Genomic DNA, 114,552 nt, shown 5'->3' with positions numbered 1-114,552 from the left:
TGAAACGAGACGTTCCTCTTATTAACAATATACGCCTTTAGATCTTGGGACCATTTTCAAGCAACTACATTCACATTCAACTTGATAAAGACGGATAGTCAAAGTAAAGGTGGGACTTCCCCAGAGACGTTCTTCACTGACTTCCCATATCTGATTGGTAAACGAAATGATTAAGACAAATTGTGATAAACCGCACACACAAGTATGGATTGCTCTGAAGAGACTCGATCAAAACGGTTGGTTTTGTGACGCTTTACAAACGCTTACATTCTGTAACTTTTCAATTCCTTTTTAACGAGTGATGATGAAAAAAATATTTTAGGGGTAATGATTTGTTTACTGTTTAATGTCGTGGTTTCCATAGAAACGGGCAGATTACGTCTCCCAGATTTCCAGAAATGATTTCATACAGAAAATGTAATACAATATCCTTAAGTTTAATGTTTATCCCCATCATATGTTCCACAGTGGAGTACAAGTGTGCTAAAACCCCAGGCATAAACAAAAGAAATCTATGTGAATCTAAAGCAATAATAATTATCCTTAGCCTGCACAGGGCTTAACCGACCGATTTTTATGTGACTATGCCACAGGTGTAATTGACAGACGCAGCATGAACTGTGCTCTCTGTATCTGGTTAATTTAACTTAAAACCTTGATTTAACTTTAATTTGAATTGATGTTGTGTCACACCTTGTCTTGTTTTGCAGACGAGAGAGTTATTGCTTTAAGAGAAGTCTGCATAACCAGGGACGCAGAGGTGGCCACAATTAAACAAGTGAATTCATTTTTTTATATTTCTCAAATCTGTTTTACATAGTACAATTTTATCCCTTAATTTATTCATTTGGTTCATGTGGTTATTCTTTCTTTTCAGCTTATAACACATTATTTTGGGCTCTGTTCCCAAGTTACCTTGAAGGTAGGCCTATGTAATTGTGCACTTTGTGTATCAGCTGATTTGAATTGCAATTTGTCCAGGTTTTGCATATTGTTGGTGGACAGTAAACATGAATCAGAATCTAATCTGATTCATCTCAGTCTGAATCTATTGAGCCACATTTTGTTGTAGATAAGAAATAGCCAAGGATCCCTAATTCCTTTAAACAGTGCTCTACCTGGCAACACCAAACAAAGGCAAGTATTTTTATTTAAATGTATCCACTTTTAAAGAACATCCTAAAACAATTAAGATTTGTTTTGACCTGTGCTGTTTGTACTGCAGTGCATATCTAACCAAGATCTTTCTTTATTGAATCCTAAGGCCTCATGTTTTGGAAGTCGCAAAGACCTTCCAACATGGTGAGATTACATAAATTATCTGGGCAACCTAAACCTACACTGCAATACTCAGAAATTATCACTAACATGCACCTATTTTTATTTATTTATTTATTTTCATAACCTGAAGTTACTCCAAAGCCCCGGCTTGTTGCTATGACTGTGATCCATAAAAGCTTAAAATCAAGACTTCAGAGTGCTGCGAGGAGGGTAAGATGACTCCCACATGGATATACTTTTCATCACTTAAAGTTTGTGTACATCTGATAAAAGTGCCTGATCTAAATGTCCACACGTGGTAGTACTTCAGATTGATTTCAGTCATTCACGAAACTCATCTTCTCTGCTCCAAGATGATCATGTATGTATGTATGCACAACTGTTTGTATGCAGATTGAGCGTCTTGAGGAACTTCTCCCTCAGATTAAACTGCAACATCATGAAGAGATGAATAAGGTATTTTGGATTAATTTAGTATTCACATGAGAACTCAAGAAATTAGACTGCCCTCGAGGTTTACTTGAAATATGAGTTTTAGCTATGAACTATATCAAGGCACTCCTACTTGTTATACATTTTTGTATTCATTTTATTGATGAATTACAGCATCACTGAAATTGACAAAAATAATACTCTTGTGTAGGACATTGAATTGCTGAACCAAAAGTTGATATTTCTTCATAAAAGAATGAAGGTAATGTCCCCATCATAACTGTTTCAATACTGTAGTCTTATCATTAATTTGAAGTTAAAGTAGCTGTTTTAGATGTTTCCGCGTTTGCAGTTGTGTTGCACTATTGAGTCTGTTTTAATCTTTGGGCTGCAGATGGCAGATTCGCGCTGCTGGAAAGGGAGTATCGTGAAGCCTCCTCTGTGGTAGCCACAGCACATAGGATGTTTTACAGTTCTTCCCTCGGGAGCCGTGATGATTGAAGGCAATGTCCAGTATAAGTGCTGTGATTGGGCGTCAGGCCTAGAGTTTTCAGAGTGGTACAACGTTTTGTGGTTTTCTTGAGATGGATGTATAATTAAAATAGTCAGTTAGAGGATGTTCTTCCTACACTTTAACAGATAATCATTTATTTATTTCATTTATTAGTGAAGTTGCACATTTGAAATTGACATGAACACATTTTCTTTTAAGACGTATGGGTGAATTATGTACTTGTTCATTTGACATACCATACTTACGTATGGTATAGAAAAAAAATCACTGTATCAAGGGTGAAGATGTGTTAAATTATCAGCCTGATGTTTTGAGAGTGTCAAAAGTCTATCCCCTTGACACTGAAATGTTTGATCGCAGTACTCTAATAATCTTATGTAAGTATTGTTACACAACAGTTTAGGACAATACAGGTTATGTAATGTTCAGTTGTTTTGGTTTTTATTAATAGCCAAATCAAGCCTTGCAAAACAAATCTAAGGAACCTTTCAGAATGAGGCTTCTTATATTGAAGTATGCATGGTGTGTAATGCAAACAGTAGGAATACGCTCATCTGCTGAACTACTGAAATGAAGCAAAGCACTTCATTCAGCATTACTGTGACCACCGTGCATCACAGAAGTTTGTCTCTTTATAAATGTATTTGCTTGGTCTCCATTTTGTTTTCTCAAAATGTCCACATTTTGTTTAGCGAATGCTGTGTGGATCAAAACAACCTCTGCAAAGATATTCTTGTACAGAAGTCTATCCTGTAATGATTATTTCTGATCTGTAAGTAATGGTGATGTTGGAATAATGTCAGACATTTTTCTTCATTGTTCTTTTTTGAGAAAAAAGCAAACGAGGCCAGGCAAATAGACAAATGAAGGATAATGCTTTATATTAATTGTAAATGATCAAAAAACATGTCAATGAAAAAAAAAATAAAGGTTGGTTTTGATGTAGTAACTTTCCTTATCATAAACGGTTTAGTTTGAATCAGCATGCAAGGACTTTTGTGACCAACACTGCGTTTAAACCATTCATATTGCATCTTCAGTATTGACTGTGCTTTACATTTCTCCTTGCTATGGAAGATCGAATGATTGGATGATTACTGTAAATTGTATTAGTGCAATGGATTCACAAAAAAAAGACTAGGTCAAAATGATTTTGTCAACATCGTTTTATTGATTCAGGGAAACAATAAGGTCTTGGTTTGAGCAGGTGTTGTTCTCCTATGCAACTCACAACGATGCTGAAAGAGTACCAAAATATATATTCCAAAATACCTTGTATATAAACCTTACTTAAGTGTGAATGTGGAGAGAAGGGGGGTATTCCAAGTATGTGGTTCAGTGACAAACCTGGGTAAGTTCACTCAGAGCAGTAAACCTTCTTAAAGAGCCCTATAGGTTAATTCTCCTAGCAAAACAAAGCCTTTCTTCTTCTTCTAAGTGGTTAACCACTTGCTTGGCGTTAACTAACCTAGTGGTCACTAAACAGCATACCTGGAATAGCCCCCAGGAGAACAAGGTTATAACACAAGCGATGGCTGGAGCTGCTATCCCTGTAACATGTTTTTTAACCCCCATGGCCTTAACCCGCGCAATAGAGTCAGCTTCTTAATCAGTTGATGTCCCTGGATTTTACAGGCATTTCAGCACCTCTGCCACTAGGGTCTGTGTTATAGCTACTGTAGGGTGTGGGTCATTAGATTTAGTGCATGACACACATTTGAACAACCCAGGAGTCAAAGTTCATGGGTCAACAACCAAAAGTACAGGAATGTGGGGATAAAACACCTTACAACTGGAACTCTTGAATCCCTTTTTGTTAATGAAAAGGGGGGTGGGGTGAAGTCAAAATACCTGCAGTGTTTTATGCAAAAGAAAATAATCGGCTTCATTTTATGAAATCCAACTTGGTAAAATAAGTCGACAAAATCTCATTTGTGACATTATTAAAAAAAACGCATTTAAACATAATACAATGGTGATCAAAGTCACTGAAACACACATTGTTCCACGATAAAAGGCAAAAAAAAAAAAAACTTTGACAGGTACTGGAAAAAATACTATATACATAAAACAAGGACATAAGATACTGGACGAGTACATTTAAGATTCCTAGGATTCACATACTACCTGAATCATGTTTGTCACATCTTGGCTAGGTGTTTGCTCAGCGTGTCCAAATGTTCTTGTGAACAAGTCAAAAACTGGGTATATAAGCAAAGAAATTTCAATTTACAAAAAAAAAAAAAATTGGCTGGTTTACCTTTTCATGTTTTTAGTCTGGGGTTAACTAAAATGACCTCCCTTCTCAGACACTGTCTTTTTGTTTTGTTTTAAATGAACGCGTCATCCCAGGGTGTCCTAGAGTTCCGATATTCAGTCTGAGAAAGTTTCATTCAGTTTTGGACTTCTTGTTATCGTTGCCGTTCTTTTCGACCTCCATTTCCTCTGGCTTCCTCTTCTTGGTGGCTTCCGCCTGGTTGTTCCCAGCATAGGGGGAGAAGGTGATGATGACGCAGGTCATGTTGTCACAGCCTGTGCCATCACCAGATGTGTCCGGGGCCAGGCAATGGTCAAGAAGCTTTGGTAACAGAGAAACACATGAGTCAGCCAAAATAGACCAACGTGCTTGACAATACTCAGAAACAACTTATACAAAGAGGTCAAGCATATCCCCCCCCCCCCACACTCCCCAGAGTATGAAGACACCTCTCTAAGCATCATACCTCTTCAACGATGGAGGACAACGCCCGGTATACACCATCTTTAGGTTTAATCCTCTCACTTACGAAGTCGATCACCTCCTGACTGCTCATGACATTCCTGTGGAGAAAATTACCATGAGGTGGTCATCTCAATATGTTGCTCTAGAAAACCACAAGGAGTGCTTATATTTGAAATTATTAGTATGATGGATACATTGAAACACTCAGATGTTGCTGCAGAGGAAGATGTAAAATTGAAGAACATACCATATTCCATCACATGCAAGCACCATGTAGTCATGCTCCTCATTGAGAGTTAGCACCTTCACATCTGGCATGGATGAGATCATTTGTTCCTCTGGGGGCAGATTCTTGTTCCTCTTGTAGAAATGATCTCCTTGATTGAGGAGAATGCAATGGTGCGAGTTCAAAACACAATTGATTCAACCAATAATCTTTTCGATTCTCTTCCATTTAAGGCTTCATCCTTTGGTTCAACAAGTGACCACCTGGAGACAGTGACTAAAAGTCTCTCAACTCCTCTCAATTTCACAGCTGAATGAGCTTATAACTCATATCTGTACACATTCTGTAGTACTATAACACTCAAACAGTACTTCCTAAATCTATACTCTCCCAGCAACAAAAGCAATTGCTGAAAAAAAAAAAAAGTCAGCTTCAAGTACTCAATAAAGGTGCATAAACAAATAGTCAATGATAATATGCTAGCGTGTGAGATATAAATACATTTAAAAATGTTTACCAATGGCCCTGGAGAGGTTGAGTCCGCCATTGACCCGACCATCCATGGTTACTTTCCCTCCGGCATTCTTTATCCTAGCGAGCTCCACCTCATCCTCGGGTTTGTGGTCATAGGACATGTCAATGGCCTTCCCCTTCTCTGACACGACACAGCGCGAGTCTCCTGCATTGGCAACAATTAACTGCTTCCCACGGATAAGTGCTACAACCGATGTGGTACCACTGTCTGAACCAGGCTAAAGGAATCAGAAGAGAAGCACATTAAAAACTGCAGAAACATTATGACCAAAATGCTATAAGATGGACCAATTAGCTAAGTCGGGGTTATGCATGCCAAGCGCCGTAACACATTATAACTTAGTTAAGTTAAGTGGTACCTCCTCCTTCCCATCCATGCCAGGTAAGCACATATCCTCCTCATCTTCATCTTCAGAGTCTTCTTCTTCCAGTTCCTCTGTGTCATCATTTTCACTGCTGTATTCGCCTTCATCTTCATCACTGCAATCCTGTGAATTACAAAAGTTGGTTATTTAAAGCCATTCTTCTCACTATGCATAACATTCACCCTAATAAGACATGGGAATTGGTCATCACCTCTTCATCGCTGCCCTCCTCCTCTTCCTCCCCATCTTCTGACTCCTCACTGTCCTCAAAGAACTTGGACTTTGTGCTTCCCGGTGGCAGTGCAGCCGCTGCAGAGCAGGAAGGACCAGCATCTACCGTCGAACCAGCTTTGCCCTCCGCTTTGTCAGGTTTCTCCCCACTTGGCCGAGATCCTGATCCTGATCCTGATCCGGAACTAGAACCAGAGCTCCCCGAGTCCCCTGCTGCCATAGCTGCTCTCCTGCAGGCTCTGATTTTAGACCCCCCTGCTGCTGCTGCTGCTGCTACTACTGCTGCAGCTGCTGCTGCTGCTTTCGCTTTCCCATTGCTGTCCATCTCGCCCTCCACTTCTCCATTGATGCCCTTCTCTGTGCCCTCAGACTCTTTGGAGGCCTCGCACGCTGCCTTCCTGGCATGCTTGGCGGCATTGAGGTCCTGGCCATAGCGGATGAGGAGCTCCTCAATGGTCATGGTGGCCTCCTCGTGCAAGAGAGCCGCCTCTTCTTTGTCCACTTAAGAGGAAAGACACACATCGATATAGGATAAGATCAGAACATGCCCACTAATTGTGTGACATTAGGGACAGTCTGAAAGTAATTACACAGCTGGGCTTGTCGTTTTGGAAATCTAGAATATATGGGTTAAAAGCACCTTTAAACTATCGTACCTTGAAAAGGGAGGCATCAAATTGTCACAGGACAATTGGAAAAAAGTTAAGCTTTGTGAATAGCAGTATGGGTGATGCAAAAAAAAGCCTGTTTTATCTGGTGGGTTTCATTCAGAAGAAATCCAAAAGAAAATGAATAGTATAACAAGTGTAAGGCTTTGAACCCTCCAGACCGAGTAGAATCAGTGTTCATGTCATCTGTCAGGGAGGTTATACAGCAGCTTTGATAAGTAGGAATTTACATCACAAAACCCACTCACCATCATCCTCTTCAGCCACCTTTTCATTTGCTGCTTCTTCCTGTGGACGGCCGGCTATCTGAATGAGCTCCTTGATCACTTCCTCTGTTGTGATTCTTCCATCTATGGCTAGAAAGGCATCCTCTAAAGCCTTTAGAGTATAAGCGAACCCATTAATACAGCCAGCTACATTAATGCAAACTAACGAGACAGCTATTCTAAATAAATAAATAAAAAAGCTCTTGCTTGTAACCAAATTCGTTTACATTGTGATCCCACTGAATTCTACTGAACTGTATGTCTAGAACTGATTATCTGCAAACACTGCTGTTAGTATCGATAACGTGTGAGACAACCCTTTTACCTTTTGCAGTTTGCCATCTTTGTATGCGGTTTGTTCCTTAATGACGTCTGGTAAGTACTTGGAGCAGTACATGGCAACTTCCTCACCTAGGGAGAGAACATTTTTTTTTCAAGTATAATTTTCTACAATTATATCACGGACTTATAACAGTAGTACTTTTGGCTGAATGCATTTAGTTATTTGACAGACCATTCAGATACGTTTATTCATGGAATTTAAGGTTACCGGTCACATAATTCTAAAACCATAACATCATACCTCCATGTCCATCGTAGACCGCGAACATTGCCGTTTCTTCATCCAGTTCTGGAATGCAATTGTGGGCATCCTGTAGGACAGAAACTAGTCTTTTAGCTACTCCTAAATAACTGTAACTAGTACCGTATTGTATTTGCTAGTGCCTTAGAGTAAAGAAATAACAGGGTTGTTGAACACTCGAGTCAACCGTACATACATTTTTACATGTCTAATTGTTCCCCAAACTTTTCGAAAATGTCTTGCTTAGCACAGTTGAAAGATTGCTACTGATAGCTAGTTTAAAACAAAAAACATGTGATACCTGACTACAGTGACTTGCACTTTAGTTTTAAATATGGTTAGCTTGCGTGTTTAAGTCATATCTTAACGTGAACAATTTAAGCTCAACCATGAAATGGATTCACAAACTTTCCGACGAGTTTTCAGTGGTCGCTAGCCAAGGCGGGCAGAGCACAAAGCTATTGATTGCGTGGGATATCAATCTAGCTAGCGCATGCTAGGTTAAGATACCTGCGACGTAATCTTTTTGTATCAACCGAACTAGCAAGTAAGGCCTTCTTGCAACTTTTTAAACTCACTGGCCTAACAAAGGATTCTTACCTCCATAGAGATGCGCCATCCCTGCATGGCTGAATATCCGTAGCTTATGCCGTGGTTTCCTCCATTGTTACTTGTTTTAACCGTATTAGGCTGCGACAAGTAAGCCCCCATGATAAAACAGTACGTTAACTTTATGGATGTCTGGGAATCAATCTGGCAATCCGATTCGGTTAAGGCAAAATAAATGTAAAACTCTTCTGTATAATCAAGGCGTTTGGAAGCGTATGCCAGATAGCTAGTTGTATTGAGGAGCAATTACAAACATCTCACTGTGGCCCGATAAAAAAAAGCTATGAAGCTAGCCGGTATAATTGCTAGCAAGCTATCTAACACAAGTGGATGCAGTCTTGAGTTTCTGCAGAGTCAAAAATAGCAATAACGAACACATCGAAGATTAGGTGACCAAGAAGTTGCACCAGACCTTCCAATGATCCCTTTCTGGAATAAACTCAACTTTAGGATATCATTAAAAATAAAGAAAAATGCCAGCACGTGTAATTGCCAACATAATCAACAGACCCTCAAAAGAACCGGAGAGACATACAGGAAGCGGAAATACGTTATCCACACAGAGCGCGGAACTTGTGGTGTTATGGTTTTCTAAGACGTTAGTTTTAGTGGACACGCCTCCAGTTTAAATGTTGATTGTAGATACCCGTATGCACATAAACAAAATATAAGTTATTATTTCATACCACACATTTTTTTTAACGATAGCCGTCTCTGATTAATCAGCTTCTGTTTCTAACTCATCTAGGTACTTCATTGTACAGTTTACAGCATCATTATAATGAAACATCATCACTGATTTCACAATTGGTTCTCAATTTCATAATGCAAACTTCTGCAGATTAAATTAGAATTATGTCTTTTTAGGACATGTTTAGGTACTGCATAGTTCCACAACTGTAACACTGTACTGTAACTATTTGTTTCAGTTCTGTGATTGAACCTTGAACCGACCTGAACATGCCCGTTGGAGAATTTCCGGTCATGTGACTTAACATGGCGCTCTACAGTAGCTCCAATATGTCAATGCTGCTCATGCATTAAGAAGACAATTTCTGGTCGAAATATGAAACATTTTTTCAGACTGAGGTCCTCGTTGGCCCGGTTCAGTGTGCGTTGTTGTCATCAGAGTGTATGGAGCAGTCATGGGACTTTACGAAAAGTTGGAGTGGATTTGGGGGAAAGGTAGGCAGCAATATCTTTCAGTCGTGCTGCTAACATCTCCAACAGTGGCTCGACTCTTAACAGACAACTTGTAAAACTGTCTAAGTAATCCTTATGTCTGACCGTCATAAGCTTCTGTTCAGTTTGCAAACTTTGGTTTAGGTCTTTGAGTTTTTCTGTAGCCTTAATATGTACACTGTATTTAATAATGTTGCGTGTTGCAAGTTTAAATTACCCCTACAACTCCACATCCTGTAACTTACACCTAGTTTTCCTCTATTTACCTGTGAAGAAAGCTCGAGATATCTACGGGGAAGCTTGCTAGATTTGCGGACGGCTCTGCCGTTGTACAGGTAAACTAAGTGTTCCCAACCCGCATATCTAACTATTCATTCTTCGCAGTAATGATGTTCTGTTACAGTGGCTTATACTGTTTTATCTCATCTTAGCTTGGGGACACCTCTGTCATGGTGACCGCTGTTAGCAGAACACAGCCTTCTCCCTCTCAGTTCATGCCACTTGTTGTAAGTGCCTGCTCGTGTATGTGGTTACCCGATCTATCTTTGCCTATAAACACATAACAAGACTGTCTATTACTTTGATAACAGCATTATGGGATTATAGCTGGTTCTGACATTAGCTATGTTTACTTGATTACAAGGTGGACTACAGACAAAAAGCTGCTGCAGCAGGAAGAATACCAACCAACTACCTTCGTCGAGAGTTGGGTACTACAGATAATGAAATTCTGACCAGTAGACTCATAGGTGGGATTAATCACTCTTTTAATTGCTCAAAGAGCCACTTACTTTCACAGACATGGTCTCGTTTTTATTTATATATTATATTGATAGTCTTTAGGCAGTAACTTTTTTTTTAACTTTCTTTTCTTCTCAGATCGGTCAATAAGGCCTCTCTTCCCTGCAGGATATTTTTATGACACACAAGTGAGTAATTTCAACACCTTAGAGAATACATAATTATAATTAAATGAAACACATTCCGATTAATTTTATAAATCTTTAAGGTGCTTTGTAACCTGTTGGCAGTTGACGGAGTCAATAATCCAGATGTGCTTGCCATCAATGGAGGTGAGCTTGATGAGTTAATTTTTCAGACTGCAAAATAGTAATTGGTTGTTGAAAGGCCTCTCTCACATGGTTTATGTCCTACAGCATCTGCTGCTCTTGCCCTGTCAGACATCCCTTGGAATGGCCCAATAGGTATGTAAAGGATGCATGCCTTTCCTTTATGTATTAATGTAGTTGATCAATTCTGTGTTTGTGTGTCTTACAATCAGGTCTCTCTAATTGATGTGAATTTTGTTAAGGTGCTGTTAGGGTGGGTCTTATTGATGGGGAGGTAATTGTGAATCCAACACGGAAGGAAATGTCTGAAAGCACTTTGGACCTAGTGGTGGCAGGAGCAGCGCACAGCCAAGTGGGTATGTCTCACCCGTGTCTCTGTATGGAGTTAAATAGGAATTAATGGGGTACAGGCACATTAGAAGCTGTACAGTTTCATTCACATTTGGTATCTCTCTGTAGTGATGATGGAGGCCTCTGCAGAGAACATTCTTCAGCAAGATTTCTGCCACGCTATAAAGGTTGGCGTCAAGCACATACAGCAGATCATCTTGGCTATTCAGCAGCTGGCCAGAGAGCAGAAAGTGGTCAAACGGACACCTCAAAAGCTTTTCACTGCCCCCCAAGAGATGGTGGATGAAGTGCGGCGGTAAGACATCCCAGTGTTTTAATTCCTCAGATGGTATTTTAAGTGTGCCATTACCAGTCATTTAGTTTTATATCCACTGCAATTGTGACATTCCCTGCTGACACTGTTGAATTGTTCTACTAAACCCTAAACTTGTGAAATGCTTTACTATTTGCTTTACAGACTGGCTGGTGAAAAGATCTACAAAGTTTTTACCGACTCTACCTATGATAAAGTAAGCACACTCTACTGGTTTAAGTTATTTGTATGTGCCGAATGCCGATGCATTTTCACTCCCTCATACTAAGATCTACTTTTTACTTAGATTTCCCGAGATGAGGCTGTAAAGAAAATAAGATTTGTGACAGAGGAGCAAATAAAAGGTAAAGAACAGTTCGATACGGATTGCCCTTTTAGGTGTACTTTATCATGTATATCATTTTCCTATGAATATATATATTTTTCCTCTGAATATCTCTTAAGAAAAATATCGCCAGGCAGAGCCTTTTGAAGTTATGGAGTCATTCAATGTGGTTTCTAAGGAAGTATTGCGAAACCTAACGCTCAACGAGTACAGAAGGTAAGCCTCTGATATATTTAGTAGACCTTTTATAATTCTTATGCAGACATAGCAGTCATGTTATAGATGTTAACCCAGGTCTTTGTGTGTGGTCTATTGTCGTTTTAGGTGTGATGGTAGAAGCTTGACTTCACTAAGGGATATTTCTTGTGATGTGGACATTTTCAAGCCTTTACATGGCTCAGCACTTTTCCAAAGAGGACAGACCCAGGTATAAGAGATTCACTTTGATGATTTTACCTGCAATCGTGTAAAAAAATAATGTTTAATAGATAAAAAACATACATAACCAAAATGTTCTAACCAAAATCTAACTGTGCATTTGGTTTGTACCATAGGTTCTTTGCGCTGTTACTTTTGACTCCCTAGAGTCCAGTGTCAAAACAGACTTAATTACTACAGCTTTAAGGTAGGACAATTACTTGGTCATATCAAATTGGAATATAAATGGCAGCTCATATTTGAAAATGTGTGTGAACCAAATGACTCATCTAATGTATTGCTCATTTTATCTCTTGTGCAGTGGCATCAAAGACAAGAATTTCATGCTTCACTATGAAGTAAGTGCCATTAATAGGACTATATGTATCCACTCACACAATATAGTTGTAAGCTTTATGTTAATGAATTAGTCTGAACATGTGAACTCCTTTTTATTTAAACAATTTGTGCTTTCAGTTCCCACCATATGCAACAAATGAGATTGGAAGAGTGGGTGGGATGAACCGACGGGAGCTGGGCCATGGTCAGTGTTTGCAAATTCTCAAAACCAATGTTCCAGTCTGGATCATTGTAAGGTTCATCATGATGTTTTTTAATGATCCAACAGGAGCTCTGGCAGAGAAGGGTTTGAGATCCATCATCCCCAAAGACTTTCCTTTCACAATTCGTGTCACATCAGAAGTGTTGGAATCCAATGGTTTGTCTCCTTACTTTTGTGAAGCTGCACTTGTTTAATTTATTTCTAGAGTTTTTCTCTGTGATTGAATTGTATGTGTTCTCCAGGATCTTCGTCCATGGCATCAGTATGCGGAGGCAGTCTGGCTCTGATGGATGCTGGTATGTATTGTGAGATGCAGCATGGCTCTGACGAGATAAGCGAAGATGCAGATCCAGTCACATCTTAAACTTCACTGACCTAAATCTGATGTGTCTTTAGGTGTGCCAATATCATCAGCTGTGGCTGGTGTGGCAATTGGCTTGATTTCCAAGCCAGATCCGGAGAAACCATCTGAGATCCAGGATTATAGGTTACTGACAGATATTCTGGTACGAATCGTCCAATCCGCTATCATTCCACATGTTTTAGACTCATGTTCACTAAGTCACCTTTTTTTTTTGTCAAATTAGGGAATTGAAGATTACTATGGTGATATGGACTTCAAAATGGCAGGGACGAGTAAAGGCATCAGTGCCTTACAGGTAGAACTACCAGGGAATGTCTCCTCTTGGTTTCTTTATTCTCGTTTATTTAAGAACAACCCTGTTATATTCTACCAACAATCCAACATACCTTTTCTCCTCAGGCCGATATCAAGATATCTGGGCTGCCTCTGAAAATAGTAATGGAGGCTATTCAGCAGGCCACAGGTAAATATTGCTTTCAAAAATGTCTCAGTTAAAAAGACAGTACATTAACAAAGGCCTCTGTTGTCCTCATACCGTTATGCTTTTGATTTCATCTTTTATCAGTGGCCAGAAAGGAGATTTTGAACATCATGAACCGAACTATCGCCAAGCCAAGAGCCTCAAGGAAGGAAAATGGGCCTGTTGTTGGTATGACCTGTACCACTCAAATGCTGCTTTGATGTTTCAGTCTGTGCTTTGATTATGAGATACACGCCTGTTCTTGTGTTTCTAGAAAATGTCCGTGTGCCTGTCTCAAAGAGAGCCCGTTTTGTGGGACCAGGTGGTTACAATTTGCGTAGGATTCAAGCTCAGACAGGTAATTTCTCTTTTATTTTTCGAGACTAACTTATCTTACATGTATTGTGGTAGTAACACACTTAGGTTCTAACCCTTGGAGGTATATCTAATATGTGGGCAAACCTACAAGATATTTCTATTCTGTCCAATAGGTGTGACAATAAGCCAACTAGATGAGGAGACATTCTGTGTGTTTGCACCTACACCTGGAGCCATGAGTGAAGCCCAGGAGTTTATTGTCGAGGTTTGCAAGGATGATGTAAGAGACATTTTAGTTCAAGTTTGGTTATGGTTTTGTGTGTTCCCCATCTAATTACAGGTGAACCTACAATGATAATATTTAAAAGTAAATCAACTTGGAATATTTGTTTGAGTATATTTGTTTGTCCTGTGTTTGAGATTACCTAGAAAATTGTTATTTATCTGCTGTCTCATTTTTGTGTACACAGCAAGATCACCAACTTGAATTTGGCGCTATTTATACAGCAACCATCACTGAAATAAGGTAGGCCACTGGTATTTGCTTTGAAAAATCTACATTCATGCTTTGAGTAGTTCATGTTATTTTTATCCTAGGTGATCTGATTTCCTGTGAACTGTTGTCACATTTCCTTTCCTACAGAGACATTGGAGTTATGGTAAAGCTTTATCCCAATATGAGCCCTGTGCTTCTGCATAACTCTCAGTTGGACCATAAGCGGGTAAGTGTGTGCTAAGCTCATTCCGAATGCACCAGCGATGGTAAATTATCAGAAAATGACAAGCTATTCCTGGTTATTTTCAGATTAAACACCCCAGTGCCCTTGGTTTTGAAGTTGGACAGCAGATCCAAGTAAGTGCTTTAAGAGTCTTTGAACAGTATTTCCCCAAAGGTGTTGAATAATTTGAGTGTAGTTATGATTACTTCTGTAGCTTCTGTAGAATGCTATGCCAAATGCTAAATGGTTCTCTCCATCAGGTGAAATTCTTTGGACGTGACCCAACAGATGGGAGGATGAGACTTTCTCGGAAGGTGCTCCAGTCTCCAGCTGCATCAGTGGTGAAAACACTGAATGACAAACACAGCATCACCATGGGGACAGGGAATGATCAAATTCCCAGTGCCTCTTGATTTAAATTGACTCCAATTCTGTGTAAATGTCATAAACTTCTTTTTATTGTGCCTGTGTTTTCCATGTCTGTAGTATTGAATCACCTGTGTAAATAAACATAACAGTGCCCAACTGTTCCGTTACATTTGTTTTTAAGTGTGTACGGTTCCCATTATTCTGTCATGGGTGGAATAGTGACTTGCTGAAGAGGATCATTTCATCAACATATTACATCTGTAAATTTAGTGTTAAACAATGTAGTGACCATGCGAACCATAGACATATTTACATGTATATACAGCTGCGGAAAAAATTAAGAGACCACTTCAAAATGATCAGTTTCTTGGTTTTACTATTTATTGGTATGAGTTAAAGTAAAGTTAACATTTTAGTTTTATTCTATAAATAACTGACAACATTTCTACCAAATTTCAAATAAAAATATTGTCATTTAGAGCATTTATTTGCAGAAAAATGTCAAAATAGCAAAATAAATGGAATGTTGACAGATCTCGAATAATGCAAAGAAAACAAGTTCATATTCATTCTTAAACTACACAATATTAATGTTTTAACTTAGGAAGAGATCAGCAAATCAATATCTGGAAACACCGCATCTTTTTTGTTATTTTGACCAATTGTCATTTTTCTGCAAATAATGCTCTAAATGACAGTATTTTTATTTGAAATTCAGTAGAAATGTTGTCAGTAGTTTATAGAATGAAACAAAAGTGTTTACTCAAACACATACCAATAAGAGTAAAAAAGAGTATTTTTTCCCGCGGCTGTATGTCTATGATGCGAACGCTCAAATACAGCATTTGGCACGGTTCGTCTTTAAGGTCTTTCGGCTTCCGTAGCCCCTCGCAGGAGACCCCGCGGCGGTAAACGCTTTGATTGACGTTGGGGAAGAAAAAGACACAAGATCCGATTACAAGATGGCGGTCCATGGCGGATAGAAGAACGGCCGACATAGCTAGTTGTTGTGTTTGTAACAGTGTAGTTGTAGTTGTTCGGCCTAACACGCAGAAACGCTACTGTTTTATGATTTTTAAGCCATTTCTGAAGTCGATTTACATGTACTTGAACTATTTGTCGGCAGTGTGGCTGGAACATGCGGGTAGTTATAAAGTTTGAAGCTTTGGGTTGAGAAATACGATTAATTGAAATTTGGGTGAAGCAGTGTCTGAGCTTAAAAAAACGATGTCGGACACTCGGCGGCGTGTAAAAGTGTACACGCTGAATGAAGACCGACAGTGGGACGACAGAGGAACGGGGCATGTTTCGTCCACTTACGTCGAACGATTGAGGGAAATATGCTTGTTAGTTCGGGCCGAGTCTGATGGTGAGTAGCTTCGCTAGTCGGCTAGCTAACTAAGCAAGGCCGCTGCTCTTCAAATGCATCTCGTCTCGAGCTCCACTCCGAGTGTTCTTTATCGATGTTATGACCATTGTTAACCTTACGTATAATACTATAGTATAATGTATCTGATTTTATGACCGAAGTTAACGGGACAGACGGTATTTGTGGTGGAGGCTATCATTATTAATCAGTAAACGTTAAGTCGTCGGCCTGTAGGCCGCAGAAATAACAAATCATCGCTAACTTTTTGATCAGCTTGGTCCATGTCCTCCACGTAGACCTTGCATGCTATGTTAGCTGGTTAGAAAGCTAACCACCGATGTAGCGTTAGCAAGACTGTTATGTTAACTTAGCAAACTGCCCTAACATTAGGTGGCTATCAAATTGGTAAGTTATCTCACGTTAATATAAACGTAGGATACTTGTCAAATGAAGGTGTGTTAGCTATCCACTTAGCGGTCTAGCCTTGGGGAACAAGTTAACGTTACTTATAACCAAAAATAACATAGCCATCGATAGCTGCACCCCCTCTTTTTGTTGCTTGTTAGCCGCTTCATCATCACAAAGTCTTGATGTAGCTGTAACTTTATACTATATTTGAGTTAACTTAGTTAGCTAATTAGATGGCTTCTTGGTGGTTAAATATCTTTTAACTAACGTTAGCTGGGGGGCTGCGGAGGTTCACCTCCTAACTAATGTTAGTTATCGATCATAGTAATATTGGCCGACTCTAGTTTTCGTTAAAATGATTGTTGTGAGAACAAACTTTGTACGCGCTCATTGCTTTTGGTTAACGTTAAAAGGCTACGTAACATAACCAATTAACGTTAACATTTCACCAACTTTTCAACATCGTTTTTGATCATCTTCTGTTGGTACGGATGTGGGTTATGTGATGTTTGCTTACTGTTCAGTAACTCTTAGTGATCTAGGAGTACTTCTAGTCTGAAGTTGTTTTCGAGTTAATAATTTTCCAATAGCTTGATGATCGAAATGGTTTAGCCAAACGTTATAACCATTTTGGCATTCATGGTTAAAGATCGCCGTGAAAGATAAATCTATATGTGTCTCAATAGCCCTTCGTGTGTAGTATTATTGATCAAACTTGGCAAAACGTCTTTGTAAGTGTTGAATCTGGAGTGCTGTTCAGAAACCTAAATCAGTTAACATGTGACGAATTATGTGTTGTTGCAGGCTCGCTTCTCTTGGAGTCAAAAATCAGTCCAAACACAGCATATCAGAAACAACAAGTGAGTTGAAATGTCTCTGATTATAATCAATTCAGTTTTGTAGTCTGGGAGAACAGTGGGCATTGTTTGTTAACTCTGACATGGTCAGAAAGTCTGGACCCTAAATTCAAAATGATATACCAGTAAACTCCATGATGTCCTTTTTTTCTCCCCAGGACACCTTGATTGTTTGGTCAGAAGCAGAAAACTATGATCTTGCACTGAGTTTTCAAGAGAAAGCCGGCTGTGATGAAATCTGGGAAAAAATTTGTCAGGTATTGCCATCTTTAAAAAACGTATCATGATTGAGATGTTTGTTATGCTTGAGATATGAGATAATCATTATATGATATCTTTGTAGTATATTTAGTGACTTGAAACTGTCCGTTTTAATAATGTGTAGTGGGCCTAAAGCATTATTTATAAGACCAAGTATAAATTGTTGTGGAAGTGACTGGGGAGAAACTCTTGGAACAGAAGTGAATGTGAACCAAGAATTTCCTTTTGTCACCCTTTGTTTAAATGATGAATGTGACCCCTAGGTGCAGGGTAAGGATCCGGCCGTCGAGATCACCCAGGATCCAATCGATGAGTCAGAAGAGGAGCGTGTGGATGAGCTGCCGGAGACCAGTCATCTGGTGGAGCTGCCCCCCTGTGAACTCGCCCGGCTAGAGGAAATCGCTGACCTGGTGACCTCTGTGCTCTCCTCGCCCATCCGCCGGGAGAAGTTGGCCCTGGCGCTCATGAGCGAAGGCTATATCAAGAAGCTGTTGCAGCTCTTCAGGACTTGTGAGGACCTGGAGGACCTTGAGGGCCTGCATCATCTCTATGAGATTGTGCGTGGGGTGCTTTTCCTCAACAAGGCGGCCCTCTTCGAGGTGATGTTCTCTGACGATTGCATCATGGACGTTGTGGGGTGCCTGGAGTATGACCCAGCCCTCGTTCAGCCCAAGAGGCACCGGGAGTTCCTCACCAAGACGGCAAAGTTCAAAGAAGTGGTCCCCATCACAGACTCAGAGTTGCGGCAGAAGATCCACCAGACGTATCGTGTGCAGTACATCCAGGACATCATCCTCCCCACACCATCCGTCTTTGAAGAGAACTTCCTCTCCACGCTCACCTCTTTCATATTCTTCAACAAAGTGGAGATAGTTAGCATGTTGCAGGTAGGTTAGTAAAGAGGAGGCTGAAAACTGTTTAGCCCTCTGTAACAGTCATTCAAAACATGTGTTGTGTGTAAATGACAAATTTCATATGCTTCTAATGTACAGTATGAGGTATGTTTGTGTAAAGTATGTGCCAAACTCACATTGTGAAGTTTTAGGAAGTTATTATGGGATATGAAGCTGAAAAATGCCTTTCTGATTGTGGCATTCATAACCTCACTAATGAGGTATGGTTAAGAGGTAATTAATTGCTGCATTGCCACTTGTTTGACATGTAAATCTTGTTTAAAACCTGAAATGTGAACTGTTCATAATTGTGAACTGTTTTTCGTCTATGCTACTGATTTGAAGATGTATCTGCTTCATGAATGTGCTGCACAAAATGTAACACTCCTTACTCATCAGTGTTGTTTCTGGTGACGCTGATATGTTTATCAATTATTGTGATTATAAAATTACATTTCCCTTCATTGTACCTAGTTGGTTTGTCAAGTTCTGGCCTTCCAGCAGTATATTTTTTCATTTACTGTCAAACCTACTTTTATACCTTTTTTGTGGTATTTTTCTGTGTTTGGTAATGATAGCTTGGTTATTGATTTCCGTTTAAGATGGTTTGTGATCAACACAGTTACAATATTTACTGAACTGACTTGAGAATGTATTTATTTTTTCAAAAGGAGAATGAGAAGCTCCTGACAGAGGTCTTCGCCCAACTAACAGACGAGGCTACAGAGGACAACAAGAGGAGAGAACTGGTAAAATCCAAAGAGCCCCATCTGAAAAGATCTGTATATAATCTCAAATTATACCCAATGGGAATGCAAGTTTTGGCTTTTTGTTTTGCAGGTGAACTTCTTCAAAGAGTTCTGTGCTTTTTCACAAACGTTGCAGCCCCAGAACAGAGACGCATTTTTCAAGACCCTTGCAAATCTAGGGATTCTGCCTGCACTGGAAATAGTGATGGTAGGCTCACACCTTTTTCATGTGTTGTGCCCGAGTTAGAATGATGGGTAAAATAATTAGATTAAAGATAAGATACTCTTGTAGAGATATGACCATTGGTAACCATCTGCTGTGTTTTCTGCAAAGGCCATGGATGACCTCCAGGTGAGGGCTGCAGCCACAGATATTTTGTCCTATCTGGTGGAGTTCAGTCCTTCCATGGTGCGGGAGTTTGTCATGCAAGAGCCCCAGCAGGCAGATGATGTAAGTGTGAAGTGAACACCACCTGCCAGGATGTCTGTATGTATCTAGACTGAGATATTGGATGCATTTAAAGGTTATCATAGTGAAGCACCACTGTAGTGTTGGCGGATTTCCATTTCATGAGAACAAAAAAAGAGCCATCTTTTATGCTGTCGTTTTGTTTATGGTTACATTGGAATGAGGCGGCACCATGGTTTCATTTTTAAGAAGAGATGGGGTTGCCTTTTGAGTGTTTTTGTGACATTAAAAAGCTGTTGATGCCGTGCTGACCTTCAGATCCTCCTCCCCCACCTCTTGCTTGTTTAGGATGTGCTGCTGATCAATGTGGTGATCAAGCAGATGATCTGTGACTCGGACCCAGAGCTGGGCGGAGCTGTGCAGCTAATGGGCCTCCTAAGAACCCTCATTGACCCAGAGAACATGCTGGCCCCCACCAATGTAAGACTACAGGACACTCATACTGTCCATATCTGTGCAGCATTCAGACTAGGGCTGGGCGATTATGGACCAAACATTTTATCCCAATATTTTAAGGATGAATACAGATACAGTGTGTGTGTGTGTGTGCATGCATTTCCTACAAAGTGGGTTAAACCAGTTCAGTTCTAGTCAGCTACGGGGTGGGGTTGAGCGGAGTGTGTGTGAGAGGAGCGCAGGTTATGTAATGCAACATAAAACTATATTGGTGTAAACGGTGTTCTCATGCTATGTCTCATTTGAAAATAGTATCGGTGTACTGTATAAAGTTGATACACTGCCCATCCCCAACTAATACATGCAGTTTAAGAAATACCATCATGACTAATTCAATTAATATGCCTCCCTGATACTGAGCTAAACTGATTCTGAACCTCTTGGATGCCAGTGCCATTTTGTATCAGATGTTTCATGCTGTGATTTTTCCTTTTCCCAGAAAACTGAGAAGACGGAGTTCCTCAGTTTTTTCTACAAATACTGCATGCATGTGCTCACAGCTCCATTACTGGCCAACACTGCAGAGGACAGTGATGAAAGAGGTGAGGTGATATTTAGGGCAAATGGTGTGTGTGTGTGTGTGTGTGTGTGTGGTGGTTGTCCCCAGTACCTCCTGAGGTTGAGAATAGCTGCAGACATGTACCAGAAGCATGTTTTAACAAAACCCTTTGCCCAGCAGAAATACAAGAGGGATCTACTAAAATCAATCGAGTTTGTCCTGGTAAGTTAATCAAAGGCTCAGACTAAGCAGCAACTTTAATTTCTGTCTTTGGTTTGAAAATGTGTTTTTTATGTGTGGTGTAACTGACTCTTGTCCATTTTTAGATAATTTCCAGACTGCCCAACTGTTGGCCTTGATATTGGAGCTGCTGACCTTCTGTGTGGAACACCATACGTACCACATGAAGAACTACATCATGAACACAGACTTGCTGAGGAGAGTGCTTGTGCTCATGAACTCCAAACACACCTTCTTGGCACTGTGTAAGTAGAAATTCTGCGCAGTCTGGAAGATGTATAGATTGGAGAAAAATCTAATTCTATGGAGTTTATTACTATGAAAAAGCACACAGTTGTCTGCTGTAGGTGATATTTCACTTTAATTAGAAGAAATTATGATTGCTCTATGTTGGAGAAGAAAAGGACTAGTAAACTTGGTTGCTGTGGAAAGATTTTTATGTTATTGTATTGAGCGATTTAAGGATTAACTATTTGAATCATGGTAGGCCTTATCTACAGTATGACGTGTCCTTTTGGTCACATTACTTAAATCTCTAAACTAGTCTTGCAGAGGAGTTCTGTCACACTTGAACTTGCTACACATATAGCAAATAGGCCTTTCAAGCTGATGGTCAGTTCTGATGGCCTTGATGGCTTCTCTTGAAGGATGGAGCTTGTTCAGCGGTTTAAGTTAGCGAAGCTCTTTAGTGGGTCCAGGCTTTTAGCCAGGCATGCGTCCGTGCGTCTTTTGGACGCACTGTTCTAAAATGATAAGAAATTGGACGCACTAGTTTAAGGCAGACGCCCTACAGACGCCTTACGTTTTTCATCCCGTTTTCAGTCAGTCAAACTTTTTTAAACGTCTTCACAATAACTCTCAACATTGTTCAAACGTTAATGAGCGTATTCACGTTGTAACACGTAAAACAACAGTCTGAAACCGCTATCGGGGGTGGCGAACGAGCGGCTCGGGAGCCGCATGCGGCTCTATGCCGGCTGATGTGCGGCTCGGCTCCGGCTCGAGTGCTCACTAACTTTCTCTTGGTGTACAGAATCTAAAATGCATATTTTGCACGCAATATATTTGGAAATACAGACAAAAAGCTGTCCGATTTGAATGGGGTATTCTATTCTATATTGTATATTTTGTCATCACGCGATCTTGAGAGATGTATTCAAGTAACGTTAATGTTCCAAACATGAAACATTCTAATGTGTGCACCCCCAGTCAGAGAGTTACTAGCCAGACTAGCAGTAGCTACTGAAATAATGCCATGGATCCAGCAAAGCGTAAAGCTAAACGAAAATATGAAGATGAACACCGGACCTGAATGGGAGTAATTATTTGCGGAGCGAAATGGAACCCCCCTCTGCTTAATATGCCAGACGTCACTGTCGCATTTTAAAGCCTCAAACTTTGATCGCATTCTCTCCACACACAATGCTAACATAGCCCAGGAGTTCCTAAAGGCACAAAGCTGGGCAGGTACATACTTTCAATTGAAACGTCAGTCAGAGAAACAGACTCGGCTTTTTTGGAAATTTAAGAAGTACTCTTTAACGGTCACGTTGGCATCGTATCATTTGTCATGGAATATTGCTTGAGCAAAAAATGTCATATAGTGAGGGTGGGAGAGTTTGAAAATTGAACAGAGGATATCTGACAATAACTATAATGAGCACCTATCTCAGCAGATGTCTTCAATATGTTTATTTTTGTGCCATATTTTAAATCTACATTTGTTAATTTCGCTTCCTCAAACCCACTAGAGGACACTATTTAAAAGGTTATTTAAAAAAAAAAAAATGGGGCAACTGCTGTGATTAGGCTCTTCTCCAGGCACAGTCTGTTTCTCTGCTTTGTTTTGATCACAGTCATTGCAGAGAAGGAGTCCTCACATAAATATGTGGGGGCAAAGGGTAGTAGCTGCTCCTAAGCTTTCTCTCCCAGGTCAGGGTGCTCCTGCTTCACACATATCCAAAACAAAATCTCAGCAGATGTCTTCAATATGTTTATGCCATATAATAAATCTAAATTTTGTTAATTTCTCTTCCTAAAACCCACTAGAGGACACTATTTAAAAGGTTATTTTCAAAAAAAATCTTATGGGGGAGCATGCCCCCAGACCCCCCTAGTTTTGCTGGGTCACTGGGGCTTCGCTGCGTTAGGTTCAATTACAAAATTGAAAAAAATTCAAGCTAAAAGCCTGAGTGGGTCCTGATTACCTCATCTTCAGGGAGGTCGAATTGAAGTCTGTGTCATCACGCAACATCACCATGGCGTCTGCCACTGTCCAAATCTCTCTGGATGTTGCAGCTCAGAAATAAAGCCACTTATGTACAGAACTGTGCAATTTACACCTCAGTGCGTCGTTCAACAACGTCCATAATCGGCAAGATTATTAAACTGGAAAATGATCTGGTCCTTTGCAGAATGGTGGTTGGTACAGTCTTTTATTTGTCTGCAGGTGCACTACGGTTCATGAGGAGGATCATTGGGCTGAAGGATGAATACTACAACCGCTATATCATCAAAGGGAACCTGTTTGAGCCAGTCATCAATGCCCTGCTTGACAACGGAACGCGATACAACCTTTTAAACTCTGCCATCATTGAGCTCTTTGAGTTTATCAAAGTGGTATGTATGACCGACGCAAGACTATGAAGACAATAATGATGAATTGCACAGATGGCCTAATGGTTTATCTTTTTTTTTTCCCTTAATAAGGAGGACGTCAAGTCTCTCATAGCTCACATTGTGGACCACTTCTACAAGGCACTTGAGTCCATCGAGTACGTCCAGACTTTCAAGGGGTTGAAGGGGCGTTATGAGCAGGAGAAGGACCGACAGACTCAACGTTTCCGCAGGTGAGTGGCGTGTAATAAAGATTCTGTGGGTCATGAAGTAGTTGAGAGGCTGGTATGGTTTGATTCAGTGCCACTGCTCTCTAACATCTGACGTCTTGGCTATAGGTATCGCCGTGAGGCTCGACCTGTGGAGGATGATGAAGAGATGTGGTTAAATGAAGACGAGGAGGACGATGACGAGGCTGCAGAAGAGAAGAGCAGGTCTGATGAAGAGCCGTTTCCTGAGAGCTACGAGAAGTTCATGGAGGCGAAGAAAGGTATTCCCACCCATCCTGGCCAGACATGAGTCTCTCTAGTCAGGCTGTGGAACAGCTTGTTCCTCACCCCTGCTTCTTATCTCTTTGCAGTTAAAGAGAGTGAGGACAAAGAAAACCATCCAAAGTGGACTTCAGCTTCTGGCAGCTTTAAGTTTACCTTCTCTCATTCTGCAGGAGCTGCCAATGGAGCCAATGGCCCTAGCAGTGCTAACAGCAAAGCGGCCACCTCTGCCTCTGCCACCAGTCCCAATGGTTCTTCAGCCAAGGCAGCTGCTCTCCCCGCCACTCCTGTGGTTAAGGTGACTAGTCAACATCAGTTTCATCATAGGCCCCTTAAGGGCCAATTACAGCCCTTAACATGCAAATACCAGATGCTTCATTTCGATCACACTTTTTTTTAAATCCACAGACGGCGATGGTAGGACTTGTGGATTATCCAGATGATGAAGATGAAGACGAGGAGGAAGACGAGGAGGAGGAACAGTCGCCACGGAAACGACCCCGTCTAGGCTCGTAAAGAAGTAAAAAGCTATCCTGAGGTCTGATGTCCCATGGTGCCACTGTCACGGTCCACTGGACAGAGACCCTCCCCACCCCCGTCGCCCCACTCTACCTCCTGCTCCCACACAGCCACACTGCCTGTGGACCAGAGGAGCTCCCTGCCTCCCTCCCTCCCCCTCCCCAGGACCCAGGCACACCAGCAGGGTTGCAGCACTTCCTCACCGCTACAGGCTCCCTGATGGGAGCAGGGGGGGTGACAGGAGGGCCAGTCAGGCTAGCAGGACTAGCCGCTCAGTGATGGAAGCTTGGCAGGCAGACCCTTAAGAGCGACATGTCCTTTTTACTTGGGATGGGTGGAGAGAATCTGGCAAAAAAAGAGGAGGTGGGATGGCAAATAAAAAAGAAAAAAATGTTTGAAATGCAGCTTCTTTAAGGTGAGCAGCAGAACTTGAAAAATGAAGCCAGAGCTCCCCCTACTGAGGCTCAAGTGGAACTACATCAGCCAGGAATCTTGTATTCATGAGTCTATTAAAAGTACTGTACAGCAATTTTCTTTTTTCTTTTTAATTGTTTGCCTCTTTAAATGAATTTTTTTTTAAATTGGGGGAGTCAATTCCTGCCAGTGTAATATTTTTTTGCACAAGAAGGTGGGACCACTGTTTACCCTTTTAATCAGATAATTTGACTCATTGTAGAATAGTCATGATACTGATTTTAATAAGATGTATTAAACTGCAGTAAAAACCCTTTTGCAGCTGATTGGCAGACGTTTGGGGTCTGTTTGTGATGTTGCTCGGTAACAGTTTTAATGATGTGGCCCTCTGCTATGTCGAGTCTCCAGAAGTGTTTATGTTCTGAAGAGTTCCCCACACCAGCTGCTGGCTCTACGAACACAGGCTCTCAGTAGTTCTGGTCTAGGTTTTCTGTGAGATGTTTTCTGTAAGCACTGATGGTTTAAACCAGCCTCTCCCAGCATGTAGACATTCCTATTGACAGATGTAGCAAAAATCCACACCACAAACGTTTCAGATTGATGAAGAATAAAAAGCTGTGAGGGCCCAATTGTAAAGATTTCAAAAATGTCTAGAGCGCACTGTAGGTTTTGTTTTACTCCATGAAAATTTTGTACAAGTGCATTTACTACCACTATCTCCATTCTAAACCATTTGTATACATTTGATATTTGGAAAGTTTTCAGATTAAATGTGAGCCTGGCATTAAACGTGAATCTTTATATTATGTTTTTGCCTACTGAATGAAACTGATCTATATGCAGTGTGATCATGATCAACCAAGTACATTTTCTTTGTACTTTAAATAACTTTTGCATTCTCTTAAGTTGATGCAACACAAGGGATCACAACAACACATACGTTTAGATACAGGGCTTTAGAATTTGTAGCTCGGTTCCTTACATGGCCATGTGTGCTTGATAAATGCTAGAATTCCTATGCCCTCAAAGAGGACCTTTAGATCCTCATTGTATGCTCACGTCAACCCAGCATGGGCTTACTGGTCTCCCTTCGGGCACATGGTTGCATTATTTATATGATTTTTCAGCATTCCCGCTTAGGTCACAGTGACAGAGATGCCAGGTTTCCAGTTAACATGCAAATCCTGAGAAATCAATCAAAAGGCTTTTGTTATAATGGGGGCCATGGGTGCTTTATTTTTTTTCACGTCAAACTGGCTGTCTGCAAAGTTGAGTATTAGAAGCTGTGGTAGCATCTGTACATTTTCATTGCGTTCAGGACAAACCCAAGGGCTGTCTCACGGGAAGATTGAACAATGCCTTCACCATTGTGTTCACACAAAAAAAACACTTGCCTTTTTCTTCCCTTGTTTGGCTGTTCACAGAGAGTTTGATTTCACACCACAGAGCTCTGTGACTGATGTGTTAAAATTATCTCCCCCACTGCACTTCAGAAGTGTGCATCAGCATTAATCAAAAGGGATTTGTCGGCGAAGCTGCGCACAGGATGGAACGGCTGATGCTCGCTGTTGGGGGTGGGTTGCACTGGCGTTGTTATGGCAACAGATTAATGGAGGAGATTCTACCAGGTTTTGCAGTTGCCATGGATTTAGACAGGTTGAGAGTCTGGCTGTTAGTCCTTTATCCTGCTGACTGCATAATTTTCTCTTTTCCCTATACTATGAACATTGCTGCTTTCCTAAATATATAGAGAGCAAAATTAATCTCACGTTTAATTATTTCTAAAAGGTAAGCAATGAATGATGGTAACTAAGTCCTAATAGTAGACCTTGGTGAAACAAAGCAATATTGCCCAAAATGCACCTCTGAAATCACATTATACCACCATTTACTGAATTTGTAGCTTTTGAATACTGGGAGATTTGATAACTTCAGGGCGTGCCTGGTGAATTGATATTATGGTTTGTGCCATGGCATTGTAAATTCACTGATCTTGGAATATTCAAGATGTGTTTTCATGATGTGACATTCTGGGATTGTTTGGTCAGCTTTTTCAAATTGAACAAATCTAAATTAAAGCTGCACTTAAATGATTCTGTCCTGCTGCCTCACCAACTACACCACAAGTCATACACTTTCCTACCCATGTATTAACAGAGTCCACAAAACCATTGTCGATACTGCTAACTGTGTATATTTCCTGTGTCAGTATTACAGTTAACATCATGGGGATCTTGATGGTGTTTCCAGGGGGTGAGGTCTGGGAAGTGTATTGGTATTCACCATTTTAAAACCAGGCCACAGGGACTTCCTTCTCAGTTAAGGGGAATTTGATCATCTGTGTTTGATTTTCCATATCAACTCCACAGGAGACTGGGAGATGCTTCCGTTCAATGTAGGTCGGTCAGTCCAAAAACATCCAAACAAAACGTTTTTTGGGGGGGATTTTAAAGCTGTTAAGTTTTGATTACAGTGTCTCTCTTCAGTCCTTTTAAGTGTACATTGAACCACCATCCTTAAAACCAGTTTGGAAACCAAACCAGTTTATAAAAATAATAGACCAGGGAGCAGGGAGCTTTGCTTTTCATGTGGTTTGGAGTTGTGTTTATAATGAAAAAAATGACAAAGAAGCAGAAGTTTAGAGGAGAAATGTGTGGTTATAAACTCACATGAATTTTAAACTGGGAAGAACTATGTTGAGGAAGTGGTGGACTCAACTGTTACTGATGTATGTTGAGATAGGGAATGTTATCATTTAAATGCCTACTGATAATAACTGACAAAAGTTAAGTCTGTCCTGTTCAAATCATTGATAAACAAGTTTAGTGTATGAGTATTTGAGCAGCAAGTCAAATGTGATTTATGATACTTTGCAGATGGAGTCTCTTAATAATACTAATAAGGAAATAAAACCATTAATATCAACGTAAATATTCTTTGCTGACATTAGTTTTTAACTTAGAGTGGTAATACATGTTCATTATGTAGCCAAATGATTACCTTTTTATATAAGTCTCTAAAAATGAATTCAGGTATGAATACTGCCCATCTTCTACTCCTAAGAAATTCAGAAACAAATGTGCTTGTATTTTTCTAGTAGGTGATTGTGTGAATTCCTGGACTGCTCCCTATTGGGTCTATTATATCTGGTCTGGGTCATATTTGGGCCCACTTCACTGTTATTGTTAGCCAGGTATGCTCGATCACTGGGTAGAGAAACATATTTGACATCCACAAGGTGTCTCTGTTTCACCTTTGAAAATACTGCGCATGTTTTCTGACTGCATCCAACATGATGCTCGGCGCAGACAATGGAGACTGGAGACTATGAGTTCATGACAAACCAGCGGACTACATGCTTCATTTAATTTACTGTAGTTCTACATGTGGTGTAGGCCTACTGTCCACTAAACAGCAAAAAAAAACAAAAACGGTGTTATCTGTAGTACAATCGGTAGAATGCTAACAAGAGGGTTGTGTTGTACTTGTTTAAACATGTTGTTGTTATCCAAATTATTATTTGTGCTTATGATGCTAGTTTAAATATATTATGGTAGCACTAATAACCTACCTACTTTGTCTTTTTTCTTTTACGTGACTGCGCATATAGTCATGATGTGCCGCACTGATGTGACTGGCGATAATGATGAAGATGTTATTATCAGACTAAAAATGAATACTGGTCACTGAAATCTGTGTCAGAAAATCAAACCGGCTGTAGGCTACGTTATCGTAACATCTGGCTCTATTTCTTTCTCCCGTCTCAAATTGTACACGCGTTCCGTCTGGCGGAGGAAGACACGCGCGGGTGAATCAATGCCTTGAAGGCGGCACAGCAGGCGGAGGAGGCGGTGCTAAGTCTCGCGCACAGTTTTGCTGATTGCTTCTCCGGCAGATCTGTGCCGTTACTATCCCGACGGGTTACGCTCGTCTCCTGGAAAAAAGTAGAGTATCAGAGCTCACCAGAGCTTCCTGTATACGCCAGTAATTTTTTTCTTTCGAAATGATGATCAGTTATTTTTAATGTGTGCCACTTAAGGCGTTATCCATTTGAACGGATAACTGCATTGGGACCATACGCTTTTAAAGAGGATTTTTACAGGTCGTTACTGGAGGAATTTTGAACTGTCTCTTGTGAACTGACATCAGGATGTAAATTAGGCTGATTTGGTTACAATTGTCACATTCAGCCTTTCTCACACGAAGAGCTGCGCCGGTGAATACTGTGAAAGGCTGTGGAGACCAGTGCTGCGAGAATCGCGGAATCATCAATGGAATAATTTGACTTTTATTGAGAAATGCAAGGCATTCCTTGTCCGTGTCAGGCAAGGTTACCAGGCTACTATTTAACAAGCCTTGCTGGACCAAGGGACATATCCAGGTTTTCTTTTAACGGTACTTTCTGAGTAAATCTGGACAACAAATGCATGGACTGTCTATCTGCAAAATGAGTGTCTGTTTAATTGAATCAACCACATGAGTAGCCTCTAAATTGAGGTCGCGTCCAGGACTGGGAAGAGGACCATTTCACTAACCCCATCTAGCTAATAAAAGCTAGATTAATTTGTAGCCAATCTTAATAATCTGTTATTGAGACACGACGACAAAATGGATAACGAGGTCTTTGCTCCGTTGCTGGAGCAATTCATGCTCACTCCTTTGGTCGCCTGGGTAAGACTTGAAGCCTAGTTAGAAATCCTTGTCTATTGTACAACTAGGCGCATTTGACCACGTTGTTTATTTTTATATATTGAGAACCGCTAACATCAATTTGTTTCCCCAATCTAGGCGAAGACAGTCGGCCAATTATCTACCAAGGATGGAAGAAAACTGTCGGAATACGTTGAATTAGTGGACGGAGTATATCTAAACGATATCATGCTTGAGATGTAAGTAAAAAGGCATATCATCTTGACATAACTGAATTAATTATTGCGGCATTGGCACATACCAACAGTTATTGCTTCTTAACGATAGCCAATACAAAAGGAATCTGTCAATGGGTGGCTTTACGCAGCCATTTCCAACCCAGACGACATCGCCATCCAAATCGGCAGCAGCCGAGCTTCCAGTTGACTGGTTATCATATCAAGCGTTTCGAACTTAAAGTGTCATCTGCAGCTTTCTGGAAGGCTCCCTGTCGCTCCTTTTTAATGTGTAGCACTCTTGGTAGGCGGTCGTGCAGTGTTTTGCCTCGGTTGCGCCTTCTGTCCAGACAATACTAGCATGCAAGTTTGTCAGATGGACCAATGCCCACTGTTACTAATGTTGCCGGTGCTTCTCCATGGTGTGTCAGACAATTTTTGGCTTCACTCAGATTTATACATAGCATTTTTGGCCTAATATTCACCTTTTAAATGCAAGCATATTTCCATTCTTGGCTATGGAATAAAATATCGTTTGATGGATCCTAATGGCCATGATATGAGGCCATTCAATCTGAAAGAAAGAGTGGCCATCCTTATTTTGTACATTATTTGTAAAGGACAAGGCCCTGTGTTAAAATTGCAACCTGGAATGAACTAATCTTTGCCAGGTAGAGGTATTACTATAAGTCTACTCTACTGGGTTGAGTTTGACTATCACAGGAATATACACACTCTAATCTTATTTTATCAAATCTCATTACAATTTTCAGAACACTTAAATAGGACACTTTCTAATTTTACATGCGATCTCCAGGTCTGGGATAGCTCATAGCCTACTGCACATGGGAGTCAATCATTGATTTATAGCTTACTATGTTATGGCAGTCCAAACCTCCCCAAAGTGTTTGAGACTTTAAGAATCAGCTGTTTGGCATGGTCTTTAAGAAATCCACTTTGGACAAAGACTTTTAGGGTGGTCATATATACTTGTCTCGTGTTCTGTACATCACAAAGAAGAGTTACTCCAGTGATGTAGTGGATGTCCGGTCAGTCCCTCCAGTGTTGGGCAGCTGTTATGAGACTTTGGCCCTGTGTAGTTCCTGCACAGAGCAGACATTGTCAGATGATGTGATAAATAAGATCTTTGTGTCACAGACACTGATTGATAACATTAGCATGCTAACCGCTGACCTTTCCAGATTTAGTTTTTTTTCAGAGTAGGATGACTTTTCTGTTGTTTTTGCAACCTCTCGTCACTGGACAATAGTCATGCGTACCTCTTTTTAAAAGACCGTTGTTGATTTGTGAAGCTGTGGCATGTTGACATGCGACTCTTGCGAAGGAGAATACTGTTCTGTTATACTTTTGGTTGACGTAGTTGGTCCTGTTCAACTAACAAATCTTAAAAGCTTGAATTTCCTACATCAAGTGAACTTGAGGAGAACAGATAAACCAGAGCATAATGTTAGACTCCCCGAGTTCCCGTGTTCTCCCAAGTTGTTGGTAAATAGTATTGTTTTCATGGAAATTCTCAAGACAATTTAATTCTCAAGACGTTTGTTCTGCATCCTGTAGGAATATGTTCAGTGGTTCTGTCAAGGATGCAATCAATACTAGCTATGTAAACCTATCCTCGGCTTTCATTTTATTTTTCTGGTGATTTATCAAGAGAAGTGTTTGCAGGGATTGATTATGCCTTCCATTTAAACACTTAAGCAAGGTTTGTTTGGTACACATCGGGGGAGCCCTTGAATGGGTTGTGAGCTTGTGGCTGTTTGAGGTGTGTTTGTGATATGACCATCAATATCACATCAGATTATGTTAGTGCACAGCATATGTCAAACACTTTGGCATTCCATAATCCCTTAATGTGGGCTAATGTAAACAAAGCACATTTCGCATGTTTTTAACAAGCCAGGTAGTCAATCATTTCAGATGCAGGTGTTTGTTGCAAGTAACTCTTGTAGCCATATTGTGTTAAGTGGTGGCCAGCCTGGGGCCCCTGCATTTATTTTCCTGGGGAAGCCCTTCTGGATTATCTAACGGTTTATAGTTGGGAGCACAGATGGTCGGTTGAGTGCCATGCCTCTTTGTGGGCTACTGCCCATCCCAGCAGAGCCTGTCTCTCACTGCCCCTCAGTGACTACTGACCTGGAGGTCTGATGAGTCATCTTCTGCTGTCCTGTTCTGGCCTGTCAAGAACGGCACCTGAAGTCCAACTGTCCAAGTCGCTCTCGTCACGCAGCTGGTGTAGAGACTGCTTAATTCATGGCTCTCCGGTCAGCACGCCTGTGATGGAAACAAAAGCTCTGTCCTCAGCAGGTCTCACGCGTGCGCGCAGACACGAGCACTTAGCACAGTGGTGGGGCAGCTTAAGAGCCGATAAGATATCTGTTGAGTGACAACAGTTTAATTAAGTTAATCCCGATTGGGCTCTGTCCCCCACCAACCCAAATTCACTCCCCACAGTGCCTTTTAGCACTCAAAAAGAGGGAAATAATAGGATAGCAGTGCAAACTCGCACCTCTCTCTACATCTCTCTCTCTCTTATTTTCTACACCTCTCTTTTTCTCTCTACATCTCTCTCTCTCTCTTATTCTCTTCACCTCTCTCTCTCTCTCTCTCTCTTATTCTCTTCACCTCTCTCTACATCTCTCTCTCTCTCTCATGCTGCATGTGTTGGCAGAGCAGAACGTCTCTTCCATTGTCCTCTCCTGGTTAGGTAGATGATGCATAGTTAAGATTCCTGCTGAATGGCTTTGTATATATTTGCTGAATCCCCCAATGCTGGTGTTCTTATCCTGGGAGATCAAACGCTTGTGCTGTGGGTAGCTGCCTTCAAGCAGACAAGGAGAAAGTATATCCTCCCACCTAGCACCACTACTACCAGTGCTTGCATGCCCTTGCCTGAGGCTGAGCCCGTATGTGAATGTAGCCATACCAAACCAATAGAATAGAATAGAATAGAATAGAATATTCTGCATTAGCACGTTGACTAAAGTCACTGGAAAACCTTGTAGTGAGCTTAGGCATAACACGCATACCATACATGAAATCAAAACAATACATGAAACACAACCTTGCAAACAGTAAATACAATAAACGATTGAATAAACAGCAACACTAAATTACTCCAACTATTAACATCATGCAATATTATAGCTGTCCCTCTGTGTCTGCCTGACTAGTCTAGATCCTAGATACTGAGTGGGTGCTAGCCGTTGGAAAGCTGTGCACAACACAGCAAGTCTCTGACTGTAGATGGTAAGAGGATGTTGAGCAGTGCTCTAAAAATGCTCTTGAGTCAGATTCACAGGAAGCAGCTGCAGTGACCTTGGAAAGGGCATTATTTGAATACGGCCACGCTGTGCGCCCCTCAGGAGGGACGTTACTCACTGTGTTTTTGGAAGGAACAGCGATGCAGAGGGGCCTGTGGAAGCACACTAACCAGACTGATAAGTGCTGTGATACACGCACAAGTCAAATAGGAAACGGCAAATACCCTGACCTAATGTTTTAGCCCTTAGGCTTAGTAAATTATTGTATGTGTGAGTCATGCTGAGTTGGTCTGCCCTTGAAATGTATTGTAGACCTTTTTATGCTCTCTAAGCTTTGAGAAATTGGTGTCTTGGCCTTTTTTCTCTCTCCGTTCGGCTACTGCTGATTGGAAGCCATGGGTGTTCCCAGGTTCTATTGCTGCCTCATTCAGTGTGTCCCTCACACTGTCAGGCTCAGGATGGAGCTCCATGCAAACAATCCCCCCGTTCTTTACCCGCCAAGGCCGAGCGCAGCTCATGCGTTGTTTGTGTAGCATGGCTCAGTCAATGCTCGACTCGTGCTCTGCGACCACCCCCCGCCTCAGCTGAGTCTGATGCGGGCTGTCAGAAGTAGGTTACTCCCCAGTGCTGGAGCGCCCGGGGCTTTGTTGTGCTCCGCATTGGCTATTGACTTTGCATTGACTTCAGATTTGCAAAAGGAGGTTATATCGGTGTGGTGTGGTAGATTTTTTTGATTTTTTTGGATTTCGCCATCACACAAAGGAGCTGCATTCAGAGCCACGTGGCCAGAATGATTGAGACTTGGCGATAAGACAGGGGGTGGAGGGGTGAAACGGGGCAAACCTCAGGTCTGGCAGTGTGGCAGTGCTTGTGTTGCGGCAGATGCGTTTCCGGTTGGCTATTTAGATGTAATGTAAATTAGCCCCCTCACTCGTGCCTCGCCCCCCATTTTTAACAAGCACTTTTAGCTGACAGGATTACAGTTCCCTCCACGGTATTTAATTAAGGGGTTAAGCTTACCCCCCACCGTGCCCCCTCAAAAGGCCCTTGACTGGGCATGCGGCAGGTCACGTGATGGGTGCATTCACTCTACAGCGAGTAGAGTCTGAGAGGTTACTGTGTGTGTGAGTGTGTATGTGTGCGGACAGACACTGTCCTCAGTGTAGATCGAATGCATCACTAAAAGATCCCCTGTCACTTTCATGGCTGTGGGAAAAACTGTCTGAAGATAACAGCTCTGTTTTTTCCCCCTAGTTTGTTTGTTTTTTAAGGTCAGAGTGCTTTAGTGCCAAATCCACAGTATTAATATATTAATATAGAGCATTTAGCAAAATCCAGTGAAAGTCCATTTCTGTTGGCATCTCTTTGTGGCAGGGTGTTTATAAAAGCTTCGGGTTGTGAGGGTGGGGGTGGGGGCGGACGGTGGTAGCTGATAACCATTTCATGCTTTGTTGCGACCCTGAGCTGTGGAGGTATGTGGGACAGCGTTAACGCTGTGGGGAGTAATTGTGGCAAGGTTCACTGGAAATCAGCCTTATGCACATGGGGCTTGGACAGAACCCCCCCCCCCCCCCCCCCACACACACACACACACACTTAAAAAGCCTGAGAAAAAAAGATCACAGATGCAAGCAAATGCCCATGCATGCATGTCCTTGTACATGCGCAGGCACGCACACTAATGTCACTAAGTCATCTAATTACTCTCAAATGACCCCCCTGATGAAACCAATGGAAAGTACATTTGGCTTTGTATAATTATTCCGCTTTTAATCGTTCAAAGCAAAGTCCAGTGGCATTCTAGTCTGCAGAGAAGTGATGCCCACCCACCCTACTGCCCTAATACAACACCGTGATGCAATGCCGGCTACGAGAGAAGCCCTAGTGCGAAATGAGGTCATACACTAACTAAACACAAGCCATCTGCCCAGCGAAGAAGGGCAGTGGAGCACTAGATGTGCTAATCTCCGGCTGCTCATACAGCATATCCATCTCTGAGGATCATCAAAGCACTGAGCTGATGGCGTGTGAGGTTATTGGGGAGCCGGTGTCGCTCGAAACCTCTGAGGTCAAATGCAGTGCCGAGGTTTGGTTTGGGTTTCGTCCACCATCCGAATTCCTGGCATAATAAAATGAGCTGGTTTTTGTTTTTGGTGTGGTTTTTATTGTCTGAGTTATTAATCTATTTTAAAGTCTGGCTAGTTTTTGATCCCCCAAGTAGGGCAGTAAAGGGAGACCACATGAATAACGGTTCAAAGACATGGCCAATTAACCAGTTACTGACAGAGTTCAGTTGCCTTGTACTCTCCTCACATGAGCAGAATTAGCCCCGTCAGTCCAGGAATCGCTAGCTTTCAAGATGGAACATGCGTCATTCAGGGGCATATGTATGTTAACCTGTTCCCTGTTAACTGTTTTTTTTAAAAAGTCATTCTGTTCAGCAAGGTCTGCTGGTTTTTAAAGAATTCCATATGTCCTTTATAAGAGTTTTTCTCTAGACAAGGAGAATCACTTCCTGTTGGTTAATGCTTCTAACATTCATTCAGTTTTTTGCCTAGAAGGATCTTGGCTCAATGTTTCCTTCAGTCCCTCTAGAACATTCCCCCAGATATTCTCTCACACACACACACACACACATCAAAAATGTATGGATGAACATCATCTCCCATATGACTAACTCCCATAATGGACATAAATCTAGGATATCTGAATCCACTATTCATATAGTTGACTTAAGGAGGATACCGTATGTAGGATGTTGTACCCCACTCGTGAGTCCTTTGTTAGACACAGTTTAAGATGGGAGTTAACCTTTGGTGTGTCTGTGTCATGGACCCCATGGTTGACATGGTACTGTGAAAGGTCAACCACTTCCTCATAATCCTGGTGCTGTTAATGGCTTTCTGAGGTTTGCTGTCTCTGTAAGTGAATTATTGTGCAGCTGTGCTCACTCTTGTGTTTGGTTAAGAGGATAGACTCAATGCACCATTGTCTGATTGACTGTCTGATTTTCTTCCTCAGAAATCCTAAAGCCACTGTTCAGAGGACTAACAAGAAAGTGAACAATGACTCCACCCTGCGAATCCAAAATCTCTCCATCTTGATTCGTCAGATTAAGACATACTATCAGGTGAGTTGGCAATGTTTCCTCTAACTTTGGAAAAATTATGGAGTATTTTCTTTTTTGTATTATTTGGTGAAAACTCAGTTATTGTGATTTGAGGTTGTGCACTCTGGTGTTGTGTGGAGTTTGAACAACTCTTTCCATGGTTCAAAATAAAACATTCATTTAAAGACAAACTGCTTTTACAGAGGGTAGGTGACGTATATGCATCGGAAAAGGCAGTGAAAACCTTTAATAAGAGTAGCGCTGTGAAAACATACACAGACTGAAGGCCAAAGACTCATTTGCAGATGTCTGTGGCTGGTGTGATGTGGGAATGGAACCTCCATCCAGATGGCAAAAGATCCTGTGTAATAGAGCAAGCACGTCAGAAATGTGTTGGGTAGTGTTCTGAATCCACAGATGTGGATCTTTCGCTGTCCCCCTACACATATTGGCTATAAGGGGTGAATTTGAGCTCCATCTCGGGACCTTCTCTCATTAAAATAGGCACTATAGGAAGTACAGTCAGTCAGCCCTACATATGTTAATCAGGTTAGAATCTTTTTTCTTTTTGCATGGGTTTGCGCTGGGCTTTTTCTCCCCCTGTTGTTTTTTGAATTTGAAAATAAACTGTTTCTGCTTGTCACTTTAAGCTCCTCCTCTTATATGGGGAAGGGTAAGAATAGGATTCTAACTAAAGCTGTAGACTAGAAGTAAGCCAGTAGGTTTTGTGATGTGATTATCAGCTTAGCACATCTGTCAAACAACCACAGATCGTGTGTCTTGTGTGCGTTGTGTGTGTGTGGATGCTAGTGAGGTAATGGGGAAGCAATGACAAATAGGTGAATGAGCGGGATGGAGGTGGAGCCTGAGTGTGTGAGGGATTGAGTGTGTGAGCGAGTAATCGAGAGCGTTCTCAGAATTGCTGAGACTACACCTTTAGGTTGTTTAGGGGTTTTAGTCATTATAATGCGCTGCTTCTGTGGAAAGCACCACCGCTGGGAAACATAATTGAGGCTCCTGAGGTGTTTTGGCACCCTGAATAATAATCAGAAAATGTGTGTGATCCCGCTCCCATGGCAACACCTTCAGGCATGTATAGCCCAGTTAGGATCGCAAGTCGATCCGAACCCAACCCGTCCCACTACGCCGTTCTGTTGGCAAGGTCACTGTGGGCCTTACCTCAACACTGTCAGTCATTCAGGACCCCATGACTCCGGGAGATAGACATCCAATATGATTAGTGGAATTATGTCCATTCTGAAGCACATCACTGAGGCTGGTGTCTCTCCCAAGCGGAGCTCTTCTGGTTATCAGTCATCACTGGCCAGAAGATGGTAGATGTTCTCACAAACATCCAATTACTTTAAAGAAAGATGGACAGCATGGTGTCATGCACGTATGTTCTGAAGAAATTGAGCCCAAATTGGTCAGCCATATTGGCAAAATTGGAGCCAGAGTAAATGCATAGTAAATGCTTTTTGGAGCTAAAGCATGCATAGTAAACAGCGAAATGTCCAGGTCCGCCAAGAATTAACCATATTTGATTAAATCTCCGCCATTTTTAAATTCCCTTCAGTGGCTTGACTTTTGACTGAGTGTATTCTTTATAATGTATTACACTCATTGGTTTTATCAGATCCACCCTGAATCAAACTGAAGGGACCATGTGTCTTCAGCAAAGCCCCAGAATTCGGTTATAGGATTCCTCCTCACCATACTGGATTAAATACTGGCCTCAGTGCTGGCCTTGATTGAGTCCTAATCCCCAAATGATTGTTTTCCCCTTCTCTCCTTATGTTTGAATCTTTTTTTGAAGAGCAGTCACGATTCATTTAAAGCGGTAATTGTTTCCTGGCTGAGCTGTTTGAAAGAGAAGGGCCCAACAAAAAGGGAACCCACCGCAGATTACAGAAATGATGTGCACAGAGTGGAGAGAGAGAGCCGGTCCTCTTTATCCCAAAAGGGAGGTCACAAGTTTCACCAGTATTAGAGCCTCAACTCAGTCTTTAGTGGAACATTTCTTCAAAAGCTTTCCTAATAGGGTCAGATGAGTTGTTCGGAGGGGCAGATTGCAGAGCGCACAGACTTTAGCCCGCAGTTTTTATCTCCTTGCTGGCTAAGGTTCATGCCGCCAATGATAAAAACATTAAAAGCCTGTCCATGACTGAAGTCGATGATTGGGGCATGGCGTGCTGATTGCTTTGGTTGGTCTGAAAATGCTGGCTCTTTTGAATGGGCCTTTAGCATGCAAGAACACTACTGAGACGATGCCTGTCTGCCCATCAGATTTCAGGCTCCAGACGGACAGCATGATGTGTCTGTTTAGAAGGCTGCTGCCAGAATGTGCTCTTGGCGTCATCGAGATGTGTTCTAAAATGCCTTGACTCTTTGTCAATGCATAATTAATGCAAAGTATTAAGGAGTGGATGTAATAACACGTAATGGGTCATTTACAATCAAGCTGGCTGCCTCTATGGCCAGCCTGGTGCCATCAGCAGTTTCTTTGGGCCCCTGCAGCTTGAGGAGGGCAACTTCAAGCAATTTCGAGGCAAACGTGAGGAAGAGGATTACAAACTCGTGCAGGTTCTGCTGACTCAGTGCTTTCTCCATATTGAAAGAACTTACTAATTAACTCTGGCTGTATCGGGGCCATCACAGGGGTTTGGGCTCTGCTGGGACCCTGCCTTTGCAACACCACTCTGCTCTGGAGAACCGAGACACTGAGGATGACTTTGAACAGAGGTTATTAAAGTGGGACGCTGCATATTTCCATAATAATGGTTTGTTTGCGCTGCACCAGTCCTCTGTAGAGTTGAACATTGCACATTGAAAGTTGTGCAATGTGTTCTTCACAATGCCTGTGTGTGTGTGTGTGTGTGTGTGTGTCTGTGTGTCTGTGTGTCTGTGAGCGTGTCAGTCCTGACAAACTCTTGCTGAAACATTTTTAGGCTCTTAAGTTTTTATAAGACGGGAAAAAAGCTCTGGAAGGGTGTCAATGATGAGAAAACCAGATGCTTTGAAGCCGAGAAAAGGCTTTCAGTTGACGCTGACTAACTGAGATGAAATGGCTCGCTCATGTGATGTAAATGATTAACAGTGAAAGATTTTGAAACCCATGTGCGCCTCAAATCTTATTCCAGAACAATCCTTTGCTAGATTGTTGAGCTCTTTTTCACCTAGCAGATGCCTTTTGGAGAACATTAATCTCTAGCTGTGGCTTTTGAGGTCCTCTTTAATCACAGCAGGAAGTGGTTTTTGCATAGTTACTGTGTGGCATGACCTGCCTGACCCAGATATAAGGACTACAGTGGAAAATAAGTAGGGTCATGGATGGGCTAATCATTGTTAAAGATGCTCCTCTCTCTCCTTAGTCCTGTGTTTCCTCACTGGGGCGGTGTGGCTGTTGTGGCCAGACACTACTCATTCATTGTAAGCTGATGGAGCCACCATGTGATTCATTGCCCACGAGGGATGACTGGCTAACTTGCCCTCTACTGTCAGTGTGACCAGTGCTACTCAAAGACAAAGAAGTTGAACAATGGAAGAGCCCTTCTGTTAAAGGCGCTACGAATAGCATTGCTGCTTCTCTTTGATGGCCAGATCTCTTTCAGCTACTGAAATGGGACCACCCCTGTAGCTCTGAGCCTTATCATGAGGTCAATCTTATGATTGCCTTTGAGGACAATAACCTACACGCCATAATAAACTCATTGCTTTTGGCACATGTTCTCCAGATCAGCTGTGAATTGTTAAAAATACATGCCATGTGTGGCCGAATACAATTATAAAAGCAAGGAAATTTGTTATTTTTAGAAAAAAATACACAATGAGCTTAGTTCAGGTCTGCACCAAGGTTTTATTGTTATTTTTTAATTTATTTTACCAGACAGCTGCTGTAAATGGTGAGGTGTTCTTAAGGCGGTGGCTTGTTATGATTGTTGAACAGTGCCCCATTCTCAGATCTTGTTTTGACTGGTAAACAGTGCCTCATTCTCAGATCACCCCAGCCCTCAGGGCATGGTGCATGAGTTCATGTCCAGCACGTGACCCGATGTTTTCACCCTCTCTTTAGAGGCAATTATCCATACCCTACTGTAGGCCCACCATTACTACATTAAAGTCCTGCTGACCATCATCAGCCTGCGGAGCCCAGACCAGAGCCCACAAGCAGGAGGCACTGGTTCACGTCTTGGTTTTTGAAAGCCAGAGAAGCCCAGTTTGTTTTCAAAGCTCAAGGGGTTGGCGCTCTTCTGTCGCATGCGAGGCACAAAGACTGCCTGTTAGAAGGCCAGGCAGGCTTCATGTCCAGAGCTGAGGCCAGAGTGTTTTTCTTTTCTTTTTTTTTTTCGGCATCTTGGAAGCCATAGTGGAAATATTGGGATGGAATGCGTGCAGCCTGTGTCATTATGGGAAAGCTGTACTTTCCCCCCTGAGGGTCCGCCAGCTTCTTAGTGGGAGCCTTGTGCTTTCGACATTTATTTCATTTGGGAAGTCTTATTCCCCTTGGTGATCTGGTGACAAGGCACAGCGGCGAGAGCAAATTAGTTTATTAGGCCATGCCTTGCTGTTTGCTCCTGGCTGTATACATACATTAGCATGCAGTTTAAATTCCAGCTGAAAGTGTTGCACATGGTACGGGAGGGCATCAAACTAGTAAACATCGCTGCCTGAAAAGACCTGCAGCCACTGTGGGTTTGCTCTATTTTTTGATAACAGGAGGACGCTGGTCTTGTTGCTATTGTCGTCCCTCAGGAACATAAAGGGACACAGAAGGAAGGCACTTGAGAGGAACCTTGAGAGGTTTGTGATGGGTGATAATGAGAAACATATGGTTTTGAGGGGTCTGAGTGCAAACCCCTTTGCATGATGATCTCATTTTATGAACGATTTTACGAACCCACGTAGGCAAGTTTTGAATCATTACCCAGTTGCGACCGTCATCCTTGCTCGTCTCCTGTCAGATCTAAGGAATGTTCAAAGCAGGGACAGCTTTTTGCTCGAGAGTTTGTGGTCTTGGGTTTCCCCCGGTCTGCAAGTGATCTTTCTGGAACACTTAGAGCAATCAGACTTAGATCACCATAGATGCTTTTTATGTGCAGTGGAAATTGTTGAAATGAAGGCTAATGCCCCAGGTCAAAGGAGTGGACCTGAGTGGACCTGAAATTCTATGAAAATGCTAGTGAAAGTGTCTTAATAGCTTTTGTGTTGTAAAAAATTAGACCACAGGTTTTCATTGCATAGAGAGATTAGTTTAATTATCTACCGTGTTCTACTTGAGGTTATCTTACCTTATTTCTCAAGGCAGTGCCAAGGACAAAAACATCTGGCTTCTTTATCCTCGTAGAGGTCTGTGCAGCATTCTAGGTGTTGGTATCATGCCGGAGAGGTGAGGCAATGTGAACAGATGTCGAGGGAGTTGACGGATGGGCAGGTTTCTGCAGATGTATGTTGTGGCCTGCAGGCGAGGGGTGTGTGTGTGTTGGGGGGGGGGGGGGGGGGGGGGGGGGTCGAAGCACCTCTCTCTCTATCAGACCTGAGCAGCAGGAGCTGTCAGGCCTTCAGGCCCCACACCACTCCCATGGGGAAACCCTGGAGAACAAAGGCCACGGGGGAGATGCTGCCGCCACTGCTTCTGTTGACCACAGAGGACTAGAGAGTCTGGTCAGGGCGGACCACCAGGGGCTGGGTAACTGGGGGTGAGGGTGTGTCTGGATCACTCCAGAGGCCTAATTGAGGAGGGTGTGAGAGACCACTTGGTCTGCCCTGTTGTGGATAGAGATGAGATCTGCTGCTTTTGTGGGGATCACCTAAGGGAGGAGGAGGGCATCAAACCTGTCATTAGTGAAATTGTGCAATTGATATTCAGACCTAGCTGCAGTTGACTGTGAGGTGAAATTGAAGGGTAAGGCAGCAGATTTGTTGATAGGCACTCTGATTATTTTCAAGCTATTGTTCATGTGTTCATTTGAAAGGGGAACGTTCTTGTACAGTATATTTAACCATCGTGCAAACTTCCCTTTTCCCTTCACCTTGTTTTTGCATGTATTTAGAGTGCTGCCTGTCTAAAGCCGTTTGCAAATTCATAATCACAGCACGTTTTTGGAGCAGCAGAATATCCGCAGTGAAAGAGAGGGAGAGTGAAGTGGCGGATGAGAAAAAGAGGGAGGGAGAGAAAAAGAAAGAAAGTGAGCCAAGAGCTTTGCACACGCATGCACGCACGCACGCACACACACTGTCTCTCTCTCTCTCTCGGACGTGCACACACACACACACACACACACACACACACTCACACATGCATTCACACAGGATTGCTAGGTTGAATAAACCCACTAGCCGTTGCCATGGCGACACTCTGGATGTCTGCAGAATGGGTGTGATTCAGGCCGTCCATGCTCTCAAAGCATGTGAGTCTCGATAACCCCAACACCACCCCCCTCTCGCAGACACATACATAACCCCCACCCCCGCCCCCTCTTTACCACTGGCTGCACAATCAGGCCTCTTGTTCCAGGCCTTCCTCCCAAAACGGAACCTGGTCTATGAAGGGGGTGGGAGGAGGGGGTGGGGGTGAACCACATGCACAGACCCCAGCCCTGTGACGCCCAAACACAACAGCCCCCACATCCGCAGCCTCTCTTCCACCATGCAGCTGTGTGTATGTGCGAGGGAGGGGGCAGCTAGTTCCACAGACAGCCTTGTCCATCAGAATCCAGTGCAGAGCAGGAGGAAGGCAGTGTCTGATTGGTGGGAGTATTATTTCCCTCACTTTGGCATGAAGGCAGTAGTGTTTTCAAGGACAGCGCCGCTTTGTGTTGTTATGTTATTATTGTTTGTTTGACAAAGCTCTTCAGGTCATAACTGCTTGGGCATCGTAAATGACCTTCCTTATCAGACTGAAACATGACCTAGCCATCAGAGACAGGAAATTCTGAGACCATCAATAATGCAGTATATCAGCAGCCTTCATTTCTGGGCAGAGCTGAGGACCTTAGATGGAATCATCACTCCTCTCTCGGTCCCCACTGATAGGATGCGGTTACATTTCCTTTATGGGTGTTTCCTGTCAGTCATATCAAACTGTAGGGGAAGCAGCAGAGCGGCTCAAGACGGACAGCCCTTGAGTGTGCACCATAGACACATATATATATATATATATATATATATATATATAGATATATATATATATATATATATATATATATATATATATATATATATATATATATATATATATATATATATATATATATAGATATAGGTATATGTCTATGGTGTGTGCACTGCTATGTCACATGGCACTCCTCTCTGCCTGTGTTCAGCTCTGGGGGAGCTGCACCCAGAGAGGAACCTTTATCCATTTCAAAGGGGAACTGGTGTCTGTCAGTCTGTGACAAGCTCAGTATGGAGCCATCTCCTGTAGCTGGTTCATCTATTATACAAAAGACATGCTGCATAATCCTCTCTAAGCACTGGCTAAAGCAAAGCTCCCCTCCAAAAAAACACTCAAACTCAGAGTTTAATCACGTTCCCAAATTTGTATGCTAACTCATTCGGGCTCCAGTCATCGTATCAACATGCAGTTTTGCTTTGCCATAAGCCTAATTAATCTGCTAGCATAGATGATGTATTGCAAGTAAGCACAGATTACAAGCGTTGTTAAATTGGCTCGCCCAGGTCCTCATTACATTTCCTTTCCTGTGTTTTTATGTGGAAATTGAGCTACCCTCTTGAATCATGCTTTTGTCATATCCTCAGTGGAAGCTACACCCTACAATGAGTCATGTGCAGCACGCAGTGAAGATTTAATGCTTGTGGGAGAAAGAATACAAAAATCTGCTTCCATTTTCACACTTGAATGTTTACTCCAAGCGGCAGGAGCCAGAAGCTGTTGTAGAGGTTTCCTGGACAGTGTTTTCCTGAAAGGACTGCTTATACCAGGCATAACCAATATGGCGAGGTGACATTTTCTTCAATGGTGCGCCTACTGTCTCTGTGCTGTGTGCTTGCATAGTTAACACATGTTCTGGAGAGGTGACAGGTGTGTTTGTGTGTGTGTGTGTGTGGTTGGTGGGGGAGGTTGCCAGAGAGGAGACAGGTGTTTGTTGAAAGCCTGGGTGTTTTTCGCTCCCTCACTCATTTGGTCATGACTGCAGATGGTATTTTTTCTCACTGACACTGCATTCTAGAAAAAAAATCCTATTTCTTTACGGCAGTGTTTCCCGAGGTGTGGGGTGGGCCTCCTAGGTGGGGCATGGAGCTACAGCAAAGGGGTGCAGGTTAGGGCAAAAAACCTATTTGGTGATGGGTTTATAGCCTACTTTCTGCTTAGGTAATATGGTTAAATGAAACACTGTTTCTGCATTTTAACAGCTAACATTTTCAATTTAAAGTAACACTATGCAACAATTTGACACTCTTTGAGGTATGGTTTTATAGGCAACTAGTTTTGGTACCATCCTCACTTTTGTTTTGATAGCATATGGTCATGTGAAGGACAGATAAACACCTGTGTCTTCCCCACTAGCCATCCGGGATATGCCCTATGTTGTTTTGTGTACTGGGCTGGAATACCCTGCAAAAATGAGGAAAAGCTTTCACAGCATGATATTGCTAGCTATACTGCCAAATGAAACCAGTTAGTGTGTTGGCAAGCTTCTTTTAGTGTCAACTAGGCTGTTGGTGCGTTTGCAAGGTTTTTGCATGTTTTTTAGGTAGTTGGCTTGCTAGTTCTTGAACAGAACTCCTTTTTGCTGTTTTAAGAAAAGTAATGCAACAGCTGATGTGCATCTGTTTTTAGGTAATAGGCTATATGAGGGTCTCAATCTTTGCGCCGTGGTGATGGAAGGGGAGGAGGGGACCTAATTTTTTTCTCATTGTTAAAGGGAGCCTGCCATGAATTTTTTGGGAGCAACTGTGCTACAGCAATTATGTGTGATTTTGAACTGCTTTCCAAAGAAGGCCTCTAAAAAGCATCTAGAAAGCTAGGAAAACAGATTAGATGTCAGTTAAGGAGGAAAAACAGTAGCCTGGCCATTACCAGCCTGTGACATTTCTTTCCGTCAGTCAGTCTGGCCTAACCCCGTGCATTTTCGTTTCCGAGATGGGCGGGTGCTTAGCTTGAGGTTTAAAATCATTGGAGTTCCCTTAACCAATCAGCAACGTTTGGTAAGCATTCGGTAGATTAAACTCTTCCCAAAGCCAGTTGGGAGAAGAGCTACGACGTCCTTTCCATTCATAAAACTTACAAGACAATACTCTTGTTCTCCTTTTAATTTTCTGATGTTCTCGAGAGTTGAGACAACTTTCCCGATAGCTTTTCGTGTCTCTTCCTCCAAGGCGAGTTTTGCGTCACAGCTCTGAACTGTTCGCTGATTGGTGCGGTTGGATTGTGAAGCCGTGAAACGCTGTTCAACGGGGTTGGGCCAGACTGAGTATGAGCTTGAAATCAATTCCGGCAGAAATACGTAGGCTGGTGTCACCAGGCTAGAAAAACAGTGCTTAGCAGAAAAATGAATGTATCTGTATGTCTCGTGGTAAGAGATGTTGCCTTATTTGGGTATTTGGCTTTCAAATTGAACACAACTCGGCCAGAAGAAGGAGATGCTTGTGATACTGGGGTGAACATGAACCCCCTGTGCTCAGTGTTTCACAGACGGCCACAGACAAATCATTTGGTGTCCCGGTGCACCGGAAAGAGATTTTATTTCTGCTCCTCCGGGCCTTTTGGTCTGTCCTCTTGTATGTGCGGTCAGAGAGACAGACTGATGGCAAAGTATCCTGTAACTCATACCTGAAAGTCCCCTCAGTGCAAGCGGCTCAGCAGACCTGAATGTCTAGGAGCAGATGGCCGGGCCATTAAGGGCCAGATGTGAGGTTCTTTGGCGCCACCGCTACTGTTTCTGCGGCCAAGTTTACTCTCCTTTGGCTTATTCATTACTGGTAGAAGACTGGTGTGGCCTGTCATCACCGGATGATCAAAAGCACGCTGTCCCCCTGTTGTTACTAGCCCATGACAATGAAGATCATATTGAGAACAAGCTTCGGACAGATGGTGAAATCCCATGCGGAGAAAATCCTCTGTATTGATGATCTCAGCGAAACATGGTAAAATATACTCAGAAGGGACAGTGTCTTTTTAATCTGCTCATAGTATATCATATTAAGACAAGAAATCCACTGTATAATCTCATGTTGATCATATGGATGCCCTGAACATGACGTCTTCCATTGGCCTGATCAGTTTGCAGAGGATATTGTGGTTAGACGGGGAAAAAAAACATTTTGTCTTGAGCTTTACTCTGTTGCATTACATGGTCTCAGCTGAACCAAAGCACACCTAGCCAGATTGCCTGAAAAAGGAACTGGAGTAAGTGCCTTTGTCCGGCTCCGGTCCAAATTGAGCGCTATCAGGGAGACTGATTGGATTATTGCACTCCAATACTTTTTCTGAGACTCTCTGAGAGCTCATAATCGCTGCCGAAGTGTGTGCCAAACAGGCAGATCAGCAAACACCAGCCGTGTACACACCACACACACACACAAACAAACAAACAAACAAATAAAAAGCCCTGGGCACTAGACTAGTCCAGCTCTCAGCATCTCTGTCTCTCTCACACACACTCTCACACTCAAACACACACACACACACACACACACACACACACACACACACACACTCACACCCCTCTGGACCTGATCCAAAAAGCTCTTCCTCTTTCCCCTGGTTTCCATTACAGCTGTGCTGTGTCTGATCAAATGGGTTTCAGAGGCCACGCTCTGAGCTGGCGATACGGAGGATTACAGGAAATTTGGGGCTGATATGAGAAGTACTCTAAATGAGTGGGGAAAATCAATCTGGCTGCCTAGTTGCTCCATATCGGTGCACCTGTGTCTAGTGATGGAGTAGGGAAGCCACTGTTGATAAGCAGCTTTGACCGTCTAGCCAGCAGGAGGCTTTGCTCTCAGTAGGGTGCAACTGTTTCTGGGAGTCACAAGAGAATGAGAGTACAGATCTGTGCTCACCACTCCGGCCCATACCTTAGTACCTGATGTCATGTGAAGCCTCGCCTGTGATCATCATTCAGTCATCATTAGAATGTCTGTGGAAATCTAGTTTAGCTGTTTTTGTTTACCTTTTTTTCATAATACTCCAAGATCTTTATATTTGGATGGCTTACCTAAATAATAGATGCTTTAAAGGCACCCAGTGCAACTTTATAGGCTTGAGACTCGAAAAATAAACATTCAATTTCTAGTCTTTTTTACACGTAGTAAGTTTCAATAACTCCATACCATTACATATCGACATTGAAGGAGCAAAGATGAGACGTCGTTGTGTGGTGAGAATTGATAGAAAATCGTAAACAACAACAATCGCTGGTGGGGAGAGGCCATTTTTCCATTGACTGGAATCCTGCTTTATTTATTGGTGGCACCAATAAATAAAGGGCTACGCTCTTGCGGCTAGTTTTAGCGCTCTTTTTAACGCCCAAAGTATCAAATAATGATGCAAATGTGCTAATATGGTGAAGTAAATGTCAATATCACAAAGATTGTCTTATCCAGAATATTTCCATTTTTATGCCCTAATGTTGCACTGGGTGCCTTTAAGAAGTCAGATTTTTTTTGCCATAAGAAGGTGTCATGCGTTTGGATTGATGATTTCTTAGACAACATGACTGAAGTGAGGATGGCAACACTGATGATGTTGGGAGGAAGGCCGTCGTTATAAGCATGTAACTGGTTTCTTGTGTACTGGCTGTTGTCTAACTGGCTGTTGTCTCTCTCTTTCTGCGTTCTGTTGCAGGAAACTCTTCAGCAGCTGGTCATGATGCCCCTGCCCAACGTGCTGGTGCTGGGCAGAAACCCTCTCAGTGGTAGGTCACGCATGGGCCCCTGCCACTCCCTCATATATACACACACACACACACACTCTCACACACACACTCTCACACACACACTCACACGCACGCACCCACGCACTCACAAACACTCAACTATTTCATGAGGCCAGGACAGGGGATGGTTTTACCTGCTGGAGATTGTGTGAAGATATAAAGTTACCATTTATTGCTCATTGGATACTGAACAAAGCAGAAGTGTTTTTCCAGGCTTGTTTCGAGTCTGAGTTCCTTTGTGACCATATTAAGTTATGGTTCCCCTGACCAGTATTTTCAAACACAGTCATTTTATCCTGCTGCTGATTGATGTAGTGGCATTTCCAATGTGTTGGGTTCATTTTTCTAATGTGCGTGAACCGCTGTCTTAAGTTTTCTGCCCTTATTGACCTTCCTTTTACCAGCCATTACACATTATATACTCTATGTTGTGGGATCATTTGAGTGTTTTACACAGGTATACTAGACTGTGTGTTTGACCCACGTGGATTCCGTGTAGCTAACAGAATGCAAAGGAGTGTCTATAGAGGATGAGCTTGGGCTCACAATACTTTCAACCTGCTCTGATTACCTGCACACTGCTGGGTATTCGGCTGGTCTTTATGAATTTGACCACAATGCGTAATCCAGTAGATCGCTAGTCTTCCTATGGTGGTATGTAGCTTCATTGTGCCGTGTGCTCCTGACCTTTGGCTCCTGGCTTCTGCTGCAGGGATGGCAGCACATCTGAAAGTGGTTGGGCATGTGCTTTATATTATGTAGTCATTAGGGCACTGTGGGGGATGGGGGCATTATCAGCTCTGTGGGGAATCAACCCCAGGCACTGATGGAGTCTCTCCTTGCTCGTTCACTTTACCCAACATCGCCTTACCTCTCTCTTTGTCTGTCTTTCTTTCTTTCTTCCTTTCTTTCTCTCTCTCTCTCTCTTTCTATGTCTGTCTGTCTGTCTCTCGTTCTGTCTGTCTGTTTGTCTGTCTCTATTCTCCTCTATCCCCCTCTCTGCCTCTCTTGCGCTCTGTATGTCTCCACTTAACTTCATATTCTAACTAGTAGCAGAGTGCTTGTGATCACATATGCAGTTCAATTTAGATAGTCTAGTGTCAAAAGGCATGTCCTTTAATCACGCTGACAGGGTTTTATATAGAGCTGTCACCATATGAGCGAAAGCCATCTTAAGTGCACTCTTCCTTTCTGCTCTGAGGAACTCTGCTACAAAGTTCCAGTAAATGGCAAACTGGCAGCAGTTCCTGACAGCTGTCTGTCTGTCCATTGGTTCCAGATGATCATGGACAACTGTGGAGAGACAACAGGCCACCCGTGACAGGTGGAGTCTAGCCTCAGTGTCAGCAGACAGAGAGACTGCAAGGGTTAATGGGGAAGGCACCATCAGCTCCAGTTAAAGATGCAGTCCGTGATTTGTTTTCGGGGTCACTCCGAGCCAGTAGGTTTGCTTCCTATTTATAGAGCCAGGAGTGTGTACGAACTTTGGAGGGCTATCACCGAACGGACAGCTAGAGGACCAAATGGAGCAATTCGCAGAATTTGATAAGAAGTATATGGAATTAGAATTACGTCTGGGCCTTTAATGGAGGATTTTTGATCTGGAATCGGTTCGATTTAGTCTGTTTTTACTGTTCAAATCGACCGTCAAATGATGGATGGCTAATGTCATTAACCTCATACAGAGCTACTGTTGTGGGCTGAGTTTCTTCTTCCTGAATGATGGGGTTTGTTCAGTAAATGAAATCTTGCCCCTAAGGATCTTATGGAAAAACACATTCCAAGCTCTCTTTAGGCCCCGCAGTAGTTTCACCACATAGCTGATTGGTATTTTCCTCTAATTGTTTTTACCAGTAATTAACAGATACACACACATAGTAAAACTGATACATATCCAATAAAGGGGCAGGCGGCGGGTGTTTTACCAGTGTCTGTGTGTGTGTGTGTGTGTGATAAATGATTTAGTGACACAGCGATGACTGTCTGAAGAGGTGAGCGTAGGTTTTATATTTGAACGGCAAGGTTCACACTAGAAGGGTGTGAGTCCACCGGAAACCACCCCGGTTCTCTGGCATGACTCATCTTCCATGAGGGGGGTCCCCCCATGAGGACCTCCTTCCTCTTCCTTAACACAATGGCCGAGCAGGATAGGGGTCAGTCAGTGTCCACCCCGTGACCTGTGGGCTTCCTGCCAGGATGGGAGCATGGCCGACGCTGGTGGGGCACAGTCCTCACCAGGCAGGCAGCTGGAAAACTGTCACCAACTCCAATAAGACAGCTGATGCAGCTTAACATTTAGGAGGAAAGGAAGAGTAAAAAAAAAAAAAAAATGAATCTCGTTCTGTTTTTAATTTTTTTTTAAAGCTCCTCTCTTCTCCCCTCCTCCTCTCTTCCTCCTCTTCGCATTCTTCCGTGAGCCGCTTTAAATTATTCATCCGGCGACTGCCTCCTGCTTATCTTCAGTGCTCACGGAGATTTGCCCTCATGAATATCTGTGCAGGCTCTCCTTCACGTGGCTCTGTGCTCCTCAGGAGGCTGTTGGGATAAAAATATGAAGGCGCCATCAGTATTTGCTCCTGGAAGACCTGTAATGCCTGCGACACAATGTGTTTTCAGGCGAATGCGTGCTGTGCCTGAATATTTGCTGTTTACAAAGCGAATAGGAGAAGTAAGGATTCTGTTAAGATGGGGTATTGTGTGAGGGGTTCACATACATCTCTCATTGTTAGCCATTGGAGGTTGTTCTCACAGAAAGAGACTGCATTAAATACCTAGCGTTTGTGCTGAAGTTTGTTATCGATTCCCCCTACCCACATTAGCCCACCTGCTGCTCTGCAGTTGAACGAGAAAGAGCATGATCAATGTGTGAGCAAATACAGCCTGTGGATGGTACTGACGCAGTTTGAACCATTAAGGAACTCACAGTAGGGAAGTGTCATTTGGAGAAGCATTCAAATACATATCCATCGTAACGTATGCACAGCTTTCCTCTGTGCGTGGACAGACTAGCCGCTGTAAGGACTGGCAGAGTTGAATATAGGTCAGCTGTTTTGTTGCTTTTTTCCCCCCTCCGAATGGGAAAATGTTGTTTATGCTTAATGTGTGCCAAAACATCCTGTTAGTTTAGCTGGGATTTTTCAGCTTGTCATCTGAGCCACATCCTGTGTCACCCTTACACTAGTTGTAGCAGTAGTAGTAGTATTTGGCTGTCTATGCTTTTCAAAGGGCTTACAATGATATTATGCCAGACCTGTAGAGTGGTAAAAAAGAGAGAGGGGGGAGGGGTATTGTATTTTTCATATGGTGTATGTATCTGTTGCTTTTGTTGGTGTGGAGCTGAGTGGTATTCATTAGTCACTGTTTCAGGCTCAGGAAGTTCTGTCTGGTGATTTTATAAGGAGCAGGGCTTCTGCTGTGATACGTTTGTGTGAGGTGCACCGGTGTCATGTTTTGCCTTTTGTTTTGCTCATAATCATCACTTGTAGAACATTGTTCCCATACAAGACCCATACGATACATCAGTCACCAAGGTGCCTTATCAGGTTCAAGGCCTGGTGTCAGAGATCCCGCCTGCCTTGACAAGGTTTTTGTCTCCCAGTTCCACAGGCATTAATTCTGCCTTGTTTGCACTTCAGACCCCCAGGCAGCTGCCTCGTGGCTTTATCAACAGAGACAACAGCACTTAGTTTTCAGTCCTGTTTGCAGTTGTACACCTGCTTGCCAAATATTGAATGAATGGAAGAAGAGTGGCACTGAAGGGTAATTACTCTGTAAATGATGGCACGGGGTTGATTGTTAATTGATAATGGGGATTTGTGTCTTGTGTTTACAGAGCAAGGTTTGGAAGAAATGAAGAAGATGCTGTTGCTTTTGCTGGGCTGTGCGGTCCAGGTAAGTTGCATGATCGAATCCTCGTGCAATTTATTTGTGCTTTGGCAAAACTGCTGTGTATTACGGTCATGCACGTGAACCCCCATTGAAATGTGAAAAATTAGAAAATGTCTTATTACCAGTCAGATTATATTTTAAAGAAAGAAAGAAACCTGTTCACAGTCTCCTCTGTTCTGCTGTTTGGTGCTCAACTGACCACCCTAAAGCCCCGCCAGTGTGACAGGTGGTATTGTCTACTAGAGTTCAGCCTCTCGGAGGGCTTTCATGAACCACGGGAGGGCTTATCTACCCTGACCTGACCCTACAGCTGCGTTCCCTACTGAAGCAGTCGAACAGCTACAGTTTGTGTACGCAGCCCTACTGCATCCCATAGAGTGCCTTTCAAGCCACCTACATGTTACAGCAGGCCAGGGATAGTGTACCTCCCCCTTGGACCACCAGATGACTGTCTCCTTTACACAGTGTGCTGTGACTCAAGGTTTAACTATAGGCCCAACACTCCTACCCTCTGTCCCCACAACTGAGTGTTGTTTCTTCCTGCTGAAGAAAGACCGACATTCTTCAAAAATTAACCATTGTGGGTGCGTTTGGTTACTCAGTGAGAATACCCCTGCATTCCTTAGATGACAACTCACTTAGTTGCTCAACCAATCGGGGTTCAACGCACTTTCCTTATGTTTGGGGAAGCTGGTTGTTTGACCTTTTGAAGACCCTGTGAACATTCCAGACTGTAGACTGCCTGCCTGCCAGCCTGACTGTCTTTTGCCTCTTTTGTTTTCAGTGTGAGAAAAAAGAAGAGTACATTGAGAGGATCCAGACGCTGGACTTTGACACAAAAGCAGCCATTGCTTCACACATACAAGAGGTACAATTGAAAGGTTGCACAGGGGAACTGAAGCACATTTTTTACATTTCCTTGGCCTAGTTTTATCCCAAACTGAAATATTGGCACAGGTGGTTTTCCATCATTCACTAGCATGTCATTCCAGAAAGCTCTCATGATCAAAGCGTGTAGATTTTAGGTCATGTACTAGACCCTGCAGTGTCCATGTAACCATTTTATAACAAAGCCCAACTGCCTCACATTTTCACTGGCCCAGCCACCCAGCCCAGCTCTGTGATGTGCTGTATATTCCACTGGCCCTCTGCTGTGCGGTTTGGGTGGGTCTCTCAAACTGGTGTGTTTGCCGCTGTGCTCAAGGTGACCCACAACCAGGAGAATGTTCTAGACCTGCAGTGGCTGGAAGGAGGCGAGGCTCCCCCCGAGGACCTGGACTCCTTTTCCAGAAGCGTGGCGTTCCACCTCAAGCGCCTGGTGGACGAGAGAGACGACCAGCTGGAGGTATGAAGAGCCACAAAACCTTTCACCAAACTAGTCCATGCATTATTAGCCTTATCTGAGAAGTAGGGTTAGGGATGTGATATGCGCGGGCTGACCTATGTGATGGCATTAGTATGCATATGAAGTGCAGGTGAGTGGGCTTTAAGTGTATAGGCCTCCCACTGAGACTCCCAGTGTGCCGTATACAAAGGGATAATGATCTCCAGAGTTGCACTGGAGGCCAGACGCTCTTCATTAAAACGCCATTTCCGGACGCATGCTCACGCACACACACGCACACACACACGCACACACACACACACACACACACACACCCACACACACACCCATACACACACCCCCATACTCACCCTGACACTGACACTCACAGGGCTGGGGGAGGGGTGAGTCTCCTGGTGATGTCAGGCACAGGCTCAAACTGCACCCCTGCTTGATACTTCACAGTCCAACCGCTGTTCATACCAACAGCAGGCCCCAATATCCAGCCCAGCCCCAAAAGCAGATTGATGTGGCGTGACGTAAACTGCAGCTCTTTAGTCCAGTTCAAACGGAGTTCCCTTAATTGTGCATGGGGGTTCCGTTTAATGGATTGATCCTGGCTGGCTGGCTGCTCTGGTTCCCTCGGGAGCAGTGCTCTAATCTCTAGCACCTGGCTAATCCGACATCTCACCTGTGGTGAAGAACGCCAGTCGGACGCAGATGCAGGTCAGTAGAGTGTGGCGCTCTGCTTGTCTGCTCCTCTGGGTCATGACCGGTGTCAAAGGTGAATCTCATTGAGAGCAGTGAACAGTGGAGGATCACTTATACAGAATTACATCTGGATTATGGTCCTTCAGAAGTGTTCTTGGGCTTTTGCGTTTGAAGCTCTTCTTTTTCAGTTTTGGCACAATGTCAAAAAAAGGTGAGATTATAGACAGATAGCCTGGATCTACCTGCCTGTTGGTCGCAAAGTTTTCACTGGGATTTGTGTGTGGTTAACCCAGGGTAATTCACAAAGGCAGTGTATACACTGATGTATGCTGAGCCCTGTGTTTGTCTGTGTCCTCCAGACCATCGTGGAGCTGACTCAGGAGAGGGACTGTGGGCAGTACACGCCCCCGGCCCTGTTCGCCCAGTCCCCCTGCGACTCCCCCAGCATGCGCCGCACCGAGAGCCGACAGCACCTCTCCGTGGAGCTGGCCGACGCCAAGGCCAAGATCCGACGCATCAGACAGGAGCTGTAAGTACCAGCTACCCCCCCTCAACACACACACACACACACACACAGATGATGGAGCCTGTGAGCAAACCCCAAGCCCAGAGGTAGAGATGGCGATGCAAAGGGGAAATCATGCTGGGAGTGTGCTTGGGGGCGGCCATCTTTTGTGACTTTGATCGGCGCATGCCTCATTTTGCCATGAGAGGAACTGACTGTGTATACACAGAGGGAGTGGTTTTGATTTGAGTAGAAATAGAGGAATATCTTCTCGTACTTTGGCTTTGTAATTCGAATGTTTAGATACACGAGTGATTTTGCCATGTTTGATGTCCATTAGCAATGCTTACCCCTCAAAGACACTTCCTCTCGAAACTCTGAAGCTTGGTGCAAGTGCTCTCCTCTAATGCTTTTAAACTAAGTGAAAGATGTTACAGTCCGCAGAGACTGGCGCTGACGCACACACATGTCCAGAAAAGCCTCTGCGTCATTATGATGAGTAAAGCTGACGAGAGCCGGCGCTGTAGACAATAGTCTGTGCGCACAATGGCAACAAACATGACTCAGCTCTTAAAGGCAAAAAGCAAGAGTCGGCTCCTCCTTAACCTCGGAGTACATGAATCGGTGTAATTAAGGATGCAAAATCTGGTATGGTGATGAAAAGAAAATTAACAACTCTGCATGTGTGTGTGTGTGTGTGTGTGGGGGGGGGGGGGGGGGGGCACACTGTTTCCTCAAAACATCCCCAACGTGACCTCACTGGTATATTGTCAGCAGAGTACCAAAGAGCTTTCTGCGCTGATGATAAATAATTGAACTTCCTCCTCAGAGTGGATTAACCTTGAGGGACAATGCGCCGAGGGTTTGTTTCTGTTGGCTCTTCAGCGGTAGTGGTCAGTGTAATGAGAACCATTTATAAAGGGAACAGGAAGTTGGCTACGCTCATTTGGCATGAGTGCACAACTTATCTTTTAAAGTCATTACAGCACAAAGGCCAAGCTATCACATGATGTACTGTATGTCCTCCCAGTTACCAGCTAAAGAATTCCCCCCCGAGCGCTCTGATGGACTGGGTATTTTGCCTGGTCGATACCAATAGTCGCTTAGAAGTTGATTTAGCTGATAAATGGGCGTTCGCTTGCAGACTGACTGAGGCTTTTGGCTGCGCTGTGTGGAATGTGTTAGTCTGAGCTGACAGATGAAGCTGGTAGTGGACCCCGAGCCAACCTGATAATAGATGAGATGTCTGGGGATTTGGCCCAAATCAGATGATACTGGGCATGATAAGAGTTTTTTTCTTATCTTCCCCGTGTCTGTGACCTATTTACTGAGTTCTGGCATGTTCCTTAGCAGGAGTACAAAAACTCAATTTCATTCCAGTCTCCATCTCCATTTCTCTTTTTGTTGTTGCTTTCACCCTTTCCCTTGCACACAACAGTTTTGGAAAATAGGGCAATCTGTATAAAAATAAAACACACATTCACACATTAAAAATGAATCCAGTGCATCTGTGTGTGCTTGGCGATGACTGGTGCCTCCTGCAGACAGTGGCCCATGTGACTGTCTGTCTGTCTGTCTGTCTGTCTGTCTCCTGGTCCCTTTGTGGCTGGAGACGCCTCAGTCTGCTGCTCTGTTGACTGCCCATGAACGCAGATCAGCTGCTCCACTCACTGTCATGTGCCTTTCTTTATGGGGAGGATATTGATATTTTCCAAGGCAGCTGAAAGCAGGCAGGGCCGCTGAAGTAGGGAGCGATGATTGAGTCTTTTGTTGCCCGATATGAAACCTTGGTGTGAAGAGGGGGTTTAGCATTCAGAGGTCTGAAAATAAGCGTGTGTATGTGTGAGCAGAAGCACACACATACAAAAAATACACACATACCAATCTGACGACAGCTGCAAATGATGATGGTTATAATTCAGTTATATTGGCAGTGTTTTATAACGCCTGCTGCCTTCTGGTTTCAAACCAGATGTACCTCGGGCTAAGGAACGTGCCTCACAAGACAATAATCTCTGGTTGAAAACCAAAAATACCCCACACACACACACCCACATGTACAAAGGCAAGCATTCTGATTCAGTGAAGCAGTGACGGTAGATGAGCATCCGAATCCTGAGAATGCAGCCCTCCCAGCCGTCTGTGAGTCACTCTCGCTCCTTCAGGTTTCTGTGCCTCGCGTGTCTGACTAACACTACAAGCCCTGACATGCCCCCCACCCCCCCCACCCCACCTCATCTAAACAAACACCAGAGAGCCGTTTCACTGCAGCCTCACTGCCTGCAAAGTCAAATAAGGTGCGAGACTGAACTAGGACACTCATCTGAGGACATTTAAACAGAGAGGACAGATTTACTGTCGGGTGGGGGGTTGAGGGTTGTTGCAGGAAGCTGGAATAGTGTGGCCCTTTGCCCATTTCTGCAGATGTTATCTGGTAGCATGACAAGTGTTCTGGAAGCTGGGCAACCTCGCCGTTGTGAGATTTGCATCTCTCCTGTTCAGCTGTGTGCTGGGGGTTCATCTCAGCTTGGCTGCAAATGTACTGGTTGCCCTACATTTGAATGATTGGGGGAATGGAATGTCCTTCCTCTCCTGCAGGGTTTTTCTCAGTATGTCACCCTCTGTGTTGCACGATTGGTGATGTGTAATTTAGTTTATGCAAACCTAGTCCTGATCAAAATTACGATGTAAGATTCTAAGTTTAAAAGGTCCTTTTTCTGTTGGTCTCATGTCACTGCAGAAACCACCAACATTGGCATAGGATTTACAGTACATGTTCTAGTGGTAAATGACTTTATGTTAAACAAGCTTTTAAAAACAACATCTTGTGAGCTCCACAATGTGGAAATGATTCCCAAAGCAAACCCGAGTGCTTTTTGAATTCAGCTTCTAAAAAGGCCATGAATATTGCAGATAAGAGTTTTAAGATCGTACCCAAGGCACCCTTTTAAGTTTCTATTCAGTGTCAGGAAATGGCTAATGCTCTGTCACTGTGTGCGTGTTTGTTTTACAGTGAGGAGAAGAGCGAGCAGTTGTTAGACTGCAGACAGGAACTAGAGAACATGGAGTCTGAGCTAAAGAGGATTCAGCAGGAGGTAAAACAAACCCATTAACACCACACACACACACACACACACACAGTACACACACACACACACACTCTCACACTCACACTCACACTCACACTCACACTCACACTCACACACACACACACACACACACACACACACACACACACACACACACACACACACACACACACACACACAATCACACGCATGCATCTTACAAACACCCTAGGACTTATCTTATAAAGGATCTCATCTTCTCTCATGTCCTCTGATGTCCTCCCCCTTGTCAAACGATCCCCTATCTCCTGATTTCTCTCTGGCTTGTTAAGGCAATTAACCAATTATTGGCTGAGCTATTTTGGGTACGATAACGTCCTCTGATGTTAGCAAACACGCCCCTGTATTTTTAGCCTTTACTGTAAACAGTGTACATGATATGGCATGCCAGGCACGCACTGGCACGCACCAGGTTTTGTGGTCAAAAACTCCACTGATTGCATGGATATTGAAATTCTATGACACTATAAGCAGAGTCTCATACCCGTGTGTAATTGGTTTCAAGACGTTGTGTTGGTCACTTGTGTGTTTTTGACTACGATGTGACTGATATGCATATTGTGTGTGTGTGTGTGTGTGTGTATTTCAAGATCTTGTGTTAGTCACTTGTGTGTATTTGACTGTGATGTGACTGATATGCATATTGTGTGTGTCCATCAGAGCCTGCAGCTGCTTTCCGATGCGCGCTCGGCGAGGGCCTACAGGGATGAGCTGGATGCTCTGAGAGAGAAGGCCATTAAAGTGGACAAGCTGGAGAGTGAAGTCAGCCGCTACAAGGAGAGGCTGCATGACATTGAGTTCTACAGAGCCAGGGTTGAGGTAAACATCCTGTGAACCGAGCACAGTAAAAGTGTAACAGACCATTCCTAACAAGGAAAAGAGATTGCAGAGTTTCGGTTGTAAATTTCTATTCTGATGTCTTTGCCAAGCCTGAATCCAAGCCTTAAACTCAAGCAAATCTATATATGATCGTACATCTCTTGTTTGGTATTAGCAGGCTTCTGTTAGTATGTTATTTTCCCTTCTCTAAGTATTTCCCTCTTCTTTGGGATCCTCTTCTGCTTACTGTAAAACTGACAATCCTATAGTGTTCTACTCTTGAGCCTATCCATATAGAGGTGATCTCACACTGGGACCCTCCTATGATCTGACATGCAATAAATAGGGTAGCGGATATTCATGTTTGTGCTAAAAGTTTTAATACAGCAACACTGTGGCTAATGGGTGTCTGGCTGTGTGTATCTCCTGCAGGAGCTGAAGGAGGACAATCAGGTGCTGCTGGAGACCAAGAGCATGCTGGAGGACCAGCTGGAGGGGAACCGAGCGCGTTCAGACAAGCTGCACGAGCTGGAGAAGGAGAACCTGCAGCTCAAGGCCAAGATCCATGACATGGAGATGGTGAGGAACCCAGAGCGCACTAGAGGAAAGCGGAGAGAGGGAGGGAGAGAGAGAGATGCTGTGGACATATATCTGTGTGCAGCTTCTCTGTCTGCATGTTTTGGCTGAGTGTAGTATCATAAGGAGGATACTTTTGCATGTTTATTTTTTTATTTTTTTAACTGTTTTTGTTATTTGTTCCCACCAGGAAAGGGACATGGAACGTAAACGTATCGAGGAGCTCATGGAGGAGAACCTGACGCTGGAGATGGCCCAGAAGCAGAGCATGGACGAGTCCCTGCACCTAGGCTGGGAGCTGGAGCAGCTCTCCAAAACGCCCGACCTCACTGAGGGTAAAGCCATCTAGCAGCAACTAGTATTAGGATAAGCAGCAACAGCCTGTGGCCCCCAGGCCCCACAGCACCCCTACTGCCCCCCTACACCAACCCTGCCCTGGCCAGCTCAACAGATTGGGCTGGCCGGCGCTTAGTCACACATGATTGATTCATGTAATTAATATCTAATGACTCTCAGCCCCAGATTAGTGCCAAGCCTGCTCTTGACGGGACGCTAATAAGGTTAACTGATCTTAAACCAGGATAAACTACTGTTTGTTTAAAACAATGAGCGCAGGTTCTGGTAAACACTACTTGTAGATTTTTCCCTATCCTATTCCATTACTGTATAAGCACCTATGTCGTGCTTATAGCACACTATTTTTTGTGGCCATGTTATATTAGCTGAGCCACTACATTTGTATTGGTGTGTGTGTGTGTGTGTGTGTGTGTGTGCGTGCGCGTGCGCGTGCGCGGGCGTGTTTGTTTGTGTGTGTGTTTGTTTGTACGCGCAGTGCCTCAGAAGTCTCTGGGCCACGAGGTGAATGAGCTGACGTCGAGCCGGCTTCTGAAGCTGGAGAAGGAGAACCAGGCGCTGCTGAAGACGGTGGAGGCGCTGAAGGCAGACAAGCCCAGTGAACGCCTCCTCAAGGCCGACCGCGAGGTCCACAGGCTCACCCAAAGGGTACGACGGCCGCCAACACCAAACACCATTCCCCTCTCCTCCCCTGTTTCTACAGCTTCCTACACACACTCAAAGAAACAGAAACACACACACACACACACACACACCAATATATGCACATACACACACACACACATGCGCTAACACACACAAATATCCAACATACAGTCTTTTAACCACCGTAGCTAAATCTTTAGTTCAGACCTGGTTTCGTGAAGGAGACAAATGGAGCTTGAGGATCATTTCTCTGTGTTCTTGACTTGAGTGTTTGCGACTCCCACAGCTATTTTCAGAAACGTAAGCCTTTGCTGTAAGCCTGGGCTGGAAAAGCATGAAATTGAAATTTTTCTCACAAAGGCATGCACGTCATGTTTGAAAAAGTGAAAAATACATTTGAAACGGAAGCCTGCTTCAAAAATCAGTCATCCTGCACTAACCAGTCGTGTTGTGTCGTGTCGTGTCGCGTCGTGTCGTGTGTGTGTGTGTGTGTGTGTGTGTGTGTGTGTGTGTGTGTGTTGTATTTATATGTGCCCACTCTAGCCTGTTTAGACAGATGCACACAGCTGCAGTGAAAAGCATTTGATTGAAAACAATACAGACACGCTAGCTGCCAACCCCTCTCCTTGGGTGGATGACAGTGGAGAGAGTGATAATTACTCCAGTCACACTGGGCCTCCTTGAGAGAGAGAGAGAGAGAGAGAGAGAAGGGAGGGGAGAGGGAAAGAGAGTGGGGGAGCAAGGAGGAAGAGCGAGAAAGAAAGAGGAAGAGGGAGGGAGAAATGGGAAGAGAGCGACCGAGTGAGTGAGAGAGGGAGGGGGAGGGGGAAAAAAGAGAGAGAGAGAGAGAAGAAGGGAACAAACAGGCATTAGCACCCCAGAGCACATGACAAGCCTGTGCTCCAGCTGTGAGATCTCCTCTTTTCATCCACCCCCTTTAATGCCACCCTCTGCTAACTGTTGAAATGCAATGTCTGGCCATGGACTGGTTCATTTCTGCAGTGTCTGCGATGAGCTCTCTGTGTATGTGTGCATGAAGGTACATGTGTCTGTGTAAGGGTTTTTTATATGTCATCCGTGTTGATTGCATATTTGTTGCAACCAACCATTAATTGCGTGTGTTTATACATTTATATAATGTGAGTTTGTGTCTGTTCATAACTGTAAGTTTATATATCTTAATTGAATGTGTTCCTGTATGATAACTGGCGTGTGTGTGTGTGTGTGTGTGTGTGTGTGTGTGTTTGCCTGTGTGCGTTTGTGTGTGTGTGTGTGTGTGCGTGTTTGCCTGTGTGCATGTGTGTGTGTGTGCAGCTGGAGCAGCTGGAGGGTGAGCTGAACGCAGACGGAGAGAGCCTGCGGAGCGCTGAGACCCTGAGCGCAGACCTGATGAAGGAGAAGGCGCAGCTGGAAAAGACCCTGGAGACTCTGAGAGAGAACTCTGAGAGACAGGTACAACATATATCATCCTGGACAGCACAGCACAGCGCAGCACAGCATGCTCCCATGGGTGATTTGGGCCATGTTGTTTTGGTGAATTAAACATGCCTGTTTTTAAACAACAACAAATCAGAGCTGGAGGAGATTTGGGGCTGGTCGTATTTGTCTTATTGAATTCGGAATGCAACGTTCTCCAAATAACATTAGGGCTCATTTGGAAGTGTCTGGATTGAATTTACAGCAGAGAGGGGAGTCTTTGTGCGAGATGCAGACCTTGTATTGGAGAGGCAGTAGGTGCAGGACAGGGAAATGAGCAACAGACAAGATTGAAACGATCCTACAGAAAGGCTTCATTCATAAAGTTGGACTAGACAAGGGCAAACGGCTGGAGAGTGATTGCTTTGTGGCATGCCATCTCTGTGAAGGCCGTTGGAATTGGTCCCAGTCACAAACACATGCAGCAGCAGAGTGAGTGAACAGACCGTTTGCTATGCTCAATGTGCACATGCTTCCAACTACAGCCTCTAAAGACAAGCTCATATTTTTTTTTGCTTTTTACTATTTTCCCTTTAGATTTACTTAGCCTTTACACTCACTTTCCAATTAACACCCTTCAAATTGTCCTCATCCATTCTGCCATAGTTAAACTTTAAACACCAGCCAGACCCAATGTGAATACATAGTGAGCAAATGGAAGAAGCCATTTACTTCTGAATCCTTTAGTGGTAGACATTGTAGACTGGCTACAGTGATAACTAAAGAGTTGTTCTTCATCACACTGTTAGAGTAAGTGAAGAGTGGCCAATAAGCATATTCATAATGTTTTCTAGTTTTTGGGGGAAACCATTGCTATTGATCTATATGTGTTGATCTGGTGTCACCATTCATTTAGCCAGTATAATCTTTTTTAACTTTATGTTATTTTTGTATACTTAATTTCTGAGTTGTTTAATGTGTTTTGTTCATTTATTTTGTCTGTTTTGTTATGGTTTGTTTATTTATTGTTTTTCTGTATTATGTAGCCTCAGTCAGGGCATTGCTGCAAAAGAGCCCTGTGCTCAGTCAATTCTCCCTGAATAAACAATGATGATGATGAAACACATCTGCACAGCTCTTTGACCTCAGTGCACCTTCCTCTGTCTCTGTGTTGTAGCTGAAGGGTCTGGAGCAAGAGAACGAACACCTGAACCAGACCGTCTCCTCTCTGCGCCAGCGCTCGCAGGTGGGCGCCGAGGCGCGCGTCAAGGACGTGGAGAAGGAGAACCGCGTGCTGCACGAGTCCATCAAGGAGACCAGCGGCAAGCTTAACAAGCTGGAGTTTGAGCGCAAGCAGCTGCGCAAGGACCTGGAGCACTACAAGGAGAAGGGCGAGCACTCCGAGGAGATGGAGCTGGCGGTCCAGCGTCTGGAGCGCGAGAACGAGAGCCTGCAGAAGCGCGTGGCCAGTCTGGGCATCACCTGTGAGAAGGTGGAGGCCCTGGAGAAGGAGAACATCGAGCTGGAGTCGGAGAGCCGTAAGCTGAAGAAGAAGGTGGATGCACTGCGCAGCACCGCCTTCCAGCTGGAGGCCCTGGAGAAGGAGAACGCACAGCTGGACGAGGAGAACCTGGAGCTGCGGCGCGCGGCAGAGAACCTGCGTTCCGCCGGGGCCAAGGTAACGCAGCTGGAGATGGAGATCCGTGAGCTGGAGAACGAGCGGAGCCAGCTGAAGCGAAGCCTGGATCTGCTAAAGGCCTCGTCCAAGAAGAGCGAGAGGCTGGAGGTGAGCTACCAGGGCCTGGACACGGAGAACCAGCGGCTCCAGAAGGCCTTGGAGAACAGCAGCCGCAAGATCCAGCAGCTGGAGGGAGAGTTGCAGGACGTTGAGACGGAGAACCAGAGCATCCAGCGCAGCCTGGAGGAGCTGAAGATCTCCAGCAAGCGCCTGGAGCAGCTGGAACAGGAGAACAAGGTCCTGGAGCAGGAGAGCTCGCAGTTCGAGAAGGACAAGAAACAGTTGGAGAAGGAGAACAAACGGCTGAGACAGCAGGCCGAGATCAGGGACTCAAAGCTGGACGATGACAACCTGCGGATTGGCCATCTCGAGAAGGAGAATCGTGTCCTCAACAAGGAGGTGACCACACTCAAAGACTCGTGCAACAGGGTCAAAGACCTGGAAAAGGATAATAAGGAGCTAGTCAAACAGGCTACCATCGACAAGAAGACACTGGTTACGTTGCGAGAGGTTTGTTAACTACTGGAAATACCAACCTGAGACATTACTGATGCAAGATTTTTACAGATGTTATACATTTGTTACCAGATCTGTAAAATGATTCATTAATTAATGAATCGTGGTTAAACACATTTGCATACTTGCTTTGAACATGATATGAGTAGGGCACAAAGCAGATGTTATGTAAGCAGTCTCAAATTAGAACGTCATTAATGCCAACAGATTACCCCAGCCATAAATGAGCATTCATTAGTTTGATTACGTCAATGTGGTGTGAGTCATTCTGTGTTGATTATGGTCTAGGAACTTGTGAGTGAAAAACTAAAGACACAGCAGATGAACAACGACCTGGAGAAGCTGACTCACGAACTGGAGAAAATCGGCATCAACAAGGAGCGCCTGCTGCACGATGAGCAGAGCTCTGACGACCGGTAATATGCAAAGACATTCTCAAATCAACTCACACATTGCAGTCAACTTAAAGCATAGTAGTGAGACAGATTTCACAGAATAAACATAACAGCTAAAGCTAATAACTTGATTGGTTCAAAATGTGCCCCTGTGAAGTCTTGTGTTTATGTATTTTCTGAAACTGAATAATACCCTTTCAGCAATCACGGATGTATTTTTTTTTTTTTTTACAAATCGTCATTTCCCTATTTGAATGAGTAAAAACCTTTTTGAGTCACTTTGCATACTACTGGTGCATTGCTGCAGGTACAAACTGCTGGAGTCCAAACTAGAATCCACCCTCAAGTCCTCGTTGGAGATTAAAGAGGAGAAGATCGCCGCCCTGGAGGCGAGGCTGCAGGAGTCCTCCAACCTCAATCAGCAGCTACGGCAGGAGCTCAAAACAGTGAGTGCTACTCTGGGAACTTATTCAGGACACCAGCATTTAAGATGACCTCCAGTTCATTTGATGTGTTTCTGCACATAGTATGTAGGGGGTGAGAGACTAATAAATACAGACAAGGGGTAATAAAGACATGGGGTCAATGGCAACTACGTTGCAGATGGCAACTGATTCTTTGTGTTGCGTGAGTTTTTTTTTCAACTCTCTTGATTTCTTAAGGTGAAGAAGAACTATGAGGCACTGCGTCAGCGGGAGGAGGAGGAGCACATGGTGCAGAACTCACCCTCTAGAGGCGGAGAGGACTCTCAGGTGGTCCACAAGTGGGAGAAGGAGAGCCAGGAGGCCACGCGGGAGCTGCTCAAGGTCAAAGATCGCCTCATCGAGGTGGAGAGGAATGTGAGTTAGCCCGGCCTCCACATCAAAGAGACATGTCCCCACTAAACAGCACTTTCTAAATCCAGCCATGCAATTTAAGTTTGACCTGCCGAGTTACCCTCTCTGACGATTGGGTTGTATGTGTTTCCAGAACGCCACTTTGCAGGCGGAGAAGCAGGCCCTGCGCTCCCAGCTGAAGCAGCTGGAGACCCAGAGCAGCAACCTCCAGGCCCAGATCCTGGCACTGCAGAGGCAGACGGCCTCCCTGCAGGAGAACAACACCACCCTGCAGACCCAGAACGCCAAAGTACAGGTCCGACATCCAGCACGCTTTCTTCCTCTGTCTGCCCTCCAAGCACCTCTCGCACTCTCTTCTACCAGCTCTCTTCCTCTGCCACTTCTAATATGCCGAGATCAAACATCTTGTCATGGATTACTGTCTCTGTCAAGCCTGGGTGCTGGAAGAGGGAAATCCCCATGTTAATTCAAGTCTAACATCAGTCTGGAGGCACTGGCAAGAAGAAAAAAAAACAAGGTCACTGAGTCGAGTGCGGTCTATTCAGATTTAGCCTTGGAGTTTAACTTTCTGCAGATGCACCCACAAGTGTAATTACACGTCTCCCTTTGCTCTATGCACTTTGCGTTAGTACTCGCAAAATAAAAAAAATATTGCTGAGCAGTGCATTCTGGCTCAGCGCTAAAATGCATCTGCTAGACAGACATCAGCTCATGGCTTGGTGCCCCTTAAATGCTCTAATCTGATGTTTTGCTGGCCTGGGCCTACATCCCGTGGGATTATCTGATCAGAGCGCCATGACAGGAGCCATCACAGTACAACATTAGCAGCACAGAAATGTTCCCAATGTTTCAGACGTCTTCCTCTCTCCGTCTGTCCGTCCCGCAGGTGGAGAACTCGACGCTGAACTCGCAGAGCGCAACGCTGATGGCCCAGGCGGCCCAGTTGCAGAGCCAGCAGTCGAGCACGGAGAACGAGCGAGACGGGGCGCAGCGGGAGCGCGAGGAGCTGCGCGGCACCTACGAGCAGCTGCTGCGCGACCACGAGAAGCTGGCTGCGCTGCACGAGCGGCAGGCCAGCGAGTACGAGGCCCTCATCGGCAAGCACGGAGGACTCAAGGGCGCCCACAAGAGCCTGGAGGTCCAGCACCGCGACCTGGAGGATAGGTGAGTAAAGTTGTCGGTTTGGGTTTCCATACATGACCCTCCTAAACTGTCACAGTGAGACTAGATAGATACTGGCTGTAGGCCTCACAAAACACAGATAGTTTGCCCAGTGTCTGTGACCCGTGTTGCATGTTAATTGGTGTGTTTCTGTGTCTTCATCACAGGTATAATCAGTTGCTGAAGCAGAAAGATCAGCTGGAGGAGCTGGAGAAGGCACTGAAGGTGCAACAGGAGAAAATGCTGACGGAGAGCAAGAACCACGAGGCCACCGCTGCTGATTACCGCAAGCTGAAGGACGAGAATGACAGGTAAGACAAGGAGAAGGAGGAGGAGGATGCGCTAGGCCCCCCAGCTATGCTTTTTGAACACAAAACTGTACCACAGATTATCTGACCTCAAGTTTGAAGGAGCTCAATAGTTTTGCTTAGAATTGAAACAATCTGAATGCAAATTTTGTGAAGTTCCTGGAAGTATTTCCCCTCCCCATTTGTGATATCTTGTACAGACAAAGCATAATGAACACGATCATAGAAGTATCGGCTGTTGTCCTCATTCACTGACCACACATCCATTAACTGCTGAGTTTTTCCCACTCTTGCATTTGCCCAGGCTGAACCAGACGTACCAGACGCTGGTGAAGGAGAGCGAGGGGCTGCAGTCAGACCACAAGAACCTGAAGAGCCAGATGAACTCCGCCAAGCTGGAGCAGACGCGCCTGGAGGCCGAGTTCTCCAAGCTGAAGGAGCAATTCCAGCAGCTGGACATCACCTCCACCAAACTCACCAACCAGTGTGAGGTCAGTCACAGCCACGCCACACACACTAACGGGAAAAATACAACTACATCATTCAGTGTCCTAAATAACTGCATCCTCCAATGCATCCCCCTACCTGCCACACAAATGCATCCCCCAGCGTCCTCGCTAAAGGTTGTTTCCATCGATTGACGCTTGCAGTGCAGTTATTTGTAAGGCACTGTGGGAAAGTGTGTCCAATAATCGACTGAGTGTAATATGAGGTAGTAGAGCTTATGCCAATACTGGTAATGGAGCCAGTGCAGGGGTTCAGGCAGAGTTCACGTCTCTATGAGAGCAAATTCACAGAAGGAATGTGTGAACTTACCAGGACTAGGAGCTCGGTAGACATAGGAGCTCAGTAGGTCATAGAAAAATCCATAGGGAGGACGCTTTGGCATGTCCTGTCATTGTATCCCAGGGAGGCAGCAGTGCTGTTTTAGCCAGCTGTTCCTGCTGGGCTGTGGATTATACTGTCTGGATGATCCTTTTTGCACATGTTTTGGAGAGCGATATTGTCAGTTTGAGCGTAAGCAGGCCTTTTTTTATTTCTCTTTCTCTCTCTCTCTTTGTCCCCCCCAACACACACACAGCTTCTGAGCCAGCTGAAGGGGAACCTGGAGGAGGAGAACCGCCATTTGCTAGACCAGATCCAGACCCTGATGCTGCAGAACAGGACACTACTGGAACAGACCATGGAGAGCAAGGACCTGTTCCACGTGGAGCAAAGACAATACATGTCTGTACATGCATATCTACCCCTTTCCCCCATGACACAGCCTGACCCCCATTACATAAACCCTCTGCTTTATGCTTCTCTGCCCACGGCTGAGTCTCAGCTTTCACTGGTGCTGTGCTCTTTTACGGCCCAGGCGTCCAGACCCATAACACACACTGCAGTCAACCTTCAGTCCTTCACCTTTGTTTTATTGTCACACCTCTTGGTTTCAGTGCACCATTGGGAACTGCCTGATCTGCATATTATTTATGTTTTTAACATCTAACTGATCGTTAATATCTCTCTTTTTTTTTTATTTATTTTTGTTCCTCTCTCTCTCTCTCTCTCTCTCTCTCTCTTTCTCTCTCTCTCTGGCACAGTGACAAACTCAACGAGCTAAGGAGACAGAAGGAGAAATTGGAAGAGAAAATAATGGACCAATACAAGTTCTATGACCCCTCACCCCCACGCAGGTAAACATATGTGCACTGTTAGCCTGAGCATCTGTTTGGATGGGTGTGTTGCTTCACTTACAAAAGCAGCAGATGGTTGGAGATAAACCTAAAACCTAGCAAAGCTTTACTGCATCAGATATATAATATTCTTTGTGTGTGCAGAGTGGAGTAGCTGGATTAATATCTCTGACCCTAAAGACTTTATTAAAAACGGTGTGTTGTGTAATCCTGACTGCCATTGATTAGAATTCTGTTTCTAATCAGACTTGATCAGACTGTAAGTAATTTGGGTAATTTTGTGATCATGTTTCAGAGCCTGGATTAGCAGGTATTTTTTGTTGTGTGTTCACCTTTCTGCATGTAAACTCCTGCAGTGTTACACATGCAAATTTCTGTGCCCTCATCCTACCCCTGATGAACACTTTTTAAGCTGTTTGAAAAGAGAAAAAAAATCCCTGGAGTATTTAAAAACATGAAACACTGTGAACCTTGAAGTGAACCTGGTGTGATAAATGAAATGGATGTGTCATATTGCTCATTTATCATTCGAGGCTGATGTCTGTTTCATCTCTCCTGTCTGTGCTGCATGAGCTGTGTGTAAACTATCACGGGTGTGTGCTGACAGGATGTGTGCGTACTCCAAGTCTCAGGCTGCAACCTAAATGTCCCACGCGGATCCTTTCGAGCTCCTTGACACCCCAGCTCTTCCTGTTTCTCTCACCCCCTTCTCTACCCCTCCCCCCCCCCCCTTCCAGGCGGGGCAACTGGATCACCCTGAAGATGAAGAAGCTGATCAAGCCCAAGAGCCGCGAGCGCATGCGTTCCCTGACGCTGACGCCCACACGCTCCGACTCCAGCGAGGGCTTCCTGTCCGTGCCGCTGGACAGCCAGGACAGCTCGTCCATAGGCTCCGGCTCCAACTCGCTGGACGACACGCTCGTGAACAAGAGGAGCAACAGTGAGTGTCTGAAGTCCAGCACCCCCTGTAATCATTGAGCAGCTAGACAGAGACCAGTTAGACTGGAAGACAGGACAGGCTCTCAGAGTTTGTGTCTTACGTATGGCCAACTGCCGTAACACAGGAATTTAATGCATTTTATTCGGCCTAGATTTTAGTTTTAGATTATGCAAACTAGCACAAACATTGCATAGCTCCTAGTATCACATCATAGTCTCTTTCACAAAAGAACAGTGAAGGTACCACGTATCGCTCATCTCTCTGGCCTGTTCAACACTTCTTTTCTGTTTATACAGAAAGGGTAAAGGTCAGGTTGACGATTTTACTGTAGGTCATTTTTAGAAGACCATCAGTGTGCCCAGCCCAGTTCTTGTTCACTCCTGTTCTTTCCAGTCGGTCAGTGAGAGTAGGTCATGGAAAACCTGCCGGGGTGGAGTTTTAAGGTTTAAAGGTTCGTTAACTCTTATCCTGTTGCTGGAAGTGTTTGTGTGCTCGCTGTGCTGGTGTGGGGCCTAACACGTGTTGTGTGTTGCTTGTTTTTCCTCTCTTTGGTCGAAAAGGGAAGAGAATGCAGCACACCCAATCGCAGGGTTCGTCCACCGGTATGCTTTGTGGGGTGGGCGGGGTGGGGAGGGGCCGTAGCCGAGGTATCCTGTCCCACAGGGCATGGGAACACGTTGTGACTCATCGTTCAGTGTCCATACCTATTAAATGGTGCAATGCATCACTGTTAAAAACAGCCCAACCTCCCATTAGTAACGCTGTCAAATTCAGCTAGTTTTTCTTTTTGTGTTCTTTGTTTATCTTTCTCTAATGTTTTCCGTTAGATAATATCCTGATCAAAAGCAGGCTTAGTGTAACATTCTCACAGCGTTGTGGTAAGATTTAAGCCTCTGGATCGGTGCCACTGGTCGTAGAGTTAAACACTTAAGCCCAGTGGCTCCCTTCATCTGGATAAACATTCACTGCCGGGCCCTCGTGAAGTAAGACAAGATTTCTCAGTACCACTGAATCTCTTGGCTTTTCCTTTGCAAATACAAAAGCTCCTATTTTGCATTCCTTATGGTATGCTGCCGTTCCCTTGGTGTCCCCCATATTGTCCCCTCAATTGCACCCTTTAATAAAACATCACCCTTTGTGTGTGGTGTCTCTGTGAAGTGTTTGGCTGGCAGCAACATGTCTCGGGTTTGACACTTTTCACAGCCATCCCAGTGTTTTTGTGTGTGTATTGAGTGGTGATATACACGTCTGTGTCAGGTTGATTGTGTGTGTGTGTGTGCATGTGTGAATGTGTGTGTGAATTTGAGTGAGAGATTGAGTGTGGGTGTGAGCATGAGTGAGCGATTGAGTGTGTGTGTGTGTGTGTGTGTGTGTGCCTGCCTCCTTGTCACTTGTGAAGTCAGTCCTCGTTGCATTGGTTTATTCCCCTCAACCCCTTCTCTCAGCATTGTTAACATCCATCTGTTTTCTCCCCTCCCCTCCCTTTTTGTCTTTCTTTACCTCCATCTTTCCTCTCGGTTGTTGCGTTTCTTCTCCTCCTCCTCCTCCTTTCGCTGGCTGTCCAGTGACAGCCCTGAAGCGGTTGCCCTTTATGAGGAACAGGCCCAAGGAGAAAGACAAAGTGAAGGCCATCTACCGCCGGTCCATGTGTAAGATCTCTGGCAGTCTAGCCCCCTCCCCTCCCCTCCCTGTGGCCTTTGCCTGCCGCCGACTCCTCCTTCTTTTATTAGCTGTTTTTGTGCTCAGAGCTTTTTCTTTGCTAAACGTTGTTCCCAGTTTAGCTCACAGTTATGCACCTCACTAAGCACTGCTATGTCACCTCACAGGAAACCTCAAGAAGTTTCCCTGTTTTTGTTTTGCATACCAAATATATGCATGTTTGCACTAGTAACTGAAGATGGCACAGTGCTCGCGGAGATGTGCACACACATAGCAAATGTACTGAACGATATACAAGCCCAAGAGTGTTTTGTCATGTTTTTGTCTTGTAAGTGGTATTAACAAATCCCAATTACTCACTCTGAGCTAGAGCCATATACTTGTGCTAGAGCATAGATTGTAACAACTCTAACCGTAGCTGTCCATACAGTAGCCCATTAGTATCCCGTAACTCTGTAGTATCCTTCTAGTATCCTTCTAGTAGCTAACCTGTAGTAGCAAGTGTCGTTCGATGAGTAGCTTTAGTGCTAACAAACAGCAGGCAGGCATTGGTGTTGTGTACCGTGTGCCATCTCTGGGTGTGTGTGTGTGTGGCCTGTACAGTCTGTGCCTATGGCTTCATATCTGCTTGTGGTGTGAGTGGAGTGTCCCATCTCTCGCCCTGTCTCACCACTGCACTGCAGGCATGGCTGACGTTACTACCACCGACTCACTGCATCGACTGCCCTCCGCTCAGCCACCATGTTGGGGATGAAATGGAGCGTGCAGACTCTATCTTGTTGTCTCTCTCTACCTCTGTTCCGCAGTGAACAATCTCTTTTATTCTTTCTTTCCTTCTTGTTTTCAATTTCCTTTCTTTACTTTCTTTCTCTCTTTCTTTATTCTGTCGTCTTCCTTTTATACTTCCTAGTATTTTAAGGCTTCTATTTTGGTTAAAGTTTAGTGTCCTATAAAGTTTGGTGTTTTGTTCTCTCAGTATTTTTTTTCCCCCCTCCATGCCTCAGTTTCGTTGTCTCTTGGTGTATGTCTGTCAGTTATGTTGAGATCTTCCTGAGTTTTCTCTCTATCTCTCTCTTTCACCTCAGTCATGCGGCTGCATTTCAACTCTGTGCATGCCATTGCTAACATGGCTGTGTGTCTCAGGCCGCTGGCGTGAGGCACCAAAGCCCCTTTGCATGACCGCCGGCTGCTCCCTCAGGGCAGTCTCTCTCTCTCTCTCTCTCTCTCTTTCTCTTTCTCTTTCTCTTCGGGTGCCCACAGTGTCCCCACTAAACTGGGGCTGGGATAGGGGACGCTAGGGTGCCTTGGGGTGCAACGGGGAATTAATCTGGCCTTCATGTTCGTCTCCAGCCATGAACGACCTGCTCCAGACTATGGGGCAGGCCGGAGGCCAGTGGGCCGTCAGCACCGACAACCTGGACGGGCCTGAGGAGGCATCCCCGGGAGGCCAGCGCATGAAGGAGCTGGGATCCATGGCCTACTCCACCACCGCCATCAACTACGCCACCCTGAGCCTGCCTGCGGGCCCCAGGACCAAACAGAAGTTTAGGAACAAAGGTAGAGTCAAACCCGGACCGCCCACTAGCACCGACTCCAGCTGTACTGCTGGAGAACGTGGGGTTCTAATGCAGACGAAACTTCACAGACAAAAAAAATCATGCTTGCCCGCCATACAGTTACATAACATTTTTCTGTCAACCATTTTTGCCGCGTTACCATTTCAGTTAGCTTTCTTGCCTGTTGCAAAGTCATATCTCCTCTCTGCTCTGTTTTGTTCAGCTCTGTCACGGCTAATGTTTTAAACGTGTTAATTCCCCTCCCAAATAGACAACTCTTCCTATGAGGACGTCACTCCTACAGACGACCTGAGCGGCACACGAGGACAAGGTGAGAGAGGTGCTCCAAAGACGACGTTTGCTGTCCAATAGCACAGCGTATACTAATACTAATGTCAGGCAGTTCCCTAGGTGTCTCCAATGCTGTGTCAACACTAGAAAGATTAACGATGCTACTTGTGCTAATTCAGACCATCCATCTACCACACCATGTGCTGACTGTTAGTAAAGAGCATCATGACCTTATTTCCTTCATTTCATTCAAGAGTTTGAAAACTCAGAACGCCCATCTGTCTCACTCCCAGCCCTTCCTGTGTCTGTTTTTATGATGACCAAGCGCCATGTTTCCATTTAGTCGAGGGAACTCGCTTCCTTTATTTACCAAGAGTGACATTGTCTGTGGATTTGCAGGAGAAGTCAGCACGTAGGGGTCACATAGGGTCGGGTCCCCCGTGTCCATTCAGTGCATATCAGAGAACAGTGAGGCGTGGGGACGGTAGAGCAGCGTGGCCTTGGAGGGAGAGTCTCTTCTGCAGGGATACTGTCTGCCTGCCCCTTAGTCAAAAAGCAGCCACCACTCCAGATTGTGTATGTCTAGATGCAGCTGAGGCTTGATAGCAGCAGCAGGCCAGCAGGACCAGTAGGGTGTGTGTGTGTGTGTGTGTGTGTGTGTGTGTGTGTGTGTGTGTGTGTGTGTGTGTGTGTGTCTACACATGTGTGCGTGTGTGTATATGTGTAGGGGTTTTTCGTTGTCACAGCCAGATGTTTGTGTTGCCTCGGACAGGCCTGCAGCTCATTAGCAGAGCCGCGACGATCTGTCCCTCCTCCCTCTCCTCATCCACCATGTGCAGAGTCTCCTGTAACATCTGTAGTAGTAAGTGGCTCACCCTCATGCATGTCTGCCACTGAACACTAACCTCACCACCGCCACCACTGTAATTGCTGTTGAGTGAACCACAAGAGAATGTCATTAACCTGTCACCTGAACCTCACATCTCACGTCATTAACCTTTCACCAGAACCTCACGTCTCACCACAGCCATCACCTCCACACACATCTCGGATCACTGTCCATGGTCCATGCTCCTTTTCTGTGAACTCTTTAACCGTACTACTCCTCGACTACTAACTTTAATCCTCTCATTTTGTGTTGATTAATCTTGGTCAGGCGTTTCCCACAGTCCTCCACTTTCTCGGCCAAATGTGCAAACTGATTTCACAACAGAAATATATGTATGTCTTTGGCTGCAAATGGGCTCCCTCCCTCCTCCCTTCCAAAGATCCCACCTTGCGTGTCCATTGGCTCACTCGTCTTGAGATCCGTCCCGCAACACCCTATCCCCTAAAGTACCATGCCTCCTCCTTCTCCCGTCGCCTCCCTTTGTTCCTCTGGGCTTTTCTCCAGAAGGGGCTCCACCTCCTCCTCCCACCCCGCTACTAATGTGGCGTGTGGATCCAAACATGGCTCCGTGCCCATGCCGCCTGCCGGTGCCATCTGCTGCCCCTGTGTGACGTGTTCTCATGCTGTGCCCCATCTCATCCCTGCCCTGCCTCCAGACCCTCCTGTCTCCATAGTAGCAAGACCACCAGCACTAGCTCTAGCTATAATAACTGCTCCTCATCACTCACTGGCAAAGGTACGGACACACTGTCTGAGTCCAGCCCATTAACAGGGATGCCCCAGTCCTGTCTGAAACATATTGGTTATGGCATTGCTCTGCATGTCGTTTGGTTTTGTGGGCTCTTTGTAGGGCTGGGCGGTATATCGTAAATATCAATATATCTGATGCTGTTTTACACAAGATGAAAGACATCACCATATTCGTCATATCGAGCATGTGTAATATAGGCTACACAGGTGACCAACTGTGTGCTTTTTAAATGAACTGCATTTTAACAGGGAAGAACACAGAGACACACACCAACACTGTAAACACAAGGGGCATAGGAAATAGGGGACAGAGGGGATATTTTTTCCTTCAAGAAGCTTCAGTCTGAGTTCTGACCGTCCTCAGTTGTGTCAGGGAACAGAACATTTAATTTTGATTGTCATGAACTTTTCGCTACTTTTAGTTTCCTGTCACATATACAGTTTCTAAGCATAGTAGTTCGACAGTTTGTGATTGCATCTACTTGGTAGCCTTTACTATGACAGACAGTAGGTTTTGGATATTATCGGTTCATGTTGAATTTTTAGTTACCCACCCCACATATCCAAATGCCCCCCCCCCCAGGATGACACCCTGATCATGTCACTGCTTATTCATCTAATAATAATAACAACATAATGACATCCTGATAACGCCACTGCTTATTGATATTTCAAAGTAACATAAGGTAACACCAGTGGCGGACCTTCAAGGCCTGGCTGCTAAGCCAAATCATTTTCAAAATACATTCATTCATTCATTCATTCATTCATTCATCCATAATACATTCCTAATATCGCCCAGCCCTAGCTCTTTGGTGTTTGGTTTGGTTTGTTTGGTTGGTGGTTTTTGACACTCACAGGGTACCACTTGGTCGGTTTGGATCATTCTATCAATACTGCATAGGTTATACTGCTTTTCATTTTCACCACACTCTGACTCTGTATTTTGAAGTGGGCGCGGTGAACGGCAACCTCAGCAGACCCCACAGTGAGAGCAGCGGTGAGTTCAGCCTGAGCCTGGACACGGAGATGGGCTCCAGCGGCAGCAGCCCCATCCAGCAGCCCGCCTCCCAGAGGTCCTCAACCCAGAGCCCCCTGCAGCTCCGCAAGGCCCAGGACGCTTCAGCTGGTCCGGCCAGGAGGAAGGGTGGCTCTCCAGGCAGCGAGGTAGTCTCTCTGCAGCAGTTCCTGGAAGAGAGTATAGACCCAGTGGAGGTGACTAGATGGTTCAAATGTGTCGGAGGTAGTTCGATGTGTCTAAGTTTGTAAAACTAATGATGAGTTTTTGTTTGTGTGTGTGTGTGTGTCTGTCCTGCAGTCGGGCAGCCAGGAGAACTTGACCGTGGATTCCCCGCGCCTGTCAGGTGGCACTGAGCATGTGCAGAAGGAACGTGTGAAAGGGCGGGGCATCCTGCGTTCCTCCAGTGGCCGAGCCACGAGCAGCGGAGACTTCAGCACAGGCCAATCCCGCACCGGCACGGCAGGCCGGTCCAGCCTGCGGAAGGCGGAGAGCACACGGGTGAAGGGCTCTGTGGCGCCCAGGTCCAGCCTCTCGACCCAGGGCAAGGCCATGTCTGTGTGCGAGCGGCTGGACTCAACGGCGTCCTCTTCCGCCGGCCTGCCGCGTGCCAGCAGCGTCATCTCCACGGCCGAGGGCACCACGCGCCGGACCAGCATCCACGACCTGTTGTCCAAGGACAGCCGGCAGCCTGTCTCCGTCGACCCCTCGCCCAAGGTGTTCTCCAAGGCACGCCCGGCCCCCGCCGGCGAGTCCAGTGAGTACCCCCTGCCGACCCCGCGCCCACACTCTCACGCGCCACCACAGTTCACCACCCCCGCTGCACTGCTGCCCAAGTCCGCCAGCATGCCCTGCACTGGCCGCACCCCGGTCCCCGGCCTAGACGAGCTCGAGCTCTCAAGTCTGGAGTCGTTCCTGGGGCCTTCGTTCGTAGATTCGGTTTTCATGGACTCCTACTTTAGCGAGCCAGTGTTCACGGGCGGTGGTAAGAACCAGGCCATTCTCTCCCTTAACACCTCCCTGGTCAGTAACATCAGCGGGCCCCCCCTCAAAGCCTGCCAAGGCCAGAGCAAGCCAAATGGGGAGCTGAACTCCAGCTCAGCCAATCATAAGCAAGAGGGGGAGGGCAATGGTACCAATCATGTGATTGGCACTGACCAATCATCTTCAGTGAGCTCAGATGACAGCCAATCACTGTGGTTAGAGTATGGCTGTGTGTAAATGTGTGTCCTGCTTCTTGTTCAGTTATGGTGCAACCTCTGCATGATTGCTTTAAACCCAATCATGTTATATTTTTTTTTTGCTGTTGTCTTCCACTTAATCTGGCTACCTTCAAGTTCACTACACTTTGCTTTCCCTTTGGTTTGGTGTTTCCTGAATTCAGTGGGTGTCCCCCTCGACAAGCCTCAAACTGTTTAATCAGTCCCTCTGTCTGGTCTGGCTCATATGGAGACTGTTCCCTGTTTGCATGAGTGCTGTTGTAACACCCCTTTGGTCCTGAGTAATTTCAAACCCCTTGTTGTTCATTTGTTCTGTCCTTCACATTTAGTTTTTCCTCTCCACAGTGTGTTTTGGTATGAAATATAAGCTTTTTCACAAATAACACTAGCCTCGTGGGCACCACAGAAACGGAGCAGAGGAATTAATATTCTAAGTTCCCCTTAATGTCACCCCTCTTGAAGCTCATGTTGCCAAACTTAGCAGGAACTGTGCTACTTTGACATTTAAATTAAGCAATTAGACTTGTAGAACAAGTCCCTTGATGGTATGCCCTAAGAAAGGCTATTTAAGAGCGTATTGAACAAGCTAAATAGCTTGTGAGCTATAGTTCTATTCTGTGTAGTATAACTAAGCCTTTCAGAAAAGTAATTATTGTTTGAGAAATACTTTCCCCAAAGCCTTTTATTCAGCTTGTTTCGTGTTTTGTGTCATTGTTTTGGGGTATGCGGGATGTATCTTTTTTTCTTTTTTTTCTTCCATCTGTCCCATGATTAACATTTGTACACATTATACAGGGCTATTGCATAGCCTTTTCACTGCACTGCATGGCTTCAGAAGGTCATTGTTCTTGTCCTTCCATTTTGATCAACTAAAATCAAAATGAATCCTTTTGTTGTTCTCCCTTAATTGTCCTGTATGGATTGTCATGTTGGTGTTTCTGTTTGTTTCTACCACCTCGGATTCAGCACAGTGTTGCGGTTGCGGTTGAGCTGTCTGTGTCCTCATCAAAAACAATCAGTGTGGAGGGCAATCATTCATAAAATGGCCTGGGTGCACAGAAACACACACACACACACACATACACACACACACACACACTATCCAGTACATTTAACAAATCTACGAACATGGCGGTCATGTTGGTAGTCTAAAATGGCCTCCAAGCGTTCCTTGAATGTAGGATGGGAGAGAACATAGAGAAATCTTTCTTCAGGATTTTTTTTTGTTTTTTTGTTATTGACCTTTTCTAAACATTGTTGCTTAATTTGAAGAGCAGTTAGTGTTCATAGAAAAATGCCAAATACATATTAACCTACACACTAGCATAGTGAATTCAACTAGGATTAGCTGCGACAGAAGAGCACAGTGCAACAGTAGCCAGTGATTGTGTTGGTGTAGATTGTGTAGTGTAGTAGCCTTTTCTATTTATTTCAAATTGTATTTAGTCTTCGTTTGCATCATTAAAAACGTCTCGTATTTATCATGTACATACATATATAAATATCTAATAAAAAACCTTCAGCGCTTCTATCCCGTTAAACTTGACATGCCTTTGTTCCGCAGATGTGGAAGTGTTACAAGAGCGCAGAAAGTCAAAAAGCAGAGCTGGAGAGCCGCAAATCTCCTAAACATTGGCCATGGGGCTACCTGTTTAATGGGCCAGAGTGGTGAGTGTCCAAAACAACAACAAAAAAAACTAAACGGATGGGGGAGGTGGGTTGGGGGGGATCTCCATGGTAACTACCTGAGTGCAGATTTAGCAGATGTCTGCTGCACGTGCTTGCTTCCGTCCCGGCCTCCCCCTCTCCAGTGACCGTGCAGGGCGACCTTCACCAGCACGGCCTCCCCATCTCCAGTGACCTTGCAGGGCGACCTCCGCCGGCATGGTGCACAGAGTGCATATTGCTGGGGTTAGACTCCCTCCTGTCCCCCAGCCCTCTCCTGTTTTCCAGTGTAACCAGCCGCCCAACGCAGACCTCCTTCCCGTCTTTCCTTTGTCTTTCTCTCTCCACTGATCAATCCATTCTCTCCTCTTCTGTCTGTCTGGGGTTGAAAGTAAACACTGGGTGTTGTCCAACCAGGTTATGGCCAGCGTCCAGAGCGTGTCCTCAGTCCTGCATGGCTAGTGTCCTGCGACTGACCCGTGCCCCTCCCCACCCCCAACCCTCTTTACATACCCAATGCATGCAAGCTGCTCCTGTCTGTTTCTATGTGTATATGTATGTAAGTGTCTGTGTCTGCTCTCGTCATGTCTGTCTCTAACCTCATTTTCTGTTCCTCTCTTTCTTTCGCGCTTTTCACTGTGTTCCGTCTGCCTCCGACTCAAGAGAGAAAAGTGACCTTCAAGCTGTCAATCTGAAGCCAATAAAATGTTGGCCTACTGAGATGGTCTTCAGTCAGAAACGATTGTATATGTACTTAAAAAGGAACAGGGAACGCCCCCCCCCCCCCCCCCCCTGTAAAGAAAATTAAAAGACAAACTTCTTCTGTTTCCTTGAATCAAGGAAACAAAAAACCGACGTCGAGAAACAAATATTATTACAGCTGTTTTCTTTTATAACCTGATAGTGAATTTGTTTTTGTTTATTTTTCCTTAACCTATTGCACTGCTTCGGTTAAAACAGACTGCACTGTAAGGTGGGCCAGTGTGTTGGTGCCAATGTTCACTCCAGTGAGTCTTAATGAGTGAGCTTTAAAGCGACCCTGAGGAGCCTGCTGGGGCCCTCTGTGTGACTATCAATGAGCTGGACTTCTTTTTTCTCACAATCTGCCAGCCACTCTTTGTAAATGTGCATGCATATTGCTACGAACATCTCTAGAAATAAGGGGCGCTGACGCCCATGCAGCAACCTGCGCAGGAGCAGCAGCGACAACGACGACGGCGCATGTTAACACGGGACAAGGTCAACCACATTCTGCATGGAGCAAAAATACAATCAACACAAACTACCCCCCCCTCCCTCCCCTTTCCTTCGTCAAACTTTCTGGGATCAGCGTGGACAGACTTGAGCCGTGTCTTCAAGATGCCAAAATGAACGCCTCCCTTCTGTGAAGTCGTCATCCTCATCTGGCTATCGACAGAGCGAAAGTGGTGTGTGTGCCAAAAGGTCCAGCTAGCTCAGGCCCCCTGGGGAGGGGGAGCTCTATGTGTGTGTGTGTGTGCGTGTGTGTGTGACTACGATTACTGTGACCGTGAAAAGACTAGCATTTGCTTCCTTTTTCCACTTTTGCATAAATCCATTTGATGTGATAAACCCATGAGACTCCTGTGTGTCCCTTATTGCTGATCTATCAGTACCGAGTGCATTGACATGAGAAGCGCTGTGTTCCTATTTAAGGACACCAGCCATCTCCAGCGGTATCATTTATCAGATTTAAATAAAACTATTTCAAATGTAATGCTGAAACACACAAAAAAAAGAACTGCATAGTTAAGGCTTGTAATGAGACATGAAGAACACCAAGTGCTGAGGGCTTTGTAACATTTTTTAAGAGTCGTTAGCATACATAAACATGAACATTACAGTTGACACCAGTAAGTACTTAAGATGACTAATCAAAGCTCTGCAGGACAGGCTCATGTCCAGTCTCTTTTAAAAACTTCATGAGGTCATCTGGTTTTAGGCCCATAGTAGCCGCGTTGGTCATGGGATGAAAATAGATCCTCTCGTGGCTCCCATTCACCAGGTCGCTGTCCAGCACGAACTTAACACTCTGGTCTTTGTCACAGAACAGTGAAAGGGCAGTGGCACAGCCTTGGCCCACCTTAAGCTTCTCTACCATGATTGCTTCATCAGCAAAGCGGAGGTTCCCACTGCCCAAGCCCAGCTTCTTGGCCAAATCATTCAGGTTGACCTGGCGGTCGTGACGAGTGGAAACTAGCCACAGAGCCTTCTTCTTTTTGTCTTTTAGAAAAAGATTTTTTGTGACAGCTCCACTGAGATGCTGCACGTGAGGCATCATTTCCTCCACTGTGAACACCTGAAATAGACATGAATCAACATAATGTTATAGTCTGGATTACTCAGGACTGATTCGATTCAACTGCTTCCTCTGAAGCAGTTTGTGAATGCTACATTAAAATACAGCATAAAATAGAATTGAAATATAAGGTCAGGCATGACTTTAACCATCTGGATTTGCAGGATTGATATCTAGGCCCTATCAATCACAATACAGGGATCTTGCGACCTCTGGTGGACATCACAACTCTATACACCGAAGTGTTGCACGACACGTGTCAACTGTCTTCGCTTTTATACGGAAGAGTGCAACTAAACTGGACAGGAATACGCAATATCACATTTTAATATTACAGCATGATATACGGTGCTTATAATATGCCTTTTAAATTGGAGCACATTTAATGCTGCGGGCTACATTACTTAAATGATACTGTATTATTGAAAGTTGCTTCGGTTTCTTGCCTCTGGATGGTCAACCGACACCGTTTCGATGCCGAGGTCTTCCAAATACTTCTCCAGGTCTTTCCGAAGTTCAGTTGACCCCATCACGTATTCCTAGAGAAGCAGATATTTACAAAGCGCAACCTCTCACAAGACTACAGCGTAGATTCTTACAAATCTGTGTCGCTATGAATCGCCCATTTCGTTTCTCTAGTAATGACGCATGCGCAGCCGGGTAAAAACCCGGTGATTGGGTACAGCTTGGGTTTTTATTTTGGCACGTTGAAATTGTATTGATGCGGCTGTACGACTACATGTACATACATTCTTAGGTTTAGGTTTGCTTCAGTTGCAGTTTTGTTGGATATGATTTGAACAAGTATTTGGGCTTTTGATTCGATTTTCAATGGGTTGTAGATATAAAGGTTTTATGGTTGGTGTACTGAAAAAGTTGTTTCAGGTAGATTGATTTGCTCAGTAATGGCTATTACCTCGAGTATAAAGGACTTACCCCCTACTCAATCACTAAGGCAGACAGTCATCCATCTGTTCCAGCTCTTTTCTGTGTAACTGTTTGGAATTAGCACTAGAAACATTTCGCCTACAACCACATTAATGCAAATATTCTGGATTACACTGGACCAAACTGCATCAGCCCTCTCATTTTTGAAAGTTATGTGCATACACAAATATAATTTAAAAATATAATAGACATCATTTATGCAGAAAGTAATCCATATATTCCAGGCCCAGCTCATTTCTGTGTTACTGTTTGGAATTAGCACTAGTAACATTTGTACTACCACCACTACATTAATGCAAATATTCTGGATACACTGGACCAAACTGCATCAGCCCCCTCTTTTTTACAAGTCATGAACATACACAAATATGATAAATAAATAAAAAAACAGCCCAAACACAGGACAGTGGGTTGTGAACGCTTTATTTGCTTAGTCCATCACATCACTTATCCTCGGGCTTGTTGAAGCAGTAAGTGAGACAACACTTTCCACAGTAGTGTCTGTCAAAGTGGCTGGCCATGAAGACACCAGCACCGCACTCATCTGCTGGGCACTCACGACGGAGACGGTGGATCTTGCCATTTTCGTCAACCTGAAATGATACAAGTGTTAGTTTATGCCTTGAAATATTTCTTGATGAGCAAATATCTTCCATAACAATCAGCATGTAATCCAGTAAGTGTCCATAACCAATTGTAGCCCTCCCATTTAGTTATCCTATAACCATTCAAATCATCAAAATGATCCATCCAAATAAACAAGTTGCAATATATTCAAATTAAGCAAATTTAACCATAATCTCAACGAAATACCACAACAAAATCTTTTCAATACCAATTCAACTCCCCACTCCTTGGCATTGTTCCTACATCCTCTTATCACAGCCAAAACCTTCAAATCAACGTAGCCAAGTCTGAAGTGCAGCTGGTCAACATCTTACCTTGTAGTACTTCAGCACAGCGAGCTTGACCTTCTTTCTCTTGTGCTTGTTCTTCTTGGGGGTGGTGTAAGACTTCTTCTTCCTCTTCTTAGCACCACCACGCAACCTCAGCACCAAATGAAGGGTGGACTCCTGCAGATATGTCAATAAGACCGGTGTTCAACAGGGATTATGCAGTCCCACTACTTCATAGCCATACAAGAGCACAACAAACGGCAAACGATCCCAAAAAATGACATTTTTTACCTTCTGAATGTTGTAGTCAGAGAGAGTGCGACCATCCTCAAGCTGTTTTCCAGCGAAGATCAACCTCTGCTGGTCAGGAGGGATACCTGAGAAATCCACAGGTGCTCATTATTATTAGGTTATTATTAAGAGACTGAGTTGACATCATTGAACACACACCATCCACTGTGCTCTAGTCAAGTTCCAGTTATACCTTCTTTGTCTTGGATCTTTGCCTTGACATTTTCAATAGTATCCGAAGGCTCAACCTGAGAAGACAATAACACAGACCAGTCAATTTAAAACTTATATAGCAACATACAATTTTAATTAACACCACACATCAATTACTAAAAGCAATCTCTTGCAAACGATACTTCCAGCCATCCAAGACATATATAACTTTGCAATCTTTCCTAATGGACTACAGTAACAAACAGCATTTCAGGCTGCAGATCAGATCCTCCTCGTTGCCATATAAACATAACTACTTCGAGTAAAGCTGTATTACACAGTACAATAACCAGAGATACTGACAGGACGCATTCACACGCGTTTTTAACATTATCAGTGGCCAATGATTCCGTTTAAGTTAACTAAGCTAGGTAGCCTAGTCCCCTGAATAGCGACAAAGGTGGTGATTTAATTGATTTTGCTCTCATTGGAAACAAGCCTGTGCAACCTCTGACATTTATAACAATGTTATATTATGTACTATTAGCACACTAGTGCAGACATGTGGCCCTGATATCCGGGCAGCACCCGGCTACGTAGTTAGCTTGCTTGCTTAGCATCATGCTGCCTATGAAGACCCACCGCACTCAACTCACCTCGAGGGTTATAGTCTTCCCCGTAAGGGTTTTGACGAAAATCTGCATATTGGCGATCAATCCACCTAGAGATGAAAAAACATGATTTGAGGTCAATTTTGTTTGCTCTCAAGTAAGGTAAACTATCCATTTTTCACTTAAATAAAACCTAAAACTAGGAGCCTCACTTACCACAAGCCCTCTTGCTAATGGCGGATCATGAGAAGAGGGCTTTTAGAGCGTGCAACGGGGTTTTCTTAGGCGATGACAAGGGGTTAGGTAGCCATAGATATGCCTGGTAAAAAAAAAAAAAAAGTTTGGGGTAATTATTAGAATGACGTGTTGCTAATGTGACATTCGTAAATTCGTTGATCATTTCACAGGTCAGATTGTTTAAAGTCTTTAACTGATATTAAATTGGTTAAAGTAACAGGGCCATACACAGCCGTTTCCGTGGTAACCAATGTGTTTTCGGAAGTGAGTAGTTTCTTATGCCCACACAGCCAACAACACTTGAATGCGTATCGATACCATTAATGTAAATATTGTCTTTGTTGTTGATACAATGTAATGATTCGGTAGTTCTCCGTTGGAATGTTTAGATGCCCAAAGATGTCTAAACATTTAGATCTCGAGAACTGTTGTGATGGAGAGTCGCACATAGTCAGTGATGACACCTTCCAAAAGACACTGCGCAAGTACATACAGCTTGAAAAGGAACATTTGCCCACATCAGAAGAAGGTCCTGATGAACAACGATACGTTATTTACAGCTCTGCTTTTGACAAGGTAACTGTGCAAAGAACAACAAACGTTGTATGAGTTAATAGGGGTTACAGTGTGATAACTTTGTTAATCTTTATGTGAAGTCATAACATAGTTCATTTATGTACTGATTGATTACAGATAATAGAGCATGCCACAGCATACAAGAGGATTCTAACTGCTATTAAGAAAGAATATGAAGACTTCATAAATTCTGTGAAAAAGAGTGGTAGAGATACTAAGCTTGCCCAGAGGAAGTTGAAGGCCATCATTGCACAGCCCACTTCTCTTATGTACTGTCAGCGACGAGCTGTGGAACTTCAGGAGAGGTGACAACACAATGGCATGAGATATGCATAGTGATTTAGGGTCTGACCGCCTCATGTGAACTCATGTGCTATATCTGCAGCTAAATTGCAGTTTTATGTTCAATGTTTGACCGAAGAGAAAGGTGAGAGTTACAGTTAATATAATACAAATACATACCTATCTATGTGAGCTACATTAAGGACCATGAATCATGTTGAGGATGTGAAGATGTTCATAAGTAACTGATTTTCTAGGATTGCAATCATCCAGAGGGACACTGCTGAGCTACAGGCAGAGCTACAGAGGATCGAGGAGAACAGGAAAGATGAACAACACTCAGCGCAGCAGAAGACATCATACATTAAGACATGTCACCTTATTGGACAGATACCAGGTATGAGCTGCTGTCGCCACAAATACAGTCCCCTCCACAATTATTGCCCCCCCTGGTAAAGATACGTGAAAAGGGTAATAAGAAATTCATCCTTTGGTGAATTAGCTTAATGTCACACTGAAGAAAAGAGGAAAATACAACCTCTAATTGAAGGAAATTTAGTCTGAGAAAAAAGGCTCTCATCAAGAACACATTTTTTTTTTTAAATATATGTACCACAATCATTGGCACCCCTAGAAAGTCTTTGAACAAAATGTAAAAGAAGCATTTCTGTCATCTATATTTTACTTTTTTAAGTTGATCAAACAGCAGCCCATGACTTCCTGTTTCGAATATGAGGTGACAGAGTCCAATTCCCTCATTCTTTCTTCAGCATGGGAAAGATAATAGAACAGTAAGGTAAGGGAAAAGTGTGGTGACCTTCATAAAATACCGTACATTTACTGTAAGAGCAAAGAGTAAAACATTTAAATAAACTAGAACTGTGGATAATACTTGCAACTTGCTTGGAATAGGACCCAGGCTTATTTTGCCCCCATGCACACACAGTAAGGAGGATGCCCAAGGATCACTGTTGGAGAGTTACAGATGAAATTAGCATCTTTGGGTTACCAGGTCTCCGAAACTGCAATTAGATGCCATCTCCTTGCCAACAGATTATTTGACAGGCATGCCAGAAAAAAGGCTTTTCTGCCATTTGACCACAAACACGAGTGCCTGCAGTTGGCTAAACGCTACTAGGACTTTGACTGGAACCGTGTTCTATGGTCAGATGAAACAAAAGTTTAAAACAAAAGTTTAAAACAAAAGCAACAAACACTTAAGAAGGATGAGTTTACTGAAAAGAACCTGATACCGGTTATTAAGAATGATGGAGGGACTGTGATGTTGTTGGGCTGTTTTTCCTCCAAAGACCCTGGGAACCTCGTTAGGGTACAGGGCATCATGGACTCCATGAAAAACCTGGACATTCTAAATAAAAATCGGCTACCTCTGTCAATAACCTAAAACTGGGTTGTCCTTCGATCTTCCAGCAGGACCATTTAAAAAAAAAATCAAGATCTAAAAATGGTTTACTGAACACAATGGCTCCTGTCAGTCCACTGATCTTATCCCCATAGAACCTGTGGGATGAGCTAAAGAGGAGAGTGCACAAGAGAGTTTGGATGACCTGGAGAGATTCTGTAAAGAGGAATGGTCTCAAATTCCCTGCTCTGTATTTTTTCACCCTTATAAAATGTTATATAATAATAGGAGAAGACTATGTTTTATTGGCAAAGGGAGGTTGTACAAAGTATGACATTCAGGGGTGCCAATAATTGTGGCACGTGTGGTTTTGTTAGACATAAAGAATTCTTGATTAAGTTGCTGGATGTAAGCACTTACATGTGACAGTGAGAGGATTGGCCGCTCTGGGAAGTCACCCACCAATATCACAAGGAATTTAACATCTTTTCCTGTCTAAAAATTACTCCTCAGACCTGATGAAAAAACTTGCCTGAAAATGCCACTTAGAAATGAGAACTGAGTGGGTCTGGTGTTGGTTGGTACTGGGGTGGAGATCCATGGGCCTTGGTTTGGAGACAGGGCCCTTTTATCAACTTTACAATTAATTCTGTTGTTTGTCTCATTTTATCTTTTTCTTCTTTAATATGTATTTTGTGTTGGTGTTTGAAACTTTATAGTTAGCTCATATAGACTGCTAGATAAGCATGTCTTGACTTATTGCCTCCCTTGCACTGTTTATAAAATCATGTGTTCCTTTTAAAAGATAATTTATGTTGTGCTTAACAAACAAACAACAACAATAAATGGATGAATAAATAAAACTGCTTAGGCTCCAACCTAATAAAGAGCCTGTCTTAAGAACTATCCTTGAGAGACAGAGTAAATAATATGCATGTTGGCATGGTATCCATGTGCAGACTGAACATGCTGATACCGATAACATGGAGTGGATGGGGGAGTGAGACCCTTAACATTTCTCCCCTTGAAGGGGTTGGCCACCAGTGAGTTAGGCCGCAGGCAATTTCCTGTTTTGTGTATAAGTAGAACCCGCAAAGCAAACTAAATTCACAGAACGTAATCATTAATTCTTCGCATGTGATTGAGCTACGTATATTTAGTGCTAGAGTCAGAATAGAGTTGTTTTGTTGTGTTGTTTCAGGTCTGACATTCGAGGAGTCAATGAACCGAGCTGCACTGGCCAAGTACCTTGAGGCCCTGGAGAGGAAGCGAGCCGACCTGTGGAGCTTGAAGAAGAGCCACTATGTGGCTCTGCAAGTGAAGGTCGGGCTGGACTGCAAGGTGACGGCAGCCTTAGATCAGAGAGATGAGCTCGTTCAGGAGAGTGACCAGCTTCATCTGCGGTATGAGCTCATCTGCTGATGTTTCAAGAACTATGAGTGTGACAGCATGGACATGTATCCTGGAACCTTACCTTTCTTTTTTTTTATGGCCAGTCTCCAACAACTACAGTGTGTAAATGACACAGTTACTTCTTGGAAGAGTGAAGAAGATGGTCCTTTCCTTGAGTACCTCTCTGAGAATCTTGAGCGCATAGCTGAAATTAAAGGTATTTTTCTTTCTAAATGTCGTTTACTGTACTGTTTCTGATTGTTAACCTTGGTGCATAATTTTCCATCCTTTACTGTATGTAATTTAACATGATTCTCTATTCTAGTATCTGATACAGTGGATCACACAAGTGCAGAGTTTGAAGAAGATGATCCTGGTAAAGTCAATGAATCAGAACTTCTTGTTGACTATATAGAGAGGTAATCTATATTGATATTGTCACTGTAAACATACAAGCATGTTTTTTGCACATGAATGTCTACTTGTTAGTGAGGCCTTCAACTCCTAGCTCCTGATATGGTTTTTTGTTCGCTTGCAGATTCACAGAGCTGTTTGAAAGTGGTGATTATGAGGCAGCTGCCTTCCATGCAGCCAAATCTCCACATGGAGTGCTAAGGAACATGGAAACCATGGAGAGATTCAAAGGTGTGCTGTTTTGTCTTTGTCTGTTACATCACTAGCATAGTGATTATGGCATGCTCTTCACTCCCCTGTTTTGTTTAAAAATATAAATGTTTTTAGTCTCCTGTTTATTCACATACAGTGAGGAACCACAAAATGATTGACTGTTGTCCTTAACGATGCTTTTCAACCAATTTCACAGTTAGTACTCACTCTCCCACTCACACTTAACTTGCAGCTATCACGGTGTACGAGGGGGAGGTTCCTCCTCTGCTGCAGTTCTTCCAAGCGATAATGAACTCGGTGCAGGATGACCAACGTCTCCCCGGCGAAGAGCTGTCTGTGGAGAGCGTCCGCTGTGCCCTGCAGCATAACTTTGTAGAGCTGGTCACTCATTGGGTCACACAGCGCAGGTATGCAAAAGGAACTACCACGCTTCTCCTTGCCACTGGTAAAATATTTTAGTTAACGGCTCCGTAGTTTGTGTTCTTCAAGCTGTCTGTTCTGTGCATAGACTGACTTACAGTGAAGCTCTTGGAGATGTGATCTGTAGCCATGGCGACAAGAAGCTCAGAATCACTGACACCTGCCTGGCCCTGGCTCAAATGGTGTACGCCGCCTGTGGCATGCACAGAAAGGCCGCACTGACCATGTGTAAGAGAGGCCTGACCTTCGGCGCCATGGAGTTCATTCATCAACACAAGGACTTCACTGATGGTGAGGAATAAGTATCACTGTTCAGACATCGCTCCCCTCTGCCAGCTCCTCCAAGCAGGTGGCCTGAGTTGACAATCTTCCCTTGTTTCCATACAAAGACACATGTGCGGCTCAGTCAGATAAGCGCTGGTCTGTTTCCCTGCAGATGACTGCATGTCAGTGCTCAGAGGCTGTCCCAGTCTGTATCTGCTTCAGGCCTTGACGCAGCAGTACAAAGGCAGGCCTCCCATTTTGTCAGTGGGCTATGCATGCTGCTCGCTCCTAAACTCTGATCTGGAGGACCTGGCCATGGAGCTGCTGCAGGAGATGCACACAGGAAAGCAAGGTTGGTTCACTACACCGACAGGACCACTTACAGGCACATGGCATTCTTTGACTGTCACATTGATGTAGCCTTTGAAGGTCTAACCCTAGAGGACTTAGAATGCTGTTGATGTTCTTATGGACACCCACTGACATGCACAAAGCACATTTGTAGAGATGCTGGAAGTGAAATATTTTTTTTCTGTGGTGTTTGAGGTTCACTTGAGAAGACCATAACAGAGGATGCCTGGTGCAGCGCTGAGGACTGGAGTGAGATCGCCAACCGCTGTTATTGGAAAAAATATCATCAACTGGCTCAAGAGATCAACAATATTTTGCCGGGCAGAGAGGACAGCAGGCTCGTGGATCATGTGCCCATGTAGACATAAGACCACTAGATGGCGCAAATGAGACAAATATAGTGAGTCCAAAGCATACAAAATGACCACCCAGGACATTACTACATTACTAACAGCTATTTGAGACATTGTAAGTGTTTTATTTAGTTTTTCACTCAAAACAAGACTGGTTTATTCTCACATTTTTGTTTTCATACATCGTCCTCATTTCTTTTTGGTCCAAAAGTGTTGACAGTGTCAGATTGTTTATTTCGCCTAGTGGCACCAATTGGTTTCTTCTTTCACATGCAGCACTTGTAAATTTCCCACAAAAAGATCACATTCACATGCATCATCCCACATTTGTGAAGCTCATTAAAACCCAGGGATGGGTGGCAATGCTGATCACTCTCTGCCATTCCATTATGTCAACAGCAGTATTAGGACACAGTGGAAGGGAGAGGGACGGCTTTGTGCCCCCCACCTCCCTCACCCACGCATGCCCACACCGCACACACAGAGGGCTCTTTGTTGGCCAGCCGGGTCACAATGGAAACGGGCCACATGAAAGTGAATAGAGTCCCGCTCAGAGGACAAACATCGCCCACATTTGATAAACAGACTGCAGTCCTCTCCGTCACTGTCACTAACAAAGTCCACTAACTGCTTAGGACTGTGTGTGACAACCACATCCATGTCAACACATTCCTGCTCAGTTTCCTGAGCATTGTTCCAAATGACAGTGTGAGCCCTGTAGGCCTGGTGTGCTTTTGGATGGAAAGCAAGACTATCAAACAAACAAGCAGTAGTGTTGTATCCGTAGTGCTTTACGGCAGGACTGAATGCATCAGATTCAACAAGGGCAGCAAACACCATGGTTCTATCAGTGTTGTGCAGTACTTTGTATCAGCAGCAGATGCCTCAGGTTATTTCTACCTGGGAGGATTTCTAGTGAGAGAATCAACTGAGGCACAGGTGCACACACACACAGACATACACTCTCTCACTAACACACTCACACTCACACTACGATAGCAAAGACAAGGACGGAGAGCGTGAGTCTGCTGTCTCAGCTCCTGCGTACCTCCTCCCCCCAGCCTGCTGGTATTGATCCCCTGCAGGCTAGGGAGCGGTAGCTAGCTTACCGATGAGCCAGCGTGACGCAGCTTTCCTCCGAGTGCAGAGAACACCTCACCGCACTCCCTCCCTCCTTCCTGTCTCTCCGCCAGCCTCCTCCACCCGAGGCTCTCTGTCTCTCTGCCAGGATACAGGATTTCCTTACATCTCATGTTCCCTCTAGTCGCACTCTCATTTTCAAACACGAGCCTTTCAATAAGACACTCTCCTCTCAGATATCTTCACTTGTGCCTCCTCATTGAAGTCGCTACATGACAGTTAAAGGTGTGTGCTTCTCATCTCTGGCCTACTTTGGTGTTTACACAGAAAGTGATTTGGGCATTCACATGAACATACAAGGAATAATAAAGATTAATAACTTTTAAAATTACAAAATAAACTGCGACTGAGCTATGGTTTGGTGAATAATTAGCTGCAACAACGCCCCTGTTGACCTGACATGTTTTCTAACAAGTGGGACAGTGAAGTGAGCCTTTCTAAAGATTAGGCTCACCCCCACCCCCATCGCTATCACCGATTAAAGAGAGCCTGAGCTTTTCCCTGTGTGCCCTCGGCTTCGCTGTGTCTCCTGTCTAGCCTAAAGTAGCACAAGCACAGATATGTGCTTCTGTCCCGAGCTCCAGTGATGTGAACTGACATGACCGTCTAGCAGACACAGCCTCTGGACAGAGCCCAGCAGACCAGCAGAGTGCCATTGTGTCACACACGGTTTGCTCTCGGACACTAAACACAGGGGTTTCAGTCACTTCCAGCCCATTGTTTGAATAGGCATTTGTCAGGGGCTGTTGTTAAAAGACTGGCGCTCAGAGCTCTGGCACTGGGAAGAATGAACGCTGGTAGGCAGCTATTAGTGAGTCACCAACAGACAGAGTCATGTTTGTGATGAAAGGTTTGGTAACATTTGGAAGTGATGAGATCATCCCCAAGTGCCACTTGAAGTTCACAAAGGAATGTTATTCCTGTTTTTTCTCCCCTACACTGAAGATGTGAACTACAAACAAAACCAATCTGGTGTGTTGTCATGTCCCTATATTAAAAACATCTCTAGTTTGGAAATGTGAATGGAAAAAGTTAATCGATTCCCGGGCCAGCTGGATGTTGTGAGTCCTTCCATGCTGTTACAGACTGTAGGGGTGGAGATGGAAAACTACCTCAGTTGAAAGCTTGGAGACTGCCACCCATCCTGTAAACACAATAAAGTGACAGAGACGAAGTGCATACACAGGAAAGGGCCATTTAGTGTCTAATGAAATATTTCTTGTAGGTGTGCCCCTCTGCTTCCTTTTCCTGGCCACTACATGTGTGTGTGTGTACTATCCCTGCATTCGAAGGGGTGTGATTCTGTTTTTGTGAAAACATTGTTTGCTTTGTTTATATATACACTCACAATGTGTACCTTATCAGTGCACTCAGAATGAGAATGTCAAGGGAGTTCTGGTAGACCAAGACACCGTAGACATGGATCAGGATGTTTCATCACTTTTTATTTTCATGGCTTCTTCTCCCAGTTCAGAAATGTGCTGTCAATGGTCAGGAGTTGAATCTTTGCAGTACTAGATGGAGATTTAGATTCATTTTGGAGTGCATTGGATTTGTCACTGGTATTGAGTTAATCTTAAGCTTGCTTCACTGCTTATGATTTTTATATATATTATATTCTCAAATTTGGAAACTCCATTTGGCTCAAAGCCCACTCAATGCAGCAGTTTGAGAGGATTTGTTTAAGCATTGCAAGATGGGCCAGAAAGGTTCCGATACATTCATGGAATCAGCAGTATGCTAAGTCCCTGTGCCACTGCTGTAAACCTTCCCACAGAGATACACACACACACACACACACACACATACACACACACGCAGAAGCACCAACACACAAACAGTCCCTTTTTGCCCTTCACTCACATCCTGATGACCACAGATCTGTTTTACTTTCCTCTGCTGATGAAACCATTTTGTTGACCCCAAAGTGTTATTCATAATGCAACATATAAGTCTATCATGATTAATAATTAATTGGTAGTTTTATAAAAAAGGGGAGGGATTATCTATTGCTGGTGTGAAGTGTACATAAACTCAAACACGGTTTGGACTTATCTGTGTGCATGAATGCTTCACCAATTAGATCATTTGGATGCTGAAGCTGAAAGAGCAGTTGTGATAGCTATCAAGCTGAAAGTGTGACAATTCCTCAAGAGGTCTGAGATCTGAAATGGAGCTCCTGCTTACCATGGCTACTTCAGCTGCCTAATCAATAAAACAATGCGGCAGTAGCATGGTGTTGTTGGTGAGGTGTAATATGACTCCTTGTGAGCCACGTGCCTTCCCCAAAACATTTAAACATGCCCATCAAAACCAGAAATGTAAGACGCACTTAACCAAAGATTATCGTCTGATTAGTCTTCATCAACCTGAAATGTTTCAATTTTTTGTCTAATTTGTAGTTAATTCATATGTTAATACGTTAACATATGATTTGAAACACACAAGCATATTGCACTTGATTACACCACATGCGTCAGTGGGTCATATTCAAACCGAACTGTGTTATTATTTGTGTCTGAATGACTGTGCATATTTTCACACCAGGAAAGTGTCAAATGGGTCACACAAGTAGCTATATATATCCAAACACCAGCCTGGGAATAAAATGGCTGATCTCCCTTTGATCACAGCATATTTTGGTCCTCAACAGACAATGGCTTTTTGTGTTAAGACAGGGCTGGGCAGGGTGGGCTGCTCCAGATACGTGGCATGATGGGCCAGAGAGAGGTGGCAGCTGTGCTGACTCACAGCAAAGCACCAGTGCTCATCCTTTAAATTCAAAGGGCACTAGTCACAATCCATGTGATCATTGAGGCTGCACTAGGTCACTACCCTCTGTTGCCACTGCTGGTGTATTATATCACTGTTCCTGTCACTGAGCAATAAAGAACCAGCCCTGTGGGTCTCTACTAGTGTTGCCATGGAGGATAAGCACAGGGGTGGGGGGTGGTTGTGATTAGGCAGCTGTTAGCTGAGGAGAGAAGGGACTTGTGTTGTAGAGGAAGAACCCAGCTCCCTGGTATTCTAAATCAGGAGCCTTCTCTTCAGTGGGGGGGTCCACCTATCTCTTTACGCGTCAAAAATATATTTACTGAATTGATGGGTGTTACATAAACAGGCGGGAAGGAGGAGAGCAGGCCAGGCTTCATTAATGTTAAAAGTGTCTGGCTCACATGATGATGTGTGAACTCTTCCACGTGTTCTGTCCCTGGTTCTTGCCCAACTGTTTGACACATTCAAGACTGAAATGTCTATGTTGAAATCTGGTAAAAAAAAAAAAATATGTTTCTTGGTATGAGTTCACATCACAAGCCAGAGCCCAAATATGGTTGGTAATATATCATTCAGTAATAAACACATTTTAAAAGCCTCTCTTGTATTGTTTTCAATACGTGTGGTACAACCTCATCAGCAACTTCTGTGCAAATGTGTGAGCTGCTTCTGTCTTTGACCGGCCCTTGAAAAGCCCTGCATTTCACTCTGGAAAGATTTGGTAGATGGAGGAGAGCTTTTTCTGGCTGCTTATCTTAGCCCACTTTTCCCAGGCCCCATTCCCGAGACAAGGATGCATACCAAAAAAGCTGCCGGGGCTGAAAACTATCCGTAAATCGGGCAACGAGAAGATTCAGGTCAGTGCTACTATTATTATGTATTATCTATCTAACTAAGTATCATTTAAATGATACTTTTGTAATGCTTCTCTTTTTGCTAATACTCTTAGTAGTTCTCTCTAATGCCTGTTGGTTTTTCTCAGTCTGACGCTTAGTGCTATACTCCACCTGCTTTTCCACGTCTACTTCTTCTACTTTTAACCCACTCCCACTCTTGCCACTGCCCTTGTCAGTAGATACTGGTGTGTAGGGTTATTGACTGTGAGATAGTATAGCGGCTCTATTTCAGAGCGGTGTCAATGATTGTTAGAGCCAAGTATGTAGAGAACAGTGAACCACGAAAAGAACACGTTGCTTTGCTTATTATGAATGAAACCTTACACAGTTTATGTAGAACCTGCTGCATTTACACCAGACACCTAAAAATTAATACTTACCGTTGATCATGCTTGTATTTGATGTGTGAAACTACACACAAGTTCTGCTTTCAAAGCTATAAAAGACAATCCTGTTTAAACTTATCCAAAGGATTCTCAAAACATTTCATACAAGAGAAAATAAACCATAATATAGGCTAACTGGTGAGCTAAAAGTGGTATAATGTTTAAAAATACTGTGACATAAAGCATGAGTATGAGAATGCTGTTCCATGTTGCTTTCTGTTGATCAATAACTGATAACATGTATTGGTTGCTGGTGTCTGTCCAAATGTAGAGCATTATCTGTACCAGGAGCAGGATTTGCATGATATTTTTCTTGAAGATGTGACTGTAACTGGAGCACACATGTCGTAGTAACCCAACCACCACGGGGCAATAGATTGCCAGGCTAAGCACATTGCAATGTCAGCCATACATATGGACCATGTGTGTGGAGCAGTGAAAAAAGGTAAATTGTTTTTTTTACTGAAATTCATTAGTAAGTAATTTAGAGACCAATAAATAAATTACGCCTGACTAGTTTCACCAAATATCTTGATATTAGTTTGAAGGTATTTCAAGTGTAAAACAATTTGGGACAAAACGGGCAAGCAATTTACACTGTTCGATGCCTGTAATTTCCATAAAAGCGAAGGATTACCTGACATGTTCACATTTTTAACAAAGATATGACCTTTGAAGCACCAATGGTACATGTAAGGCAGATACATTTACATGTATTTTTAGAGGGGTCTATGTATAGCATGCAGCTCTATGGCGAGCACATGACAAACCATGGCAATGAGCATGGGAGGTACATGTATTTGAGGTTTAACTGCTTCAAGCAAAACCTATGCTGGGATATCTTTCTGTATTTGATATATCCCCATGTGCTGGGATATCTATCTGTATTTGAATATAACTCCCTATAGCTATATCATTTCCTACAGCAGACATCTAACAGTAAAAAACCCTGATCCTTTAAGTCATGTAAAGTTAAGATGAATTAATGATTGACATACACACCTCCTGTATTTATAGTTTCCTATCTCTCACTCTGAATGACCAGTACAAAGACTGCACATTATGTAACAGGAGCTGTCTGCCCAATGAACTTCGCCTCATGCTACATAATGTTATGCCATACTTTCTCCCACTTCACACTCACCAATATTCACTTCAGATACCAGGGTTTGAGAAATGGGAGGGGACGGGGTTTGCTACCCCCCCCCCCCCCCCCCCCCCAACACACCCCACCCCCTTAACCTGGGCGGTGACAAGTCACCCTTCCCATAAACGTATTGGTCACAGATGGTATCACTCAGTGTTATTGGCTAGTAATTGGTTGTTCAATTCTTGCTTGTATTTCAATATTCTGCAGTAATAGCTTCGAACTCAAGTCCTGAGCGGCTAGCTTACAGTTGCTCCGTGGTGGAAGGTGCTCGTGGCGCACTTCTCTTTTTGTTGGGATTATAACACTGAGCAGACCTACAAAAAGAGAAGTCGGTTGTCCTGCTCTTTGGGATTAGGAGCGGTAGCCATCTACTCAGCACTGGGGCAGTCTCTTCTACGTTTTAAAGATGGCAGACACTGAACAAGTTTCCTCAACAACCCCCAACGAAGAACCAAAAGTTCAGGCGAGTGAGATAATGGGGGATGTGAAAGAACCCGGCAACGAGGCTGAGGCAAAAGTTGTCGCGAATGAAGTTTTAGACATTGTTGGGGAAGCGCATGGTGCTACTGAGAAGACTGAAGATACTCCATCAGAGACTACGGAATTCTCCTCTTCCCCTTCAGCACCCGAACCACCGATAGAGACTACGGAATTCTCCTCTACCCCTTCAGCACCCGAAGAGCCAAAGGCGCCGGCGCCAGAGTCAGTGACGAGCACTTCAGAGGATGCCACGGAGCAACTGACAAAGGAGGCGGTGACTGTAGAAGCAGCCCCAACTGCACCAGCACATACGGAGGATATTGCTGCCGAAAAACCACTTGAAAATATTGTTGAACCCGTCCCTGAAGTAGAGGAAAAACCTACGCCAGAGGTTGTTATCCCAGAGGCTGTTGCTGGACCTATCATTGTACCAGAGCCTCCTAAAGTGGAAACGCCTGCACCGGTGCCAGTACCAGAAGAGGCAGTACTTGTCGATGAACCAGTTGTAGTACCCGCAACCCCTGAAGTGTCCGCACCAGAGCCAGTCGGGGTCGAAGAACCTGTCATTGAACATAAAGTGGAAGCTCCAGTCGAAGAACCTATTGTTGTGCAGGAACCACCTAAGGTAGCAGCTCCAGTCGAAGAACCCATTGTTGTAGAACCCCCTAAAGTGGCAGCACCAGTGGAAGAGGCGTTACCAGCACCCACAGTAGCACCATCCTGTAAGTACTCCAATATGGTATTGCTATGTGGTTGACTGTTATTTTTGTTAATCACTTCTTTATGACCGAAGATGATGCCTCTGATGTTAGCTTATGTTAATATGATAACATGATTTTTCTCTTTATTTCACAAACAAATGTTGCCACGCCTATGTACTGTTTTGTCAGTTTGTTGTATTGTGGCAATTTTATTTAAGGTGGCATGATCTGATGACCGTAATTATATTTTTAATTGGCAGCAAATATTTATGGACAATTGCCACTTAGCTTGCTAGCATAGCACTATCCTGGCTGGGCTAGGTAGATGTCATGGCAAGCCTATCCCCTGCCGCAAACGTGGGTTAGGTAAAAACAATTGTATATAATCTAAACATTTAGCCGTTCCTCCTGAATTGATTTAGGAAGTATTCGTTTTGGGTTTATAATTCAGTCGTTGATGCTGATGATGACTTGGCCTGAGCTTCAAGGCATGAAAATGATGATGCGGCCCACCTGTTTTAATTTGCTAACATCAGGAGGCGTCAATGTGCGGATGAAATCGCCATAGTAAAGCTTAGGCGTAGCACGAGTGCCTAGCTGTGCTAAAATCTGAATGTAGTAATCTCAGGGAGCGAACGTTACAGTGTCCACAACTATACAAACTTTAATGAGGTCATATTTCACAATTTCACATTTTGTGCGTGCGTGCAATACTTAACGTTGTATTTACTGTCTCCAACCAAGCTTGAGGTCTAAGGTCTGGTGCTAGCAAGCTAGCCAAGTTAGCTATTCGATGCTGAAACAAAGACATTTCGTGTGTTAAAGTGAAAAACAACCTCACATTCCAACTTTGGATAGAAATTGTAACATACCATTTAAATACCCATATTGTTGTTTATTATGCCTCGACTCCGATACTGGATTGAATGTAGCCTATTGCCTTCAGTAACACCGAATTTTTGTTTGTAATGTTAACCACAACTGCTGAATTATCTAGTCACTTGGTTTTAGTCTTAGCTCAATTGAAATGGGTGGTGAGATTTTAGATTGTGTGTGTTTCATTGATGTATATAAATGTAACGGATTTAGGTTAAGTATAATAACGGAGATGTCAGTTCATATTCCATTAATAACTTTATATGAGGGGAAATCATGATGTGTTATTTAGGGCGGGGCTGATGACAAGTGCATCTGACAGACTTTGACTAACAATGCAAGTGCTTTGAAGGATGTCTCAGATGGAGCTAACCCTAGGCCGAGGTGTAGTCTGAAGGCAGCAGATTGAGAGGGTGTGGTCAATGGAGCCACATGAGGAGATTATGGCCCAAATAAAAATATTGGTTTGTGGCCTACTGCTGTAGGTTTTACCAGTGGAAATAAGAATGAAACGGCCAGTTGTAACGATATGAATCCTACATTACCTTTGACAGCATGACTGGATAGTGGAATAATAGAATGTAAAAGAGAGTGATTGCTAATAACTTAGAAAATGTTGCACTGCTCTTAATACACATGGCCTCTATGTTGCCTTTCTGTGTCTATTCTCTCTTTCGCCAGTGGGGTGGCGTATTAGCCTACATGTTGGCTCAAAGGCTCTCATTTATTTGGACTCTGACCAAAATATCTCACAACCCAACAGAAAGCAGTACTTTGGTTTTCAGATTGAAACAAATCCGAATTGGGAGATTATTCTATATAGACCTATTCCACATCTTCATATCCTCCATAGCTTCACAGATAGTGTGTTTTTATCCTAGGCAGCTGTAACAGCCATTCCTTGCAATGCTTGACAAGTTGGTAGACCTTTCTTATGTGAGCCGTATGGTCATTAGTCACCCAATGAAATATTCTGACTCTGCTGAGGTTTTTGATTTAGTTTTTAAACTATTTTCTTTTTCTCCAAGATGCTTTTTGTTTTGTCTTTTTTTAATTAAGCGTGTTTCCTATTTCTTGGGATCACCAGAGTCACTTATTTAGAGAAATGAGAATTACATTAGATTACCTCTTATTTGTCATATCTGTAGGTGATGATATGAAATTGGAAGAGCATCAAACACAGCCTTATTCAACATGACATAGTCTTAAGTGTTGAATTAATTGAAATGAAGCATTAACAATTATGGAATTCATTTGGGTGGCTAATGAACTTAAATTGGACATATGCTTGGTGGTTGATTTACTCTTACCACCCCTACTCTGAAACTCCGTTAACCATGACATTTTCTTATCTTAATCAACTTGCTTGTGTAAACTTTGTCCATACTGAGCACCAACACCTATGTAGCCTATATCATCAAGGGCTCCTACCCCAATTCTATCTGCTGTTGCTCACTTACACAGTAGAGGATTGTAATGCTCAAATCTTTTTTTTGTTGTATTTCCTACTCTTCCTATCTCTTTTCTACGCTGTTGTTTTTCTGACAATGGTCTCTCTTGCTGCCGTCAATGTTGTCTGTCTTTTCAGATGAACCTGCTCCTCCCACCTCTGCTCCACCTCACCCTCTGATGCAATTCTCTGGAGGCAAGTTCTCTCTGCTAACTGACTGATCTTCTTCTAACTTTCTCTTTTCCCTTTGATATGTTGTTTTGTTAGTCCTTCGATAACCTTTGTGACTCTAACCATTGCATTTGGATCGGTTATGCATGATTTTTTGTTACTGAAAAATGTGAAATCCGTCTTGCATTTTGAAAACTTTTACAACAACACAATATCTGTGGCATTTCTGTATACAGGGCCGGGTTTCCCAAAGCGCTGAATCTTTGCGGTTCTGAGTGTTATGTACGAGCAAATCTACGAACGTTCGTAAAACAATGTATATCTGTTTTCCGAACAAACACGTTTCGCGAAGAAGTGTTCCATGCTCTTAAGTAGTATTTAACAGACGTTGTCCAAGTAAGCAGTGCTAAAACTTGTCACCTAATTTGGTGATGTCACAACTACCTTTTGAACTTGGAGCAGACCTACATACTATTTGACTTAAAGGCGAATAAACTTTTACATCTGTTTGTCTAACTCAAGTATAAACTATCTCTAAGCAGGCGACACACACAAATAAAGCTAATTTTACACTGTATTCAGATTTGTTTGTTGCATGAACATATTAGGCCCATTCAAGACCTCCACCATAAGCCTGCTTTTTGCCACTTGCAAGTGGCCTACAGTGAGTGGCATGAACAAGAGAGCTTTTGGGTATCCTTGGGAGAAGGAATTTGAGGAAGAGGGCCAGGAGGATAATTACTAAATAAATAAATATAGGCCAATGGCTGATTTTGATGCAGCACAAGTTTTGTAGACTATATATTACGCCGTTCTCACCTTTCTTTTTTTCTTTGATGGAACTTTCTCCCCCAATCTATCCACTTTCTGCACCAACTTGCGAGCTCGCCCAAGGCCCAATTGCATGAAGTTTATAATATTCGCAATATTTTCCTGTACATCCTGTCCGTGTCCCCAGTGAGAAGTCCCTGTTGAGAATCTCTTAGCTGTCTATGACAACTCTGCCTTCGGGAAACTCGGCCCAGTTCAGTAGCATAAGGCTCTGTCAGATTTCCAGATGAGCCAATATTGTGACCGAGTGAAAGAATGGTCTGTCAGAACTGTTTAACCAACTCTGACGGGAAATCACTTGTTTCGCCATAGAGTGTAAATGTAGGCATGGTGCTAAATGCATTGAGTCTTGACACACGTAGGACAGACAGACTGCTATTTTGGTCTTAATATCCACTTCTGCTCTTACCTTCACTAACTGTTATCACTCTCAAAATGGAGTTCTGATTTTTGTACTCCTAATATTTACCAAGTATACTCCAGGTAGATTTCGATACTGAATTTGATGCGACTTTCATCATAATCTGACAACTCCAAATATATGTAATGTGTTTAGATCTTCGTCCAAGTTGCTGTGTGATAACCTTTAGTTTATTAGAGCCATATGTTCAACCAATCGGGAGACCTGAAATGAGTACTGACCCTTCACCCCTGCAGTAGATCCTCTACATTCCCCCTTTCCCTGTCCGATCCACTATATTTGATCTATATGTTAAATGCCTCTACTTCAACAGAGCACTGGAGTTCTCCATTAGTAGCTTCACAGGATAGTACCAAGAGTTCAATGGATTCAGACACCAAGGATATGACATCAGGACGCTCCGGGTACGAGCATGACCTGCTGGGAGGATCGGATGATGACCTTCAGTATGAAATGCAGAAAAACCCATTCCAAGGCATTAGCCTGGCGGATAGTATGAGCGCTGGGCTCTCTCATTTTGAAGATGACCCAGTTGGAGGTAGAGCAGCCCAAATGTCTGAGAGTCCTACACCTGATTTAGTTCAGTATGCGCATGACGGAGAAATGCAAGATAGCTCTCCATTTCAGAATTTAGGGAAAACCTATGATTCGTTTCCAGTGGCACCTGAGCCCACAATGCAACCTTTCAGTTCCTCGCTACAGTTTTCACCAGACACTGCAGAGGATGAAGAGCCTGACTTGCCACCTGTTCTCCCAGACATTTTGAAGTCCTCACCTCTTAACCCAGAAAAGGTTGACTCCGGCTCCTCTGAAGGAAGTCCAGACACTAGCCCGGTTCACAGACGAGGGACTGAATCACCAAACATCCCCATCTCTCTGTCTGCCAACAATCCTTTTGCTTTTGACTCCAAGATCTTACTCTTGAAGGAAATGGCTGACGAAACAGAAGCCAAACTAGCTGCAACTGTTAATATGGAGGATGAAGAAATGGTCACTGAGCAGAGCTTTGGTGCCTTTGACCTTGTCAAGGAGGCCAAGGACTCCCACAACATCGAACCAGCACAGTATGAGCATAAAGATTGGAACCCATCTAGCCAGGAGAATTCTAAGGTGGCAGACAAGTTTGAGTGTCTAAACTTTTCAAGTGCAAAAGCTCAGGAAGATTCAGACTCTGAAAGTCCCTCAGCTGATTCTCTGTCCCCAGTTTTGGAGGCGATGGCAAAAAACCCAGCAAGCTTCCAGGTAGAGAGCAATAAGGTGATGCCTAAGGATGAGGAGGTAGTTGAGGAAGCAGAGGCCGCAGAAGAAGCAGAAGAAGTGTCTGAGCAGGAGATCTCCTCTGAAGAGTTTGAGTTTGTTGAGAGGCCACCCCGCGGTGCAATTGATGAGTTTTTGGAGACGCTGGATTCCACAAAGTTCTCAAAGACCTCAGAGTTCACAGTGGATGAAGAACCTGCATCACTTTTTGAACAAGAAGATCTCATGACTGGGGTATCCTCTGCCTCCCAGGAAATGTCAGCCGTTCAAAGCTCTTACCTTCTTCTCACTGACAAGTCTTCTCCTCAGAGGAGCAAGGCTGGCCTTGAACTATCTGATGTCCAGGAGTCCCTGTTTCAAGCCCCTCCCTCTCAGTCTTACACAGGCACAGCACAGAAGACTGCTGAGAGGACCAGTGTGAAGATGCCAAACCTGAGTGCTGAAGCAGGTAACTCCATGGACCTGTGTAAAGCATTTCATCTCCCCAGAAGACTCAGTTCATCCCCCCCTCCCCCATCTTTGTTCCATTCTGTTCTTCACATTTTGTGCTTTGTTTGCATGTAACCAGCATCACTATGCATCCATTAACTGTGGAACTGAATTTGTGTGAGCATGTGGTCAGTGTATGTGTGTGTGTGTGTGTGTGTGTGCATGCATGACACTTAAATAGTATCTTTTTCCTCATTATCATTGTCGTCGTATCTTATTTTACAGTTATAATTTCATACCCCTAACACATTTTGGTATTTCTTTTTTTTTTAAACATGGTAAGTTTTTAAAGAACAGTTTATGGTAAAAGAGCTTGTCGGTTGAAAAGCCCTCATTTCTTGTGCAGGTTTTTTCATGGACCCATCTGAGACATTTTCATTGTCTTGTACAGAACTGTTTAATATTTTCATTTATTGTATTCATTATCAGTTGTAGGCTTATATATACCACATATAATGTTGAGGAATCTTCACTTGGGTGTGGCAATGACTCCCTGTGGGTGACCATAATCTGATGGCCAGCTAGAATGTAGGGAATTTTTTGTCCTGCATTGCGACATTGACTGATAACCAATCAGCAGTATTGCCCTATCAGACTGGCGATATTTAGTGGGCTGCATTGTTTGTCAGAGGCTCAGCGTCTTTGGCAATACTGGTCATTTCAGCCTGAATACTAGCTATCTCATTTCAGCCCATCCCCAAAATGTGAACCTTGTACTGTAATTTTATTTTAAATTGCACCAATCCTGTGACTATGTATGGTTCTCTCCCTTGTACGTCGCTTTGGATAAAAGCCTCTGCTAAATGACTAAATGTAAATTTAAGACTGACTTCGCTGTGTGGTGGGAGTTTAGTCCGAATTTCTTGAAACTCGGATTCAATTCATGTGGATTCAGATCAGATGCTGACTAGCATATTTACTGGAAATGCCTCTAGTGGTCCCGTACTCCCTCCTGCATTGGGGAAAGCACGCCTGACTTTGTCTTAATGTGGTGACTTGTTGTGGTGAAGTTTAAATGAAAAAAAGGAACTGCCATTAGACTGGTGATGGAGGTATGGTATAATCTTTGATGAAGGAGTTAGTTACGCAGTTTGTACAACTCAAGAAAGAAACCAAAAAGATGCCATTCTATGTTTGTGGGGATCGTGAGGATGAAGGAGAGGGTGACAATGGGAAGGTCTGTACTGTGTGTGAGAGTATTTGAGAGGGAGAACGTGAAAAGGATAGCAGGGCAGACATACAGAGCTAGATGGGAGTGTGTGTGTGTGTGTGTGTGTGTGTGTGTGTGTGTGTGTGTGTGTGTGTGTGTGTGTGTGTGTGTGTGTGTGGTAGAGGGAGAGTTGGCATAGGGGAAGTTTATAGTCGCTGCGTCAGTGCGTTAGTCGCTCACAGAGCCAGCAGACAGTCAGCTGACCCCAGCCCTGCAGCCTGAGAGAGAGAGAGGGGGGGAGGGAGGGAGCAAGAGGGAGGGTGCGAGCGCTGCAATCGACTCTCTTGGGGTAGCCTTCATTCCCTCCTCCTTCACCACCTTGTCCTCCGAGCCCCACCCGCTGCAGCCAAGCGCTTCACATGCTGCTTGGAATGCCCAACTGATCCCTGCGGGTCTGCTTTCCAGAGGGAAAACATGGAGAATACAGACAGCCAGCCTGGACCTAACTGGAAAGAGAAGGGTACAGTAATATAAGCCTTTGTCTCGACGGTACTAATTATGAGAATCTGAAGCTTGGCTGATGTTTTTAATAGTGTGAGGCTGGTGTGTTTTTGGAAAGATCTTGGAATAGCTTGATGTTGATTTGATAGTTTAATCGATCAAGTGTGATTGTGGGGTGTGTAACTGATGTGTAGATTTTGTAGTCGGTATATGAATTTGGTATAAATTAGCTGTAAAAGATTTTTTGCTGTTAGTACTGTGAACTGCTGCTGCCTGGCAGGGAAACCTTTGGACCTCATACAGCGTTGGCTTGGTTATGGAAGTCTGTACAAAGGTGCTCTGGTGCAGTCATATGTGACTGTGTGATTGATTTCTTCTGAATTTGTAGGTACTGATGAAGCAGTGATGATGTCCCTTGTGATGGTGCTTTAAAATGACTCGTTGGTAGGCTAGGGTAGCCCATACAGCCACTATCTGACCTGACATTGACGCTCTAAACTTTAGTCAAGGCCAATTGTCCTTTCAGTTTATAACACACGAGTGTACTTTATAGACTGTGGCTATGTACCACTTTGCTTAGATTAACATGGTTTATCCTATTGAGCCTTCTGCTCCTCATAAATGTGAGGGAGTTGCCTATTACACCATTTGGTAGTGTCACAACTGCCACATTGTAACAGAGAGGGCATTGTGTGAAGGGTCAGTCATCAAACTCCGAAACAGTCTGCGCTCAATGAGAATGACAAAGGCATCCCATAACTTAACTGTAAAAGATTTTGCCTTTCAGATATACTCCGCATCAGGTGTTGTGAAAGAATGAATGTGTGCAAGCTCTGTGATCCTCTAAGGAAGGTACTTTTCAGGTATGCTTTTCGCAACTTTGAGAACCATTGCGAGAACATCAGGCTGCCTCAGCAGTATGACCTGGCCAAAGCGGAACTGCCCTGTCCCTCGGTTTCTCTCTTGACTTGACTGCACAACTTTTAGTTGTTCAATAAATCTCTGACCCATTTCTGTGACTAAGCATTTTCAAATCCAGCAAGTAGTCTTTGGAACAAAAGAATACCTTTCATCCAGTAATATTTAGCCTGGCATTTGATAACTGACAGGTGTCCTCATTATGATGTATTTACAATACTCTTCTGTAAGGAGGATTTCATGGGGGATATGTAATTCTTATGGGACTGTCTGGGATCTTTCTATCCTCTGGGTTCAAAGTCTGACAATTGAAAGGTAGTCCTCCCTTTTACATGAATTTAAGCTGTTATGCAAGAAAAATACCTGATGGAATCCCTTTTGTTTTTAAAGGCAGATTGTTACGACAGATACCTCCATTACACATTATGACTAGCTGATGATTAGTTTAATTTGGGAATGTAATAGGAAAATGTGTACACAAAAAAGCACCCTGGCCAACAATATGCATCACCGTAACGTGCCTGTTGGCTTCGCACTGTCAGAACCACAGGCTATCCAGCAGGAAGTGCCTCCCTCTCTGCTTGCCTAGCTGAGCAGCATTGAGAGCTGCTGCATGCTTGGAGGCGCAAGATGGATGCCAAACGGGGTTAGTTCTCTCATTATCCCTAGTTTATCTGTACACGAGGAAGAATTCGGTGGTCTTCGAAGTGGTGTTGTGTTCTATTCTATTTTCCGTTAAAATAGTGTGGAATTGGGTGATCAATTATGATGAACACAATGCTTATTTTGTGGTGCGATTAACGTCCGTCTGTATGTAGCAGTGTTAGCTGTCTACAGTCTAGCTTCATGGGTTTAGCTTACATGATGGGCGGACTGACCAGTCAGAGGATGACAAGTGTGTACCTAGATTGCCATATTTACTGTTAGTCGTATCGTTTACGTCATTATAAAGATACATGTTTGCTGGGGGACTGTAGTTTAAACATGTCGTAATTGGATGAGATCAGTACGCTTCATAACGTGTGGGCTATTTTTAGATCTTTCAGATGATGGTTCATGCTTACCATATGTAGCTAGAGCCACGTTTGGAATGACCAAGTAGCCTCAGCCGGTTCATTGCATGCAAATGCCGAAATTAATCAGAATAGTGGAGGGACAAGTCAAGGGTAGTCCACTGCAACCGAAAGGCATTGATTGCGAGGTGCTAGCTAGCTTTTATGTTAGCTATCTATATATGGAGAAATGTGGCTTAATGTGACGCTTAGGTAGAGGCGTCATGGGCTTGAGTCGATTGAACAGAACAAATCGATAAGTGCATTTCAATTTCAAATGTATCAGGAAAAAAAGGTTTTTGCTGGATGATAGCCGTGAGCTGGATAAAAAGGGAAATGCTTGTATGAATTCTCTCTTTGAAATGATATTTAATCTAGAAAGTTGGTGCATTGTTGCTGACAGGAATTCTGATTTTAGCACGCCTAGGTTCCGCAGTCGGAAAGTATCTCTCAAATCTAATTCTAGACTGACCTGTTTGGAATTGCTGCTGATACTCGGACAAGGGGTATTCGTGCCCCTAACTTAACTCTCTGTAAAACCAAACCCACTTCGTCACTGCTTACAGTAACTGTATCTAAAAGGCTGGTGGAAGGTTTGTGCGCTTTGCAAGAGGGTCTGAGTTTACAGGGCCGCACAGGCTGAATTCGAGTGTTGTGAGGATTAACCCTCCGGGCTCTGTGTTCTATTCTGGTAGTATGCACTTCAGTGCGTGCTATTGAAGCACCGTCTTGGCTGCGTCAGCGGACGGGGACGCCAGGGATTACCTTTGACTGTTGTGACAAGTGGCGAGCTGTAGTGATATGGTCAGGGTCTAGTACTAGTGGACTCACATGTAGGACAAAAGCTTGATTGGGGTGTGAGACGTTAAAAAATTATCTTGATTGGATTAGATTGTAGATTGACTACCCCTATGGCACATACATTTGTTTGTCAGCAAAGTGTCAGCAAGGCCCAGACAACACCAGTTTAGCTGACTGTGCATATATATACATTTCAAACCTTAGCTGTGGCATTTGTTTTATTTGACTGCAGTCCTCTAGGACTTGAATTCTTTACGTAGTTTGTCATGAGTAAGCCTTAAGAGACAGACATTCATAATGTCTGGTTTTTTTTTTCTACTTTTTTCCCCCATATTTATCATTTTAGCCAAAACATTTGTTGACCTGGTCTGGAAAATGATCGGTAGAAAGTGTTTTAAAATCATTTTACAATTGTGTTTCTTTCTTTCTGTTGCAGTCCTCCCATTTTGCCATACTAGAATTGTCAATTTTTCATTAAATCTTTCTCTTTCCCTGCTTACATTATTTTTACATTCATTCCATCACCACAACCCTAGTTGTCAGACTCCATTTCTGTTTTGTGCGTAAATGTCATTTTGATGCCATAATTCTTAAGGGCACACAGTACAGCCCTCTTCCCTTCAGTCTGGCTCCTTGGTGCAGAGGCCCTGTGTTGTGCCTTGTCATGCCTATCTGACTGACCCTCCTTATTTCCCCCTGCCCTGCAGTGGTAGATCTCCTGTACTGGCGCGATGTCAAGACCACAGGCGCTGTGTTTGGGGCGAACCTACTGCTTCTGTTCTCCCTGACCATGTGCAGCATCATCAGCGTGCTCTCCTACGTGGCTCTTGCACTCCTCTCCGTCACCATCACCTTCAGGATATACAAGGGCATCCTCCAGGCCATCCAGAAATCTGATGAGGGTCATCCATTCAAGTAAGTGGCTTCCCCCTTCACTTCGTTTGCATGTAGACATTCATGCTCTGATTTTTCTCATGTCTTTTCTATGGCTTTGATGAGCATTGTTGTTAGAGGTGGTGGTGTGTGCTCTAAACACTGTGGACCAACCAAGGCCAAGCTAGCCTGATAGCTTATCCTTTTTCCTGGCAGCCCTGCTAAGGCTCACGTTGACTTCTAGCTGACTGGTCATTAAGATCAAATTAGCTGGGTTTAGCCCGGAGGGAAAGTGATTGGTGCTTAGTCATGACTAAGCTGGTTAGTGCCTCTTAAAGGAGTTTTCCCGCTGAAACAATTAAAAATAAAATAAAAACAATCTGTATGTCAACAGAACCGCCCTTCTATTATTTGATCAAAGATTTTGTGTAAGTAAGTTAACCTAATCCAGGCACTCCAGAGACTGTTTTATTGAAGTCTCTACAAATCCCCTAAATGCTGTTTTTAATTTGCTTTTAAAGCATTTAAATCCAGCTGATTTTGGCATAAATGCAGGTTTATGGTTTACTATTTATAGTACAAAAAAAATTAAAAATACAAGTTGGTCCTTATTGACATTACGATAAAAATGATTTGTGTGAAAAAGCAGGGACTGACATGGTGCCTGCCATCATAGGGCTTTGCACATATAATCCCCTAAAAGCCCTGTGTTTGTTGCACAGACTGTACCTGGATAAAGATGTGGCATTGTCTGAGGAGGCGGTTCAGAAGTACAGCGACCTGGCACTGGGCCGCTTGAACTCTGGCCTTGTTGAACTGCGACGACTCTTCCTGGTTGAAGATCTGGTGGATTCCCTTAAGGTGAGGCCTTTGTGGTACAATATGTCTCCCTGTTGTTGACCACTGTGAGTCTGGAATTTAGTGCAATTTTTAAAAAACTGTATTTGTGGTCGTACAGTGAATAGACAAAGAGGTTGTTTAAAAAAAATAATAATAATTTGCCTAGAAAAGTGAGTTGTAATATTCCACAATAAATCCATGTTTGTTTCTGACTTTAGACCTCTGAAAAGTGTCCTTAGCATAGTTTTCCTGTACTTCTACTACTACTTTGCCTGTAATGTAAAGGAGAGGGAAGAGCAAGCAGACGCGAGGGGGGGGCTTGGCCTTATAGAAAGGCGCAGCTGTTGAGGTTTCGTACTGGTCACATACCTGTCAACACCTTCAATAGTGAGCCCCACACTGTCTCTGAATGGGGCTACTGCAAGCAGTAGGCAAGGGTCTGGCAACAGACCAAAGCACCCTTTGATAGGAATAGAAGAGCCAATGGCAGAAGCCCCTGTAGAAAGCTGTGTAAGCATTGGCTGATCTTGTAAGGAATACTGTGTGGGTTATTATTTTCAGTGGTTCCACTTGCGATGCACATGTAACTCAAAACAATGCAGAGTAATAAAGAAACAAAATTTAACCTGTCCACAAAACAGGCGATGTCTTTGAGCACATTTTGAATGGTTATCGCTTACTTTGAATATTTAATACATCTGCATGTGTAAGTATCTAATGATCTGCCGATTTTCTTTTTAGTTTGCTGTGTTCATGTGGATCCTGACGTACATTGGTGCCTTGTTCAATGGACTGACCCTGCTCATCCTGGGTAAGAAGCTTCTAGTAGTTCGGGTCGTCGTGAACATGGAGTAGACTCACTTACTTCACGCTCCCACCTACTTTATAAATGTATAGAATTTAGCCCATTTTTCCTACCCTACAAATACTCACTTACAACTTTAAACTCTAAAAATTGATCCTGCGAAAAGATGTCCACGAAAAACAGCAGAAATAAGAAGCTTCTAGTAACTGCATTTTACTGTGGTAGCTGTCCTTAAAAGGCCTGTTGTTTAAACATTTCACAGAGGACCTATTTTTACCGGAATTTCCCACTGCAACCGTGCCAGTTACACGATGTAAATCATAGTTTGCCTCAAGTGAAGCTAATATTTTGACTGTTCATATTTAACGTGCCTGTGAGCAATTCTATGAAAATGGGATGACACTGACTTATCTCCTTAACTGTTTTCTTTCAGGTCTGGTTTCAGCATTCGGTTGTCCACTTGTCTATGAAAAGCACCAGGTAAGCCAAAAAGGATATACAGTTTTGCCTTTTTACGTCCTTGGTATTTCGTTTTTATTATCTTTTGCCATGGACCAATGTGGGCCTACGTTTCTGGGCACCTTTGTGCTTTGTTTTTTCATTGTGGAAATGTCTCTTGATTCTGTTTCTTCAGACACAAATTGATCATTACTTGGCCCTGGTGAACAACCAGATTAAAGACATTGTTGCGAAGTAAGTATGCCCGTTTTATCGCCATATTGAAATCCACTTGATCCCCCTGTCAAAAGCATTACATGTATGCAATATTTGTTTAGATCCTAGTTTACACGAAATGTTGCTGATTTAAGAGAGCACATTGGTGCTGATGGAGCTCACATATTGATATTCTCATTGCTGAAGGCATATTTTATGTATGAACTGATGTTGTAATTGTTTGGCGCGTGATTTACACACGTACTTGGAGCTAATCTCATGTTGCTCATTTAAGAGCGCTGCCAATACTGAGGGAGCTCAAGTACTCATGGTATATAACTTTCATGTTCTTCTATGTGCAGAAGACATATGTTGTGAGTGTACTGATGTGACCTTGTGGTTTCTGCTAATCCAGGGTCCAGGCGAAAGTGCCTGGTCTGAAGAAGAAGGCAGAGTGAAGTTCGGAGAGCTGATGTCAGCTGCTCTGAGGTTGTGTGGGGGTCTGTTGGAGTGCAAGGGGGATCTGAAGCCCTCCTCATCACTGTTCTCTCAAGTGTTTTCCACTGCAAAGAAATTCCTAATGCCCTGTGGAAAATAAAAGCCAGGATTCACTTGTTTGTTTTTATCATTAGCTCATCAGTGTAGCCATTTGTATATGAAATTACATTAAATTCCTTATTTATCAGAATTAAAAAAATGATAAAATAAACAATACACTGGTCTGATGAAATCGAGGAAGTCTTTGCTCATTGAAAAGGGTTATTATATTTCACTTTAAACTGTCCTGGTCGTGTGTGTGAGCTGGTTCATTTCTCTCTTTTTGTAGTGTCTTTCACCATTTAGAAAAGTATTACTTTTTTTCATCTTTTTTAAAGAGGAAGCGTTGAAGCGGTACCATGATGGCAAAAACTGAGCATCTGTCCATATATTACTTTTTTGGTATGGTTTAGTGATATTGTGAATTTACTGTTTTATTGATTGACTGTATAGCGGTCTGACTAGGCCAGACATGCATTATAGTATATGTCTGGAGACGACTGGTATGCAAAGATATAGCTAAAATTGGAGTGGAAATTATTAAATGAAAAACCGGGTTTGAAGCTAACCTACCCAATGCTTTGTGATGGCTGAGCTCAAAGTGGCAACAGTGATTCCAACTCATTTTTGTGCGATATGCTGTGATGCACTTGACAAGTTAATAGAGGGCTCAGGCATCAGAGGGCAGGCCTCTGAGCTGTGGCATTGTCTCGGACTTAGTCCACTGCTAATACTTAAGCATGTTGTCTCCAGTCGTATACTTTCGTCCCAAAGTGACAAGTCACGTCTGACCCTGCAAGACTAACTGTAGAGGTTCACAAAGCTTCTAGGTCTTGACCGTGGCTCTTGTCTTTCTAGCCACCGCAAGCTGCTCCATACCACTTCATGCTTGAGTATCTCTAGAAACCTTTTAGACCTTTTGCGAGAAAAAGTGCATCGACTAAGCCATCGTTTCACCTCATCGCAGCTACCTAGTTAAACTCAGAAGGAACACGTTTACAGACATTGAACTTTAATTTACAATAACTATATATGCTGTCTATCTGTGGACCCAATATCTAAAGCTGCAGGATAATGTAACTTGGAAACTTCAAGCATTGTTTGTTATGCAAGTAACGTTATTAATTGTGAATGATTCTTCATACAGTTGTTATGAACTCTAATTGAGATTTGTCTGTGGAATGCATTGTGAAATGTAAACAAGTATCAATAAAGCTTCTAGAAGAATGTTTTTTTCCCCCACTTGTGTTATTTAGACCAGGAGAGCTTTTGCCTCTTCAGTGAACCACTGATTAAGGCTACTAGCCCCTCTCTGCCCTCCCTACGTTAAAGCAGCAGTAAGGAGTTTTGGTCTAAAACTGGCAAGATAACAACTATAAGGCATGCAAAAACCTTACAAACAACCCAGCTGGCCCTGAGAAAAGATTGCTTACTGGTGTCTTGGCATACAAGTTGTTGTGAAAGGTTTTTCTGCATTTCGTGGAGAGTTCCGTCCTAGAACACAGAACTACAGAGTGCCGATCATGGGTGGCTAGAGGGAGTGACTGGTGTGTTTATTTGTCCTTCACATGACCATATTCTGTACCATCAAAATGGATTTGAAGATAATGCCATAAACTAGTTGTCTATACAAATATTCCTCAGAAAGTCGCAAATTATTGCATTGGGGTGCATTAACTTTTTGTCATGTAATCCCAGTGAAAACTAAGGTGGGAGGCCCACTGTCTTCAGATAGGTTTTACAGCTGCATTGATTTGCAATAGCGAAGGTAGGCTTTACATTAAAACGAAACCAACTAGATTGTTCATTATCCACATTCTGGTCTTATTTATTTAAGTTCAAGTTATATAGCACATTTAGACACAGATCACACATTCATGATTTCATGAGATTTGGTATAAAAAAAGCAAAACCATGATTGTCATTCATACAGTGAAATCCAGCTTCATTTCACATCTGTACTCTGATTTAAAAATAAAGTCATGCACTGAGCAATTTCCTTTAAATGTACAGTATGATACAAACAATTTCAACACCAATCAGACTGATCAAGTAAAAAAAAATTGCAGGACATCCATATTCAATACAGACTCACATAACAATATTGACCTAATATTGCTGCCACACGCTAAACATTACAGTGATAAAGAAGTACAGGCTAAAGACAAAGGCAACGCTGAGAGTTGGACTATGACAAATTAAGACCTAGACTCATAGCACTAAACTGCCACAAGGGCACATCTGAACATCTTCCAAGTAAGCACCTGCCTTTGGTTGCGACCTATGAATTCAGTTAAGAAATCCTTTCTCTAAATTAAGACTGCATAGTCAACTTTGGTGTTACAAGTCCCCTCAGCTGTCTGCTTGTTCCATTCTAAAGAATTATTCGAAGCACCAAACCCTTCTCCAGGAAACATATAGATGTTTTTCTAACGCATGCTAGAATGCAGACTACTACAGTGGTTTGGGCACATCATACAAGCAACTCTGAATTAAGTCGGCATCAAAAATGTTTTTAGAAAACCATCAAAACTTGTTTTACTCACACAATTTGCAATCAAGTAAGACAGGAACCAAAACGATTTCCTTCCTGCATATAGAGTATGCAATACTTCACTTGATCTATTCATTGTCAAGCCCACACAATACAATGTCAGCTATAACCTACACAGGAATTTCAAGTTCGGCCACAAACTCTGTGGGAATAACTTCCCTTGGGGACTGCAAGTGTAGAGCTTCAGATGTATAGCTGTCTATAGATTACAATTACAGTTTTTCACAATTGCTTACATGCAAAGAAGTATTTTCTTTGACTAGAAGAAACACCCATGGGCTCTTAATGTTCTGTTTACCAAATGCTATTGAGTTCCCTTACTGTGTTACAGATTACAGTAGAGTTTGGAAATGTCTAGTGGTCATTCCAAATGCATTTAATTCCTATTTCATTGCAGAAACAGGTTTCCGTGGGAGTGTTTTGAATGACCGTCAAGGCAAAGATTAATTTAACTTGAGGGGAATATGGTTTTGGGTGGGGTGTTTGATTCTGTTATCAAAGCTTGATATTTGTGTACGTAAGTGTGTCGGTTTGGATTTGTGTTTATAGTATAGAGAAAATAGTGCACAATTTCAAGAAAATGCAGTGTCTTGGGGATTGTGAAAAACTGTAAAAGAATCAAATGATCCTTTAGCACCTTTAGTTTACAAAACAACCAAGAAACCTTGATTTATGAAAAGAAAGAATGAAAATATTCATAAAGGCACTTATATTTCATGATAAGAAAAAAATCTTCAAAAACAACAATGAAACTAACATTATATATGCTTTGATTAAAAAAATAAGCAAACATCTATAATGGCAACCCCTTTCCCTTTCAATATTCCTAATGTAAAACAGGTTATGTAAACATGTATTTATTTCTCTGTACCCCCCACTGAATCACCATTGGAAATGGGGCATTTTGTAGAACAATCCCCCACAATCTGTAATTTAGTTAAATAATCACAAAAAAAAATATTGCACCTCTGAACCAACCCCTTCCCCACTCAGACCACCCCCCAACAATCCACATCCTTTAGGTTGGTGATTCTTTTGCAGCATGTCAAGCCAGACACTTGAGGTTTTCGAGTCGAGGGGTCTGAGTCACAAGCATTTCCATACAAACACACTGCAAGAAAACAACAACACTATCACACGTTGTTTCAGTGTTAGACCTCAATATTGCTTGTCAGAATGCATTGTCGTGCTATTATCCTTCAAGAACAGACAGTTTTCAGTGATCACTGCTCTTAATATGAATGCATTAAATGGACTGTACCTGCAGTCATCACCCCCAGTGCTGATCACATGCTTATCATCATAGGAGAAACGTATGTTGGTCACATGAGCAGAGTGCCCAAAGTAGCGCTTGTGTTTGGCCTACAGAGAGAGAGGGGGCGGGGGGGGGGGGGGGGGGGAGAGAGACAGAGAATATATTTGTATTTGTAAGGAAGGACAAAACACCAAATCAGACCAGTATCAGCTCTTGTTTAAACGTACAAATTTGTCAGGGCATG

At 43.6% G+C, this 114,552-nt stretch overlaps 9 protein-coding genes across 20 annotated transcripts in view; 5 read left to right on the top strand and 4 right to left on the bottom strand.

Moving 5' to 3' along the window:
- Window positions 1-3,426: 3,426 nt before the first annotated feature.
- ppm1g (protein phosphatase, Mg2+/Mn2+ dependent, 1G) lies at window positions 3,427-8,952 on the bottom strand. The gene is made up of 10 exons (XM_080848792.1): window positions 8,423-8,952; window positions 7,823-7,892; window positions 7,565-7,650; window positions 7,222-7,351; window positions 6,286-6,806; window positions 6,069-6,197; window positions 5,693-5,927; window positions 5,197-5,326; window positions 4,951-5,047; window positions 3,427-4,805 (listed from the first exon to the last, which is right to left on the bottom strand). The coding sequence occupies exons 1-10, from the start codon at window positions 8,531-8,533 to the stop codon at window positions 4,617-4,619; spliced, it is 1,698 nt and encodes a 565-aa protein (XP_080704918.1). The 5' UTR covers window positions 8,534-8,952; the 3' UTR covers window positions 3,427-4,616.
- Window positions 8,953-9,454: 502 nt separating this feature from the next.
- pnpt1 (polyribonucleotide nucleotidyltransferase 1) lies at window positions 9,455-15,037 on the top strand. Its single transcript, XM_080848326.1, has 28 exons — window positions 9,455-9,616; window positions 9,888-9,948; window positions 10,045-10,119; window positions 10,257-10,362; window positions 10,493-10,542; window positions 10,623-10,686; window positions 10,771-10,818; window positions 10,926-11,039; window positions 11,143-11,329; window positions 11,492-11,543; window positions 11,634-11,691; window positions 11,792-11,888; window positions 11,997-12,099; window positions 12,227-12,297; window positions 12,412-12,448; window positions 12,567-12,633; window positions 12,718-12,807; window positions 12,894-12,947; window positions 13,048-13,157; window positions 13,239-13,310; window positions 13,415-13,478; window positions 13,581-13,664; window positions 13,750-13,833; window positions 13,967-14,073; window positions 14,264-14,319; window positions 14,437-14,515; window positions 14,599-14,646; window positions 14,773-15,037. Exons 1-28 carry the CDS (start codon window positions 9,498-9,500, stop codon window positions 14,923-14,925), a joined length of 2,310 nt encoding a protein of 769 aa, XP_080704452.1. The 5' UTR covers window positions 9,455-9,497; the 3' UTR covers window positions 14,926-15,037.
- Window positions 15,038-15,848: 811 nt separating this feature from the next.
- ppp4r3b (protein phosphatase 4, regulatory subunit 3B) lies at window positions 15,849-25,928 on the top strand. 4 transcript variants are annotated; one of them, XM_080849438.1, is made up of 16 exons: window positions 15,849-16,250; window positions 17,463-17,518; window positions 17,674-17,772; window positions 18,040-18,663; window positions 19,341-19,418; window positions 19,510-19,626; window positions 19,753-19,869; window positions 20,176-20,307; window positions 20,783-20,885; window positions 21,023-21,064; window positions 21,169-21,327; window positions 23,532-23,701; window positions 23,792-23,931; window positions 24,037-24,188; window positions 24,363-24,487; window positions 24,598-25,928. In XM_080849438.1, exons 1-16 carry the CDS (start codon window positions 16,109-16,111, stop codon window positions 24,703-24,705), a joined length of 2,364 nt encoding a protein of 787 aa, XP_080705564.1. In that variant the 5' UTR covers window positions 15,849-16,108; the 3' UTR covers window positions 24,706-25,928. The 4 variants fall into 4 exon arrangements, with proteins under 4 accessions (XP_080705564.1, XP_080705562.1, XP_080705563.1 ...); XM_080849436.1 differs by having other exon boundaries at window positions 24,279-24,487; XM_080849437.1 differs by having other exon boundaries at window positions 21,020-21,064.
- A 3,613-nt stretch (window positions 25,929-29,541) lies between these two features.
- ccdc88ab (coiled-coil domain containing 88Ab) lies at window positions 29,542-79,816 on the top strand. Of its 3 annotated transcripts, none has more exons than XM_080848982.1 (32): window positions 29,542-29,793; window positions 29,911-30,011; window positions 36,290-36,398; window positions 48,187-48,256; window positions 52,110-52,168; window positions 52,950-53,033; window positions 53,370-53,510; window positions 54,560-54,729; window positions 57,719-57,800; window positions 58,494-58,652; window positions 59,085-59,231; window positions 59,419-59,563; window positions 60,061-60,230; window positions 61,542-61,679; window positions 62,821-63,891; window positions 64,186-64,313; window positions 64,600-64,738; window positions 64,955-65,131; window positions 65,262-65,423; window positions 66,015-66,292; window positions 66,457-66,600; window positions 66,902-67,088; window positions 67,679-67,824; window positions 68,184-68,276; window positions 69,014-69,216; window positions 70,782-70,865; window positions 72,226-72,432; window positions 72,703-72,762; window positions 73,495-73,584; window positions 75,314-75,576; window positions 75,680-76,136; window positions 78,164-79,816. In XM_080848982.1, the coding sequence occupies exons 1-32, from the start codon at window positions 29,731-29,733 to the stop codon at window positions 78,226-78,228; spliced, it is 5,592 nt and encodes a 1,863-aa protein (XP_080705108.1). In that variant the 5' UTR covers window positions 29,542-29,730; the 3' UTR covers window positions 78,229-79,816. The 3 variants fall into 3 exon arrangements, with proteins under 3 accessions (XP_080705108.1, XP_080705109.1, XP_080705107.1); XM_080848983.1 differs by lacking the exon at window positions 78,164-79,816 and adding an exon at window positions 74,268-74,347 and having other exon boundaries at window positions 73,495-73,588; window positions 75,680-77,146; XM_080848981.1 differs by lacking the exon at window positions 78,164-79,816 and having other exon boundaries at window positions 75,680-77,146.
- A 252-nt stretch (window positions 79,817-80,068) lies between these two features.
- On the bottom strand, window positions 80,069-81,207 carry prorsd1 (prolyl-tRNA synthetase domain containing 1). The gene is made up of 2 exons (XM_080848766.1): window positions 81,028-81,207; window positions 80,069-80,581 (listed from the first exon to the last, which is right to left on the bottom strand). Exons 1-2 carry the CDS (start codon window positions 81,109-81,111, stop codon window positions 80,153-80,155), a joined length of 513 nt encoding a protein of 170 aa, XP_080704892.1. The 5' UTR covers window positions 81,112-81,207; the 3' UTR covers window positions 80,069-80,152.
- A 726-nt stretch (window positions 81,208-81,933) lies between these two features.
- On the bottom strand, window positions 81,934-83,736 carry rps27a (ribosomal protein S27a). Of its 2 annotated transcripts, XM_080848301.1 has the most exons (6): window positions 83,697-83,736; window positions 83,526-83,590; window positions 82,910-82,964; window positions 82,717-82,802; window positions 82,471-82,602; window positions 81,934-82,122 (listed from the first exon to the last, which is right to left on the bottom strand). In XM_080848301.1, the coding sequence occupies exons 2-6, from the start codon at window positions 83,571-83,573 to the stop codon at window positions 81,973-81,975; spliced, it is 471 nt and encodes a 156-aa protein (XP_080704427.1). In that variant the 5' UTR covers window positions 83,574-83,590; window positions 83,697-83,736; the 3' UTR covers window positions 81,934-81,972. The 2 variants fall into 2 exon arrangements, with proteins under 2 accessions (XP_080704427.1, XP_080704428.1); XM_080848302.1 differs by lacking the exon at window positions 83,697-83,736 and having other exon boundaries at window positions 83,526-83,607.
- Window positions 83,737-83,967: 231 nt separating this feature from the next.
- LOC308373318 (clathrin heavy chain linker domain-containing protein 1-like) lies at window positions 83,968-89,354 on the top strand (the record flags this gene model as incomplete). Its single annotated transcript, XM_080848767.1, has 12 exons — window positions 83,968-83,981; window positions 84,107-84,293; window positions 84,411-84,598; window positions 84,833-84,972; window positions 87,140-87,341; window positions 87,435-87,547; window positions 87,656-87,749; window positions 87,869-87,975; window positions 88,190-88,364; window positions 88,466-88,668; window positions 88,814-88,993; window positions 89,188-89,354. 12 exons carry the CDS (start codon window positions 83,968-83,970, stop codon window positions 89,352-89,354), a joined length of 1,770 nt encoding a protein of 589 aa, XP_080704893.1.
- A 6,566-nt stretch (window positions 89,355-95,920) lies between these two features.
- On the top strand, window positions 95,921-111,726 carry rtn4b (reticulon 4b). 3 transcript variants are annotated; one of them, XM_080849068.1, is made up of 8 exons: window positions 95,921-96,894; window positions 99,338-99,394; window positions 107,498-107,705; window positions 108,386-108,524; window positions 109,245-109,314; window positions 109,742-109,788; window positions 109,943-110,001; window positions 110,378-111,726. In XM_080849068.1, exons 1-8 carry the CDS (start codon window positions 96,099-96,101, stop codon window positions 110,418-110,420), a joined length of 1,419 nt encoding a protein of 472 aa, XP_080705194.1. In that variant the 5' UTR covers window positions 95,921-96,098; the 3' UTR covers window positions 110,421-111,726. The 3 variants fall into 3 exon arrangements, with proteins under 3 accessions (XP_080705194.1, XP_080705195.1, XP_080705196.1); XM_080849069.1 differs by lacking the exons at window positions 95,921-96,894; window positions 99,338-99,394 and adding an exon at window positions 103,879-104,038; XM_080849070.1 differs by lacking the exons at window positions 95,921-96,894; window positions 99,338-99,394 and adding an exon at window positions 105,464-105,583.
- A 2,413-nt stretch (window positions 111,727-114,139) lies between these two features.
- Window positions 114,140-114,552, bottom strand: part of LOC308373712 (echinoderm microtubule-associated protein-like 6) — a gene marked incomplete at both ends in the record, with an annotated part of 58,151 nt that continues 57,738 nt past the window's right edge. For all 4 annotated transcript variants that reach the window (XM_080849327.1, XM_080849329.1, XM_080849330.1 and 1 more), the window contains 3 exons: window positions 114,140-114,164; window positions 114,315-114,415; window positions 114,536-114,552. The exon at window positions 114,536-114,552 is cut by the window's right edge and continues 137 nt beyond it. In XM_080849327.1, the coding sequence (XP_080705453.1) occupies window positions 114,140-114,164; window positions 114,315-114,415; window positions 114,536-114,552 (143 nt within the window). The remainder of the gene's footprint in view (window positions 114,165-114,314; window positions 114,416-114,535) is intronic.

Source organism: Sprattus sprattus (assembly GCF_963457725.1).
Source record: "Sprattus sprattus genome assembly, chromosome: 12".
In the NCBI taxonomy this organism is placed as follows: Eukaryota; Metazoa; Chordata; class Actinopteri; order Clupeiformes; family Clupeidae; genus Sprattus; species Sprattus sprattus.
The sequence above is the reverse complement of the archived record's forward strand: the minus strand, read 5'-3'. Positions and strand labels throughout refer to the sequence as shown.

Bases quoted from the DNA above. Each gene is read 5' to 3' on its own strand.
- prorsd1 (XM_080848766.1), bottom strand. From the start codon at position 81,111: ATGGGGTCAACTGAACTTCGGAAAGACCTGGAGAAGTATTTGGAAGAC. The intron at 80,582-81,027 runs GCAAGAAACCGA...TGTCTATTTCAG, and splicing joins TGTCGGTTGACCATCCAGAG to GTGTTCACAGTGGAGGAAAT.
- ccdc88ab (XM_080848983.1), top strand. From the start codon at position 29,731: ATGGATAACGAGGTCTTTGCTCCGTTGCTGGAGCAATTCATGCTCACT. The intron at 54,730-57,718 runs GTAAGTACCAGC...TTTGTTTTACAG, and splicing joins CGACGCATCAGACAGGAGCT to TGAGGAGAAGAGCGAGCAGT. The intron at 73,589-74,267 runs GTGGCTCACCCT...CCCTGCCTCCAG, and splicing joins TGTAACATCTGTAGTAGTAA to ACCCTCCTGTCTCCATAGTA.
- pnpt1 (XM_080848326.1), top strand. From the start codon at position 9,498: ATGAAACATTTTTTCAGACTGAGGTCCTCGTTGGCCCGGTTCAGTGTG. The intron at 11,544-11,633 runs GTAAGCACACTC...CTTTTTACTTAG, and splicing joins CCGACTCTACCTATGATAAA to ATTTCCCGAGATGAGGCTGT. The intron at 12,634-12,717 runs GTCAGTGTTTGC...ATGATCCAACAG, and splicing joins CCGACGGGAGCTGGGCCATG to GAGCTCTGGCAGAGAAGGGT.
- rps27a (XM_080848301.1), bottom strand. From the start codon at position 83,573: ATGCAGATTTTCGTCAAAACCCTTACGGGGAAGACTATAACCCTCGAG. The intron at 82,965-83,525 runs GTGAGTTGAGTG...TTGTCTTCTCAG, and splicing joins GGAAGACTATAACCCTCGAG to GTTGAGCCTTCGGATACTAT. The intron at 82,803-82,909 runs GTATAACTGGAA...TGGATTTCTCAG, and splicing joins AAAGATCCAAGACAAAGAAG to GTATCCCTCCTGACCAGCAG.
- ppp4r3b (XM_080849435.1), top strand. From the start codon at position 16,109: ATGTCGGACACTCGGCGGCGTGTAAAAGTGTACACGCTGAATGAAGAC. The intron at 19,419-19,509 runs GTAAAATCCAAA...TTTGTTTTGCAG, and splicing joins ACAACAAGAGGAGAGAACTG to GTGAACTTCTTCAAAGAGTT. The intron at 24,189-24,278 runs GTATTCCCACCC...ATCTCTTTGCAG, and splicing joins GTTCATGGAGGCGAAGAAAG to TTAAAGAGAGTGAGGACAAA.
- rtn4b (XM_080849068.1), top strand. From the start codon at position 96,099: ATGGCAGACACTGAACAAGTTTCCTCAACAACCCCCAACGAAGAACCA. The intron at 107,706-108,385 runs GTAAGTGGCTTC...TTTGTTGCACAG, and splicing joins GATGAGGGTCATCCATTCAA to ACTGTACCTGGATAAAGATG. The intron at 109,789-109,942 runs GTAAGCCAAAAA...CTGTTTCTTCAG, and splicing joins TTGTCTATGAAAAGCACCAG to ACACAAATTGATCATTACTT.
- ppm1g (XM_080848792.1), bottom strand. From the start codon at position 8,533: ATGGGGGCTTACTTGTCGCAGCCTAATACGGTTAAAACAAGTAACAAT. The intron at 5,928-6,068 runs GTACCACTTAAC...TGATTCCTTTAG, and splicing joins GCATGGATGGGAAGGAGGAG to CCTGGTTCAGACAGTGGTAC. The intron at 5,048-5,196 runs GTATGTTCTTCA...TTTTCTCCACAG, and splicing joins CTTGCATGTGATGGAATATG to GAATGTCATGAGCAGTCAGG.